We start from the raw sequence: 132,858 nt of genomic DNA on the forward strand, positions 1-132,858 counted from the left end.
CACCTTGAAGAGATACTCCGAAATAGGTCCCAGTGCATGGGCAAGTAGGGGCTGCCAACCTGTACCCTTCCAAACGCTTTAAAATCCCATCGTCTCCAATTATTGTGCATGCTGTAGGAGTTGTAGTCTAAAACATCTGGAAAGCTACAGGTTAGCTACCCTTGCTTTAAAGGTAAGCACCAACACTTTGAATTGTGCTTTGATGTGGACCAAGAGCTGGTAAGGGTCTTTAAGCCCCGGTGGGATGTGTTCCCAATGACTGGTTGGAGCTAGAAGCCTGGTGGCTGTACTTTCAAACTATCAGTTGTTAACATCTGACCTGAAATGTAAACTGGCATGCTCAGATGTACTTAATCTTGTTCCAGCAGACAGTCCCCTTGCTGAAATTAGCAACCTGATTGAAGTCTTTGGATCATGGTTCTCACATTTAAATCCAAAATGCTGACTGAAACATAATACAGATTTAGAATCTACTTCTCACAATTTCTCACTTCCTAAAAAGCATTTCCTTGAATGCTACAATTTGGAGCATTCCTGAGCTAAGAGAAAACTAAAAGGACAAAAGCACGCTATGTAAAAAGGAGAAGGAGAAGCAAAACCAGGTCAATAAATTACGTTATAACTTTTCCTTTATAAAAATGTATAAAACACTGACAAAAGCTGAGGTATCTGTGTTAATAAATAAATTTAAGTTAAAAATATATAGTATTGTGTAATACTGATTTCTTGTAACACCTTTGCAAAATATATTCCAGTTACAGAAGTTAGTTGTCCTGAGTGGAAAAAACAGTTTCATTTTTTCATCTTCATTGCCAGGTATTCTTCAATGTAGTTAATGAAAATGTCAAACTCTCCCATTGCTTTATAGATGCCTTTGCCTTGCAGCTGGGAAGGAAGAGGAGGGATAATTAATTGCAAACTGAAGGAATAATAGTTATTGCAATATAAATATGCATGCATTTTCCCATCATCTTTATTCTACTCTGAAGATTTGGCATGTGGCAGAATTTTGAACACTGTTGACCATGATTGAAGTGATACTTTGCAAGAAGGAGAGGCAAGCATGGGGAATAGGACAAGGAAGGCGATGGGCCTGGCAGAGCAAGACTGCCAGGCCCTCCCTGTGACAGCACAGCTCTGCACCATTGTGTGAAGTCTAGCCTTCATTTCCCTGCCTTTATTCCATTCCGTCTTGAAGAAGGGAACAAAGGAGAAGAATTGTTTTTAAAACAGGGTCCCCAGTGAAACAAAAGACTAAGTAAACATGCCACTTGAACAAATGGAGTAATAGATGAAAAATCACTGTTATTTAAAGGTTTCTGAGTGCATCATTTGGGAAAATTAACACAAATTGCTAGTGTAAGAAGAATCTATCTCAATCAAGCAACCTACACAATTCCTCTTTATAGACATTATTGGATCAGTGTAGGATATAGGTCACAGAAGGAATCTGCTTTGAAACTACAAATTGGACTTCAGGACACTTTTTAGCAGCATTCTTAACATAATAGGAAGCAAGTCCTCATTTGTAACAGTACACAGCATATTGGACATTACTCGGATGGTAAAGAAAATGAAAGAAAGTTGTTTGAAACTGAATGCTCATTCCAGACAGTAGAATCAGCTTCGCTGATTGAGTTGGAAAATAAAACATTAAGTACCACCTACAACTGGTTTATATGTGTGTTTATTGTAGCCAGTGGCAACCTGCCCAAGGGTATACATTGCATGCCCATTTAGGTAGAAGGACACCTAAAAGCCTTGGTGCAAATACAAAGTTGCATTCCCTGCACCACGAAGTGAGCTTGCTCCCTCTCCTTAACCTCCACTTGACAGGGCTTCTCAGATTTTAAATGTTTTTAAACTGGCAAGCCACTGAGCTATTTGGAAGGATCCAATCTACAGTGTATGTATGTATTAATCCAGAAGAGTGGCAAGAGGATGCATAACTCTCACACACTAATTGTTTGGGCTCTTTGATGTACTGTGCAAAGCCTCTAAACAAGGGTATTTGGCAATGTGCTATAGGAACCTACCTTCTCATAGGTTTGTTTGATGTTCGTTATTGTTTTGCTCTCCTTTTCACAGATGAAGAACCTATGCTGAAAAGAGGAAGCAGAGGAATCGTGAATTCAGTGGCTTTCTTCTGGTTATCCTTGAAAATTCTAAGAGCTCTACTGTGCATTGACCTGATTCAGCAAGGAAGAGCCATCAGTGCAAAGAAAACCCACCCATGCAATCAGCTGCTGACTATGCAAGGGATACAGATGTGTTCCACTGGTGATGCTCATCCAGGCAACACGGAACAAGCTGGATACTAGCAGGTCTTTGGCCTGGTGCGGATGTGCACCACAATCCAAAACCAAGCACCACGGAGCATAAAATCAGAGAGGGAGGAGGGTAACTTCTGCTTTGTTTCAGTGCAAATGTCTTTCCCTACAGCTCTATACTTGGCAAAGGTCCAGCCCAACTCTGATGAGTAAGTTCACAAATATCCCTTAGTCCTAGAGAAGAGCTTTGAGAGGAGAGTTTCCTCTTGCAACTCTGCTAAGCACAGAGGGTTTCCTTGTGGCCTTGCATGCTTGTTTTCTGAGTCATACTGTGACCAGATGACACAGTGAGGACACCACAGCAAAGTAATGTTAGGATGTGGCACTGAATAGCTCTGTCATCTGTAGTTGTGCCTTTGTAGAAGCAGCAGCTATTAGGTAAGAATTTTACGTAAGGTTTATGAAGGAAGACATCAGCATTTAACTTATATACTTATCCATAGGCTGATTGATAAAATAGTCAGTTTGTGCAGTCCCATACATAATAATCCGCTATCTCTGTGCTTTATTAATATGAAGCCACCATTATAGAGAAGGTAACCTTATTCCTGAAGGAACTACAACACTGTACTTCTTAATGAATACAGATATGTCAAAGACCACGTGCATCCTGCAGTTGTGTGCAGAAATTGTTACTGGGTGCAGAACTGAGTACAGAAAGAATCTTGAATTTAATTTTGTTTTAAAGCTAGCTTCTAGACCTGAAGGTTGTGAAGATCTGTTTGAAACGGTGCAAGTCATGCATAGTGAAACTTTAAATCTAGAGGACAGGCTGTGCTGGATTTCCAGTATCTGACGTGCCCTGAATGACTTTTTGCATTTACAAATAGAAGTAGAAACTATTCTCTTCTCTTTCAAAATAATATATTACACTTTAGAATGCAGTCCCATTTTGTAGAGCACTAACCAGGGCCGGCTCTAAGACAAGGCTGGGTGGCACAGGGCGCCAGGGTGCCGGGCTGCCAGGGGGGCGCCGTGCGGCTGCGCCCGCTGCAGCGTCACTGCGCCTGCCAGACAGCCGCGGTGAGAAATGGGGTGGGGGAGCGCCGGAACGATCTTCGCACCACGGCGCCAGGGGGCCCAATATGCTTAAGACGGCCCTAGCACTAACTTTGCATAATGAACATGCTGTTTGTTTCTAGGGTCTAAGCACCATTGGATACCATCTTTTACTCCTCTTGAACGGTTCCACAGAGGCAGGAAACGGCAGTTTTGCTTGGGAGCATGGCAGGTGGCCTAGGAAAGGAAACAGGGTCTGACTTACACAGCGCTTGATTGTCTGTCTCAGATCCAGCAGCCTATTTCCAAGAAAGTCTACAGTCCGCTGAATGGCGCTGCCTGTGGTTACGTTGGGCAAAACAACTTCCAGATAAAACTGTATCATTTCTGCCACTGACTGACAGCCCAAGTATCCCTAAAGGTAGAGGAGACAATAATAATGGTAAGAGCGCCTGAATAAGGCATTTCAGAAATAGGATGGCTCATTATGACTTTTGTTCCATGGATTACGATGTACACATATGACAATTCTGTCTCTGTAAACAATGTTTTCTTACTTCAGAGTTTCCTTGTGCTACTTGATAAGCCAAGATAAACCCTCCCCAAACACACACATTACATACTTGGAAACTGATGCAAAATAATAATAAAATAATAATACAAATAAAAATTGTGACTCCATAGATTGCCAACTTATTTATTTAAGTAAATTTTCTATAACATCTTTCCATTGCTCCATCGTAGCGCATGGCAATAAAAAAACCTTATTGATACATTAACTATAACATCATTAAAACTCCTATTATCCCTAAAAATATAACAACATAGAGAAAGCCTCACTTAGCTCCTGATTACTTGATTATTCCCAGTGACAAGAGCCCTGAATTCCCCTGCTCTTTAAGATCAAAAGAAGAAGTGCTGCTATAAGTGAGAGAATGACTCCCTTGAGTTATGCTGGACTTTGGCCAGTCCTAGTAGATATTTCTGGTTTCTACTGTCTGTTCATTGGAACATACTATGCATTAACTGAACAAAGCCCCATGTAACCTCAACACTTTTTTTTAAAGGGAATGACTTCTTGGGATATTTTGTTCAGAACTGGTTTTTCAGGCAAAGGTACACTGAATACTGCTTTTCTTAGTCAGGCTTCTAACAACCTAAATATTATACAGTAATGCTGACTGTTATAGGGTTGGCACTGTTGCAATTTCCCCTACAAGTTCCTCACAAGTAAGTATGTGGAAATGGAAAGTGGGAGTTAAGGAAGATGAGGTCCAGACAAGGATTTTAACAGTACAGACTTAGAACACAAATGCATATAATAACATGCATTTCAAAACAGCATCTTCTAGCTCTCAACACACATACATTGGCAGATTCACATTACTGTGAATTGTTGTTGTTGTTGTTGTTGTTGTTGTTGTTGTTGTTGTTATTTCTATACAACCCTTCATCCAAAGATCACAGGACGGTTTACGATATAAGAAAGACCCTCCTGCCAGACATGATATCTAAAACATTGGTCTCATTGTTTATTTCTGCCAAGAAACATCTTTCCATGACCCAATAGATCAGCATGGACTTATTTCCAAATAGCGTGAAGACAATTGAAATCTCACCTTGAAATCTTCCAGTAGATCCTCTTTTAACAACATGATCTCTAGCTCATCATCTCTGGCTTGCTGTAAGAGTATGCAATGAAGAAGACTCAGATAAGTTTGACCCCGTTTATCAGCAAAGAGTTTAGAGCATCTAGTATTGCCCAGTCTCTTTTACATGTGAGCATTCAGATTTGATGCAACTTCTCATCTGAGGGTCTTTCCTCTCTACTGCATCCACTGGTAGATAAAAGCTATGACAAATATTGTTACAGCAAGCTTTTAACTGCACAGGATATGTATACATTACAGTATATAGTATGTGCCTAAACTTTGTATATGCCTAAACTTTTGTGAAAGATTAAATTCAGATTTCAAATATATGGCTATCTAAAAGCTCAGACATACACCAGTGAAAACAACATACACTTAAATGTAACCACCAGCCTTTTCTCATGCATGTCTTAAAAAATGGGGCAATGGATATAGAGTTTCAGCTATTCATACATTTCATCTGTTATTGTTGTCCTTCACACATGCATATCAACTTTCTCCAAATATCTGAACATTCACATAGAATAACATAAACGTTACTCAAATCCCCTCAGAAACATTTTGGTTCCTAACAAGCTTTCTTTCTCCCCTTCCCGAAATCAGAAAATGAGTTAACCTTAAAAGTTATTCTTGTCAGTTTCAATCACAACTGTTCACATAATTTTCTTAGACAGCATTTGAAATGGAAGGCATAATCCACCAGAAAATTCACTGAAACCCATTCATTTTGTTGGGGCTTGAGAACTTCTTGGTGGTTTGTGTCCCATACAATGTATCTCTTGTACTTATCAGCAAAGTATTTATTTTATTAAATGTCTATCTCACCTTTCTTCCCAAAAGTGCCAAGGATGGCAAACAGCAAAATAATGAAACAATACAATATTTTTTTAAGCTGCTTAAAACATGTTAACTGAAAACACTTTTTAATATAAAAAAATCAAAACATGGAAAAACAAATAGCACAGTAAGCTAGGTTAAGTGTTTTTAATTGCTGTACAAAAAGAAGCAAAGCCTTTTTCCTCCTTCACTCTTCCTAAAACCTGGATGCAATAGAAGCTGCTAGAGGAGGAAAGGATCGTCATACTCACAAAATAATCTCTAATCTCATGAAACGTGACCCGCAACTCTCGGAGTTTGTGAGGCAGGATGTCTGCAAAACGCTTACAGCTGCTTTCAGAGAGGTGGCCCTGTGCATTCTCGAGGCTGAGCACCAGGGACAGAAGAGTAAAGGCTCTGAGAGAGTTCATGGCTTCACAGATTTCCTTTGTGGCTCAGCTCAATTTTGCAAGAGGCAAAAAGCCAGATCTGAATGCCCATCACCTTGATTGGCTCCTAATTTATACCATCCAAAAAGCAGCTTCCTTCCTCATTTCGCATATTAACCAAAAGGTCAACCTCTTCCCATCAAGGGAAAGATTGTTAATTACAGTATGATGGAAAGACAAAAACGTGCTTTTCTCATTTATCATGGTATTTTGTTCCTTTAGTTCCTAAATTTTAGGTAAATGTCCTTATTGTAAGGGAGAAAATGACCTTTCATTATTTAAATATCTGAAAACCCAATTAAATTGTTGTTTTTTTCCTGTTAAACTGCCACAACTGGTAGGCAAATCAATTTCAGATTTTTAAAACACATCTCTGAAAAGCGTAAAGGTTTTCCCCAACTATGTAAAATCCCCATATACATCTCAATGCAAATAAGGATTAACCAGACAAAAATAACACAAGAGATTAATTGTAAAACAATATATCCTGTTCATTTCATGTTTGCTAAAGAGATGCAGCTAAAATCCCCATGGATTTAATATATCACCTATTTCAACTGCAAATATTATTTTAAATTTTTAAAATATTTTTTTTAATTTTTTTGCACTTTTCTTAAAAAAAATCTGTTTTTCTGTATTGTTTGAGCACTGCATAGTTCTGCTATGGGCTGTTTTCACCATGACCAGATTATCCCTGTTCAACACTGAGGAACCTACGAGGTTCCACTGGTCTCTGGGGGTGGACCATCTGAATTGGTGCCCCACTGCTACAAGGTAAGACTGCCACCAAAAGTCCAAACTTCACCTGGAAGAGGTCTCACCACAACATGGTAAGGCACTCCACTCTATCCAGACCACCCCCCTCTCTACTGGGAGCAAAGACTAGATCAAGGGTACACCTGCTTTGTGCATTGGCCAGATAACCATATGGTATGAGACAGTCCCATGGCTGCCACGGAGGCCATGAAATCTTGGGCTGGCATTGAGGCATTCGCAGCACGCAAGCTGAAGTCACTCAGGACAAGAGACCTGGGTGGTTCTTCCAAAACCACACTGGAGGCAGTCTGGAGACCAGCTCAGTAAGGGAGGCTGTTGAGCAGAAAGGTAGGTGGTACACCAAGAGTATTCCCAGCCTGCCTCCATGATTGTCATGGACTGGCTGGATGCAGATGAGTAGTGGGAGGCACCAGCTGGGGAACCCCCAAGGGAAGAAGACTCAGACCAAGGGATTGGTGATGGGATGACAATGAGTGGTCAGAAGGAGAAGAGGGAGCAGACCAGAAGGAGGAGGTGCTGGAAGCTGAAGAGGTAACAGGGTTTAGTGAGCAGGAAGAGGCTGTGGCATAGAGCCATCCAGAGTCAGAAGAAGCCAGGGAGTGCCCCCCTCTTGCTGTGACCAGCTCCCCTCCTCCCTGGACAAAGAAAGACAAGTCGAAGGAGCCTTAGATTGCTTGGGAAGGACCTGAAGGCGGAGAAGTCTTAGAGAGCAGTGGGAAGGAGGGGACCTTCAGTCCTCGCAACTGCCTCATTGGGGCAAGACCTGCTGGGTACAGTTGCTGTGCTCACCAGTTAACTTCACAGACACTCTTTGAGTTATTGCTAACCTGCTCCCGACTCCTGCTTTGACAATGACCCCACACCGGATGCAGTGCAGCTCCTCCGCAGAGAGGTTTCCTAGTACTGTACTGTAAAGGGCAGTTAACTTCTATGAATCATGGCAAATGCCTCCCACTCCCCAACCCTCTGGTCAGAACTGAAGCTGTGCAGAGTGCCCAGGTGGGCAAAACTATGTCAGGTTAGGGACACCCCCCACCCATCTCAATTATACAGACTAGATCAGCCTGTTCATTATACAGACTAGATCAGCCTATTCACGATAAGATCATGGATAAGCATGGTCTTATTATGAACCAGCCTAGCATTCAGTAACAACAACAGCAGTCCATTGGGCATAGCCAGGGGCGTAGGAAGATAGGGGCGGTGGGGGCTGCACGCCCCAAGTGACGCAATCCCAGGGGCGCCATCGCCGCTGCCTACCCCGCCCCGCCCCGCACACCCCGCCACTGTGCATGGCGCCCCCGCCCCAAAATGCGCTGGTACGTCACTGCGCACGGTGCGCCCCGCCCCAAAACACGCGCCCCCCACTGGGGTCAGCGCACCTGATACCACAGGTGGGAAGGTGGTTAGTGCAAGCAACATAATGCATGTATCTGTAAGTCTCCGTCTGACCCACCCTCCTCCAGCCATGTCTTCTTCTCCCCCCACCCAAACCACTTGCATGCTTGATTATCTGTGAGTCCTCCTGACTCTATCTCCCTCCCAGCCACACCTTTCAAGCACCCTCACCTCGGAATGCACACCCTGTTCCAGGCCCTTGCAAACTCACAGTGCAGGCAGTACAATCCTACGTATGTTTGCTTAGAAGCTGGTCCAGTGTAGTTCAGTAGGACTTAGGAGCTGCAATCCTAAATGTACTGAGATTTATAATATTATAACACAGGACTTTGGGAACACAGCACTGTTCTGCTGTCAATATGTACTTTGGACGGCTAAGAGAAACTCCCACTGGCATCCTTTCAAATGTTATGTTTGGAACAAATGCCACAGGCAAGTACAAAGTGCTCCTGAAGTGAATGGGAGACTATAATTGTGCTTTGCAGACAGTTTTTGCATAAGTGTGTCAACATCTGTCAATAGATTTGAGGTGTGATAGCTAGATGGGACCTCTGTAATATCTAGAGCCAGATGCACCTAGCATAGTAGATGCTGGAGACAACCAAGAAGGGATGACCACCACCTTGCTGTCATGCTTGTGAGCTTCCAGAGGCCACTGGCTGGTCACTGCTGAGCTTTATTTAGTAAGGCAATTCTTACATTCTTCCATGAAATGTGTGTGTTCTAACCTTTTCTGCAGAGGGTGGGAGAAGAAATTTACATTTGTAGAATCTGATTTTTTTTTTTTGGTGGTTGATTCCAGTAATATTTCAGCATGGATTTGCTTTGATTTGCTTATAGCACATGTTCTCTTTTGCTTCTCTCTCTTTCCCAGATTCTTTTTTTTTTATGTCAGCACATACAGCATTATACTGGGGTAACTGGATTGCCTCTCAGAATGTGTCATTAAAACTGCTTCTCTATCATATTCCATCTTAAAGTGGTCTTTTTAAAGTCTCTGGAGGGAATTGTGCATTTTATATACTTGCAGTGGTGGACTATTGTGTAATGAAGAAATAAAAGGGGTGGGAAATTACATGGGTAGGGGAAAAGCGATTCAGTCTGCACACTCATATAAACCAGGAAAGCAGACCATAGTGGCAAGAGGGGCGCTGTTACTACTACTGCCATCACCTCACTTCACCAGTTCTAATATTTATGCTGGTTTCCCATTGCTTACAATTCAAGGTGCTAATTGATATAATCAATAAAACTCTGAAACAGCCATGGGCCATAATGTGAAATTTCTGCCACTTAAACCTATTGATTTCACTGGTCTTAAGCATGCCTAAACTCTGCTGCATGATGGACAAGCCCTTCAGTCTCGGAGTATGATATGTACGACTGGTCTAGAGGGAAGCTTTCTCGCATATTTTGCTTTATTAATGGCAGTTATAATGGCATTAGTAATTATTCAGACTGGATTTTAAGATTTGATATTTTAAGATTTAAAATATGTGCTGTTAAATCAGCAAATATGGAATCTTTATTGCTATAATGACTGGGTTTCTTTTTCATATACACCTGCACTAGCATTTTCTATTTTTTTGTCCCAACATTTTAAAATGAGATAGTTATAAACGATACCTAAATTCTATTCATATTCTTAAAAGTACAATTGGCCATGTTTCATTCCCAGGGCTTTGATAAACTATGGGCCAGAGTAGTGATGGCAAACCTTCTAGAGACCGAGTGCCCAAACTGCAACCCAAAACCCACTTATTTATCCCAAAGTGCCAACATGGCAATTTAACCTGTATATCTCAGTTTTTCTGTGTGTTTCGCGTTTCTTCTTTATGACTGCTGTTGTAATCCTTCATTAAATGATCTTTTCGTTGATATATAATTTTATGGTATAACTCAGTGTTTTTTGTCTAAAAAAAACTGTTTAGGGGTACTCTCATTTTGACTCAAGAAAATCACCCCCAGGGAAAAATAAATACAGTTCAAATTGGGAAATATAAATACAATGAATTCCGCCCCCCGCCCGCCCCCCTGTTAAATTCACAAAATGTTTAGGGGTATGCGTCCCCCTGAAAAAAAGCACTAGTATTACTCCAAAACAAAGTGGTGTTATGAGCCATCAAACCTCAGAAATACATTTTTTCCAGACGGTTCCACAATTCTGGCCACTAGTGTACACTAGAGGGCTGTACAAAGAGCCACCCTCTCCCAATTTTTAATATGAGATAATAATGATTGTCTGCGTGCGCACATACAAATATAAACAAACCAACCAACAAACCCAGTCAGATGGGTGGGGTATAAATAATATTCGCCATTTCTTCAGCTGCCCTTTGATTGCAGTCTCCACGGAATGAATTTCTCTGTTGGCTTCCGCAGGAAAGTCCAGCGAACATGTAAACCCAGCAGCCCCTTCTTAGGTTGCCATCTTTATATGCTTACTGACCTGGGAGTTAAGCCCTGCTGAACTCAAGGCAACTTACTCCCGAGTAGGAAAAACAGACTGGCAGGAGGCCCTGGTGCATCAAAAGTCAATGCCTGCTCAGCCCCTCAATGCACGCCAGGCCCTGGTGCCGCAGGCTTGGACGGCGCATGAGAGCCCCCTCTCCTCCTCCTCCCCCACCCCCTGCTGGGGCGATGGCACGCATGCCCACTGAGAGGACTCCGAGTGCCCTCTCTGGCACGCATGCCATAGGTTCGCCACCACTGGGCCAGAGGCTGCAGGGGAGAGTAAGTCAGTACTTCATAAATCAAAAAATGTGCACTAATCTTTCCATTATGGTGGACGGACCATAGGTAGAACATCTGTTTTGCATGCAGAAGATTCCAGGTTCTACACCAAGTTTAAAAGACCATGTAATATGTGATGGAAGACTTCTGCCACTCAGAGTGGACAACGCTGGGCTAGATGGGGGGGGAGGGGAGGAAGCAGTTTTCTATATTTAGAACAGAATAGAATAGAATAGAATAATAATTTACTGACCAAGTACCAACGTACTTAGAATTTTGCTTCGGCTACATTGCAGATTCATCCTCCTCCCGTATAAGCCCAATAAGTATATATTTGCTGGAGTCTTGCCCAATATGAAAACAAAAGTGAATTGAATTTTTTCACATTATCTCTGAATGGATATAAATAGTAATTTTGATAAACATTGTGCAATGTTTTTATCCTGGCTACTGTCCCACACTTCTTTCTCTCCATCGTTATTTTTGCTTTAACGGAATGTGTTGAATTATTATACCTATCCTCTTTTATGGGTTATGCATATCAAAGTAGGTGTGGCAGAGATGTGATACTGGACACAGTGAGAATGGCAGATCTCAAAGCGATTCACCAAGTCTTTCCCAACAGCTATTCTACACAGTTTGGAAACTCTTTGGAAATTCATATGCTGCAAAATCACTACCGGTAACAGCTGGCATCAAAATAAAGGACACTATGGTGCTCTCTGAATCTCAACTTGTATACAGTGGTACCTCGGGTTAAGAACTTAATTCATTCTGAAGGTCTGTTCTTAACCTGAAACTGTTCTTAACCTGAGGTACCACTTTAGCTAATGGGGCCTCCCGCTGCCGCTGCGCCACCACATCTTGAAGCAAGGTTCTTAACCCAAGGTACTATTTCTGGGTTAGCAGAGTCTGTAACCTGAAGTGTCTGTAACCTGAAGCACCTGTAACCTGAGGTACCACTGTAATTTTTTATCTGGCAATTTTATGTGTTCAATTGCATTTTTATGTTTGATGTACTCTGGAAATATATTGCAATAGCTGAGGGCTGATGCAAATAAATGTTTTCCTTTGTACATACTGTACTGCCTTGTGTGACAGTTTTCTGGTCTGTGACATAGCTGGCTTGCTGAAGTGCTTTGGAAGGCACCACTGTGGTCAATCAACAGTGCTGACATAAAATAAATACTGTTGAAAGACTGGTGATGATTAGAATACTCCAAAAGCTGCCTCTTATTTGAATGATTTTTTTAAAAAAATTTTTTCTTATTTGTAAATTTAACAAGTAAAGTAGAAGAAAAGGGGGAAATGAAATTAAAGAAAAAAAAAGATAGATAGATGATAGATGATAGATAGATAGATAGATAGATAGATAGAAGAAAGAAAGAAAGAAAGAAAGAAAGAAAGAAAGAAAGAAAGAAAGAAAGACAATATACAGTTAATACTACTGTAAACAATGATCAATTCACATTGCAGATACAATGACCATAAGTTCATGAATCTTAAATGAATCATATAAATTGATATAAGCCTGGCAGATACCAAAATAGGTATCCATGCAGAATTGACATATACCGGTATGTGAAATATGTTGGATGCAGCCAGGGCAGTGAGTTCATTAGACCATTGTGTAATAGTCAGTGGGTATTTCTCCTTGTAGAAATAAATAAATAAATAAATAAATAAATAAATAAATAAATATCTTTTAGCCACCGTAATAGCTCACAAAGTCCACTTTTGTTGTCCAGCCTTTAATCCCCTTTGGAATATGGTTTTAAAATACATGAACACCTGCAAATATCAAGGGTTTTAACCAATATAAAATTGATATGTCAACAATGTGAGACCAAAAAGAATATATTTACTGCACATGTCCTTGTCTCATATGTCTGAACAAGGCATTTCCAGCATTACATCTCCAGCACCTATCGGTAGCTATTTGAGACAGTGCCTTCCTATAAACATCTGTAGGCCATTGTATACATTTGTAGGTCATTGAAGTTTCTCAGAAGCAGAAAGGTTTATAATAACCTTAAGCATTCTGCTCAGGTCTGGATATATATGTCTGAACGCATGGGACCAAAAGGTGAGAACTGAACACTCAAAACAATTTCCTCCAACACAGCATGTTTGCATTTCCATTTTTCTAGTATAACACAATCTATGCATTTGTTTATCTCCTGCTTTGTGGTTGGATTAAAAAACATATTATTAGCGACAATTTCTAGCTCTGGTTTTCATGAAAGAGAAAGCATTAATCAAACTAGCCTCGTGTGAGATTGCCGCAGTTTCATGTTAGTTTCGTATTCGCAGAATGCTGATCTGACGTGCAACTTTTTCTCTTGCATCATGGTTTTTTAAAACTCCCAGTTCTTTTGTGTCATTCAGCATTTTTGGTCTGGTGGAAGAATTCTCTCATAATACTACATTTGTTTAGGAAGCAACCAGACAAGATATGGATCAAAATGCCCCACCAGATATGTAGACATGTGTTTATCAGATTGGGGCTGTGGGGCCAGGGGCATAGGAAGATAGGGGTGGTGGGGGCGGGCCGCCCCGAGCGGCACGATCCCAGGGGCGCCATCACGGCTGCCCACCCCACCCCCAAAGCACACGGCGTGCCCCAAAACTCATGCAAGGTGGCGTCACGCTTGTGGGTGGTGTGACGCCCCTCGCTGGCTCACCCCTTGACTCCGTCCAGGGAGAGCATGCACCACAGCAGGAAGGGAGAGCATGCACCGGCCGAGGGAGCAAGCCGGTCCCTGGCATCCGCCCAGTGAAAGCTAGGTGCTGCAGGGCTTGCTCAGCCAACACGCGCGCACTCCCTTCCTGCTGCGGCGTGCTCTCTCCCTGGACGGAGGTGAGAGGCATGCCAGCGAGGGGCGTCACGCGTAGTGATGTCACGATGCTGCAGAGCAGCACCCCGCCCCCGGGGGTGCCTCCTCTTTGACGCCCCGGGTGCCAAAGCAACTAGCAACTAGCAACATTTCTCCACGGTCCCCCCCCCCCTAGTCTAACTCTCCTGTATCCCCCCCTGGTTGATGGGCGTTGCCATTCCAATGGTGCGCATGAGCCATGTATTGTGATCAGTTATGTGGGACGGGGCACCCCTGCCTCTTTGTATCCTAAAGCATTTTTTAATACACCCACATCCCTCTGTATGCTCTTTAGGAATAATATGTGTTGGTATGATGCATAGGAAGCATGTTACTGTTTTCTGCAGATCATGACAGGGCAGTTTCAGTTTTAATTCCTAAGCTTTGCTTGTTGGCATACTTGGAATTCAAATTGACAACTGCTGTGTACTTGGTGAAACAGAAATCTGGGAGGAAAATGTTAGATAATATATCTTCTTTCTCTCTTTTATTTTTTTTTCAAAAACATTTTCCAGAATGAAAAAAATAATACCATCTGTATGTCATTATTTTCTACTGTGAGCACAGGAAATACCCAATGATATATTTATTTTATTTTAAACTTTATACACCACCTTTCATCATAAGATCTCAGGGTGATTCACAGAACAAAAGCATACAATAAGCATGATGCTGTATTCGGGAAAAGCTCATGCAATGGAAATATGTGCCTAGCATCACATTACATCTATACTTAGAACTCTGTTCTGGTTGATATCCATCTGTCTTGGGAGACAATGGAGCCTTTGAGGGTGAAGTCAAACTGTTGGGAGGTTACAGCACCTGCTGTGGCTATAGAGGTTGATACAGGAGAGACATGTTCTGTTGCAGCTGGGGCAGATGAACTATGTAATAATTGAATTAAAATCAAGGTGACTGGAGGCAATGCAACATTTTTTTAAATGGCTGGTTTTGGGTCATTCCTTTCCCATCATCTGCCAAAAAAGCCCTAATAATCTGTCAAGGTGTCCTGGTTCCTGCCCAACACATGCAAGCAGAGACTCTTATTTATAAGTAAGAGATATTTACTCAGGCAAGTAATGGTCATAGCTGCCAAGTTATCCCTTTTTACAGGGATTTTCCCTTATGCTGAATAGGCTTCCTCGCGAGAAAAGGGAAAACTTGGCAGCTATGGTAATGGTACAGGCTCAGGAGCAGACAGTGCTCAGGAAGCACAATTCAACAGGACAAGAAGTTCAGAACTGGGCAAAAGAGACAAAGCTGTCCCCCAAAATCTCCTCTCCCACCAGCTTTTAAAGACGAAGTGTGGTGTGATCACCCGTGAAACTCTCATGCATTGTGAGAATGTAAAGCTTTCAAGCGCACTCTGTCAGGGCAGGTGGGTCTGCTCCTATCTGTGAAGGAAGCGTCTGGTTCCAGGAGACAAGGCTGCACCCTCCTATTCAGACTCCATTTCAGTCTCTGCCACCTTCATGTTCCCCCATTGGCTGATCAACCCCCATACCCGCTCCTTCTCTGAGGCTGTCTGCTCCACAGGAAGGTCAGAGAGGAGAGCCAGCCTCCCCGCCCCCCCTTCCAAAGTGTCCCCCCTCTCCTCCAATCCAGGTTCTACCATTCTACCTCCTTCTGTTTCTTTCTTCTCCTGTGTCAATGCCTGCCAATCCAAGTTCAAGCCTGACAGTAACGTGAATCTCCTGACACAAGGAAGCCTAACTGCTCGCAAAGGACTCTGAGGGCATATACACAAATTATAACCAAAAGACTGAGTTTGTTAGTGACCTAAAAGAGTGTGGGTGGGTAGGTGCTAAATGGAAAGTGAAGAGTGGTGCGCAAATTATCTCATAGGAAAGCTTTCTCACCATTACCGAATGTTAAGGAACCCAGAGGCAGAAGCAGTTTATTGAGTGGAGAGGAGCCACTGCACAAACTTCCCGGCAGGTGTTGTCACTGTTGCTTACCAGAAAGAAGAGGGGAAGGATGAGATGGCGGGGAAGTCAGCATGGTGCAAACAACAACAGAGCCAATCTGAGGCACCTGCTCATGTGTTTGCGCCATGCTGTCCTCCTCATCCCCTGGCTCTTTCCCTTTTTTCTCCTGGTAAGCAACAACAACCCACCTGCCAGGAAGCTAACATAGCAGCTCTTCCCCACCCCGTGAGCCGCTTCTGCCCAGGAGTCACAGGAACTACAGATCAAACAAATCTGCAGTTGATTTGCTTCACCCAATATAGCCTGGTCTGCCAGGCAGTTGCTCTCCAATATCTCAGGCAAAGGTATTTCCCAATCCTGTTGCCTGATGAAGGTGAAGGGATGTTGTGGGGCTCTCAGCACAGTGGTAATTTGGTTCTTGAACTTAATCCATTCTAGGAGTCCATTTGACTCCGGAAACTGTTCGAAAACCAAGGCGCGGCTTCTGATTGGCTGCAGGAGCTTCCTGCAGTCAAGCAGAAGCTGCGTTGGACATTCGGCTTCCGAAAAACATTAGCAAACCAAAACACTTACTTCCAGGTTTGCGGCATTTGGGAGCCAATTTGTTTGACAACTAAGCCATTCGAGAACCAAGGTACCAAATATGGCTAAATATGGCTAAATATTGTCCAGCTAGATGGCTGAAAGCAGAGGCCACGGTACACTTTTTTTTTACTGCCCCTTGTAGTCAGATTTGAGGAACTGATATATTAATCCCTTTACTGCAGAAATCAGTAAAAATTCTTTTTCAAAATTTAACACTATTCCTGTTGACTGGCACTGATTATTACACCTCATATGGGACAGCAAAATTTGTCAAATTGGCTGTAGGGGAAGCAAAAGTTGTAGGGGACAGCGGGGAGGTGAGGTCAGTAGAGCATGAGGAGCGGGTAAGGGAGCATAGCTGCCAAGTTTTCCCTTTTCTTGCGAGGAAGCCTATTCAGCATAATGGAAAATCCCTTAAAAAAAGGGATAACTTGGCAGCTATGTAAGGGAGGCAGAACTAGGAAGCCCAGAGGTGACCCTCGAGCCCGAGTGGCCACAAGAACCACGAGCAGATTGACCAAATGGCCCCATCGCTGCCAGCAACCCAGGAACAAGAGCCAGAACAAGAGCTACCGAGGGACACCCCAGACCAAAACGCATATGTAGGCGATGGGCATACCTCGACTTACGAATGCTAACCGTCCGGCCGCAATGGGAACTTAGAGGGGCGGGGTGTTATGTGCTAAGCTTGGATCCTAGAACAACAGGCAGGTAGAATCCTAGAATGCAACAAGTGATTGGCCTGCAGGAGCAGCCCAATCAGGCTCCAGGAGGGAAGCAGAATCAGCCAATCAGATGGAACCTATTGTGTAAATAATGTATATAAAGCCTGAGGTTTGGGGGTGGGGAATTCACTCACTGTTTTACCATCTGCAATAAAGAGCATGAAATCACTACGTGACTCCCGAGTATATTTCAATACATTTGACACACGACACTGAATCACTGTAATGGACTACTTTACAATTAGATCTTATTATGGCATTGTAGCATGTATGTACTAATTTGGATATTGCATTATGGTTGCTTTATTGTGTGTGTAGGCTTATGGCCTGATTGGAGCAACAAAGCTGCATTCGATTCGATTCAGTTTGGTACACAGGACTGTGTTAACTGGCTGCCACAGCACAGAAATAGGCAAAGTGGACTTGCAGGATGAATATCTCCCAAGGTGATTGTATAGATAGTGTGTTATGTATTGGCACTTATGTTCTATGTTGCAAGCCCACCCTGCGATCTTTTGATGCAGGGCAGAATATAGATTTAATAAATAAATAAACGCAATAGGAGATGCCAGGGATCAAACACAGGACACTCCCTATGCAAAACACGAGCCTCATGTGCTATGAATGATTCAAACTGTCATTCTAATCTTAGCTTCATTTTTCACATCCCAAGAACCATTGCAACTATGACATACAAAATGACTTAGTTTAACCATCCTCTTGCAGTGCCCTGGAAGGTCGCACTCTGCTTTCATGTGAAGCTTCTAGTGGAAAGTTCTCAGGCGGCTCCACAAAGTGAACATAGTTTGGTCTTGCAACAAAGGGTGTGAATCTGTGCGTGTGAGAAGGTGGTGGGTGGGACTTCAGAGGGCCCGAACACCTCAGTCCTCCCACCCGTTTTTATGCAGATCAACATCCTTTCAATACAATATTTTCACATTACTTTAAGACAGGGTTCACCAACCCTTTGGGACACCTGGGCATATTAGCAAACCAGGGAAAGTGTTGAACACATGCACATAATGTAACTAAGCACACACCACAATGTATTAAACTTGCTCCAATAGAATGTTTCTTTTGAGCCTAATTTCAGCATGGGAAGCAACTCAGATACTCAGATCAAAGCATGGAGGGACCAAGAAACAAGTCCTTAAAAAAAGAAAGAAAGACGCACCAGGGCCATAGCTGTCAAGTGTTCCCTTTTCTCGCAAGGAAGCCTATTCAGCATAAGGGAATTTCCCTTTAAAAAAAAGGGAGAATTTGACAACTATGACCAGGACCCCTACTACATATATTAACAGAGACTATGTTGCTTTAGAAGCAGCTTTGATTGTGTGCACATTGTATTCCAATGTGGAACAATGGACTCCACCTTATATTTCGGAACAGCTAATAAAAACATTGGATAGAGTAAAAAGAAAAAAACGGAACTATGAGCAAACAAATTGCCAGGCTTCAGGGAATTGACTTCCTCCCCCCGTGGCAGAAGATAAGAAGATCAAACGAAAGGAACATCTTACCAGTTAGACTCTTTAATAATCACAATGAAAGAACAAAGAACACATCTCTTAGAAATGGCGGTGCTCCCAATTAAGGGTCACTCCCCCCCAGCCGTCCCTATTAATCTACGTCACTCTTACATCTTGTAATCTGAGTTTGTACCCTCTGCGCTTTCTGTTCTAACACTTTCTGAGCTCTCCATGTCTTTGGAGGAGGGGGGTGAATGCTGTCCAGAGACTGTGAATCTGTTAACTCTCTCTCTTCTAGTGTTTCTTTTCCTAGCTGTTCCCCATCCAGTATTTCCCAGCTTCTGCCTTCTGAACTCTGCCCCTCTGGAAACCACTGTTCCAAACTATGCTGCCCTCCTGCTCCTGGGAAGATTCAGCATCAGGATCAGGGGGAGGGTGTGGCGCCTACCATTCTTCCTCAGTGCAGCCTTCCTCAGCACGGTCCCTGACACAAACATATCACACAAAGATTACGAGTAAATATGAATACACTAATCATCAAAAGGTCTATTGCTGCTGGGAGAATTTTATATATTAACTTTATGCTCTTTTATAAGATTTTGTGGTGTGCATCACTTAAGAAACTTTTGATTATGTGGCATGTACACTTGTATAACAGCAACAACATATTTTGCTATTTTAGGATTTTTGTGTGTGAGTTTTTTTTTTGTTTTAAGACAATGGAAAATAAAAGTACACATACAAAACAACATGTACTTTTATTTATTTTCATTTTCTTGAAAATAGAAAAAATCTGATTGGTTTAAATGGGACGTACTTCCATGTACGTACATGCTTAGGAATGCAAAGTGAGGCAGCATTCCTGTATAGAATTAATCTGTTTGGGATTTCAGCAGACTAACCTTGCACAGGATTCACCCCATGGGTAAGATCTAACACCACTATAGGACTTCCCCTTCTTTCCCTCCTTCTTGTACCCACCTCTACTACAAAGGATCCCACAACCCTCCAGAGCAGATTTTGAAGGAAATGGGATAGGGAAAGAGAGGAAGGATATGCCCAGTTTTAAGACCTGGGACTCAGCTTGATTGGTAAAGAAAACACATTTTATATGTGCTGCATATGCATTATAACATTGTGACGCCAGATGGTGCTGTAGAGTTCTGTTTTTGCCAACCTGATTTCTCATACAAAGTTTACAACATGTTTAAATGAAACGCTTCTTTGATGTGTCTAGGTCCAGCCCTGGATGTCAGTTGTGCACTATGGGACTCTGATTGGGTATCACCCCATGGCTATAAAGGGTGTTTAAAAGTCAGACAACAATGTAAACATGAAACCAGAAGCTCTAAAGAATCTTGGCACATGTTTGATGCCTACAATCTCACTTTTGAAAAGTCAAAAGAAGGGGTGGGGGAAACTACCCTATTTAAAACCAGGGAATGATTGGTGCCTATATTCACCATTTCTTTGAAGTAAAGTTGGGAATTGGTGATTGTGCTAAAATTAAACTGGTGCTTCCTATATTTGCAGGGTGAACAGGTGACAGACTATTGTGTAAAGAGACTGGGAAATTTTACAATGCCTGTCATGCTCCTTGAAATAACTCGTCATCAGTGTACTTTGTTTTATATAACTGATTTAAGCAATCCCCTAGAATTCCACAGTAACATATCAATGTGCCTTTTCTCTCATGCCTTTTCATTCTTTGCTGTCAACTAAGGCATCTATATCTAGAAATTTGGAATATCAAATCCCATGTCTTGAAAGGTGACACAAGAATTTTCTATTATTTATCTTCTTTAAGTATTATGTCAAGCAATCTATTTAAAATGAGTTGGCCTCTCTAACGATGACTAATCATTTCCAATAGCAGTACCCTTTGTATTTAGACACCATCAGTGGGTTTTTCTCTCTCTTGGCAAACACAAAAATTGTTTTTCCTGGGAACTGGATTTTGTATATGTATGTCAAGCAAATAAATATGACTCATATTGATGTTTGTGTGTACATTCCAAGTGACTCTAGAAAGACAAGCTGTGATGTCTCCCTTTTCATAATCATGACCTATGAGCAATTTGGCCACTGTGCTCTTTCTTTCCTGTGTCCATCTGCAGTCTTGAAGATCAATGTTCAGTATGCAAAAGCTTTCCCAGGTTCAAACCATAAAAATATGTAGAAAGACGTTCTTGGTGAATGGTCTCTAATAACTCTGCAACTCAATGGCTCCACTCCTGCTTTAACTAGGTACACCCGCTAGTGGCCCTAAACGGACATGCCCACATCTAAATTCAGCTGGTTTAATGAGGTTCAGATGAGCAGAATGATGCAAATACATCTATGTCCGTATCATACCTGCCAAGTTGCTGTCAGAGAAATAAGGGACCGGGCCGGAAATAGCAGACCGGAAGTCGCACTGCAGCCATTTTGGAACTGGGTAGAGCAGCATCAAAAGTCGCTTCTGAGCATACTCTGCCCAGTTCCAAAATGGCTGCCGTGGCAGAATAAACCGGGGAAAAACAAAAAAATCCATTTTTTCAGCTAGGAACAGCTGGAAAAACGGGGATTTCCCGGGGAAAACGGGAGACTTGGCAGCTATGGTCCGTATCAACTGGATACATCGATCTCTCTTGCTCAATGGGGATGTTGATTTTCCTGTATCATCACGTTCACCAGATTCAGAGCAATAGGGCGATAGAAGGTCCTGTTTATTTGGGCAAAGTAAGGATTTATTGTAGCGTTAGCTGTAGTTACTCTGTGTGTATGTGTGTGTGTGTGAGAGAGAGAGAGAGAGAGAGAGAGCGTACGAGAGTACACACATAGTTCACACATCTGCCCAAGACCAATACTAGGCTACTTGCAGGATATTCTTACGCCGACTGGCTGCCACATTCAGTTTAATAAGCAGCAAAGGAATGTTTAGGGAAGTTTTTAATGTTTGATGTTCTATTGTGATTTTAATTCTGTTGGGAGCTGCCCAGAGTGGCTGGGGAAACCCATCCAGATGGGATGGGTGGGGTATAAATATTATTATTATTATTATTATTATTATTATTATTATTATTATTAGGATCTGAATAGTGGAGCCACTGCATACATGCACATTCCTTATCTGCATCAGAGCTATCTGAGATGCAGGGCAGTAGATTGGGCTGTCTGTTGGGTGTCTTAAAGCTGTGCCTCCACCTGTGCTCAGTCTGTATATCTCTGAATAAGCTCAAATATCCAGGTAATGTATTTGAAATAATGTCCCCATAATATTGTGTTATTCAGCTAAGAGAAACTGTAAGCTCGAAGAAACATAGTCAAAATTCATTGGTTTTGCATACAGTAATATTTATATTTATAGAAACAAGCTGGGAGACAGCTTGAACGCAAGTGGAGGAAAGATCCGAATGAAGGCAACTGAGCCCTGGTAAGGGCTCATTATCGAGCCTCCCTAGTGGCACTGAAGGCAGCAAAGAAGGCATACTTTGCTGCCTCCACTGCACCCTCATTATGTCATCCAGCAGAGCTTTGCTGGGTTGTACAGGGCCTTTTGCAGGCTGGCCCAAAGGAGGTGATAGAACCAACAGTAGCTCTCTGTGACTTGTTTGCAAAGCATTTTGAGGATAAAATCGCTCGCATCCACCAAAACCTTGACTCTGCTGTTATAGCAGATGAATCTCATAGGGTGTCCAGAGGACAGTCTAGTCCTGTTGTGTTGGATGAGTTTCAGTTGGTAAGGCTTGAGGATGTGGACAAGGATGTGGACAAGGCGACCACCTGTGCTCTAGACCCTTACCACTCTTGGTTGATAAAAACCAGCAGGGAGGGAGCAGCTGGCTGGGCCAGGGAGGTGATCGATGCCTCTTTACGAGAGGGGGTGGTCCCTGCCTGTTTGAAGGAAACAGTGGGTGTTTTTTTTTTAATAGGTGGTTATTGGGTTGGTTTTTTAAATTTGATTATATATTTTGTGGCTTTATATTTTGATTTTATTCTGTGAACCACCCTGAGCTCTCCAGGTATAGGGCAATATAATAATAATAATAATAATAATAATAATAATAATAATAATAATAATAATAATATATCAGCAATACTTTTCTAACAAGGGGCTTTCCTCATTCTTGATTTGTAAAAAGTTCATGGTAGCATTCAACAGTGTCACTGGGGTTCTCCCTCTCTTATTTCCTGGTGAAAAATTCCGCAAAGACAAAATGGCATTTTAAAGTGTTACTCAGACAGTAAAACAAAAGAAAAGGGATGGACTCATACTTATATTTTCAAATAGCACATTTGAATGAGTAGTTTTGATTTCCCAAAGACTGTTTAGTTAAAAAACGAACAAACCTGACCCACTGATTCCCAGAAAGAAGCATGCAAAGAAAGATCTGAGAAAAAATTATGCAGACAACTGTTTTGATGTTTTACATTGCTATCTTTTATGTTCACATTTAGAACTCATGTAACAATGACGGTTCAGGGTCTCAAATGTAAACCGGAAAGTCCCCTCTTGAAACGTTCCTTCTGGCACAAAATGTCACTAGGGTTTCAGTGCTAGACTTCCTGTACATACCTGGAGGCAAGCCCTAAGTAGATATGCCTAGGATTACACTGTCTATAGCCCTAGATGAGCCCTTCATTCTCAGCTCCACCCCCGGCCATGTTGAGATAATAGTACTGATCGACATTGTTGGGTTGATCTAAAGATTACAGAGGTGAAGTGCTTTGAATATTCTAAGGCCGCATGCTTTTGTGCACTTACTTGGGAGTAAGGTCCATTCAGCTTCATAAAACTTACTTCCAGGTATGCACAACAGGATTGCAAAACGCTATATAAATGTTAAATATTTTTATTTGTAAGGAGAAATTCAGCAGCCTGTACTGTAGGGAACCCAATTATAATTTGCATGTGGCTTTTCCAGCACACTTATTCTTCCAGAATTAATACTGTACTGATTTCCACGCTGATAGAGATGCTGGCTTCGTTTACATGACACAGTAAGCCAAACTATGGCTACGGATTTTGGTTAGAGAGAAGAAAGCTTAACCACGAGCCAAGGTTTCAATGTTATGCTAAGCCATCTACGTTTTACAGGCCCTGAAACTCAGGGCCACCTTTTTGGCTAACTTGCCCAGCCCTAGTCCTATGAAAATTCATGTTATACTCACAGTCGACACGCCTTGCTTTGTCTTTTACCTTACCAGTCGCACTCAACTGGATCTTATATTTAATGATATAGTTGTATTTGTTGTTGTATTCTATGTTGTTGTGCGACAGTTGCCTGTTTGATCTTTTATATGTGCTATGGCTATATGGCTAATGCAATAAACTTTTGATACGGGCTAAGCTCAGCTGTGGAAGAGCAAAGCAGCTATAAGCTGCTCTCTGGGAGCCCACACATTTTGCACGGTCCCAGTAAGCCCAAGTTTGGCCTACTGTGCCATGAAAACCAAGTCTCTGTGATGTTAACAGTTGTGTAACAAGCAACAGTTTGACAGGTGCAGGTGTGCATGAAGAGCACAGGAAGCTGCCTCATGTAAAATCAGGCCATTGGTCCACATTAGTATCTTCTACCCTAACTTTGGCTTTTTGAAATATGACAACCCTACCTCCCAGTGGCCAGAGTATCACAAAATAGAGCATGATTATGTCATTGCACTTCATTAAAAGCACAAAGTGTGAGGATCAGTGTAGACCAGGTGTGAAATTGGCATATCTGGTTGTATGAATCTTCTCTAGTATAAGAGCAAAAGAACCGAGAACCGAGAGATTTCAAGTGTAAGATTATGAACACTCTTCCATTTACTCTGCATTCAGTGCAATCCCATTGCTGTTCTGGGAAACAATGTACACATGACATTAGTCAAAATTCACAGCTGTCCCATGTTTGTCCTGTCATATCTTACAAAATACCACATTTTGACGCACTCCCCACCACCCACAACCAGCTTTTATTCAAATTGAGAAAAAGAACAACCTAGTGATGTTTTAACCCAGTAAATGTGTATACAGGCATGCGGGTGGCGCTGTGGTCTAAACCACTGAGCCTCTTTGGCTTGCCAATCAGAAGGTTGGCGGTTCGAATCCACACAATGGGGTGAGCTCCCATTGCTCTGTCCCAGCTCCTGCCAACGTAGCAGTTAGAAAGCATGCCAGTGCAAGTATATAGGTACCGCTGTGGGAGGAAGGTAAACGGCGTTTCCGTGCACACTGGTTTCTGTCACAGTGTTCTGTTGCGCCAGAAGCGGTTTAGTCATGCTGGCCACATGACCTGGAAAGCTGTCTGTGGACAAACGCCGGCTCCCTCGCCCATAGTTGCCTTTGACTGGACTTAACCATCCAGGGGTCCTTTACCTTACCTTTACCTTTTATATAGTCTAAACCCGTGGGCCAGATGCGGCCCAATCGCCTTCTCATTATGGCCCACAGACAGTCCGGGAATCAGTGTGTTTCTACGTGAGTAGAATGTGTCCTTTTATTTAAAATGCATCTCTGGGTTATTTGTGGGGCCTGCCTGGTGTTTTTACTTGAGTAGAATGTGTGCTTTTATTTAAAATTCATCTCCGGGTTATTTGTGGGGGATAGGAATTCATTCATCCCCCCCCCCAAACAAAAGTCCGGCCCACCACATGGTCTGAAAAAGGTTGCTGACCCCTGGTCTAAGCCAAAGGACACAACTTGCTTTGCCCACATTATGACAGGCACACTAAGGGTTTTTAATGCTGTTGCGACAATCTTCCTGCGATATCCACTGTGAAAACTATGATCCCAGTTGGCATAAAATACAGCACTATTTTACCAGTTAAAATCCAAAATGCTAATTCACACTGCCACTGCAAAGAGGGAGGGAACTGCACTGCTTGGAGATGCACTTTCCGAGGTTTTTATTTTAATTTCAGTGGGAAGGGGAAGAAATCTCTCTTAGAGCTCAGGAAGAGGCACTCATTGTCACCATTTCCATCTAGGTGGTTCTCCCTTTCCACCTCTCCATCTTGGTATGAACTTTCATCCGATCCCCCACTTCCTTCATCATACATCAGCAACTGTTCAGATGTTGCTGGACTCCCAGTATGCCATACACTTGAAGAGCATCACATCTCCCCCCCCCAAGGGAACTGTAGTACACCCCTCACAGAGCTACAATTTCTAGCATCCTAAAACTACAGCTCCCAGCCAGGATTGTGGGGCGGGCGGTTGATTTAAATTTATGTTGTGTCCACAGCTATCAGTCACAGTCCCATCAGTTGAAGTCAGTACACCTTACCCAGCCTTAGAATCTGAACAAGTACTAGGAAATCAATATGCTAGGAGAGGCTTGTGAGGGATGCAGAGGGTGGGGGAGAGGAAAGTGACTACAAGATGTGTGACTGTTCCTACAGCCAGATCCCATGCATTTTCTTGGTGGTGTGGCCATGTGTCCTACATTATGGAGGCAGTCCTCTGTTTGTAGGGATCCCCTCTTTAAGGGTTATCCAGTTCAAATCTGGTGCAAAGCTAAAGAACCATAAAAAGGGAGAAATTTTCTAGTCAGCAGATTGAGGAAGCACACAAGGCACCTGATGTCTTCTCCACTATGGTGAGATGTACTAGGTGGTATTGAACTAAGTTTTACTCACCTATTGAACTTATTATATTTTAATATTTTGTTGGAAGCCACCCAGAGTAGCTGGGGAAGCCCAGCCAGATGGGTGGGGTATAAAAAAATAATTATTATTACATTTATTTATTTATTTAAACAACCCATTCAAATAGCCATTAATCTCAATGGGTCTACTCTGAGTAAAACTTAGTTGAATGCCACTCACTGCCTTGTTCACATTCACAGTACTTTTGGATTTGGGTGGGGAGTATATGATTGAGTAATCCTTGTTTGCATAATGCTTTCATGAACAGAAGTTCATGCATTTGTTTCAAAAGGTTGACCAGAATCTATGGCTTAGAGAACATTAGGTCACAAGCAGCCGTTAGCATCAATTTGACCTCAAGAACATAACTGATGCACATGCTGTTATATGATCTTTGAGCTCCAGTGGGTTTCTTTTTTGGTAATTTTTAAAATTAGTTTTCAATTACAATCCAATAAGAGCCTCATTGTAGCAATACCAATATATAATACAATTACCAATCATTCAAATACCGAATTATATAATTCTAGAATTGATGGTTTGATGATTTTCTTTATTTCTGCATTCTAAAATCTTATTAATTTCAATTACATTCCGGTCATAATAATAACAACCCCTTATACAGCAACTGCAATATTAATAACTTCTATTTGTGTTGGCACATTAAATGATTTATAAAACTACAAGTGAGGGACTGAAACTTTATCCGGTGGGTTTATTTCTTAAACCCACAGATTTATACCCACAGTTGTCCACCCCCCTATGCCCTGCACAACTTTGTTGCAACAGAAAAATTAAGATCTGCTTTGCTTTGACTAGCTCCTGCCTCCATCCGTTCTTCTGTGACCAATAATGGACTTAGAGGACACTTATAGGGAGTTGGGCTGCAAAAGCCAACGCCAAATTTTTCACATAAGCAAGACATATGTTCCCATAATATATACAAGCAGTCCAGGACAGTCTAGGCAGTTTCTGTGCTTCCCCAATTGTGTCCCCCCCCCCATTTTTTTTTGTTTGCACTTCTACAGACTTTGCTGACCTCACAGATCTGCTGATACCCATTCTTTGAGTGTGTGCATGGTGTTGTTTTAGCTACATGAGCAACAGTGCTCCAAGAATGTATGAGAATGACTTCAAAAAGCGTTAGATTAATGAAGAATGGGGTGGTGTACACACTCCTGTTTAATCTGCATCCAGTGTGCTCCCACTGCTGGTTTGGGAAGCTGTGCACACATGACATTAGCCACAATCCATATCCACCCTGTTGTTTCCTATGAAATAGTGCACTTTGCTGTGCTTTCCCCCAAATCAGCTTTGATCCAAATTGGCAAAAAGAACCTAGCAGCATAGGATAGACAGTGTGGTGCGATGGTTAGAGCATCGGATGAGGACCTGGGAGACTAGGGTTGAAATCTCCAGTCAGTCGTGAAGGGTGACCGTGGGTAATTCATAGTCTCTCAGCTTAATTTATTTGACAGGGTTGTTTGTGGGATTAAACGGCAGGGAAGAACCATGCATACCACCTTGAGTTCCTCAGAGAGAAAAAGTTGGAAATAAATGCCATAAATAAATAAACAAAGCTGGTGATGTGTGCAGAGCCTTAGTCTATGGTAGCTAAATGGAACCTAGCGTTTCAGAGGAAGTATACCTTGAAATCCAGATCATGCTGGGAGAAACGGGACTGGGATATTGCCTTAATGCCCTGCTTGGAGATTTCCCCAAAACATCTGACTGGAACACAATGAATACGCCAGTCCCTCAGGCCTGGTTCCTATTGAGTTATCAGTTTCTGCACCGGTGGCTTAAGATGGCTGGCGGATGTTGTAATTCTGAGAGTGCTTGTAACAAAATGTGACCTTCCCATAATTTTAAATGCACTGTGTTGCTATTTCATGCAAATGTGATTTACAACGGGGCTCCCTCTTGTTTGACGTGAGGGGATTTTATGGGGTTGCCCAAAGTGCACTTACCTTTTGCATTTGCTTTCACACACATGGCATGTTATGTGAAGAGGTGTGTTATTTATGCCTGCCCAAGGCTCTGCCTAATGAACTGAGTCATAAGGCAGGCAAGCCAGAAGCGTGTTTGTTTTGGGCCAGCTCAAACCTAAGTACAAGGATTTGCAGGTGGTATGAGAGGCTGCAATGGTATAACATGAAAGGCTATGATTAATGGTATTCACTGGCAAGTATCTAACAGGATTCTTATCATTACTGTAGTTTTATGTAATACAACATTATAAATCAATGCCACACATTTGAAGAGTTTGCCAAAACAAAGTAGTTGTCTCCAGTGTGGTACATAACATTTTTATTATAACTATTGAGCATCTATGAGTACACTCCACGATTCCAGACGAAGCTTTTCTTAAGGCTGCTTAGATCACAGCATGAGTGCTAAACATTCATTTAAACCTCTCCCACCAAAACCAATAGGCATTTAAAATACTTGACCAACTGAAGGGAAGGAGAGTTCGTCTCTCTTTTCAGATGACATTGCTGACACATGGGGTGGGAGGTCATGGACTCACCAACATTAGTGAAGAAACGACGATTTGAATGTGCTATAAACATGCAACACTAGATTGCACCAGAGAGCAGGAAATTTTTATAAGCGCTTTTCCATAGGGATTTTGTGTGTGTGTGTGTGTGTGTGTGTGTGTGTGTGTGAGAGAGAGAGAGAGAGAGAGAGAGAGAGAGAGAGAGAGAGAGAGAGAGAGAGAGAGAATGATCTAATTTCTGACTTATTTATAGCATCCCCCTCCCCGTGTGTAGATCCACCAGATGTTTGCTGAGTGGCTAGCTTCAAAGTTAACAACAAAAGCATGTCCAAGAGAACATGCTTTGCGTCCAAAAGGTCACAGATTCAATCCTGGAATATCCAAGTAGGGCTGGGAAAGACTTCTGTCATGCCTAGTCCTGACCTATTGCCAGACACTAAATCCCCAGAAGATGAACCAGACACTCCACAGGTTGAAGACCTTATTGAGCACGCAGGGTCTCCTGGAACCAGTTCTGAGGATCCCCTCTAGTGACAGACCTCTGAAGAACCCCTGAAGAGCAATGAAATAGCATATGTTAACAGACCTGAAGGCATTGTGCGGCTCATGAGTAAGGAAGTCTACTTGTGCGCAAACAATCTCTGGAACTCCTTTGCTTCCAGTAGATGTAGTTAGGGCATTGTCCAGGAAGCCACAGCATTTCCATTTGTTGCAAACAACACAGGTCTCTGGCTTCTTAGACACCCACCTTGCTGTACATTGCCTGAACACGCTGTACAATTGATTTTTGACCACAGGTCTTCAACTGGTGGGTTGGGACCCACGAGTGGGTCATGACCTAATCCAAGGTTGGTTGCAAAAGAAGCACTACTACCATGCAAATATATGGCAGAAGATTAAGAAATGGGTCCCCAAATGCATGTTTGGGTAAAATGTGAGTCCTGGGTCTGCAAAGGTTGAGTGTTGCCTGATCTAGACTTGTTGAAACTATGCTGCTCTGGAACCCCACTCTCTGTGATAAGTGTGGCCCAAGGGCACCCCCTGAAACATAATACAGTAGTCTGAAGCTTTGGAGAGCTTTGGTGGTAGATGTGCCCCTATGGTGGTGGAAGTAGAGCTAGTGCTTGATACTTGACTCTGTGGTATAACAAAAACTTCAGAAGAACCCTGCAGGATCTGGCCAAAGCCCATCTAGTCCAGCATCCTGTTTTTACTGTGGACAGCCAGGTGCCTATAGTTTGCAAGGAGAACCTGAATATAATATCTCTTAAAAGGTAAAGGGACCCTGACCATTACGTTTACCTTCCCGCTGGATTGGTACCTATTTATCTACTTGCACTTTGAGGTGCTTTCGAACTGCTAGGTTGCCAGGAGCAGGGACCGAGCAACGGGAGCTCACCCCATCGTGGAGATTCGAACCGCCGACCTTCTGATCGGCAAGCCCTAGGCTCTGTGGTTTAACCCACAGGGCCACTCGTGTCCCTTATCTCTTACTCTACCACTAACCATTCTCTTAAACAAATCTGTCTTTCACCAAGTACTTGCAAATAAGCCTTCCTTTCAAAGCCATCTTGAGAAGTTTGAAAGCCTGGGATTTGAAGCATTGTAACTTAAAAAAAAAAAATCAATTCTGAGCTTTACAGGCACAAAATGTATCTTACTCCATTCTAGTTGCTTTAATACCTGCATCCATAGCTGCCAAGTTATCCCTTTTTTACAGGGATTTTCCCTTATGCTGAATAGGCTTCCTCGCGAGAAAAGTGAAAACTTGGCAGCTATGCCTGCATCTTTCCCTCCTGATTCAGTGGGTTTTGAGTTCCTTCCTCGAAGAAAGGAGGTGGAGGTACTCATGGCAATCAAACATGGACAATGCAATTCTACTTGGTACATCTATTCAGAAGTTGTTGTGTGGTATGGTGTGGTGGTTAAAGTGCTGGACAAGGAGCTGGGAGGTCAAGGTTCAAATCCCTACTCAGCCAGAAAACATTATCCTCCCTATGTGCTATGCTTCCTAGCTTAGTGTTGGCTTATGCCAGGTGCAGGTGTCAATAAAATTCTGAAGAAAACAATACCTCAATTTGAAAGATGAATTACAACTCACAAGCAATTACTGAAAGTATAAGTTTCAATTTTGGTGGCTGCCTGCCTTTATGAATGGCTAACAGACTGATTCATTTGTTTGATTAACAGACTGATTCAGATTACAAACGCTAAGGGGGGGGGAACCATGAACAGGTAGTTTCTGTCTGCTTAGTACAATGAGGGGTCAGCCTGGTGAGCAAGTTTTGAATCATTAATGTACTTTGAGGCTGACATGTGGGTAGAGATGCTGTGGTTTTGGACTTTGCTTTTTACTGGTAGGAAGGAGCCATAGAAATGAGTAATGAGGTCCTAAAAGTCTAAATGGTTATCTTGGTCTATTCATTCCTATAACTGTTTGGTTGTTCTTTTTTGCAATGACACACACACACACACACAGAGAGAGAGAGAGAGAGAGAGAGAGAGAGAGAGAGAGAGAGAGAGAGAGAGAGAGAGAGAGAGAGAATATCAGCAGCATTCTTAATTTACAAAAATGATGCTGCTCGGTATGCCAATTTTTCAAGTTCACAACAAGCAAAAACATTGTGCAAATTATTTGATCTACAATGAATCAATGGTAAATTATCATTCAGAAAATCAAGCTGATGTACCAGAAAAGTGGTTTTAATGGATTTAAGAGATTTAATTTGTTAGGTTAAAAAAAGAAAAAGAAAGAGCCGTCTGGCCCTTAAGGTAAAGGTAAAGGGACCCCTGACCATTAGGTCCAGTCGTGACCGACTCTGGGGTTGCGCGCTCATCTCGCATTATCGGCCGAGGGAGCCGGCGTATAGCTTCCAGGTCATGTGGCCAGCATGACAAAGCCGCTTCTGGCAAACCAGAGCAGCACATGGAAACGCCGTTTACCTTCCCGCTGTAGCGGTTCCTATTTATCTACTTGCATTTTGACATGCTTTCGAACTGCTAGGTTGGCAGGAGCTGGGACCAAGCAACGGGAGCTCACCCCATCACAGGGATTCAAACCGCCGACCTTCTGATCAGCAAGCCCTAGGCTCAGTGGTTTAACCACAGCGCCACCTGGGTCTGGCCCTTAAAGACTCACAAATTTATTGTCACAGACTCTGTAGACTAGAGCCCATATCATCAAATGCAACTAGGAAATGTCTTAGCTGCAAAATATTGTAGAGGAGAAAGAAGAGTAGAGCTCAAAGATGATTACAGAACTTGAAATGCCCATAAAGCTTCCATTTAGCAGGTTTGCACCTTCATTTCAATGGAAAGGGCAGCTCTGCAGTCTAGAGCCAGCACTCTAGTGAAATTGAAGTTGGGGAAACTCTGTGTATGTATTAGAGTCCTTGTATCTACAATAAGATTGAGGTCACTGCTACTATAAGCCAACTTCTTTGTTTGTCATGGATTGCCTTCCTTGCTCTTACTCTTCTTTCCTCTTGGTCAAGTTTCCAGGTAGTAGTTATATACAAGCACATAGATGGTATTTTGTGGAGAGGAACAAGCTGGTCACCAGCATTTCCCCACTCTCAAGCACTGTCTTGATTTCCTAGTTGTTCTTCCAACTAGCAACAAAGCTTTGTTAACTTCAGTCAGCTCTATCTCAACTGGTACTACTAAACACATGACATTAGATTTGTATTTAGCTATGACTAACCTAATTCCCACCAATTTCAAAGGATCTACTCATGACCAGGCTTGGATCCAATCTATGATGTACCGGTATTGCATTATGATGGTATGAAAACATTGCAGTTGACTTAATGGTATGGTGTTTGCAGCTGTAATGTGGAAGCACAGATTTCTGATGCATTTTACAAAAATACCAAAGTCTGATGGTATTTCAGAATTGTGTAAAAAATAATTTTGGGGGCACTAAGAACACTTCTTCAGTCAGTTTCTTTGTGATGAGCTTTTGAGTGCAAAAGAACAAGACTGAAAAGGAGTTACTATTATTTTTATTTTCGTTATCCAGCATTCACCCTAAGGTCACAGGGTGGGTTACTACAATTTAAAAATTTCTTTCCTGTAGCACCTTAGAGACCAACTAAGTTTGTTATTGGTATGAGCTTTCGTGTGCATGCACACTTCGTCAGATTGGAATTGATCCCATGCAACTTGACTAGACAGGACTCTAGCACTCTCCTACTAGGGTTGCCAGACTCAATAGAGGACAGGACGTCTGTGCCTTTAATTGCCCTGCTCACTTTTGAGTCTGGCAACCCTATCTCCTACCCTGGCCCTACTACCATGGTGGAGTCTTCCTCTTTCCGAAGCTGAGTGACTTTATCTGCAAAAAACTTTGCAAAATCATTGTAGGAGATATTGGGGTCTTCACCAGGCCCTGATGGTGGAGGTGGTTCCGTTAGATTGCAAACCACCTGAAAGAGTCTCCTGCTTCTGTTTTCTGCAGAAGCAATAGAGGAGGCAAAGAAGGTCCTCTTCACCGTTGCTGTCACCACTTGGTAGACTCGACGTTGAACTCTGACCCTTGTCTGGTCTGATTCAGAATGAGTTTTCTGCCACCAGCACTCTAGCCGTCTCAGTGATTGTTTCATCATCCTCAGCTCTATGGAAAACCATGGGGCTTTCCAGGCTCCATGCAATCGGAGAGGGCACTTCAGAGCCAGACAGTTGATAGCCCTGGTTAACTCCGCATTCCAGTGGGTCACCAGGGAATCAGCTGAAATGCAGTCACAAAAAATAGGATAGGTCCTGAAAATATGCATCTCCTTCAATTCATTTTAGCCGCCCTTTCTGCAATTCATCACTAGCCTATCAAACACATACTGCCAATTTTTGCTAGCAGACTTTCATTCTCATGATCACTCATAGGAGCCAAATTGTTAAGAACTCTAGTTGCTGTTTGAAAGCTTTTTGTCCGTAAGATTCATATTGCAAATCGAAAACTGTTTGCAAGTACAGCTATGCTTGGGCTTTCTCAGAGCATCTGAAAATAGCCTTGGAGGTGTGTAGAGAAATATGCACTGCTGCAATAATAAGCCAGTATTACTTTGTAGTCCCATTGCTCTAAGAAGGACTCATTGTGCGGGAAACCACTAGTGCAACTATTTAGTTAAATTCAGCCCACTAGGTCTGCCAAGTCCCCTTAAATATCAAAGGCTTGAATATTCTTTCTTGTGGTTTTGGTTTTGTTCCTGAAAACTCTTGATTTAGCCATCTTGAAGAAGCATCCTCATACTACAGGAAGCAGCTAATCAAGATGCTGGTAATATTAAGCAGCCCTTCCTCACATTCCTTGTGACTGTTTCCATGGAGACTGGTCCATTAGGGTGAATGGGGTGCTGCCCAACCAACCTCAAGCCTGCCCTCAGCCAGCTTCCCTTTCCCCTCTCTTCTTACTTAAAAGCAGTCCAGGGGGTGGCATTACCTGTCAGCTTCTTTCTCCTCAGTCTCAGTACTGTCATTGTAGAACTCTACAGAGAGGGAAATGGGGAAAAACTAGAAGTCATTGGCTGTGACCCTCATCGCCTCTGACTATCTACTGCTGACTTCTATGATTTCCACCCTATCAGTCTTCATGGGAACCCACCAACACTGGACTGCTTAAGAAAGACCCCTGTGCCCTGTTAGAAGGTGGAAGCAAGCAACCCCAAGCCAGGGAGTTTGTGCCATCTACACAAGTCAGCATGTTCTGTATTTTATACCATTTGCTTGCTTGAGACTTAAGAGTCTTGGTTTCCCTCACGCCCTCTATCACAAATGTCTTTTTATTCGGTTTTTTAAATGTCCAACTTGCAACCACTTTCATGGGACCTCTTTGTCCTTTTCTGTTGATCCTAGAAAAAGTGTTGCTTTACTGTTCCCAATTGCTCTGAGGATCAAAAATCACATTTGCTCACTTTTATTTGTTTTTGTACAGTGTTACTGCTGAAACATCAAATCACCATATCAAAAGGATTAAAAAAAAGCTATGAAAGCTGAAATATGTTGAGTTGTACTGAAACTATGGTGCTGTTCTGCAAATCAAAGGTGTTGCCTATTCACAGCTATTGCATATCTCACATACAATGTTGTATCATAAAAGTGAAACTAAATCCAAGGATGTTCTTCCATTTTTACAAGTGGAAGACCGAGATTAGCTGCAGAACTGCCTGCTATAACATAACATCTTCCATTACTGCTTACAGAAGCATTTGCAGAATATCACAGAGGTTATTTGAATCCAGCACTCTCAAATGTACCGTAGTTGCTGTGGGTGCAGTCATCATTGACAATATTGGTAATGGGTTTAGTCAACACTTTTGCACACAGCCAAAGGCCTCTCTCTTCTTTTTTATCACTTTCAATTACTGCCTCACTGTACTGCTTTTAAGCAGATGTTGCAAAAAGTGAGTTATATAAAAATTGTTGCAAAAATTTAAAATGCACCCCAAATGACAGTTGCAGCCTTTGGAAAACTCCCAGAACATTGTCTTGAGTTTCTTGTGAAATGTTTTAAAGAACAAGGGGGGAAATATCCACCTGATTTCTTAAACTAGCAGAAGTTCAGTGAACTCTTTAAAACTGGGTGGACAATGTAGGCCTTATTCCGCTTTTATGCATGACATTTGGGTAATTGAATCTAATCGTCTTCTTCCCATGCTTTCCTGAGTTAAGGCTATGATTTAAGTGAATTCTATGGCCTTGTTTCAAACCCTTAACACCATTCAGGCAAAGCTAGGGGGAAATGCAGTGTCTCCTACTACCAATTATGCAATGGCATCTGCTAACAGTCCACTGCTATGCTTTTGCCGTCTGATATAACAGAAAACTAATGTGTTTTTGGCTTGCTTTTCTGTTATGTCAGATGCGAAAGGCGAGATAAGACTGATGCTTCTCCGAAGTGCTCGGATTAGATTTGGCATGGTTTTAATTGCAGCAATACAGCTATCGGTTAAGGCCAATTTGTAGGGTCAGATTGCCTATGACTTGGACAGCAATCAAATGGCATATGGTCTAGAGTGAAATTCTGGATTGGTTTAATCAACAACAAGCTCCTTGCTGCCTTCAGTAGGACTAAATTTCAGCAGTACTATTGAATCTGGATTTGGCTTACAATGTTCCTAACTTTGAGGTGCACCTTGAAGAGCAGAGGGCAAAACAGCAACAACAAACCCCAAATGAATGTGTCTGGAGAAGAAATCATTTATTTTGTTGCATTGCTTCACACTTTCCCGTGCATTACATATATACAGGGGCAGCTATTTCTTGCAAGCAGAGAGTGCTGCAGGCTTATAGCATGTCTATATATTTAGCAAATATACATGTTGACCATGGAGGAGCGGCCAAGAACCCAGAGAGTCACTGCTTTTCTATAAAGCAGTCTCATTGCTTCCAAAAACATGGCCTATAAACACATGCCCCTACCTACCACAAAACTCAAGACTTATGTCTGCAGTTGCCAACCATAAGTGCTTTCCCCAACCCAACCAAAGCATTTGGGGAGTAATCAGCACTCATTTGCAAGTAATCAAGTAAAAAGGGTCTTCACTTACGAAAACATAATAAAATCTGCCATTACAATATAGTTTTAAGGTCAACAGTCTGTTGTTTGTATCTTCCAAGCCTGTGCAAAAAGCTAAACATCTCTTTTCTGATAGCAATGGGAACTCACACTAAAAGATCGCTCCTGACTTTCAAAGTTTGTGGTTGCGGTTAGAACGTGACTACAAAGATTGCATACTCAATATATACCACCTTCCAGCTTGTTTTGAGTCATAGCTGCATGATTTTCTGAGAAACAAATATAGTTTTTTCTACCACCAAAAAAAGGACCGGATGAACAAACTATGATTTTATTGCTTTGATCATCAATTTTTTGCAATTTAAGCATCTTATACAATTTCTTGAAGTTTGCCAACATATGACTATACCATGCAAAAGAAACAGAACTTTCTGAAATATAGCATTTAATAACTACTTGGATCTTTCATTCTTTACTAAGGCAAGATATAATGAAGGAAACAACACTAGCAAAAAAATCTAAATAGTTTTTCATGCTACAGAAGAAATTGCAAGTGAAGCAAAATACATTATGTTTCAAAGAATATGCTGTGTTGTAAGACCTATTAGGGTGGCCTAGTCATTCCAAATGTATACCTGCATTACTTCACAGCCACATTTGACTCATTTAAGATTAATGACTTATTAATAGGATTAATAAGTCATTATTATGTGCAAATAGAAGTATTGTTTAAGCCGCCTCACAGTTCCAGCTTGAATTTAGCTCAACTAGGAACGGAACTGCTGGAGAAATAAATCCTATTAATCAATCCACTAGATTTATATACACCTGTGCAAAAATGGATGGGCAAAAATGTCATGTTTGAGGATCTATAGCAAAGAAAAGAAAAATCATGCAATGCATATTATAACTAAATTATATTAACTCAAAGAGAACTGTGTTGTGCTCAACTCAAGTGGGAGGGTGAAACAGTTTGCTCCTAGAAAAGGTTCCCACTGCTTTGGCAATCTTGTGGAATTGCTATTAAATATGGGGGTAAATGTTTATTTTCTTTAAAGGAACACCTGTACCTTTAAAGGAACATCAGTATAGGAAGTCATTTGTTGTTATGTATGTCATATTTTGGCATGTGGAAAGGGGAAGGATTGAGTCCCACATATCTCAGTGTTTTTATATTTTGATATACACTATACTTGATTATGTGGAAGTGGACTGGAGAACCAGCTTTTATTTATCACTGCTGATTCACCTCCTAACCGCTGCCACCAAATATCTGTACTGTGCTGTTTACCAGCACATTTATATTCCAGCAGGTATTGGCTAGACGTGGTACAAAATCAGCCAAATGTCTTTTTATTAATGAAAGTGACAATATATATATTCTTTATAAATTACAAAGATATGATTTGGTGAATACTATATTGCTTCTTTAAGACTTACTTATATTTTCTGAAATAAGGTTACTATATCATTAAATGATAGCTAAGGGAGCTTCCTGATAAAACTTACTTCCTAACCGTATTTAACTTAATTGCTAATTACCTTTATTCCCTCTTCCACAGTCAGTCGCCCCACTAGGTACTGCACACGTCAGCTGGTTTCCTTTTAGCCACCTGGGTTCCACTTCAGTCTACTTCATGAACGGGAGCTTCATTACTGATGGTGTGTCTTCTAGAAAAGAAGTGTAGACTGCCAAGGTCCCAAGCAGAACTGGAAATACTACCGAGCAGGTAAAGCCATGACGTAGGGGTATACTACCCTCTACCCTGCCGCCCAGCCCTCCTAAGCAACAAAAGAGTTACGGTTGCTGAATAGTAGAAAGACAGGCAGCAGTGGCTTCAGTAGTAGTAGGAATTATCAGATAGTTTCTTTACATTGTCTACCCCCAAACCCAGTTCATGCAGCAACCCTCCAGCCCGGTTTCTTTCTTTCTTTCTTCCTTCCTTCCTTCCTTCCTTCCTTCCTTCCTTCCTTCCTTCCTTCCTTCCTTCCTTCCTTCCTTCCTTCCTTCCTTCCTTCCTTCCTTTCTTCTTCTTCTTCTTCTTCTTCTTCTTCTTCTTCTTCTTCTTCTTCTTCTTCTTCTTCTTCTTCTTCTTCTTCTTCTTCTTCTTCTTCTTCTTCTTCTTCTTCTTCTTCTTCCATGCACACTGCTCATGTATCTATTGCTAACCAAAAAGTAACAAAGAAAAACAGGAAAGAGCAGAAGGTAAATGGGGACAAATACAAGAAAAGGAGAAGAGGTAGGGAAAAGAAGAATAGGGAAGGAGAACAAGAAAGAAGGAAGGAAGGAAGGAAGGAAGGAAGGAAGGAAGGAAGGAAGGAAGGAAGGAAGGAAAGAAAGAAAGAAAGAAAGAAAGAAAGAAAGAAAGAAAGAAAGAAAGAAGAAAAGTAGAGGTGCCTTGCATGGAATGGGGAGTAAGGAAAGGTTCTAGTGCAGTGATGGTGAACCCATGACATGCGTGTCAGACGTGACACACAGAGCCCTCACTGCTGGCATGCGCCCCATCGGCCCATTCGCGCTGTTGTTGTTGGTCCCCCCCATTTGTTCTCCCGCTGCTCCTCACGCTACAGCTTGTCTCCGCTGTTAAAACCCGGATCCTTTTTTGTTGTTGTTGTTGCTGGTAGCCAGAGATTGGTTTTTAACCCTTTCTGTGCTGTTTTTTCTGGCGCTTTGGCAGACTATGCCGGTGCTGTGTGTTAGTTCCAGTGAAGGTATTATTCGTCATTTATTTCTGTTCTCTTTCCACCCCAAAAAGTGCAGCAGCATTGGGGCATCCCCCCCAAAAAGCAAAGCAACTTTTGCACCCCCCAAAAAAACCCTCCAAAACTTTGGTCAGCAGCTCCCCCCAAAAAGCTCAACAACTCTGGGCACTTTGTGATAAATAAGGGTTTTTTGGTTTGGTTTGGTTAAATAATTAGTTTTTGGTTTATTAAATACAGTTATATATTACAATTATACATTTTTGTTATTTAAACTATAAATATCACAAAATTATGGTTTTTTTCTCGAAGTGACACACCACCTGAGTTATGCTCGGTTTTTTGGCGAATTTTGACACACCAAGCTCAAAAGGTTGCCCATCACTATGAGGGCCAAATCAGATGTGTTCAGAATCAGGCCAAAGACCCCTTTGGTCCACTGTCCTGTTCTTACTGTGGCCAACCAGATGCCTATGGTAAGCCCCAAAATGGGACCTGAGTGCAACAGCTGTCTCCCCACTTGTGATTCCCAGTAACTGGTCTTCAGGGCTATACTGCCTCTGAGAGTAGAGGCAGAACATAGTAGCTGTGGGCAACCTTATCCTCCAACAATATCAGTGTATGGTGCACACTAGCCCTCTTCATGTGCTACTCATGCAAATAGCCCCACCCTCAAAATTATGCCACTCCTCCTTCCCCATATTTGCTGTATATGAAGGCTTCCCACGTGATTCAGAATGCTGCAGCCTTGAGCCTCCATTCAACATATGTACATGCAAGTAACACATGAAGAGTGCTTTGGCAGTTTTATTTTCAGTACCTTTCCTAATGATTCCTAACATGGAATTCACCCTTTTCAGCTATAAAAGAGGGGGTAGGAGTTAATTCTAAGAGGAGCGTATAGGGAAGCTCACTCCCATGACCCTATACGTTACTTTCCCTTGCTCCACTGCTTTAACACAATTTCCACCATTTCCGGTACCGGAGCCCATCTGGAGAAAAAAAGTCTTAAAGCAGCATAGTATTGGATGGCAAGAGTGAGAAAAGTGGCAGCTTTAGTTTTGTTCTTGACTTCTGCATTATATATGAACTGGCAACTGCTTATGGGTATCTGATTTGGCCCTTTAGGATACGAAGATGGAAAGGAAACAGTTCTCATCCTTGCGTTCAATTTCCCTTTATCTTCTCCCCAACCCCGATGCTCTTTCATTTTTAGAGAAAGCAAACTCCTTATTACACTCCACTTATTACACTTCTTACACTCCCAGCGGCACCAAAACTTTGTTCCTATGGCATAAAACTCCCCCCTCTTTCCCCACTTTTCTAAGTATGTCCAGCTGCTTGTTAAGACAGACCCTGGCACCCAGGTCAAATAGAGTAATGCCAAGCAAATTTTAGCAAGTGTGGAGACTGCAGGCTGTGAAGCAGATTGCTTGCTTGATCACTGCCACTTCAGATGGCTTTGGGGGAGGCTCCTCCATGCAGCACACATTCTAGAGCAGTGGCTTGTTATGTTAAGAAATTTTCCCATTGCCATTGTAATCCACAAACCTAGAGAAAAACCCAAAACAAACCACTGTGGGGTGTCATTGTTTTTCTTTTTGTTTAAAAGAAATCCCCACTGCATGGAAATAGCTTGTCACATAGAAAATACGGTCAAGGGTGTGTCTTGTCACCCGCCTAAGTTCCACACAGGTATTCGTAACACAACCACATTCTTAACAGAGTTGTGTACAGTTCACCAACAGGATTCTTGGTCACCAACAAGGCCACAGCGGTGTTCCTCCTAAGACCACGGGTGGGGGACCTGTGGCTCTCCAGGTGATGTTAGACTGCACCCCAAATCCTCCCTGATCATCGGCCATGGTGGCTGGAACTGAAGGCAGTTGTGGAGCAACCTGATAAAGCAATAAGTGCCAGGATTGGACTAACTAATTGAAAGAAATCACAATCAAGAAATTAAGCAGGGAAAAATACTTCATATCGCTCTTTCTCCCTGCTTAAAAGAAAATCTCTTCTGTTTAATTTCTTTCTGTTGATCTGCTGTTTGAGGCACAGGAGCAAGGCCAGAAAAAATGGTAGCAATCCCGGTGGCCATTGCATGAAATGTGAAGACAAATACATGCTAGTCAGTAGCACTATTTACATAGTCAAGGAATACCTGTGGAAAGAGGGCATGTTCTGCTAGCTTGCCCTCCCCCCGTCCAAGTCAACATCCGTATCCCTGCCAGCTCTGCCTTGATCTTCCTTCATTGAGCAACAAGATATGATGGGGAATTATTGACACATTTGGCTTAGAATCTTCCTCATGAGCAGGATTCCTGATTGATTGGGTCCTTGATCATGAGGAGGATTCTAAGGGCATCCAGCCGACCATGCAAAGAATTCCCCTATAGTAGTGGCTGGTAAAGGGACGCAGGTGGCGCTGTGGTCTAAACCACTGAGCCTCTTGGGCTTGCCGATCAGAAGGTCAGCGGTTCAAATCTCCACGACGGGGTGAGCTCCCGTTGCTCAGTCCCTGCTCCTGCCAACCTACCGGTAGCAGTTTGAAAGCTCGTCAAAGTGCAAGTAGATAAATAGGTACTGCTCTGACAGAAAGGTAACCGGCGTTTCTGTACGATGCTCTGGTTCGCCAGAAGCGGCTTAGTCATGCTGGCCACATGACCCAGAAGCTGTATGCCGGCTCCCTCGGCCAGTAAAGCGAGATGAACGGCGCAACCCCAGAGTCGTCCGCGACTGAACCTAACAGTCAGAGGTCCCTTTACCTTTAAGGTGGGGCAATGTTGCATACCTGGCTGCACGCCTGATGGAGGAAACAGAGAGATTAAAAGGCAAGGTGGTTGATGCAATGCAGGTGCAGCAGTGGAAATAGCAGATTGGGTATGTGCTGTGCCATTCGTGATCTACAGACTTTTGACCTCAGTGCATGAAGACTGGGGGGAGAGATGGGGAGGGGACATGGGAACTACAGAGTGATGTGTGCAGCCCCATACCCTGCGCTACACTTTAGGAAGCTGCCTTATGCAAGTAAGACCACTGGTCTGTCCAGCTCAGTACTGTCAGCTCCACTGATTGGCAGTGGATCTCCACGGTTTTAGAAGAACATAAGAAGTGGCTGTTGGATCAGGCCAATGCCCCATCTAGTCCAGCTTCTTGTTCTCAAAGTGGCCAAATGGATGCCTGTGGGAAACCAGCAAGCAGAATTAAATTGGGTGCCCCTAGAAGGGACCCAACACATTGACTCTACTTGGGCATTCAAAGAACGTACAACTAAGCTACAGTCTTTGAATGCCCAAACAGAGTCAGTGGGTCCCTACTGGGGGCACCAAATCTAATTCTGCACTGACAAAGACAGATACAGCTATTGTAAGAAGGTACAGCTATTGTAAGACCAATGACCATTAGCTGCTCTGGACAACTGGTATGAGACTGCAGAGAGCAGGCTAGCAATAGACCTGAGCACATCTTTTCTACATTCCTGCCTATGATACTTCCAGTAAGGACTTAACAGGTCCATAACTTAGGAGATCAGTTCAGCAGCAGGAGTACAAACTTCTTCAGTTTTATATGTTATGTCATTTCTAGTACAAACTCTTGCGCCAAATAAATAACAGAGTTTGCTTCCCTCTAGTGTTACAAAATGGAGTTGGTAGTAGTACAGAGGGAAAACTTTCTCACTCCCTGGCCATTCTCTCTCTCTCTCTCTCTCTCTCTCTCTCTCTCTCTCTCTCTCTCTCTCTCTCACACACACACACACACACACACACACACACACCTGTAAGTTTTGTCCCAGGCTATATTCAGGGGGCCTTCTCTATGATAATGTGTGTTTGTTGTTTGCTCTACTATTACAGCATAAAGGCCCTCAAGACAGCCAATACCAATAATACAAAAGAAGAAGAAGAAAGCAGTTGCTACAATCTTCAACAGCACTCAAATATCAACCAATGAGGTCAGACTTGGCCAGGTCTCTAAAAAACAACAATGATGGCACCTGAAGAATATGTCTAAGATTGAATGTTAGGAATAAGATATAAGATATCTTTATTGTCATTGTCCCCTTGCGGGAACAACGAAATTACTCATATGTGTTGAATGATCAGTGTGTGGGTTTGCCAGTAAAGCAGGGCTGCATTATTAACCGTGGGAGAAATTCTGGAAGTGGTTGCCACAGGAAGATTTTCCCTCTGTCATGAGTACAGTAATAAAAATATAGGGAACCACACAGAACCTATTTTGATAAAATAAAAAACTAATGTAGATTCTGCAGAAAAGATCCATGACCAGAAGCCAGCATGAATCAGGTATCTTGTTCATGATCTTTTCTTCTGCAGCCTGTAGAGCCTAAAGATGGTGGGGTACCTATGGAACCAGAGAAACACTGCTGAAATAAAAATATATATAATCAGGAAGATTTGAATGAAAGCATGGGGTTGTTGTTTTTTTGCAGAGAAAGGAAGTCAACGTGGAAGAGTTTAATTTCTGCAAGTGTTTCTTTTTTATAGTATTCATACCACTGTATACTGTTTTGATAATATAGTACAAACTTATTACTAAAATGATTATTTGTTTTTTATAGGCACATGTGCTACATGGCAGTGATTTTGAGAATCTGTACACTGAATCTAAACAGGAATCTACTCTGAGTCTGAGCCGTCAGAGGTGATTTTTTTGAACCAATAAAAATATGTTTGTGTTAGCTAATTACATGGCAAAGAATGAAGAAATCCTAAAGAATATACATTATATTCTTTGTCAGGTGGGTGGGAAGATGCAACACATGAATGTGGGGGATCTTTCCTTGAGTACCGCTTTGCAGTGCAGAATTTGTACAGTAGTAAGCAATATCTCCAAATTTCTGTCACTTATCATTCACACATTTCTTTCTGTGAAAAGCACCCGGGACAGAACAAATCTCTATAAATCTGCTTATTTTTGACACGGAGTGCTTCTTCCTCAAGCTTCAGTAGGCAACTACATTTACATAGCCATACAGAGCTTTCTGTCTGTAAACCCAAACGAGTTATCCTAAAAAGCAAAGGGATCTTTTCTGTAGAAGTGGAGGAAATTTGCAGACAATGGTTTTAGTAAATGGATAACTGACCTCACTGTTGAAAATCTACCTGCCCCTCCATTACAACAGACATATATATTACAACTTCCTGTTGCTTGATTATTATTTTTTGCTGGACTCTACTTCTGTTCACTTGTAGGTTATAACAATAAGTGATTATAATGTCCAGTTGTCATCATTTTCTTCTTCTTCTTCTTCTTGAAAAACTGTTGGGGAATTTTGGGGAGATGGACAAATTTGGTGGGAAATGTACTGCTTCCTTTGGTGTTTCCCCAACATGCACCAGCTGGAAACTCAGGGAAATTTGCGTTGCATTTACAATTATTTAATGCCAAACATTGCTGAAGGCCTTTAGATAACTTTTCAGCAATGTATTGAGAACGAACCACACCCTGGCACTGTTAAAATGTAGCTTCCTTGTTACAGTTGCTTTATAACTGTCCCACTAATCTAAGCAGTGCAAATTTCTGCACTATGCAAATTATTTATTAATTTTCCGTTTTCCACATGCCCTCCTTACCCGAAGAAGTCCTGCCCTTGCCATCAAAAGTGTGGCAGAGGCTACCCAGATGTCTAGCACTTTCACTTGGGAGGGGCGTGTTCATTGGGCTTTAGACCAGAGTTTTTCAAACTGTAGGCTGATACCCACCAGGAGGCCTAGGGCCACATTTGTGTGAGCCTTAATGCCACAGCTCACTCAATATTTCCTTACTTGCCTGCCCCAACTACCTATGCCATAGCCTTTTGGTTGGATCAATGCTAGCCCCAGCACCCACAACTCTTTGCATGCTGAGGAAAGGTGGTCAGGAGACAGAGAAGTTCAGAGCTGAGGAGGAAAGGTAGGTCTTCCTCCTCTGAAGTGTAAGTGCTAAAGGACCCTATGCCCATGAGACAGACTGCAGAAGCCTATGGGGCAGCACCTCCATGGGTTTTGTGCCCATCCCTGCCACTGCTGGATTTGTGTGGTGGCAGAAGCTTCTGGAGGAATCTTGCAGAACTCTTGCAAGATAAAGCATTGCTTACTGGAAGCTACCACCATAGCTGCACAACCCTGGTAAGCGGGGTGGGAGTGGGGCAGAGTGGTGAAACAGAACAGTCCATCCCAGGGATCTGTTGAAGGATATGAGAAAAGTGAGATTAAATGTTAATAATTTCATACGATGGTGATGACTAACTGGATAAGAGAGAGCGGGAGGTATGGTACAAGCTGAGAGTGAAGGGAGAGCAGGAGACGAAATTACCAGAGACAAGTAAAAATAATTTGGGGTGCATGTAAGGGGGAAGTACAAAGGGGGGAAAAAACCTTCTCCGTGTACAGCTTGTAAATGAGCAAATTCTGCTTCATTTGTCAGGAAATGAATTATAAGACACATATACAATAGAGGATTCAACCTCCAAACATATATGTGGTTGAGTAACAGTGGACCAAACCGAATTAAGTGGTGCCATCTTTATTGTACAGCCTGACCATCCATAAAGGGCCTAGTTGTGAGGTAAAATACTCCTCAGACCACTGGTGTATAAAGCAGTCCCTACAAAAACAGAAGATAGTCATCCATGGATGGATGGATTGATTGATGGACCAAAGGATATCTCCCCACCCAACCCCACAAGTTTCAAATTCTATGGAACACATTTCAGATCTCAAAGCTCCAGAATTATCCTTAATTTTAACTATTAACTTTTGGCCACCCTGGGATTCAACATGAGGCAAAAGACTTTTCAAGAAGGTCTTTAATGTTAGAATTCTAAATGAAGATTGGAACACCATACAGCAGAGACATTATGGAAGAAAGGGCAAGAGGCCGATTTATATCCTCAAACTCTCCTTCCTGTGTTCCTTTATAAAATGCAAACATTCTCACTGTGTTTTAGTTCTTCAGGTGGCAAACATATTAGTTTGCCATGCAGTGGTCTGATTCTGTTGAAAGGAAGGGAACAGTTTGGTGTCCTACTGAGTACCAGATAGTCTGATGTTCTCACTCATGGTGCTTCAAAAACCCATTTTGCACTGGCTCCCGATGGAGTACCGGGTCAGGTTTAAGGTGCTGGTTTTGACCTTTAATGTGGCCTAGGACCCCCGTACTTATGGGACCACCTCTCCTGGTATGCCGCGAGAGGACCCTCAGGTCCACAAATAGTAACAGCTTAAGGGTCCCAAGCCCGAAAGTAGCCAGACTATCCTCCACAAGGGCCAGAGCCTTTTCAGTGATGGCACCGACCTGGTGGAATGCTCTGTCCCGTGAGATTAGGGCCCTGCGGAACTTGATCTCCTTCCACAGGGCCTGTAAGACAGAGTTATTCCGCCTGGCCTTCAGTTTAGCCTGATCTGTCATCCCTTTCCCCTTTCCTTTTTTAATGAAGAAACCCTTCTGGGTCCCCACATCAAAATTTTCCCTGGTCTCCTTGCTGGCCTTAGCAGGACTAACTTGGCCAGTTGCCCTGCTGATGCTATATTGATGTGTATTTTACGTTGTTTTAAAATTGTTTTTGGTTGATGTTTTATATTCGTTGTTAGCTGCCCTGAGCCCGGTTTCTAAACTTAGAAGGGAGGGGTATAAATATTTTTTAAAAAAAATATTATTATTTATTAAAAATAAAATATTTTTATTACAGATTTCTTTGTTTACAAAAATACGTGCATTGTCTCTTTTTTCAAGTTGCGTTTTCTGCAGCATTTGGAAACAGCCTTCTTTGACACACAGTTGCCTCATGTTAATTTTCCATCTTCCTTGCAGGCAGAGCAGCAGCTGAAGTGATGAAAGAAGGAAATTCCCAGGTGGACCAATCAATATTTTAAGAGAAGACCATTTCCAGAAGGTAGGCTGCCTAAGGAACAAAACGGGTGGCACAATCCTCTTGTAAGAACCCCCTTTTCTCATGCACATCGCTTCCTGGAGGTACCCACCCTCTCCTCCAATTTAGCTCCACAATGCTAAATAGACCACGATGGGAAGTGCCAGCAGAACACAGCCTACTATGTTTGATACCATATGCATGAAATGCTGCTTTGTACTAGACCAAGCAAAGTAATCTAGAAGGACTGCAAATCCCTAGTGCTGTCTGCCCCATACCCTATATGTCTATGTTTTACTGTGGGTGTCTACAAAGTAAAAAGGTTGTGCAATGAAAGTTGATTTGGCGCTCTTGAGCAATTAAGGAAGAGATCTTTATTCAGGCATGTAACGGTACAGGCTCAGACACAGAGGAGTCATGGTTCAGCAATTCAGGAGTGGAAAAAGAAGTTCAGAGCTGGGCACAGGCAATGAAGATGTCCCAGCAAGTTTCCACACCCCTCCTGCCCAGTTTTTAACAATGAGACATGGTGTGCTCACTCATGAGACTTTTTCGCCTTGTGGAAACGTTGAGCAGGGAGGTCTGCTCCCATCTGTGAAGGCAGCTGCAGTCTCCTGTTCAGATTCTTGCTCAGTTGCTGCCACAGACTGCTTAGCTTCATCTATCAGCTGATCAAAGTCCTTATAAGCCCCTGCTGAGGAGGGTTGGATGGGAGAGCTGGCATCTCTGCTCCCCCTTCCAAAGGGGGGGGCTCCTCCTTCTACCCATGTCCCCCAATTTCACCCCCTCTGCTTCTTCCTCATCTTCCTTTTCCATCTGAGCCTACCAATCCAAGCCTAACCACAACAACAATGGGGAGCTCATGTACAGGGACAATCCCCTCCCCCCTTTAAAGAGTATTAGGTTCTTATTCGAGCTGTTCCAAAAAGGCCACTTCAATTTTGCGAGCCCATTCTCAGGTTGCAAAACTGCAGTGGTGCTTTCAGCAAAGTTCTTTGAGACCAGAAGCTTTAAAAAAACAAAGACTTTCACCTCTGAGAATTTTAACAAGTGGCAAAGTATCTTGTGTGTGTGCGTTCATGTTCTAGCTTTCTTGCTTGCTTCATTGGGTCATCATTCTGAAATGTTGCAATTAAAAAAAAAAAGACACACACTCTTAGAAATGATACCAGTCCCTACTGACCAGTGGGGAGGCACCTTCTTCTTTTAGGGAAGGCTGCCATTTTTTTTACTTGTGATAGCTCTGCAACAACACTACATCCCAGCAAAGTGTGATTTCCAAGGCTTTGGAAGGGGACACAGTGGTCTTCATGGGCACCAACTTTGTCTCTGGAAGTGGCAGTGCATCACAATGCATCACAAGCCTCTTCACAACTTTTTAAGATATGCACCCTTCAGGGATCAATTTTTTAAAAAAATTACCTTGGTATCCAAAAAAAGGGTTGGGTGGGAGAGGCATTTTATAATTTATCAAAATACAACTACTGGCATATCATTTAATATTTTTTTTGCAAAAATGTTCCCGGCTGTATGTTCCCTGAATATTTCCCACTATTTATTATTTTTTGGGTGGCTGCTGCCATTTCTACCATGGAAACACCCAGAACGGCACTAAGTCCAAGGCATTATGGAGAATACAAAATGATGTCTAGGCCACCAGGACACACTTGCTGCCTTTGCCTCTTATAGCAGCATAAAAAAACCCTTAGGAAAATGCAAAGAGCAGTGACATTGGCACTGGTAATGGTGAGCCCCATGCCCAAGTAACTGTTGGAGAATTTCTCCTCCACCCAGATAACTTTCAGTGAAATAATATCCCCATGTCTGCCGTCTGCAAACAACATGGAGAATGTTGCTGAAGTCAAAAAGGCCTGGGAGCTCTGGGCCAGGAGTGCCAACTAGAATAAAATATTGTGGGGCAGGTCAGCCCAGACCCACGTAATCAATTGCAAGACACGGCACACACACCATTTGAAAGGTAATGCACATCAACAGGGGCAGGGTGTGTGAAGAGGACCTCGGCCCCTAGGAGTTGGCACCTATGCTCGGCTGTATACAAAGCTACAGCACTGCTTTTGCAATAGGCATGCAACAGAACCTCTTTTCCACTCCTGTTTCCTCCAGCTCCCTGTATGCCCTCAAAATCAGCTCTGGGGGCAGAGGAGGACCCTCTTTTATTGCTATTAGTATTTCCTTTGTTAAATCTATATATTGCTCTTCATCAAGAAACCACAGGGCTCAGTTGGTAGAGCATGAGATTCTTAATCTCAGGGTTATGGGTTTGAGTCCTGTGTTGGGCAAAAGATTCCTGCGTTGCAGGGGGTTGGACTACATGGCCCTCGCCAGTGTAGTGTAGTGGTTAAGAGCGGTAGACTCGTAATCTGGGGAACCAGGTTCGCGTCTACGCTCCTCCACATGCAGCTGCTGGGTGACCTTGGGCTAGTCACACTTCTTTGAAGTCTCTCAGCCCCACCCACCTCACAGGGTGTCTGTTGGGGGGGAGGAGGGGAAAGGAGATTGTTAGCCGCTTTGAGACTCCTTCGGGTAGTGATAAAGCGGGATATCAAATCCAAACTCTTCTTCTTCTTCTTCTTCTTCTTCTTCTTCTTCTTCTTCTTCTTCTTCTTCTTCTTTTCTTCTTCTTCTTGTGGTCCCTTCCAACTTTACAATTCTATGTTCTATGATCTCACACATAATAAAAAAGACAATAACCCCCCCCCACACACACACTGTTTTAAGGCCACAGCTGAAAGCCTGGTTTAAGAAGGATATTCTTGCCTGACGCCTAAAGATATTTAACGAAGGCACCTGGGGAGAGCGTTCCACAAATGGGCTCTCTGGGCTGCCCATGGAGTGCCTCAGATGATGATTGCAGGATCTAAATCTAGGTTTGTTCATATGGGGAGAGGTGGTTCTTGAGGTATTGGGGTCCTCAGCTGCAGAAGGTTTTATAGATCAAATTGACCTTAGAAACTAATTGGCAGCCAGTGCAGTTGGGCCAGGACTGGTGTTATATTGGGTGGGTAGAATTCTGTTTTGCCAGTGTTGGTTACAACCCTCTGCTCCTGAGACAACAGCAATGGCAGGTGTAGGATTTTGGAATTCACTGCCAATGTATACCTGCTAGTTGATAGCAAAGGCAAAAGGGACAGCTATGTGAAGCTCAACCTTTCATCTTGGATGGAATCAATACAAGGAAACTCCAAAATTCCCACTCCCCAATACAGGAAAACTACATGGAAATGGAGTACTGAGAAAAGGACGCGTGGAAAAAACCTCAAAGACTGATTTCCGCTCTTTACCTCTATAAAACCATCAGACATTTTCAGATTCATCATCAAATCAAGAGGCAAGCATCTACACATCAAAGCCTAAGGTAAGACACTATCCAAGATGTATATCTATGCATTTGGCTTACTTTTCGGTAATTACAACATGCCTCCCTGCTTATATGCATACCATACAGGTGTTTGTATCTAGTTGATCTTGTTTGAAAGTTATTTTGTACCAGCAGTAATATGCTTCAGCCGAGTGATGAGTATGCATGCAAAGATCCAAGTAGCTGCTGTAAACTTACAGTGTTATTTGAATAAAGGACTGATCTTCCAGAATTAGGATTGGAACTACGGTAACTACATGAGAGACCAATCTCTGGCTATGAGATTATGCTACAGTGGAATTGGTTTCTGTATCTATTTTCACAATTTATAAACCAGTTAAATGTTATCAGAATGTGCACATCAAACTATAAAAATAGTGATCTCTATGCTCTGATATCTAAAATTTTAGTTTTCACTAAATAGGATTATGCTATACCTGGGTATTAATAGATCTAACTCCACAAATTCATCCAAATCTTTAAAAATGATCTAATGCTAATAAAAAAAAACAGCAACAACCCAATTTTCTGTTCCTTTTAATTTTGTACCATAAGGTCAATAATTACTTCTTTTGGAGTTAAATGAAATTATATGTTTATTAATTTCATTCTTACAGTGTAGCAACAAAATATTTTCCTCTTAACCTTTTAATCCATCTTTTTTATTAATTAATTTATTAATGAATTACGTTTATCAGTCACATTTTAGTCAAGCTTGGCTTTCAATAAGATTTTCAATTATTTAAATCCAATATAACATAAGATGTTTGAGATACATAGATGGGTGTATGGCAGTTTCTGCAATACAAGGATGAGGAGTCAGTGGCCCTTCATAAATTGTTGGACTCCAACTGCCATCATCCCCAGCCAGCATGATCAATAGTAAGGGATGATAGGATTTGGAGTCCAGCAACATCTGGAAGGGTTCAGGGTCTCCAATCCCTGTTCAAGTCCCTAGAAGTTGGTGACATGGTCCTGGACGCAGGTTCTCCCTTCAAAGGAAGGGTGAGGAGGGAGCTGCAGGTGGCAAGATACTGGTTTTATCAAGTGACAGAAGTGGTTCTCTTTTGCTTTGCCGAGTATCCAGTTAACTGGAAGGTGCACGGGGGGGGGGGAGCCCATTCTTCCTCTGTTTTTTCAATGGAAGATCACCTGTCTTCTTGATCATTTCCCATACCTTAAAGTGGACCAATCAGAATTGTAGTGGGTAATTATCAATTAATATAAAGGTGCTACAGTATTCTCTCTCTAATCCTTCACTAATACTTCCTAACTCTGAGTCCTGAAGCTGTGTTCAATACACACTCACCTGAAAGTAAGCCCCAGGGACCTTTCTACTACTATGAACTCATGAACTCGGTTTTCTTATCGTGTAAGGTTAAAGCCAAGTTTGCAACCTATTCCTGTATATATACCGTATATGTATGGTAAGGCCAGTGATTCATAAAATCACAGAATCATAGACTTGGAAGGGATCCCAAGGGTTATCTAGTCCAATCTCCTGGCAATGCAGAAATCTCAACAAGGCATCCGCAACAGCAAATATTTGTAAATATAAACTAACTAACTAACTAACCAACCAACCCTAACAGGCTTCACTTTGCACTTATTTATTTATTTATTTATTTAATAAAATGTATATACTGCTTGATTGGAGAGAAAAGAAACTCAAAGCGGTTATCAGGAGCAGCAGCATATTCATTGGTTTTCAACCTGCCCAGCCAAGTTTTTTCTGCTACTGGATATCTTATTTCTGCTCCAGAGTTCTGTCCAGAAAGCACTACTACCACACTGTAAAATATAAAGGAAGAATTTAAAGGGAGAAGTTACAGATAGCCTATGGTGAAAATAATAAAACAATACAAGAAGTTGCATGTCTGGATCAAATGAACATCTGACCATAGCTGTCAAGTTTTCCCTTTTCTCGCGAGGAAGCCTATTCAGCATAAGGGAATTTCCCTTAAAAAAGGGAGAACTTGACAGCTATGCATCTGACCCACTTGTGACCAGTCATGTTAAAACATTATTATTATTATTATTATTATTATTATTATTATTATTATTATTAGCACTTCACAGATGATGCATGAAGCATAATGCAGAGGCAAAATAATTCAAAAACATTTCCCCTCTTAACAGGAACACACTTTAGCCACCCAGGGGTTCTTCATTCTCCAGACTATGCAAGTCTTTTTCAGCCTCTTTTTCTATCTCCTGCTGGCACCTGTTTTGGGGAACAGGTTATTCCAGTTTGGACCTTGCAGCATTTCAATGAATATTAATGAAATCCGGGATGGCTTTGGTACAATTAAAAAGGTCATTGTAAGTATTGTTCTTTTCTCCTTCTATCAGAAGAGCTAATCTCTTGAAAACTCAGTGCAGAGGACATATGAAAGCCAACACGATAATAGTTTGCCTGCATTACTCCTTGAGTAGAGCATTTACAATTCACAAAGGTCCAAAAGTCTTGATAGCTGTGAGAGTGGGGTTGACTTTTAAGAGAAAGAAATTGGAGGAAAGATTGACAGCTCTGAGTGTATTCAGTAGATCTGTGTCAAATATTCTCTTTGTCAGTATTTATGTCAAATGTAGCGCTCATGGAACAGCTGAATGGGTTGTGGCAAAATAAATCCTTACTTTGCCAAATACTAGAATTATTTCATTGCTTCCTTGGCATCATTTTATTCCCTTGGCAGATACTTACAGTTCTTAGCAATATTTTCTTTCTTCCTCGTTTCCTTCACAGCTTTCCTTGACCCACCTTACTGTTAAATCCAATTGATTTTGTTTCCAAATGTCCACAATAGCATTGCATTAGACATCACCATCAAATTCACATGGGCCACCACAACCAATAGGATTAAATGACAATGTATGCAAACGAGAGTGAGGACTGTGAGGGAAAAGAAAAAATTGTGGACATTAAGTATAGCATTAATAGGGCTGTCATACCAGGATTACCAGGACATTACCAGGATTTCAAAGGGGGATTTTTGAAAGGCTGTGCTCAACTTTCGGGGTGTCCTGTTTTTACTTTTTGAAATATGGCAAGCCTAGCATTAAGAGAACATGGGTGTGTTTGCAAAAAATGCCAAAGCATGAGGAAAATGCTTTTCAACCCTTGTGAAAAAGAAAACAAAGCATGGTTGTTTTGGTATTGTTGTTGTTTAGTCGTTTAGTCGTGTCTGACTCTTCGTGACCCCATGGACCAGAGCACGCCAGGCACTCCTGTCTTCCACTGCCTCCCATAGTTTGGTCAAAGTCATGTTGGTAGCTTCAATAACGCTGTCCAGCCATCTCATCCTCTGTCGTCCCCTTCTCCTAGTGCCCTCAATCTTTCCCAGCATCAGGGTCTTTTCCAGGGAGTCTTCTCTTCTCATGAGGTGGTTAAAGTATTGGAGCCTCAGCTTCAGGATCTGTCCTTCCAGTGAGCACTCAGGGCTGATTTTCCTTCAGAATGGATAGGTTTGATCTTCTTGCAGTCCATGGGATTCTCAAGAGTCTCCTCCAGCACCATAATTCAAAAGCATCAATTCTTCGGCAATCAGCCTTCTTTATGGTCCAGCTCTCACTTCCATACATCACTACTGGGAAAACCATAGCTTTAACTATACGGACCTTTGTCGGCAAGGTGATGTCTCTGCTTTTTAAGATGCCGTCTAGGTTTGTCATTGCTTTCCTCCCAAGAGGCAGGCGTCTTTTAATTTCGTGACTGCTGTCACCATCTGCAGTGATCAAGGAACCCAAGAAAGTAAAATCTATAGCCACAATTAATTCAGCATAGAGAAAACTTCTAAGTTGTGTGTAGGCTAATAATATCCATATATTTAAAAGACAATCACCAGAAAGATAACAAGTGATTGTTCTATTTTGCCACTGAAGACAGGACAAGAAGCAACACCAGGAAACACAATTACTGCAAATGTTTAATTGCTAAACTGATCCATGAGTTGATTTGGAAAACTGAATTGTGGGTACAGGTTGAATGGGTTTAAACTAAATTAGATTGATAAAAAAAAACTAGCTGGCTGTCCTAAATTTACCTAGAAGAAACTAATATGAGTAAATGTGCTTAAAGCTATGTTGTAAGAAACAGTTCCCCCTGCAGAATTTCTGCAAATTGCTTGAAGAAAGTGGAGTCTCTCAACATTTAAAAAGAAAGTCAATGTAAGAAGTTTCAATAGAATTACTCTCACTCTTGTGCAGTGTGGGGAAAGAAAAGGGTTTTGGATTTAGATGAATTTAAAGAATTGATTTGAAGTTTTTCATCTTTAAGCATTCTAGTTTGAAATTTACAGCAAACCCAGATGACTGTTACCTCCATACATTCTTGCTTGGGTGCTTGTTTGCTAGATCAGAAATGTTTCGTTTCAATCAATTCAGAAACTCAACTTTAACCATCACATTTTATCAGTTCCCATAAATCTTTCCACTCCAAAAGCTGTTTCATTAACATTTTTAGCAATACTATCCAATGTAGTCTTAGCACCAAGAAACGTATGAAGTGAAGCACACGTAGTCAGGGAGTTGTCGCAGGTGAGCTGTGTGAAAGCAAGCTGATTTGCCAGCTCAGCAGAAGCTCCTTTTATTAGCAGAAAAAGCAGAATCAGTCAGATACATTTTGGGCTGAACCCTTTCACATCCTCCAATCACGAGGTTGTGGGGTGGTATAAAGTTATTTCGGTACCTGTTTCCACAGCATCACTTTCCCCTTGAACAAACAAAGTTTAATCAAAAGCAGACAAAGGCCACAGACAGGGCACGGCAGACTGCTCAGGAAGCGAAAGGTGAGACCAACGGCATGGTGTTCAGACAGCTGCGGCTTGTACATGGGCGATGTTGTGCCTCGCGCCCATGGCCGATTCCTACAAACATACTACAGACTCAGTAGTCTGAAGGAGCGTCTCCACCTTCATCATTCTGCCCGGACACTGAGGTCCAGCACCGAGGGCCTTCTGGCGGTTCCCTCATTCCACGCCTGCCCTGTGGAACGCCCTCCCAACAGATGTCAAAGAGCAGGGGTCAGCAAACTTTTTCAGCAGGGGGCCGGTCCACTGCCCCTCAGAACTTGTGGGGGGCCGGACTATATTTTGAAAAAAAATATGAATGAATTCCTATGTCCCACAAATAACCCAGATATGCATTTTAAATAAAAGGACACATTCTATTCATGTAAAAACACCAGGCAGGCCCCACAAATAACCCAGAGATGTATTTTAAATAAAATAACACATTCTACTCATGTAAAAACATGCTGATTTCTGGACCGTCTGCGGGCCGGATTTAGAAGGCGATTGGGCCGCATCTGGCCCCCGGGCCTTAGTTTGGGGACCCCTGTCAAAGAGGAAAACAACTACCAGACTTTTAAAAGACATCTAAAGGCAGCCCTGTTCAGGGAGGCTTTTAATGTTTAATAGATTATTGTGTTTTATTTTTCTGTTGGAAGCCGCCCAGAGTGGCTGGGGAAACCCAGCCAGATGGGTGGGGTATAAATAATAAATTATTATTATTATTATTATTATATTATTATTATTATTATTATTATTATTATTTTATTATCAGTGACAATATAAATATGGCTGATCTGAAAGTACAGTTGTTTTATCCTCCAGATATCATTTGATTTGTTACCTTTCTTCAAGCTGAAGTCTACAGTTATATTAAACTATATTTATGTGCTGTTTGGCTGTAGTTGTTTAATTATTGGTGTGGCAAAAAGCACATAATCAGAGTGGATCATCTCTCTTCCCTATTTAGCAAGCCAGAGATCCTATCAGAACAGCAAGCATTTTGCACCCACATTCTCTGCATAACTTTCAAGTAAGTGCTACTAGTTAGAATATCTCTTTGCAATTTCTGTAGCAAATGATATCACTATTAATATATTGGAACCAACTTGTGGAAAGCAAACAGGTTTTGCTTTAAATGAACATTAACGATCACACGGTTCATCCTGCTTTGAACAGTTCATTCTACTTTTGTCTGAAACTCCTTTGCCACCTCTTTTGCCCCTGGCTGGTTGATTTTAGATATCTGTTGTAAGTCAGCATGAGCACTTTATTTAAAATGGAAAGGCAGGATACAAGGGATTTTAGAAAGAGTGGGCTGAGGAGACTACAAATGTTGTACATTTCCTGAATGGTATGGCTTTAGATGGGTTGAAATGCCTTGCTGAATGTTAAGTTGCTATTCTGTGCAGAGTGTTGCTGTATATGTCTTCTAAACAAATAATGCAGTTCTATCAATCTACACTGAGAAGTAAGCCCTATTGTCTTTAGTTGGCTTTACTTCCGGGTAAATGTATTTGGAATGCTTGTAGCCCCAGGTCCATTTAACGGTATAAGACCTACTGCTGATGTGTAAACCATGTTTAAGGCTATTTTAGGATTGGTCAGCTTTTGGAGGGGGCGGGGGCAAAAAACCTTGTAAATTATGTAGGTGGGTTTTGTATTGCTGATTATCTTAGCATTCCCAACCAAGAAATGCATCAATTGGAAAATGATGTGTTGCTGGAGGCACTGTTTTTGGAAAGTGGCCTTAGATGTAGATCTGAGCTGCTTCCCAAAACAGCATGTTTTTTTAACCTTTAATTAATTAGTTCAACCTGCATTAATCTGGCAGTTCCAGTAGTACAGGACTCTCCACTGGCTGATGGGAAACACTGAATTAATGCAACATCAAATGCTTTAAAATAATGTTTGCATCCACTCAGAGTACACCCATTGAAAGCAATGGGCTTGACTAAGTTAAGTCTATTGGGTTTAGTGGGTCTACTCTGCAAATGACTAAGCTGAATACAACCCATTGTGATATGATACAAGATCGCCTGCTGGGGGGCTGGGGTGATGGGAACAGGATATAAGCTTTTATCAGTTTCCCTTGCTGGTGTGTGGGAAGCCTTTTGCGTGTGGAGACCTTTTAACCATCCCCAAGAAATAAATTCAGACAGACTCAAATTTTTGGTTTGGTTTTTGGCAGAATTTAGGCCACAACTTTATTGATTACAATCAAGTGAGTGGTTGCATAGGCTCTGGTTGGACTAGCTACCTGCAGCCCTGCAGGTAGTGCTGGCTCTGGGCACCAACCATAAGCCAGCCTTGGGTGAACACCTGGGATGGTGCCAAACAGGGGGTCTGCTCAGCCTCCACCCAGATGAGCCCTGGACTCAGGCTCAGGGCACAACCCAGCACGGGGAAGACCAACCATGAGTCCGTGGATTCCATCTTAAAGGAATACTCAATGCATAGGGATGACTAGACATCCTGCCACCTCTATCAACAAGAACCAGAGCCTATCCGTAACCTTACAAATTGTGACGGTTTGCTACGCAGCAGGCGAAATCCAAGTGGCACCAGCCAATCAGCCAAATGGGGAAAATTCCTGCCGTGCCCCTGTCCCAACGACAGGCGACACACGACTGCATAGCAAGGTCAAGCGCAAGCCCTAAATATAGGGAGAGGTGGGCGGGTCTTCCGATGCACTGAGTCCAAAAGAGAATCTCAGGGACACGTGCAGCGGGTTAAATAGTGGTCCCTCAATAGCTTTGATTGGCGTCCCTCTAGCCCAATTGCTCCCAAGATCAAGGGACCACCAATAGGGTGCTGTGGCCGCTCCAATGTTCCCACCCACAATACAGGGTCTGATTGCCAGGTTCCACCGCAACAGGTGCCCTTTTGTTAGGGAGGACCCGATTTCTCAATGCAAATTTGCCTAAAGGTTCTGAAAAATCTACAACTGTCATTGTCTGGAAGCTTTGTCTTACAGTGTTTAATAAACCCAAACTCTCTCCCTGGAGATTTTAGACAGCTGTTGCCTTGCTCGTAGCATCTTAAGATTTTACCTGGACAAAGTCTTCAGGCACTGTGAGACAGGAAGTCTTTACATCAATCGGAAAATCAGTGGCATAGCCAACTCCTTCCTCAGCATAGAGAAGAAATTCAGAGTGTGTGTAAGTCACACGTTGGTTTTGTGGAAATTATCAAATTTTCATTGCCCTGAATGTTTATTAGGAAGGGATGTAAATTAATCTGACTAATCTTCAGATTTGTTCATTACGATACTGTTGCCTTCTTTAAGTTACAGAATGTGAACCACTTGAAAGGGTCAGTTTTCTTTGGAGGAGATACTGCCAGTATCTTGTGATATATTTTAAAGATATTATGCAATAGATAATGCCTAATGTAGAGAATTAGCAGGAATGTGCAGAGAAGTACACACGTAGGCAGTTCTGGCCCCAATGTTGAACAACTACCACAGAGCATTACTGAAATAAAGATAACAATTGAGGCCCACCAAAGAATATTTTAGCGTAACCTCCATACTCACAAGAGCTGTTCATTCAGGGTTGCAGCTGGCCATTACACACATAGCAGGACAAACTCCTTACCCTCTACCTCAGTTTTCCATTAAAAGGTGAATCTAACTTACATTAACAATATATGAACTGAAACACAGCCAACCTTTGAATTTTGCACTTCTCCAAAGTTTGCATTATAGTTCTCCTGCCAAGTAATATGTATAAAAATGCACACACAGTGGTAAAGTTTCCATTAAAATTCATGTATTATTAATAATAATTATAATAAATTTTATTTATATCCCGCCCGCCCTGGCCAGGACTGGGCTCAAAATGGTGAAAATATGGTACAAAATGCATTATTTTAGGGGAAAATGTTCTGCAAAAATGTGTACAGGCAATTTCTGCAAAAATATCAACGGGCCAATTTCCCCCAATGCTTTAAGGTGCAAAGCCCTCTTGTGCCTTAAAGAACTGCATAGGGCACTGGGCTTGAACATATATATCAGGAGATATTTGCACTATGTAATGAATTTTCATGAAGACTTCTTTTTCAAAAAAAATATATACAAGCTGATATAGAAATCTGAAGTTAAGAATAGAACAATTTTTTTCCAAAGCCCCACTTTGGTTCTACAGTATTTCCATTAGCACTCACCACCCAAGCTCACTATTATTGGTAGTGATGGATTCACTGTAGTACAGTCTGATAATACGCAGCTGATGAAACTAGTATGTCCCAAACCTCCACTGAATTTTATTATACTAATGGCTATTCTTACTATAATTTCCCAGCAGGATGAAAATATGTGCAGCTGTGGGGAAGAGGCAACAAACAAATATCAGCAGATCATCACCAACTATGAGCAGGTAAACTGATCGGACTGCAACCTGAACTTTAAAGTGCAATAGAAATTCTTATTGATTATGATATTAATCTTAACAACAAAAATAAAGGCAGCAGGTGACTAAAGGGGAATGTTTACATCCCACCCCTAAATGCTAATGTTACCCCCCCCAAAAAATGCTTTTGTTATTGACCAAGTTTTCATGTCAATTAACTTCCAGATGGATGTTACACTTGCTGCTACGAAAGCCCTTGGAGAACTGGATATCCTGCTTAATTGGCTGGAGGCATATTAGAATCAGAATCAGTATTCTGTGTTACATAGTCAATTCTAGAGAATTAAGGAGATAAAAGTGGGCACTTCACTAGTGAGCACTAGATGGGAGGCTTTAAAAAACACCTGGGTGCCCATTAGACTGCCACGTGGTTGAGCAGGCACACGTCAACAGGCCAATTTCCCCCAATGCTTTAAGGTGCAAAGCCCTCTTGTGCCTTAAAGAACTGCATAGGGCACTGGGCTTGAAGGATGCACACACGCAGCCCCTGTACTTGAACAGGAAGGATTTGACTTTAGCAGCAGGACTATGCAGCAGGTTCAGCTCTATGGAGTTAGCTTTGGGCACAGCACCTCTGCTCCAGTCAGGTAACACCTCCTACATTCTCTTTGCTCATCTGCGAGTCAATTGCACCACCTCCCGAATCATGCAAGACTTTCTACAATTAAATGAGCAGCAAAAACCAAATCAAACCGCATCTTGTTGTAAAGCATATGTGCTCTTGTCTTGGACAGCTCCCATTTCTTTCCGCAAGACCTAGGCAGGAGTCGTACTGAGTAGATTGCCAGTGCACCCATCCATTGTTAAATGAGGAGGAGTCAGGCAAAACATATTGTTAAAAACAAAGCATTTCAAGCTACATTATGGATAGTTCTTCTCTTCCAGTGAGCTTACATCGAAAACAGCAGCAAGAACCCAACCCTGAATAGGTGATTGCTGTCTACATATTTCCTCCGCATGTTGATCTCTATCACAATTATTTAAAAACACTCTCATGGATATCAACAAGTATTATGCTGGAAGCACATTCATTTCTGTTAAACTTTAACTATTCCAAAAGCAGGTTTCAAAATATCTATGGTCTGATGACAAAAGTTATGCATATGAAGACAAGGTTCCAGAACAGAACACTCCCAACACAAAAGCAACCAGCTCATGTAGGGACCCCTGGCACCCATTGTAATGGCTTATGCGTGGAAGAGGCTTTGATTCAGAGAGCTGAAAATGCAGTAACATCTCTTCCTTGAGATTTTGTGAAATTCTTCCCCACACCCTTCCTTCTACTGGAGAAGAATGCTACCCAGGAATCACATTTCTGCCGATTTGCAAAGGATAGTGGGGGGGGGGGGGAATCAAGGCAATTGTTTGGATTTCAGGGCTGTTGCAAAAGTTCCGTTGTTCAAAACATGTCTGCTCTTGAACACCTTTCACTCATTTCAAGACGTTTGTATATATGTTCTTGGAAGGCTGCATGTGTTCATGGTTAGACATGTCCAGGCCACAACTCCCTATCATTTTGTTTTTATTAATTTGTGCATTATTGTCCCTTGCCATCCTGGAACTAGTATTTTCACATGTTTGTTGTACATATACATATCTTTCACTGGGCATTAGGACGTGGGATTCTAAAACCCAAAAACAAATACAGCCATGAACCCCAATTAAAAAGGTAAAGGTAAAGGGACCCCTGACCATTAGGTCCAGTCGTGACCGACTCTGGGGTTGCGCGCTCATCTCGCATTATTGGCCGAGGGAGCCGGCGTATAGCTTCCAGGTCATGTGGCCAGCATGACAAAGCCGCTTCTGGCAAACCAGAGCAGCACATGGAAATGCCATTTACCTTCCTGCTATAGCGGTTCCTATTTATCTACTTGCATTTTGAGGTGCTTTCGAAATGCTAGGTTGGCAGGAGCTGGGACCAAGCAATGGGAGCCCACCCCGTCACAGGGATTCGAACCGCCGACCTTCTGATCAGCAAGCCCTAGGCTCAGTGGTTTAACCACAGCGCCACCTGGGTCCCTTTCATTGAACCCCAATTACTTTGATATAATATGCAGGAAAGGAAAGGAAATACATATTTGTTGGATGGTGACATAGCTCAGTTTATGTTAAGTCAGAAACAGAAGATTGGAGAAGTGTCTATAGTGAATGTGTGGATATGTGCAAAATCAGCTCAATTTTGTAAATGAGAACAACTCTGGCAAATAAAGGAGAAGAGGGACAATTATGCTAGATGAGGGGGAATTGAAAGATACTTTTGTCCAATATGAAATAACTTGGGAAGGCTGCAACCAGTTCAATAACGTACCAACTTTTATATAAAGAAATTTGGAAATGCTAATTGGGGCATGTCACATATTGCAGATGACATAAACTATCCATTGTATCTCCACATGCAACACACTAAAAGAAATCATGTCCATAGAAAATGGAGCAAATAGGTAAACTGATTGTAGGAACCAAATATAAGCTATTACTGGTAAATCTTGAAACATTAATATTTAGATTAGACTAGTTCATCATGGAACAGGCTTTGATCCAGCAGATGCTCCCAGCAGAAGAAAAGAGGTGGTGATGTTCCCTCTTCCTGCTCACCACCATTTCCCACACTGTTTTGGAGAGTGCCCTAGTCCTCCAGAGCAGCTTTTCAGATGGCACAGGGGCTGCACTAGGAAGCAGGAAGCAGTGAAAATTGCCTGTATAACTCTTCCTTCCTGCAGGAGTGTCCTATGTGCAGAGTTCTGCTCATGGGAATTCTGGATCCCAAGCTTATAAATTTAAGGCTGCTATCACTAAGCGGTGCATACCTCATAGTAAATATGCCAAGGTTTGAATGTGAGGGATGTAGCCCTATCACCAAGAGCCTAGAGTAAGTTCCGCTGAAGTAAGGCAGAGTTGCTTTTGAGTAAACATGCATAGGAATGTGCTGTAAATATATTAAAGACTGTGAGTTTTCATATACTACAAAGCTGAGACAAGGAAGTCTTTTAATAAGATCAACTTCAGTTGGGACAAAAACTAAACATCTGATGGACCAATACCACCTGTTAATTATACAGTACTTATACAGCACAATTTTCTGCATATAATTTATATACTGTATATTGTTTCACTACTGCCTTTCATGAAAGCAAGGTGATGTACAAGGTCTACTTTGAAGTGCAGCTGGGCTCAGTAGGGCTTTCTCCCTAGTAAATGTGTTTAGGATTACAGCCATAATTACACAATGCATTTGATTTAAATGCAATTAAATGCTATACACTACTGTACTTGTCTTGAAATAATACCTTCTGTATTTCTCTTTGTATTGCTAAATGGATGGTTGTGTGTGAGAAACACATTTTTTGTGTAATCTACTCAAACAATATATTTCCAAAATGTTTCACATTCAGAAAACATTTAGTATTGACCTGAGCTCCCCTGAATTCTCTTGTTGTGGCAGGAGATACAGCAATAAATTTGCATCTAGCACTAATGCTTTGATGAGATTTACTTTTTTTTGTTTTGCAACTTAATACTATACATTTTACACAAATTACTCTGTTGCATCTTACGGGGGTCTATGTGATATTTGTATAATGAAGTATACAAAGAGGGGGAATCTTTTGCACTGCAACACAGTTCTCCAAAGGTTTCCTTCATCAGGTTATGTCAGTTTGGGGCTCTGAGACAACACAGCTTTCTTAGAACTGGGAAAGACAACTTCTCAGGATAACAAGCACTGGCAAAGACAGCTTTTGTCAGTGATTGAAAGGAGCAGCTTTTACAACCAACCCTACGCTTCAAAGAATATGATCATACTAAACACCACATAGCCACACACAAAATGTATTCAATCACTTCAGAACTCCTCACAACATGTTACACCTCTGTCCTACAGATGAGGTTAAATATGTGTATAAGAAATAAAATGAGGGAATGAAGCTTTCACCCTAGCAGCCCCCTGCCTCACAGCCTTACAGAATCAGAGACAAAATGTATAAAGATGAAACCAGCCTCTCCCTCAGTTTTCCGCATCAAAACCTATCGCAAAACAACAACACAATGCTTTTTTTTAACTTAGAAGTAAACCCTACTTTGTTCAATGGGGCTTACTCCTGGGTAAGTGGGTATCAGTATGAGTTTCAAGTCCTTTAAAAGATTGGACACCATAATATCCCCCACAAGAAGCCCACCCAAAACTCCTTATAATGCAAGTTGCTTTTATACTGAGGTGAAGCTACCTTGCTGATCCTTTTGGCTGGAAAGGCAGGAGGATATAAACATGCTCAATAAACAAATATTTATTAATAAATAATGTCAACACCAACACTACAACATATCATGAAATACTACAAACTGCAAGTGCAATAGCCATGAACATTGGCTGACAATTATTTAGTACTGTACTGGATCATTTATGGGGTTAGCAGTGGAATGTTCTGCTTGTAGAAATGCCAATTTTTATCCATTCCTTCTCCCCCTTGCTGTCCCAAACATAAACCCTGGAGAGTTGAGGGACTCTCTGGGACATTTTTTAGTTAGTGATTTAGCTGCGCTAGATCAAATGAACTTTGTACATATTTGGGTCCAACACATAAATAATGTTAAGAACACATAAATAATGTTAAGAAGAATAAACATCTGTTTGTACCCAATGGAGCACCAAGTAGCCTCCCCATCAGTGCGAGGATTTATGATTGCACAATGGGACTCCCCCCTCTTTCCCTTACAAGTGCCCCAAGGCCTCCCCAAATTTGCTCTGAAGGGTTGAAGGAAAACCCAGAACAGATTTAGGGATGCATGAGAGGAGGAGATGAGGGAAGTTGCATTGCACATGAGATGTTTACATAGCAATACAAGTTATTGCCAGGTGTCAAATACAGATATCCAATATCAGATATTGGAGCATTTGGCAGATATCAATGCTAGTGGATGAAGCTTTTGAGGGTTCACAAAATTAAATTCATTTCATCTCCTCTGTGTGGCCCATTCTTGTGTCCAGCCTTTTCCCTAGTCTGTCTTATCGATCCAATCCAGTAGGATGTCCAGCTCCCCAAGGGCTTTAACTGCTGCAGAGTGTGAGTCCATCTGAAAAGGAACAGGAAAAGATAAACCTTTCAAACAACCAGTGTGAATACTGGATAACAAATGACATATCTTTGGTGTCTCCTGCATTACTTCTGTAGCTGCTTGTACAGCAAGGTGTAACAGAAAAAGTATGGGTAGGTACCTTAACAGGGTAAACAGCAGCTTCTGCAGGCTTATGGGAAATTTATATCAGTGCAAGGGGGAAATTTTACATTCTCAATCCAAAGTGCCCTCCTTCCCTGCCCACTTGCTTTTATTTTCTTTAAGAGACAGGAGATCCAGTTATGGATCTCTTCATCTGGTTCTGCCATGGTTCAGCTTAGCATGAGCCAACAGTGTGATGCACCTGCAAAAAAACCCAACTAATGCTATTCTAGGCTGCATCAACAGAAGTATAGTGTCCACAGGGTCGGTGCTAGGGTTTTTTGTGCCCTAGGCGAGATCACCTTCTGCCCCCCCCCCAATTAATAAAAAATAAAATAGAAAAAATAGAAAATAGAAAAAATAGAAGAAAAATAGAAAATAGAAAAAATAAAAATAAAAAATAGGAAAAAATAAAAAAGTAGAAAAAACAAAAACAAAAATAAAATAAAAAACTGTTGATCCGGCTAAAATCAATATACGAACGATCACAATATTTCAGTGGTGTTTTTAAGTGAGCTTAAAAACTGCCCAAGCGAGGAAGCCATGGAGAGGCGAAGGCGGGATGCTCCCTCGCAGCCACCGCCGCTCAGCACCACCACCGCCTCATCCTCCTCCCCGAGCTTGGCTGTAGCGGCGGCAGAACTTTTTGATGGTAAGAGCTGTTTGACAGTGGACTCTTGTGGTGGAGTCTTCTTCCTTGGAGTTTTTTAAGCAGAAGTTGGATGGCCATCTGTGATGGATGCTTTAGTTGAGATTCCTGCATTGCAGGGAGTTGAACTTAGATGACCCTTGAGATCCCTTCCAACTCTACAATTCTACAGTTCTATGAAAGATCAAACCTATCCATTCTGAAGGCAAATCAGCCCTGAGTGCTCACTGGAAGGACAGATCCTGAAGCTGAGGCTCCAATACTTTGGCCACCTCATGAGAAGAGAAGACTCCCTGGAAAAGACCCTGATGTTGGGAAAGATTGAGGGCACTAGGAGAAGGGGACGACAGAGGATGAGATGGTTGGACAGTGTTCTCAAAGCTACGAACATGAGTTTGACCAAACTGCGGGAGGCAGTGGAAGACAGGAGTGCCTGGCGTGCTATGGTCCATAGGGTCACAAAGAGTCGGACACAACTAAACGACTAAACAACAACAATGAAAGATCCTAGGTTGCCAGCTGGGCTTGGGAAATGCTGTGCTTGTTGTTGTTTTTCTGAACAAGCCATGAAGACAGTTTCTGGAGTGACAGGAAAGGGTTCCAGCCAGGCTGGTCTCATGCCAACTGTCAGTTCAAAACCAGACTTCTGCAACCCGCTCAAGAGAGCTCCTGCATTCCATTAGCTAAATTGCAAAGTGAAAACACATTTACCTTCTGAAACTGATTCAGGATTTGTTCATATATTTGATTGGCTTCCTTCCCACAGGAGCATGTTGTGACAGTATCCTGAAGGAAAATAATGTATTAAATAAATTATGTTTTGACATATTTCTTCATGTATATTGTGTTCAAACATATATCTTAAAGTGGAACAAGTACTGCTGAACTGAATGCAAAAACAAATGCTGAATTACTAAATTATCATGTTTGGTATGATAATTCTCTACTTGTGAAAAATATGTGGGGAGATCCATTTAATAAAATATGGAAAAGAGGGTCTGCAGAAGCAGCTAACTAGTTTATAATCAGTTTCTTCCTAGTCAGCTGTAACTACTCATGCATGTAAGTGCTGTACAAAGCTAATTGGTCATCAAATGCCACGTCAGGCAAAGGAGGAAGAAAATGTAGCAATGAGAACATCAAAGAGCTATATTATTTGACACTACTACAAAGGCTAATGAAAAAATGGAAGCTTTTGGCACTTTACTGAAGACCAATTTTAAATTACAAATCTGAATTTAGGTTTACTGAATGCATGTTATTAAGACACAAAGCCCATTTTAATATATATCCTGGAATCATTCTTGCAGATGGAGTTGATATTTACCAGATGATATCCATGTACTTATGGGCAACATAACTGAAGTTGACAAGGGACTGGCATCTGACACATTATCTGAAAGCCATTTTATCAACTGTGCTACATCTGTGTATGTAATTATTTTGTTTTTGCTTGATACATCCACTGCTTACGACAATTCTATGAGGGTGGCAAGTTTTTTTTTGCATGGAGCTTGCACTTATTTCAACATTTCTCTAACACTTTGAAAGCAGGGTTTCCTTCTAAACATACTTTTTTCCCTGCCCCAGAACCAAGCTCAACCCATTTGTTCAGACTTGCAGAGATATTCATGTGCGGCCATTTGTGGCCTCATGTCAAGACCTGTATATTGGGATGAAGGAATATTAGAGGGCTTTATAATGTAGGAACACCCCCCCTTCCTCCCCCCCCCCCTAGGCATGTATAGGGTTGACATACGTCCAGAACTTCCCAGACATATCCAGAATACTGTAGGCAGCAGCAGTGTCTGGGCAGAAAGCGTTAAAATGTCTGGGAAAATTTGGATGTATGGCAACCCAGTGAGTTTTTTGTTTTTGCTTATTTTCCAGATAAATAGCTCGAAAACTTCATTATTATTATTTTGCAATTTTCCAGAAAAAGCGCAACAACTTTTCCACCTGGATTTCCCCTGTTTGAAATATGGCAACCCTATGCATGTATTTTATTCCGCAGCAGCAATTTTGCCCATTCATCTCTTTTCATCTCTTTTGTTAGCTTACTCTGGAATAAGTTCCACTGAGTTCAGTATTCAGTGAATACTGCTCACTTCTGGAGGGTCTGTCATTTACCCTCTTCTACCAAGGGCCCTCCCTACAGTTTGAAAACCAAAGTCTTAACCCAAGTGATTGCTCTGGGTGGAGAGACAGAAATTCTGGTTATCTAGTAACCCACTAGGTCTGATGTACTTGTGGAAAGCTCTCTGATCACTGCTGTTCTTACAGATCTGCCGAGTTTTTCTTCATTCCTTTTAAAAACCATGCATCATTGAGAGAGAGAGAGAGAGAGAGAGAGAGAGAGAGAGAGAGAGAGAGAGAGAGAGAGAGATTTCACGAACATTTTCCTCACTCCAAAAACACATGCTGCCTTATTGACAATTTTTGCAGCCCTTTGTGGGAAAAAGTGTGGAACTGTTCATAAGGGGAAACTATGAGGATTTGTGCCCATTGGTGAGAGAAAAGTTGTGCCCATTGATTAATTTTCACTCTCATCCAGTTGTGCATGACTGGAGCAGAATGTGGACTGGGGCACACATCCAGTTTTGAGCCTGAAAGCCAATTCAACTGAAATAAAAGCATTGTGTTTTGCCTCTGGATGCATTATTTTCAACAGGATGCAAATTCAAACTTGCTTCTGACTGTTCATATCATTCCATCTGAAGGATGTGGAACTTAAACTGGATAATGATGAAACCTGTCATGTCGCTTAGACGGTAAGGACACGTTCCCTTTTCCCTCCCCATCCCCATGTAGATTTAGCATAGTCGAAAACGCTTCCTGCCTTTCACGATGCTCATTTCTCTTTCTCCCTTCAATGATATATTCATATCTTATGGGATACATATCATTGTGACTACACGATCCTGAATTGGCTAGGAATAAATAAGAATTGGGGGTTCCTCCCCCCCCCCCTTTGCAAACAATTGTTTTACAAACAAGCGTAAAAAAATAACTGGAAGTCTAGAATGTGGGGTTTCCCCCTCCTGTAAATTTCACATATCAAACCTTATTAAAATTTGGCACAGTCCTGCAACCTACTTCTTTATGAACTTTTGAAAAAATGCACTGCTTTGCAATTTTTTTAAAAGAGCTTCTCAGCTAAATCCTACAGTCATTTACAGTAAGCCTCATTGAACTCAATAGGATTTTATATCTGAGTAGGTATGCATAGGATTGTCTACTAATTTACAAGATATGTATTTAAAAGCAGGCACCAATGTTCTGGGCACTTTCCTTGTCTTGGCTGACCCCAGAGGGGGAGAACTGAAACCCATTATGGCCAATTTGAAATACCTGGCCCATAGACTTATTCCAAGGTTGTATGAGATGTTTGTTATCTGGTTAGCTGTTTTCAGTGCATGCGTGATTTTACTGGTATTATGCACTAAAGCTACTATAGGTGTGCCCATTGCTGCTATATGATTGCTCATAGCTGCAACTTACACAGAGTGTCAGTTCCTTCTTAATACTGAGGAAGTTGTTGGCAGTCCTGCTGACTCTCCTTTGATGAAAGTTGCTTCCTTCCGTGCATTGATTGAAGACATTCACCAGGTAGAATTTCAACAAGTAATGAAAAAAGCAACACCTGTCTTCAGACTAAAGCAAATCAGGATAACTTATTAGAATAGGCAACATTTCATTGAATAATGCATTACAGTTCAAATCAGAGGCTTATTGTCAATTCACAGTCATTTTGATTTTCTCAGTTATCATATATGAAACATCTTCAACAGTTATCTCCTTAAATTTCATGTCACCTCTCAAATACTGCATAAATATCAAGTAACAAATACTACTAATACTAAATTCCACTGAATGTCAGCTATGACCTGTCAAAAATCTAATCCTGAAATCTAATTAAATATTAAATGTGATTATATAATAAAATACCAATATAAAATAAAGCAAATATTGCAATACATATTCAGAGAAAATGCAACTAATAATCAGTGTTAAAATTCACTGGGCAGAATCTTAGAAAGAAAACCCTTTTTGGAGTCTGATCAAGCGGCAATCATTGAGTCCCTGATTACATATATGACTTTGTTAGCTTTGATTACAGAACTATTGCCAACTTTGGCACTATTGTGTAAACGATATATTAGAATCCATATACAGTATGTGAACATATGAGATGCATATACGTCATCACCAACAAAAGACATAGATATTAGGGCACACAAAGGGGGACACAAAGGAGACACATTCTGAATAAGGAAAGATTTTCAGCCCAATTGTATCCATCTACTGAGTTCAACAGAACTTATTCTCACCTCCATTTTTTAAGATTAATATTTTGTTGGAATATGAGCCCCTCTCCAAATAAGAGAACAGAATGTGCAAGGGACAGAAAGCTTATACCAACAAGTTTCCAAGGACAAAGATTTACAAGAAAATCAATCACTGAATGGCTTAGGGAAGATACCTTTGTATTTTGAAGAGAATGGGATCCATGTAAGAGTCTGATGCTTGTGTGCTGATCTTGAGACTGCTGAAGAAGAAGAAGAAGAAGAAGAAGAAGCCCAGAGGGTTCAGTAATACAAACTGATGCATCAAGATTTGTCTCTGTGACTAAGCTTCCCGTACGAAATTCACTGCAATTCCAAACATGTATGCAGCCTCCTTCCACCAATGTTGTTGTTGTTTAGTCGTTTAGTCGTGTCCGACTCTTCGTGACCCCATGGACCAGAGCACGCCAGGCACTCCTGTCTTCCACTGCCTCCCGCAGTTTGGTCAAACTCATACTCACAGTTATTTGCTTGATGTCTCCAAATCCCTTCCGCATTTCATACATATCCACAGATACCATGCAGTGCCCAAAGTGGAGCTGTTTGAGGCTGCTAGTAGGGATCAAACACAGCAGCAAGGCTGTGTGCAGAAGAAAGAGGATGCAACCACCCTCCATTTCAGCACTGTGTAAAAAACATTCACTATTCAGCCAGGAGAGCTATTAATGGGAAATAAAAGACCTGTAAGGCAGCCCTACTTTGTACAGGTACATGTTGGTCTTTTAACAGATCTGCACGATGCTTGTTGAATTTGGGGCTCATCTACACAATTCTGTTCAGTACTATTTCTATATGATGAGCCGGAATGTATGGTAAATAGCTTGCAACGCCTGTATATTTCCCCATCTCTTGTTCCAGTACATGCATCTCTCTCACTTGAAAACCATTCAGACCCAAGCCCTGCTCAGCCACATAGCTTACTGCTGGACGACGAATCACCATCTCTCAGTCTAGCAGCCTGTCTCTCTGGGTTGTTGTGAGGATAAGAAGTGAGGATAAGTGAATCAGAAGAGTCTGGAAGGAGCCTCTGGGTAAGGAATGATTCAGCAATAGAGAAGCTATATGGCTTCCCTTTTACAGAGATTCCTCATTCTGTAAACAGTTAATAAAGTATATCTTATGTTTAAGGACCTCCTGGATTCTGCAAGTTATTATAGCACAACCTCCTCTGAGCTGCTTGTGATAAGGGTTTTGTGAAAAGGAAAGATAACATAAAAACAGCAATGTGAATCTTTGATTCAAAAAGGGTCCCACTGAAGTGAATCAGTTGGTAGTTCTCAAGAAACATTAATGTTTAGCGTCTTCATGCACATCAGTGTCCATTTTCCTGTCAAATTTGGATGAAGCCCTCAACACACACCACAACGCCACACTTTTCATGGTGATTGCGTTTGCCGCAGGTGACCTGGTACTGTACCAGTGTTTCCTATGGCAAGTTTGTCCAGTGTGAAAGACAAGTGAACATACTTATACAAGTTAAGATACATGTCAGGGAGCTGCAGCCTAAATAGGGGTCCCAAGTCACGTGTACTAATGTACATAATAGTGTTCATTGCATGGAACTTCTCTTCACCTTTTTAGCATCTGATATTTTTTGAAAGTATACAAAAGACAAAAATGGACATAGATCAGAAATGAATTTCTTTTTTTCTATTTTTGGCAGGGAAGAATGCTCTTAAATTTTGAAGAATTAAAATCACTTTATAAAATGACCCTTTACTGTGAATAATCTAATGAACCTACAACAAGATGCATATATTTCAGATATTGATCTATCTATATCTATCTATATCTATATCTATATCTATATCTATATCTATATCTATATCATCTATATCTATATCTATATCTATATCTATATCTATATCTATATCTATATCTATCCATCTATCCATCTATCCATCTATGATCTATCTATCATCAATCTAAATGCTGTATTGGATACTGCCTTTCTAGCTGATATATCTATTATCTTGTAAAGTGGAGCAGTTCACACTTATTGTGAAGTGCATGAAAACAGATCATAGAAATATCTTACCGTGTTTGAGATGCCTTGCCGTTTTTTGAGATGCTTTATTGATAATCAATGTGTACCTGTCCTTGAGACTGTCTTCCACTTATATACTGATAAGTGAAGATAATGAAATGCTTAGTAATCCCCTTTGGATTTCTTGCCTGATTATGTGCAAGCTTACTCAGCCAAAACAGATTTCCTAGAACACTTCCCCCAATTTTCACTGAGATGACTGGCATATAGTAAAGATGCCACCCACACACGGGTGTAGAAAATACATCAAGTACTCTTGAAACATGCCTTTCTGCAGAATATTTGTTTACACTGCCAACTTTATTTCCAGATTACCTCGGCACAGGACTACTAGCCTTATATATCCATGACAAATGTGTGCCAAAATGGCAATTTCAGTGGGCCCATCTGCAAAGGCTACATATTTTATAGAGTAACCTCTCATCTATATCTCATGGGTTTTTGGGAAGATATATGACGTTAGATAATGCACATAATATGAAGTCAGCCCTGTGGGAAAACAACCTGCTTTCAGTTCTGTGGAAATGGTCCAGGAGTTCAGAACATCTAACTCAGTTGAGCTCCAACTCCCATCAGCCCCAGTCAGCATGGCCAATGGTCAGGGGTGATAGGAATATTGTAATGTTTGGAGGGCCAAAGGTTCCCCATCCCTGATCTAAGTGATAGATTTAGATATTCACTCACAACGTAGTCCTATTAGCAAAGATGTCAAAAACCTTGAGGTTTTTTTTAAAAAAAAATCTGAAAAGACTATGGTGGTTAGGAATCATGGTAGAGTGTTCTTCAGAGGATCTGAATGCCTTTCGTCCATATTTAGTCCTGTTTGGATAGCACACTTGTGTTGACTGAGCGCAGATCCACACCATATATTTAATGTGCACATCCACTGCACATTAAAAGCGCATTTACTTTCCCCAAAGAATCTGGAAAACTAAAGTTTCCTAAGGGTGATGGGAATTATAGCTCGGGGGCGGGGCTATTGTTCCTAAGTTTCTTCAAGAGAAATTGTGTGCTTCAATAATGCACTGGATGTGCTTTAAATGTATCGTGTATATCTGCCCTGAGTGTGCATGGGGTATCTCATGCTGTATAGTCATCATAGCTTCTAAACAGGACCTCTGCCTATGCATATTCCCTTTGAATATCATGGAGGAAGGGCCCACCAAGTGCATTCCAGATTCCCTTATTTCTTTCCATCTCCTTCAGTCAAAACAAATACGTTGTCTGAACAGGACTGAACATCTATGTGTGTTTGATATGTCCCCTTTAAAAGGTTCGATCCATTAATAACTGTCCCAGGTAGGCCCAGTAGCATAGGAAGATAGGAGCGGTGGGGGAGCGGCGCCCCGGGCAGCGCAATCCCAGGGGCGGCATCATGGCTGCCCGCCCCGCCCACAAAATGTGTGCCCCGCCCTTGTGCGTGGTGCACCATGCCCCAAAACGCGCACCCCACCCCCAAAACACACATCCCGCCCCCCAAAACGCCCACCCCTGCCCCGCCCCCAGAACACGCGTCACGTCCCTGGGGGCAGCACGCCTGCTCTCCGCCCTGGTGGCGGAGCATGAAGCTCTGCCACTGAGTAGGCCTAATCAAAATGTGAAGGTTTCTTACATGACAATGTACGTACTTGTTGTTGTTGTTGTTTAGTCGTTTAGTCGTGTCCGACTCTTCGTGACCCCATGGACCAGAGCACGCCAGGCACTGCCTCCCGCAATTTGGTCAAACTCATGTTGGTGGCTTTGAGAACACTGTAAGGCCTTTGCAGTGGCCGGTGAGGCGGCAGCTATAAGCTATGATGAGAGCTTTTGACATCAGGCCGCCAGGATCCCTTCTGGTCAATGGGATCACTACTTATGTCTCTCCAAATTTTGAGAGTAAGTCCATTGAGCAGCCGAAATCCAAGCAAGATGTTAAGAAGCCAGGGAGGTGCCTTTTCTGCTGGGAATATAATAAAGAGTCCTGCCAGCGTCAGGGATGTAGGCATTCCCATGTTTGTGACAAGTGTTTTGGGGTCGCCCTGCCACATCATGTGGGGCTAAGCGGCCCTTTCGAGGGGCAAGGAGAGGCTCCCAGCAGGAGCAGAAAGGAGCCTCTCCTCAAGCAGACTGTGATGTTAAGTGATGTGAAGTCCATCAGAATTCAGTCTTCTGCCATTTCATTGTCTGTAAATCCCTTTATTCTAGAGACCCTTGTGAAAAGTATGTAGTGTGCAAGGCTCTTGAGGGTTTGGCCAGGTTACAGTGACATTTTATTCTTGGTGAGCAGCAAGTTAAGACTTGTCTGCTGGTCCAATTATGAGGCGAGACTCTTTTTGGCAGCCTTTTCAGTAGCATTTCTTGGTGCACTGCATGTGAGCGAAGTTGTGCTGGAGTCAGCACAGGGAAGGGCTCCACGGGGCTTGTTTTTGCAGGATGTTCAGCTTTCTGGTGCTGAGCTGGTGCTCACTATTCAAAATTCCAAAACGGACCAGTTGGGCAGAGGCGCCTTGATGAGGCTGCCTGCCACTGGTAAGCCCAGCCCTTATACAGTGAAAGATGCCAAGAGATATTTGTCACTTTGCCCGCCCTGGGATGGTCCCTTCCTGGTCCATGAGGATGGGTCCTTGTTAAAAAGGCATCAATTTGCTGCAGTAATGCGTAAGGCGCTCGCAGTGTGTGGCCTGCTGGTCAGTGACTTTGCACCTCATTCTTTCCTTATTGGGGCAGCTACTACCACTGTGCTTTAGAGCCTGTCTCTTGACAGGATTAAGGATCTGGGCCGCTGGAAATCTGACACATACAAGGGTTATGTTCGGTTATGGGTCAGCGCTGCCTGCAAGGGTGCAGGGAGCTAGTCGAACCAGAGACTATGCAACCACTCACCTTCTGTAATCAATAAAGTTGTGACTGAAATTCTGCCAAAAACCAAAACTAAAATTTGAGTCAAGTGTGTATTTATTTAGGGGGGAGGTCTCTGAGTCTGAACAAGCAAATAATAAGTCATTGATAAGCCCTTCACTCCCTGCTTAGTGGTATTGAGTACTTTGAAAATGAATCAATATAACAGCGAACTCAGTGCCCCAATCCTGATAGAAACAGAACCAATATGATGCTACTGAGAAACAAGAGCGAGTTATCAGGCTGCTTGGGAAAATTCCAGGGTTTGCAGAAGAAGAAATATTATTTTAAAGCCACCAAAAGAGGTCACCACCCACACAAAAAAACCCACTGTAACCTTGACAACTCTTATTCTCTCATCACTGAATATGCAGATGCATCTTTACATATAGTCATTAATAACCCATAACTTTAATAGTGTGTCGTATAAATCTAGTGCTAAATACCAAAAACTGGTGATAGCAAGGAGGAAGGAAGATAGTTATGCTGACTCGCAGGAAAATTACATTTTCCAGGAGTTATTATTATTATTTATTCAACATATACACCGCCCTATACCTGGAGGTCTCAGGGCAGTTCACAACAAGACCACAACATATAATATAAAATCAAACCAAAAGCAGAAACCCAATAACCTCCCCCCCCCAAAAAAAAGCCACATTCTAAAAGGGTGTTGGATGTCAATAAGATCAACCAAAGGACTGGGTTAAAAGGAACATTTTTGCCTGGTGCCTAAAGGTGTATGATGGAATTAATTATTCCTGCTTGCCATCACAATAACAGCATACAAGTGATTGGCCATCTAGGTGGCAAGGAGCGGGGTTGGAGGATTGTTGGTGGGTAGAATCTGGCCATTGCTATGCTCATTTTGTATTGGAGGTGTGCATTACAAGCTCCCAGGGCTCAGAGTTCCAAATGTGGAAAAACAAGTCCTAGCAACATTTCTGGCTTTATGATGTAGGAACTGGCAGCTGACTCCATGGGGAGGTAGAAACGGGAATACCATTTCTCTTTCCTTTTATTTCTGGCCCTGCTTCTCACAGCAACTGGGGGTGCAGACACTTCAGATGCCACTCTCCCAACTGTGATCTCAATGCCAGGAACAGCTTCATGTGCTAAATGTCTTTGGAAGGCACCAATTGAAGGCAACACAGCCAAGTCAGAAAAGTTGGCAACCGTTAGCAGAAAATTCTATTTATTGGTGAAGCAGATTTCAGGCTTGAAGGGGGGGGGGGCAGCCGTCATGGTGAAATCATAATCCCATTAAGTTTTTTGTTCTGACAGTTTACATAAGGGAACATCCAGAATGAAGAGTAGCAGAGTGAAACTTCAAATTGCTCAAAATGTGATGATTGATGCTTTGCAATATACTTTAATTGTGCTGGCTCTGAGAGCTAGGGACAACTGCACCCCATGTAATATGTAGCAGATGAAATAAGTATTGTTTTGTGCCAATTATTTGTATTGCCATGAGAGTAAGTGTAGGAGTTTATAGCTGCAAGGTTTAAGCAGTACTGGGAAATGAACGTGCCTTACGATCATGTAGTTTATTTATTGCTGCCTTGCAGAATTCCTGTGAAACTCTGCCTTCCACATTCTCACATACACATAACCTTGGGTTTGAACATATTGATGGTATCAGATGTCACACAATTCACTCTAGCTATACAACCCAGGCCTTCAGGGACGAGGGGATTTTTGGGGTGTGGTTGGGTGTTGTCATGAGTGCTTATAAGCCTTTCATGGTAAAAACTTCCAGAGGGGACAACTGTCATAGGAAATTGTCCAAGGGTCTCATAGCACCTTCAAGACTAAAGCTGCAGTCTTGAATAATCCCATATAATCTACTTATGAGAACACACGGTTAGAATTGCATCCTATCACATTTGTTGTGGCATACTGCTTTCATGAACTAGAGTCCACTTCCTTATATAATGCTTGCTTCATGCATCAGAAGAAAGGGATTCCAGTCCAGTCCACAAAAGCTTGTGCCATAATTTATGACATAATAAGTGTGTTAGCATTGAATGTGCTGCAGGACTCTTTGTTGTCTTTTGCTCACATCAACATCCAAAGAGCTACTTTGATATATACAAGGGGGAAAGTGAAAAATGGGGTGCCCGTCCTGGGCCCATTGTTGTTCAATATCTTTATAAATGACTTGGACAAAGGAACTGAAGGGGTGCTCATCAAATTAGCAGATGACACCAAACTTAGAGGGGGAGCTAAAGCCACAGAAGATAGAATTGGGATTCAAAATGACCTTAGCAGATTGGAGAACTGAGCCCAAACAAACAAAATGAATTTTAATAGGGACCAACATAAGGTACTGCACTTAGGCAGGAATAACCAGCTGTACAAATATAGGATGAGGAACACCTGGCTTGTCAGTAGTACATGTGAAAAGGATCTTAGTAGACTACAAGTTTAACCTAATTCAACTGTGTGACACAGCAGCAAAAACAAGGCTAATGCTGTTTTAGACTGCATAAGCAGAAGAATAGTGTCCACTTCAAGGGAAGTCATAGTCCTGCTATATTCTGCCTTGGTCAGACCACACCAGGAATATTGTGTCCAGTTCTGGGTGTCACAATGTAAGAGGGATATGTAAAGCTAGAACATGTTCAGAGGAGGGCTACCATGATGGTCAAGGGTCTGGAAACCAAACCTTATGAGGAATGATTCAGGGAGTTGGGTTTGCTTAACCTGGAAAAGAGACATGATAGTCATCTTCAAAAATCTAAAGTGCTGCCACCAAAGATGGAACAAGCTTGTTTTCTCCTGCTCTGGAGGGTAGGACTTGAACAAAGTTACAAGAAAGGAGATTCCGACTAACTTTCTGACAGTAAGACTGTTTGATAGTGGAACGGTCTCCCTCGGGAGGTTGCAGACTCTCCTTCCATGAAGGTTTGAAAGCAGAGGTTGGAGGCCACTTGTGATGGATGCTTTAGTTGAGATTCATACATTGCAGAAGGTTGGACTAGATGACAGGTGAGCCTCCCTGGGGAGAGCATTCCACAAGTAGGGAGCCACCACATGCAGTGCAGTCCCCAATTCAACAAGGGTTTTAGACCCCTCAGCTAGCCCCACCTGGTTTGGCCAGCCAGCTAAAGCCATTCCTGGGGTGTGGCTGCTGTTGCTTGTTGACAGCTTCTTGGAGCGACAGGTGAGAGCTGAGTGGAGGGTGGGGTCCAAAGGTGGAGAAACCACCCTAGAAGAAGCACAATGTGTCCCCCACCAGAAGTCCTACTCCTCCCCTAACACCCTGTAACGGACTGGGCTGGCTTGCGACAGAAACCCCAGAGTGGAAAGTGTTAAACCCAACCTCCTTGTTGAGCGACGTATTCCATTCCTGAGGGGCGGGACTGCCACGAGTTTAAAGGGAATGGGGAGCAATTATTTCGGTTGATAGAGTTGAGAGGGGTTTTGGGAGCAGGAGCGTGTGGGTAGTAGTAGGAGATATTAGAGTGTTTTTGGAGAAGTTTATTAGAACTATATTACAGCCAGTGTTATATGTAACTAAGAATATGAACTAAGATCTTATACGCATGAAACCATTACGCATTTTACATGTTCTCTAGTTTAATAAAGCTTTCTTAAATGTTATATTAACAACGGATGTGCCTAGTTATTCCAGTGAAGTATCCTAACTCAAAAGGGTGGTGACTGTAGAGAGGAGGTTAGACTAAACCTGAGGAGCAGGAAAATAGTTTTAAAACCTCAAGGTCAAGCCCAGGGAAGACAAGTGCCAGGAAGAAGGTGCCACAAAGTAGCACCAGGCAGCTGAGGTGAACCTTAGGTAAAAGGGAATCCTGACTGTGAGCACAAGGTGGTTCCTGATACACTTGCCGGGAGTTAAAAGGGATACTGAGCCACGTTATTGGGAGAACTGGAACTGAACTTCGATTACTAGCAGACCCCAAACCTAAACAGGCAGTTTATTTGGGGCGCAAGAAGTGGGTTCTTTGAGAAATAACCAATTTCCTTCAACACTCTGCTAGTGGTATAAAAAGGGAGGCACATCGCATTGGTGGGATCCGCACATATTAGGTGGGATCATCGCAAGTTTAGGGACAACGCTGGGACTGTCGCACCTTAATTGGTGGCAGCGGTGGGACGATCGTCCCAGGGATGTAGCAGAAAGTGATAATTGACCCACCTGCCAAATACAAATCATCTGTGATTGGGAATCATCTGCACAAACCAATGCCTCAGGCAGGTGTCTTCTGGGGTGATTCTAGTGAGCCTTTGCTAATCATCTGAATAAAACTCTATAGGCATGTCTAGCACAGAGTTGCAACATACCTGCTGGAAGAGAGCTCCTGTTCACAGCCATTTCTTCACATCACCCCACAATTGTAACTAATTTCCTGTCTGTGTTTTCTTGGGAGCAGGCATGATTGAGCTGAGAAGACTGGAGCATTAGAGAACCTCTGCAGTGGATGAAAGGGAGTGTTTTTTTCTGGTAAGCCCTTAGAAAAACAAAGGTAGGAGAGCCAATCATCTTTCTTTGCAGTAAACAGGAGAAAGTCCACAGCCCCACCAGAGAATTTTCAGTTACCACTGGACCAGTGGGCACGTTTTGAATATTGAGAAAGTGCTGTGGGCACCAATCACAAAAGGACTGCCATTGGGGGGGGGGGTGGCACAACACAAAATTAAAATACAGTCATTGTTACTTTCCCCCACCCCCCTGGACTACCTCAGGCTTATGACAGGAAGTCAGCTGTGTCCTGATGGTCCTGATCATGGAGATCTCACAATATTATATATATATATATATATATATATATATATATATATATATATATATATATATATATATATGTTAATACTGAAACTGAATAAATAGAGACATATGTGAAGAAGAAAACAATTTAAAAGAATAAACACACACACAACTAGCAGTGAAAGGTGCCTTGGTGTCGGTTTCTTTCAGGAAATTATCATTTTGCATCAATCTATATTCTTAGAAATGATAAGTAGAATCTGCAGTACTCCTAGGGCAGGCACCCCCAAACTTCAACCCTCCAGATGTTTTGGACTACAATTCCCATCATCCCTGACCACTGGTCCTGTTAGCTAGGGATAATGGGAGTTGTAGGCCAAAACATCTGGAGAGCCGCAGTTTGGGGATGCCTGTCCTAGAGTAATTGATAAAGACTAGGGCAGGCATCCCCAAACTGCGGCCCTCCAGATGTTTTAGCCTACAACTCCCATGATCCCTAACTAACAGGACCAGTGGTCAGGGAAGATGGGAATTGTAGTCCAAAACATCTGGAGGGCTGAAGTTTGGGGGTGCCTGGACTAGGGTCATAGATTTGCATATTATATGTGCTGCCCAATGTGGAAAGGATTGGTTGTAAAACATATAATGGCAACTTGGAAATATCCGGGGGGGGGGGGGACAAGTACACTGTATGTAATGAGCTTTGTCAGAGGGCAAACGGGCAAATTTAGCAGGGGATCAAACACTTTCCCCCCTCACTGTATGTCACAGCCCGCTTCCCCCGTTAAGTCTTGGAAACACTTTGCATGTCAAAATTGGTAATGCAAATATATTAGAAGTTGGTAAAGGCAGCACAAATCAGATTTTTTTAAAAAAGCAGTTGGCAAACACAGAAAATGCTAGTGTGGAACAGGCTAGCAACATAAACTTCCCAGTGCTCTATACCAAGTGAGTGATAAATACTTTGGGGGAAAGAGTTAGTGTGGAAGCAAACCATTCACTCCTTCGCTACTATTTGGTTTATCTATGACTGCATTCACACCATGCATTTAAAAATCACCGCCCTTGAAAACCTGGGAACTGTAGTTTGTTCACATTGTTGTAGCTCTGTGGTAGGGTAAACTACAGTTCCCAGCTATCTCAGGCTGGCTATGGCTGTTAAATTATAATTGATACAACACTGACTATATAGTAAGAAGTACTGGTCTCTTTAACAACAAACCACAACCTCCTTATGATCCTTCTTTCACCTGATGGACAACACACATGCATGATGCACAATAGAAACTGAACTAGGTGTTTTGCTTTCTTTCTTTCTTTTTCAGAGTTAGCAGGGCCTCTGAAAACATTCTTAACACATTATGACATATTCAGTAGAACTAAGAAATTAGCTTCAGACTTCCATTCATGTAAAGTTTACATAATTAGCAGCATATTCCTTGGTTCACATAATGGTTTGGTAGATACTGGATCATTTAACGAGTGGTTTTTAATAGCAAAAACCATTTTAATAAACTGGCTGTTTTTCTAATAGAATATATTGTTGTATTTGCTATATCAGAGCTTTGGTGAAAGAAAGAAAGCCTAATTTGCACTGGTTTCAAATTTAACTGTGTTTTCAGTTTTTTTCAGAGCCAGTTGGACTCTTATGGTGAGAATATTGGGAGAGGGAGTATCACAGGCTGCAGACAACATGTTGCAAGAGCACTTGTCTTTGATGTTTCTGGTAACTGTCCAGTTTTAATGTTCATGGGATTAAAAAATCTTCACATTTTTCTTATTCAGGATGGAACTGTTCCGGAGAGCTTCAATGTGAATGCAAAAGCAAACACAGCTAATGGTGACTCCAAACTAGGAAGGTTTTTGTTTGGTTGTTTTCTAGCTTGTTACTGACGGGAATAGGGTGCACAAACACAGACTCTGCCACTGTTTAGCTCACAGGGATAAGGAACTCATGGCACCTAAAAAAATACTGAGAGAGAAGGGAGTCCAAAATGGATGGGGGTTTCTTAAAGGTGAAATATTGAAGGTACAAAGGCAGAGAACACCAACAAGAAAGAAAAGTAGAAGGCATCAAAAGAAACCAATGTGGCTGCATAAGGAGCTTACAGATGAGTTAAGTAGGGCATGTGTAAGAAATGGAATAAAGGGGAAATCACATAGGAAGAATCAGTTGCAGGAAGAAGGTGAGGCAGGCCAAAGATCAGAATGAGCTCAGGCTTGCCAGAGAGGTTTTAAAAAAGGTTTCTTCGGCTATGTTCAAAGCGAGAGGAAGAAGAACAAGCAAGTAGTAGGTCCTCTGCCTGGAGAAGATGGAGAAATGTTATTGGGTGACAAAGTAGAGAAGGCAGAACTGCTTAACACCTACTTTGCCTTTCTCTTCACCCAAAACAAAAGCCCAACCTGGAGATAACAGAATAAATGGAGGGAGCTGCAATCCAAGATATGGCAAGAGATGGTAAGAAAAGACCTAGCTATTTTAAATGAATTCAAATCTGATGAGCTGCACCCAAGGGTACTAAAAGAGCTGAGTATGTAACCTTACAACTTCTGCCTATACTCTTCAAGAATTCTTGGACAACAAGTGAGGTCTCTGCAGGCTGGAGGTGGGCAAATGTTCTCCCCATGTTCAAAAAGGGAGGGGGGAAGAAAACCCAAGTATGGTAACTACCAGCCAGTCAGCTTGACAATGATAACAGGAGAGGTCCTATAACAGATATTAAACAGTCAGCTCCTCAGTTCCTGCTTGCTTTCCCCAATAATTGTTTCAAAAGCTGCTGTGTCACCTTCTTGGAAGTACCAACAGTCTGGCTCCATTCTGGTTGAAGTGGAGCCCCTCCCATTTCTAAAGGCCCAGCTTGTCCAAAACACTCCACAGCATGGTTTGAAATCAGATGCATAGCAGACCAAACAGCTTTGCACACATAGCAAAGACCAAATGGCTTACAATGTGAATGTACCGGTATGTAAAAACTCATGCTGAAAGAGAGTGCCAGCATTGTGCTTGCTGTTAACAAATAGTCAAACAAGTTTCAGAGAAAGGGACAAAAAATGCATAAAGGAAATTGCACTTCAATGAGAAGCCATCATTCCCAAGATGCTTGTTGACTTCGCCATTTATTAAGAAAGGAATTAAGAATTTTTGTTTTCCTTCAACAACATCCACTTATTCCTCTTTATACGACAGGTGGGCAACTCGCAACTCCAGATTTTCGCTTCAGGCTTCCTGAATAATAAGGTGTTTGCCAGTTGCCTTGAAAAGTGGTTTTCAGAGTCTCCTCCCTGCAGGAAGAATAGGTGGGAAAAGATCTTTTTGATAACAGTCTATTGCTCCAAGATTGTGTAAGTCAAGGCCATGGTAGAAAACATATCGATCAAGGAAGTGTCAAATGTTTCCAAACGGAGAATTGCTCAATGCCCAAGATTTCATCACTGTGAGTATGCCTTAAAGGGATGCAGACTGCCTGCATCTCACCAACTCTGAAATTATATCTGGAAGCACCTGAGAGAGAAAGCTGCTTTGGGGGAAAATCTTGTAGGGAGAAATGATCAGTGGGGAAGAGCTATCCATTTTACCCCTTCTGCTCAAAATTGCAGCCTCCTGGGGCCCCTATTTATAAAAACACTGCTAGGGCTTTATTACAGCTCCCTCCATTTATTCTGTTATCTCCAGGTTGGGCTTTTGTTTTGGGTGAAGAGAGAGGCAAAGTAGGTGTTAAGATTGTTTTCTGCTGCTCCAGAGAAGCGGACACGGAGCAATGGATTCAAACTTCAAGAAAGAAGATTCCACCTAAACATTAGGAAGAACTTCCTGACAGTAAGAGGTGTTCGGCAGTGGAATTTGCTACCAAGGAGTGTGGTGGAGTCTCCTTCTTTGGAGGTCTTTAAGCAGAGGCTTGACAGGCATATGTCAAGAATGTCAAGGATGCTTTGATGGTGTTTCCTGCTTGGCAGGGGGTTGGACTGGATGGCCCTTGTGGTCTCTTCCAACTCTATGATTCTACATGCATTGGTGTGCAACATCTAATTTCCCCTATGGAATGATGGTCTGGGTCATTTCATATATTTTTGATAAAGTTTGTTAATATGAATAAAGTTCATTGTAAAACTTTCATGGCTCCCAACTGACATACCTTTAGGATGTCATGTAGCAAATGTTGTGATTCCTTTGAAATCCCAACTCTTGGAGTTCTGTGAAAGGAGGAAAATCCGTATGCTCATTAGGATACTGTCCACTCCACACACACCCCAGTGCTGTGTCTGCTTTAATTTGTTTCCCTTTTTCGCTGCCACTGCCAAAAATTGTGAGGGGAGAGTCTTGGGAGGGCTAGAAAACATTATGGGATAAGGGTGTAGATTAGTCACTGCTGGGAATTAGCTACTACTGCTATGGTGTTATTACAGGACTAAGTGGCTGAGTCAAAGGCTTCACAGAAATGACAGGAGAGATTAATATGTACAAGCATGTTGTCATCATTTGGCAAAACAATGTTTAAGAGGTTGCCATTTATGGGGGGGGGCACGGGGACCCGCAAGACAGAAAATTCAGGAGAAGAAGGGAGGATTCCTCCAGATGTAGGAAAGGATCTTGTTTGTTTGTTTGTTTGTTTATGAATGAGACTTGTAAACTGCTTTGATTAAAAATCTTTCAGTGGTGCACTAAAAAGTAAATAAATAAATAAATACAATGCATAATAAACCAGTTCAAAAACAGCACCAGAAACAACTCTATAGCTTCGTAGTGACCAGCAACATATATGATCATTAGGCCTATATCACTGCTCTGAATATCTTGGATAACAAAAGGCATTTTGCATACACCAAAGCCTTAAAATCATTGGTGTGTGCCTTATTTCCAAATGGGGAAAATTCCATGAGGCAAGTTCTGCCATATTAAAGGCCCTACTCCAAGAGGGATTTCAGAAGAATGCAGCACCCGTAGGAGGCGCTCTTCAAGTGATGTCAGCGACAGGGCATGTTTGTAAGGAAGAAAATGCTCTCTTTAGTATCTTTGTCCCAGGTTTAGGGCTTTATATACTCGGTGCTTTTTTCTGGGAGTATGCAGGGATATGCATCCCCCTAAACATTTTGTGAATCTAAGTTTGTCTGTATTTCAATACAGTCATACCTCGGGGTGAGTACGCTGTGGGTTGCGTACTTTCGGCTTAAGAACGCGGCGGACCCAGAAGTGTATACTTCTGGGTTCTGCTGCGCGCTCATGCACAGAAGCATTCTGTGCGCTTCGTGTGTGCGCAGAAGCACTCTATCAGCACTTCGCGCATGCGTACTTTTCAGGGTGCGAACAGCACCCCGAAACGGATTGAGTACACAACCCGAGGTACCACTGTATGAGTAGGAAAATGAGAGTACCCCTAAACATTTTTTTAGGGGGAAAAACCCGCTGTATATGATAATAACCAGGCCCTTTTTTCCAGCCAGAAATTGCCAGAACTCAATTCTGGCACCTCTCAGGTGGGCTCCATTGCCATTATAAGAGAACAAGGGCGAGTTTCGGCACCTCTTTTTCTAGAAAAAATAGCACTACTAATAACAAAATTTTTAACCTGGCTCAGTGGTATATCAGTAGCCAATGCATGTCCTTTAACAGGGATTTTACATGGTGGCAATAGGTTGCTTTGCTCAAAAACTTACATTCTGCACCAGCTGCAGCTTACAGACCAGCTTTAAAGGATGTCCCACACAGAACATTGCAGTAATCAATTTCAAGGGCTCAAGTGGCTAGCAACTGTGGCCAAGTTAACCCTGTCCTGGGACAGTTGAAGCTGGCATACCTGTTGAAGCTGGTAAAATGCACCCCAGCAGCTAATACCAGATGGACCTCCAAGGACAAAAATGGATCCAGTAGTACAGTACTCCTGGACTATGACCCTATTTGTTCAGAGGGAGTACAATTCCATCTAGAACAAGGAACTGATCTAGATCCTAGGTTCAGGAACCAGTCACACAGGACTCAATCCCCATTTTTTTGGCTCTCATCCATCCCACCACTTTATCCAGACACTGGCCTACACACACAATATTTTATAATATATATAATACATAGGATACTTATTGAGACCAGCACATTTTGAATGTAAACTCTTCTTCAGAAGCACTCTTAAATACAACCAACTTGGCCATTGAAGCCATTGGTCTTTAATTCTGTTTACAGAAAATTTACAGAAAGCCTGACATGTTGGAGTTTCAGAGAAGAGAAGGCGCTTTAAAAAGGAATGTAAAAAACTTGTTGTAGTAGTTGTTATGAACTGCAAAGCACTTTGAGAAGAAAAATATTCTGGTGCTGATCTTGTCAGAATAAAATATTAACTACAACCAATTTTACAGGTAAGTAATGTTTTTTATGTTAAGCACATTAAACAGATAAGACAGAAAATCACATACAATAACAATTTTTAAAATTATAGCTTTTTTGTCTGAATATGTTTGGACCAGCTGTATTAAAAAGCAGTCTTGAGAATAAATATATCCATTTAAAAATTATAATAAAGGACCACATTCATAAATTGCCAATTGCCATTCATAATTGCAAGACAGGCAGGGTGCAACACCTATTGGGGCATGCTACCACCTAGTGGCCTTTGCCACTGCTACAAGCATTACTCTCAAAGCCTTGTTTGTTGTTGTTGGCATCTGTCTCGAGAGATGATGGACTGCGCCCAGGGGTGAAGTCAGCTACTTCTTTAGCATAGGGTTGCCAGACTCATAGAGGACAGGACTGTGCCTTTAATTGCACTGCTCTCTTTTGAGTCTGGAAACCTTAAAGAGAAACCAGCAGACCCTTTGTTTAATTTCCAAGCAAAGGGTCTGCTGGTTTCTCCTTAAGGTTTCCAATTAAAGGCACAGAAGTCCTGTCCTCTATTGAGTCTGGCAACCCTACATTAGCAGCACCAAAGCGACCTCCCCAGGGTACAAGTCTGGGCAGTGGGAGGTATTAGGCTGCCCAGTCAAGAAGAACCCCCTCTTGGCCTCGCCAATGTGGCCCAAAGGAAAGCAGAGCAATATGTTTGGCACCAGCTTGGCTGCAGGAGTTGCTGGAAGGAGGCCTACAAGGCACCATCCACTCATGATTTGTGTAGGGGTTACTCCTTAAAGGCCCTTTATTTTCCTGAAGATATCCCACAAAGCAGTGGAGGTTTAGGATCAGTTTTCCTTCTCCTGGATGGGCTCCCTTCCCAGGTTGATGAGCCCCATCTGCCCCTCACTTACCTATGCAGAAACTGCCTTATTGACCTTTGAACCCACTATTGACCACATCCACTCAATCCACTGAAGCCTGTCTTCTCATGCAGGGGAAGTCCCTGACACATCGAGGGTTTGAGACCAACCCACACCTGGTTTAGCAGGCCAGCCAAAACCACTTCCATGAGGCCGCTGCTGCATGCTGACAGCTTTTAGGAGCCACAGGTGAGAGCTGAGTGCGGGGTGGGGATCAAAAGAGTGCCCCACCAGAGGTGCAATCCTCCCCTGACACCCCATACACCCCCAAAAGTGGTATGTAAATAAATAAAATCTGATGTCAGCACTGTTGATGGGACAGGAAGCACCACCACATTGAGGCTGCTGGTGACCATCCAACTTTTCTGAATGGTAGCTCTGGGCCGGAAACCTGAAAAGAGAACAGATTGTGGAAGTGACTGTTCTCTCTGCCAGCAGCCCTTTTTTTTGCATGTTTAGACCTTTAAACCTCCCCCCTTAAATAAATTCAAACAAGACTCAAATTTTGGTTTGGTTTTTGGCAGAATTTAGGCCACAACTTTATTGATTACAGCAAGTGAGTGGTTGCATAGTCTCTGGTTCTACTAGCTCCCTGCACCCTTGCAGGTAGTGTTGACCCAGGGCACCAGCATAGGTCAGCCTAGGGTGAGCACCTGGAATGGCGGAAAGCCAGGGACATGCTATGTCCACCACCCAGATATCCCCCTGGACTCAGGCATGGGCACAACCCCCTCTCAGGGGTTGACCAAACCATTGAGTCCCTGGGTTCCTTTAACGGAATACCCTTCACATAGGGATGGCGAGAGCATTCCCCCATCACTATTCACTATCACCTGAACCAGAGCCTATCCGCAAACTTACAAGTTGTGACGATTTGCTACCTGGCAGGCGAAACCCAAGTGGCACCAGCCAATCAGCCAAGTGGGGGAAACTCCTGCCGTGCCCCTGTCCCAACGACCGGCGACACATGACGGCATAGCAAGGTCAAGCACAGAAGCCCTAAAAGTAGGAAGAGGTGAGCAGGTGTTCCGATGCACTGACCAAAAGAGGAAGCTCTGAGTCACGTGCATGGGCATATATAGGTCCTTTGATCAGTTTGGCTAGCGTCCCATTGGCCTGATTCAACCCAGCATCATGGGACCTACCCATAGGGTGTTGTAGCTATCCAATCGTACCCACCCAAAACACAGGGTTTGGTTGCCAGGTCCAAAGAAGAGAGCTAAGAAGAGAGAATGCCTCTATATACAACATGACTGTGTAATTTATAGTCCAGTGGACTTTACTTTGTGGGTTTACCAGTAGCCACTGCTGTTCTGATCAAATAAAAGCTGTCAAACATCGCAACTGGAGTAGATGATAGATAGATGATAGATAGATAGATGACAGGCAGACAGGCAGACAGGCAGACAGGCAGACAGACAGACAGACAGACAGACAGACAGACAGACAGACAGGATAGACTTTATATACTACCCTTCATCCAGGGTGATTTTTGTGACAGATAGGGCTGGTGCAGGAGGTGGGAGGGGAGCAGGGAATTCTTCTCTGGCTTGGATTTCTGGCCAGATGTGAAGTCATGGACTTAAGTTCTCCAAGACAGAAGCTTGGAAAATTTGTTGCCACCACTGGGAAAAAAGTGCCATCAGAATACTACTAGGACAAGAAAAGGTTGACATTGTACATGTATGGTGCCAAAGTTTTAGTATTTAGATATTTTGGATTCAAAAATGATTTCTAAAATAACCGCTATCAATTTGTTTAATAATAGTGGCAGGGCTTTTCGGAGACAGTACTCACTGGCATGGAGTACCAACAACTCCTCTGCTGCTGCCCAGGACAGCCATTTAGTGCCACAACACTTTAATCAATATATGAGTGGTACCAGCACAATCTTTTTACCAAAAGAAAAGACCCCAAATAGTGGTGTTAGGTTACATCAGTCTTCACCAACCTGGTGCCCCCTAGATATTTTGGACTACAACTCACATCAGCCCAAACCAGTGTGGCACAGGTTTTCTGGGCGGAGGAGAGTTGTTGTCCAAATCGTCTGGAGGATACTAGTATGGCAAAGGTTGTGAGCATACCTGGATCCAAATATGGAAAGGAGATATATACTAATCTATTACCTGCAGTTAGGATATTGATTGCACAATTGTGGAAAACATGGGAAATTCTGGCTGTGAATAGCAATGGAAAAACATGATCAGGGGAAATTAGTAATCTGAAATTAACACATATGGTTCACTGTAGAAGAGGGGAAATGAGGTCCTGCACGTAACTGAAAAGGTTTTGCAATAATTAAATCGTGAAGGGCAGAGCAGAATCATGACTGATGGTGATATTTGTGTATTTGCATTCTATGGTATTGGATGAAATTTCAATGTGTTACAAAAGGTCTCAGCTTTGAAGATGCAACTGTTTGCAAAGGCATTCCCTCAATCAGGGCTGATATCCAATTAAATAATGGAACGATGGCAATAAAAAACTGCTAGCATATTTGCTAAGCAGGGACCGATATGGTATCAAACAGAACTTCCCCCTCCCCGGTGGTGATACCAGAAAAATGGATACACAGATGGGGCAAAGTATATTTTTAGGTGGGTGAGTTTTGTCCCACTAGACTAGAGAATGACCAGGGAGCTCGAGAGGAACTGTCACGAGGGCCACTACCACTGTCTCTTTTCCAGCATCTGCAGCCTGAGGCAGCTGGCTCACTCTGCCCAAGAGTAGGGAAAGCCCTGCAATGGGACCATGGCCACCAGGCACAGCAGAAAATAGTTAACATCATTTGGATACATGAGGAGGTTGCCTGAATCCCCTCTTGAGTCACACAGCTAACTATTCCTGCATTGATTAATGTTGAAATACGGCCCTCAATGGATGTGATGTGGAAGATCCATGACTATGTTCTCCCAACTTCTTTCCTTAGCTGAAAGAAAGCCACAGGAGCAGGGCTGGCCCAATAGATTTTGGTACCTGAGGCAAACCACAAAATGGTGCCTCCTCACCGCCATGGAAGAATGGGTGAGTGAAGATGTACACCAGGAACAAGAAGGGAACAAACACCTACATTGGGGGGAAATGGGAATATAAAGATCTACATTGGGAACAAGCAGTGCCTCCTATTCACCAAGGGGTTGTTGTAGAGGCAGCATTGGGGTGGGGCTGCCGAGGAGGTGGCAGATCCAGCCTCCAAGAAGTGTGCCACAGCTGCCACTGCTACTACAGCAGTGGCAGCAAGCAGTGTATTGCTTGGAGGCTGGATCTGCTGCCCCCATAGATTCTGCCACTTGAGGTGATTGCCTCATCTTGCCTCATAGGTGGGCTGGCGCCACACAGGAGAAGGGGCTGTTTTGACCATGTTTGTGATACTGGGAGAAATGTCAGGAGATCCAGAAATATGTGGGCAGATCTGATCTCCCACATCACATCTAGTTTAGCCCTAAGATCAGAATCACTATTTCCAGCTCTGTTCAGGATAACTTACGGTATATTTTTATCTTCCCATATTCATTTCCTTGAAGGAAAATGCATCTCTAACAAATTATCAAATCACTAACATGACTAAATTAATTTACCTCCAGACAAACAACTCAAAACAGAAGGATTTCTAGGGGTTAAATGTTTAATAGATAATTTCATTATTAAATGTTAATAAATAGTTTTGCAATTGGCTCTGCTTTTATTTTTATGTTGTAGTGTGCATTGTTTATTTTACATCATTTTTACGAGAGCCACTTTATACGTCTATAGTATTCTGTCTTGACATATGAAGGGGAAAGTGCACTGAAAATTCCTACGGAACCACACTACTGAGTAATTGTGAATATGCTGAGTAATTGTACTTGCTGAGTGTGCTGATTCCTCAGCACTTTGCTTCCATGCAGAAAAGGTAAAGGAACATGAAGCAAGATTTGCAACTTCATGGGTAATTCTGCACTGAGGCAGATAGCACTCTTTGAGTCAAGGTGCTTGCGGTTCAGTGATGCAATATAATGTGAAAGTTAATGACTTGCCAAAGCACTGTGGGGTGGAGGCAATTTATTACCCCCAGCCTGCCCCAGCCCTGGAGGCTCAGAGCTTTACAACATTCAAAAAACTACTTCCCCAACAGTGTTCCATGTCTAAAATTAGAGGTACAATACTTCCTGGCCTCTGACGGTGAAGGCTCCTCCCTTTATTCATTACATTCTAGGGATGGTTGTAGTTGCACAAGGACAAGGGAAGCATGATCTTACTAAACACTCCTTCGAACATTGCAGAGATTAAAATAGGCATGCTTGGGACTCCCCTATTCTCATGCAAAACTGCTGGCAGCTGCTACACCTGAGAGAGGAAATCTCATCCATGCCTTACTGTTGTGTATTGAGTCAAATGATTTTATATCTGTATTATTATTGTCTGTATTTGCATTAGGATAAAGTAACTGCCTTTTGGTTCCAGAGGGTACAGCTACTATTGGTTCATTTAAGCTGCTGTATTTGGATCCTCTGTCTTATTGGTTTCCTCCAAAAGGCAGCACTGTGATTGCTTGATATTGTTCCCTCCAAAATGTATCCCTTCCTAGCTAGTCCCCTGTCCCTATAAATGTAGCTTTCCTCTCCCCAGTCTTCAGTCTTGTTCACTTTAATAAAGAGCTGTTACTAGAGAACTGTCTCCAGCATGTTATGTCAAGAGAGCTGAAATCACAAACCCCACGTCACAACAACTGGCGACGAAGGTGGGATCCGGAATGCTGAGGAGCGGTTAAACACAGCCCTGCCTCAGAGTCCGGATTGCAGCTTAGAACAAGACTCACTGGCCAGCTGAGAAGACGACCCTGCCCGCTAGGACAATGGAGAGTCCAAGGGTATTGGAGCCCTTCCAGCCATCAGAGCCCCACACCTGGGAAGACTACGTCGAACGCTTCGAGTTCTTCGCAGTGGCTCAAGGGATCACCAATGCCAGCAAAAGAAGGGCCACATTCCTGAGCTACTGTGGGCCCGAGACCTTCAAGCTGGCCAAGGCATTACTTGCTCCAGCGAAGCTGAGTGAGACATCTCTCAAAGATATTCTTGCCTGCCTAACAAGCCACTTGGCGCCTACTGAGACCAAGATGGCCCGGCGGATGGAGTTCCATAAGAGGCAGCAGCGTGCTGGGGAGTCTGTATCCACATTTCTGGCTGAGCTCCGGAAGCTCGCTCAGCATTGCGGCTTCCAAAATCTGGAAGAGACTCTCCTGGATCGGTTTATTGGTGGTCTGAGCAGCAAGAAAGCCAGAAGACGCATCGTGGCTAAAGAAGAGGTTACCCTTGCTTCAGCCTTGAAGGAGGCCACCGCCACGGAGAATTATGAAAGAGAGGAGCTTGATGCCAGTCGCAAGGCCACTAAGCCACAGATAGAAGTTGCGCATGCCATGGACGAGCTAGAGGCTACTCCGAGCCAGAGCCCAGTCCGTGGGGTCGAGTTGGTGCGTCAGGCCTGCACAGTGCACAAAGATCGCCGAGGCAGTTGCCCAGGTTGTGGCAGAAACCATGAGCGGAAGAGTTGTCGTTTCAGGGATGCTATGTGCCGGACGTGCGGAAAGACGGGTCACATCGCCAGGGTCTGTAGATCGGCGGCGTCGGGAGCAACAGGAGCACCTAGACTGGAGCATCGCAGACCGCCCACAGCAACTCGTTTTCTAAAGGACTGCCACTATGTAACGGAGATCAACGGGAGGGCCGTGCAGTTTCCAGCGCAAGGCAAGGCACACGTCAAGGTGAAGATTGAGGGTCAGCAGTGCGACATGGAGGTGGACTCCGGATCTGCATTCACCATCGTGTCGGACCAGACCGCGAAGACATTCTTCCTCAGGGGTAAGTTGCCCCCTCTGGAGCCCTTCCCGGCAACCTTGCAGTCGTACTCAGCAGGCCGCATCCATGTTATGGGAATGTGTGCCGTGAGAGTACAGTTCCGGGACAAACAGGCTGTACTCAAACTGGTGATTGCGAAGGGCAGTCGCCCCAGTCTCCTGGGCACTGACTGGTTCCCCGCCCTGGGACTGAGTATCTCAGGGCTTAATTCAATCCAAACCTGCCCTGAGATGAGCGAGGCATTATGCAAGGAATTTGCTGGTCTCTTTAATGGAAAACTGGGTTGTTACAAAGGGCCCCCAGTTGACTTCGAGTTGGACCCCGGGGTGGCCCCAATCCGACTCAAACCAAGGCGAGTGCCATTTGCACTGCAACCCAAGATCGAGGCAGAGCTGGATAAATTGGTCAAGCAGGGAGTTCTCTCACCCGTGGACTCTGCTAAGTGGGAGACTCCAATCGTCACGCCCCTTAAAGCAAATGGGGAAGTCAGGATATGTGCAGATTACAAATGTACTATCAATAAGGCACTCAGGGGAAACTCATACCCCATTCCAGTCGTATCACATCTGTTGGCTAAACTGGCTGGGGGCAAGGTGTTCGCCAAAATTGACCTGGCACAAGCTTACCAACAGCTGCCAGTAACCCCACAATCAGCGGAAGCACAGACTATTGTCACACATAAAGGGGCGTTCAGAGTTAACAGATTACAGTTCGGAGTTTGTGTGGCCCCAGGGATTTTTCAAGGGCTCATGGAACGCCTGTTAAGAGGTCTGCCGGGGGTCTTGCCATTTTTTGATGACGTTTTGATTGCTGGAAAAGACCCACAGGAACTGGTTGTGCGTGTCCGTGCAGTGTTGCTCAAGTTCAAGGAGGTGGGGTTGCAACTGAAAAAAGAAAAATGCAGTTTTGGGGTGCCAACTGTGGATTTCTTGGGGTTTAAAATTGATGCATCAGGCATCCACCCCACAGATGCTAAGATTAAGGCCATCATCGAGGCACCACGACCACAGAACAAGACGGAGTTGCAGTCATTCCTGGGACTTATTAACTTTTATCATTCGTTCTTACCCCAGAAAGCTTCGGTAGCTGAACCATTACATAGACTATTGTAGAAAAAGAATGTGTGGCGATGGGGGCGGGAGCAGCAGAAGGCTTTTGACTCCTTGCGAGGAATGCTGAGTAGCAGGAGCGTCCTTGCTCATTATGATGAGTCAAAGCCGCTGGTCCTGGCATGTGATGCCTCTCAATACGGTCTGGGGGCTGTGCTGAGTCATAGGGAACCGGATGGGTCGGAAAAGCCCATCTCTTTCTATTCCCGTACGTTGTCGCCCACAGAGCGCAACTATGCTCAAATTGATAAAGAGGCACTGGCTATTGTGTCCGGAATCAAAAGGTTCTATGATTATTTGTACGGTCGCCATTTCTCCATTGAAACGGACCACAAACCACTGTTAGGGTTGTTCAACCCAAACAAACAAACACCACAAATTCTCTCCCCCAGAATGTTGCGTTGGTCAATATTCCTGAATGGGTTCCAGTACACCTTGACCCATGTGCCGGGGAAACAGTTGTGCCATGCTGATGCGCTGAGTCGATTGCCCCTTCCTGGCGGGAGCAATGAGGATCCTGCTCCGGCGGAGCACATTATGATGCTAGAAACACTTCCGGGGGCTCCTGTAACAGCTACGGATATAGCTGAGAAAACTAGGAAAGATGCTGTTCTCTCCCGTGTGCTCACTTGGGTGGGGAGGGGGTGGCCAGGTGGTCCGCATGAAGAAAAATTCAGGCCTTATGCAACAAGGCAGCACGAATTGTCCATGCATAAGGGTTGTCTCCTATGGGGAGATAGGGTGATCATCCCAGCACCACTGAGAAACAGGGTTCTTGAGACGCTTCACATGGGACACCCGGGAATGGTCAGAATGAAGTCGCTAGCCCGATGTTATGTGTGGTGGCCTGGAATGGACCAGAACATAGAACAATGGGTACGAACATGCAAGGCATGCCAAGAGGTGCGGCCAGAAGTGGCCAGAGCACCAGTCCACTGGTGGGAGCAGTCCAGGACTCCCTGGAGCCGGCTGCACATAGATTTTGCTGGGCCATTCCAAGGGAAGGTCTTTTTGGTTATCGTTGATGCATATTCCAAATGGTTAGAAGTGGCGATGGTCCCTAGCATGGCATCAGCTGCCGTAATCAAGGTGTTGAGGCAGCTGTTTGCTACCCACGGGTTACCTGAGACCATTGTATCAGATAATGGGGCAGCTTTTGTATCCCAAGAATTCAGGGCATTCTTGGCTGATAACTTTATAAGAGGGGTCACATCCGCGCCCTTTCACCCATCCTCCAATGGGCAGGCTGAGCGCATGGTAAGAACAGCCAAAGAATCCATTGCGCGCTTAATGGAGGGTAACTGGTCGGCTCGCATTGCGCGAATGTTATTTTTGCAGCATGCGACACCGTGTACTGCGACGGGCAAGTCGCCAGCCGAGCTGCTCTTAGGTAGAAGACTGGTAACGGTGCTGGATTATGTCCACCCAGATAAAATGCCAAACCGTAATTCAAGAGCAACCCCCCAGGCTGAGACTGACACAACAAGGTATCTCGCCCCTGAAGATCTGGTCTGGGTGAGGAACTATTCACGAGGTCCGCGGTGGGTGGCCGGTGTGATCACCCGGGCTAGTGGACCTGTGTCCTATTATGTGACCTTGGAAAATGGGCAAGTTTGGAAGAGACATATAGATCAGCTGAGGCGCCGGGCGCTCAGCAGGGAGGAGTCAGATAATTCATCCCTGGCTAATGACGCACAGCTGCGAGACCAGAGTGAAGATGGCCCAGAGGTGCAGTCACCAGGGGCTTCAGCAAATGAACCAGGGTCTGCTAGTCCTCAGGATGACGAGGTACAGGTCGGGGACCCTGAGATGTCTGGGACTCCATCTGTTCCTGATGAAACCCCTATAGCAGCCCCTCCACCACAGGTAACACCCAATCCAGAACCTGCAACACCTGTTGTCAGGAGATCAGGTAGAAGTTGTAGGACCCCACAGTACCTGAGGGATTACGTCTGCTGTGCTCACTAGGGGGGGAGGGGTGTTGTGTATTGAGTCAAATGATTTTATATCTGTATTATTATTGTCTGTATTTGCATTAGGATAAAGTAACTGCCTTTTGGTTCCAGAGGGTACAGCTACTATTGGTTCATTTAAGCTGCTGTATTTGGATCCTCTGTCTTATTGGTTTCCTCCAAAAGGCAGCACTGTGATTGCTTGATATTGTTCCCTCCAAAATGTATCCCTTCCTAGCTAGTCCCCTGTCCCTATAAATGTAGCTTTCCTCTCCTCAGTCTTCAGTCTTGTTCACTTTAATAAAGAGCTGTTACTAGAGAACTGTCTCCAGCATGTTATGTCAAGAGAGCTGAAATCACAAACCCCACGTCACAACACTTACCTTAAAGCACCATCTATTCATATGGCTCTTGCCTGGATAGTTGCCCCAGCCAGTGGCGAAGGAAGGGGGGCCACCCCATCATGGGTGCCAGCCTAGGGGGGTGACATCACCACGGGCAGGCACCTCCCCCTTGGGATGCTCATGTGGGTGAGTGCTGCCCCATTGGGACAACGCTTGCGCAGGCAGGCACCTCCCCCTTGGGACACTCACACGTGCAACGTGCCACGCCCCCACGTGTGATGTGCCACGCCCCCACATGCAGCATGCCACGCCTCTGCCACCCCGGGTACTGAAGCCCCTTCCTCCGCAACTGGCCCCAGCCAAACCCAAGCTTCTCCTGTGACACTGAAGTGTGGAAATTCAGGGCAGGCTGCAATATCATCAAATCAATGATATATTTGTAAAAGACAAAAAAAAACGGTTTTGAGGAGAGAAGGTCCAAATTCCAAATAGAGTTGCTAGGGGGCAGAATAAAACTGTTGTCCAAAATGTACAATTTGCTGTTAGAATGGTATACTAAAGATGAATTGACGAAAGAGGTAATGATAAAATGGGCTAAGGATTTTGGGCATAATATTGAATACGATGCGTGGTTGAAACTATGGAACCAAACAATAAAATTCACAGCATGTACTGCTTTGAAAGAGAATGTTTGGAAGATGATGTATAGATGGCATTTAACCCCGGTGAAATTAGCAAAAATGTATAGAATGAGTAATAGAATGTGCTGGAAATGCAATGAAAAGGAAGGGGACTTTTATCATATGTGGTGGAAATGTGAAAAGGTTAAAGGCTATTGGGAAATGATATATAATGAACTGAAAAAGATTTTTAAGTATACCTTTCCCAAGAGACCGGAAGCCTTTTTGTTAGGAATGATAGGTCAAGAGATAACCAAGGAGGATAATACCTTATTTTTGTATGCGACAACCGCGGCAAGGACATTATTGGCCCAAAAATGGAAGACCCAGGACTTACCGACAATCGGAGACTGGCAGACAAAGATGATTGAATATGCAGAATTAGCGAGACTGACTAGCAGGATTCGAAACCAGAGGGAGACAAGGTTTCTAAGGGATTGGAGTAAATTTGTGGATTATATGGAAAAGAATTGTAGAGGTTTAAAGACACTTGCAGGCTTGAAATAAATCCTACGAATTGACTTTAAAGACTAGATATAAAGGAACTGCGAGATAAGAGCGGATTAGAAAACCTATTGAGGGGAGGGAGGGAAGTCAAACTCGGCGGAGTATTTTGTAATGAGTAATGAGAATTGTTAAAAGAGTGATGTATGTATTTTGAATGTTTGTTTGTTTGTTTGTTTTGTATATTGTTTTAAATGTGTTTAATTGGAAAATTTAATAAATATTTATAAAAAAGAAAAAAGAAATTCAGGGCAGACAAGAGGAAAGACTTCATACAATACACAGTTAAACTATGGAATTTGCTACCCCTAAGATGCAATGAGGTGTGCCTTTAAGAGGGAATTAGATGAAAGTCGTGGAGAATAAGACAGCCAATGGCTCCTTATACTACCGGATCAGAGGCAGTATGCTCATTAAGACTGTTTGCTGGGGGACATAAGCAAGAAAAGAAAAGAAACTTTGAACCCAGGACAATTGCTCCTGTGGCGCCCCCCCCCCCCATTTAAAACATACAAAAAGTTAAAACCACATTAGAACAGACTGAAACAAATAAAAACTCATACATTGAATTAAAGCACTAAGCGCTAGGTATCCAGCAATGTGTCTGGACATTTCTTCCTATCATAGCTGCCAAGTTTTCACTTTTCTCGCGAGGAAGCCTATTCAGCATAAGGGAAAATCCCTTAAAATAAGGGATAACTTGGCAGCTATGCTTCCTATAAGAGGGCTGTGCATGTCTCCCATATAGCTGTTTTGTGCTATTCCTTTAATACTGTGCATTCAAGTTACTCATGCTTGGATTTATAATCCAAAATTTCACATTACTGTATTGTACCTTCTGGAATAAATTCCTATCAGCTTTAATTTGATAAGGGAACCCTTTCAAAACAATGGCGGTACCAACTTTGTTGGGACATTTTGGTTTGTTTGTACTGGTTTCAAAGGAAGTTCATTGTGACTCCTTTAGGACCCTGGTTGTATTTCACTAAGTGCTGGGGATGAAAGGGCTTCTCTCTCTCTCTCTCTCTCTCTCTCTCTCTCTCTCTCTCTCTCTCTCTCTCTCTCTCTGTGTGTGTGTGTGTGTGTGTAGGATTCTGTAGTCTGAAATTGTTCTTACTTGACTCATCACTTTTCACTCCTCTACAAAACACTATATGGCCCCCATGCTTGGCTAGCAGTAAGAGTGAATGCCAAGTATGTAGGACAAGTCTGCTCCTGCACACAGTTGCTGGAAGTGAGCAGGTTGTCAGTTGGTGGTGCAATGGGAAAAGGTGTGTTCATGGAAAGAGTCCTAAAGGGACAGGAAGGTCAGGAGTGTAGCATTTTCAGAAAAAGAAAGAAAAGGGAAAGTCTGTCTCATCACAGACATTCTTTGAAGCATCACTTCCTAATGCCACTTTAGCATTCTTGGGTGTGTGTTTTTTGCAATAAAACACATTTCACTGCCTGAAAAACGAAATTTAAGGGGCCTCAGATTTATCGCATAAAAGACTTGAACCTTAAAAGTGCATCTTACATACCATGCACCCCAACATCACTATATTCTGGTCCAAATTCACCCCACGTTTACTATGGCGTGGTGCCCTCAAACCATCCAGACTTAATTACACATTGGAAAAAATCAATAGGGCATTATGAGTGGCAACGTTGCGTCTCGGGGGTCGAGTTGTAAAACATCCCGGCATAAAAACTTCAGGCCCAACGGAGTGCACCTCATAGCCATTGGTAATGAGCAATGGTTGAGCGACATAAGGCATGGCCTTAGGGAATGGCTGGTGGGTGGTGAAGGGCCTTTTCAGGTGTAGGTAGTCTTGGTGGCGAGACCGCGATTTGGCAGCATGGTTTGGTTGGCGGTTTCAGGCCTTAGGCGGAATCCTTTAGTCTATCTTCCCTAAATGGGGGGGCGTGAAGCAGTGACCCATGCCTCCCCTGCGGCGGCGATCCCAGGGCTCCCCGTTAAAGGGGTTGTTTTGAGGGGAGGCATTGGCCATACGCCAATAGGTTATCATTGCTCTCCCCTGCGACTGCGGCGAAATGGAGGGTGGGCTCTCTGCTTGAACAGACATTCTCCAGAGCCAGCCCAGTCCCTACACATTCTGGATAACCCTGATGTTCCCCAGATCCCCGGCCAGGGACTGGGAGGGATAAATGCCCAATGCCTAAACCAAGGTCTCCCTACATCTGAAGCTTTAATAAAGTTGTGGCTAAATTTTAATCCCATAACACGTTGTCTTGAGGCATTATTCCACTCGGGTGCCGCCCGGGATTGGGGGGTCTCCACCTGTTCACGCAAAAAGAAAGAAAAGGGAAAGTCTGTCTCATCACAGACGTTCTTTGAAGCATCATTTCCTAATGCCACATTAATAATAATAATAATTTTTATTTATACCCCGCCCTTCCCAGTCAAGACCGGGCTCAGGGCGGCTAACAACAAATAATATCAACACAAATATAAAATAAACAATTCAGTTAAAACAACAGAATAATACAATGTTAAAATTCAATTTTAAAATTAAAAATCTACGAATAAGATAAAACCATTATAAATAAAACCTTAGGGGAGGGTAACCGTGGGGTCAGACTGCGTCAGTCCGAAGGCCAAACGAAACAGCTCTGTCTTGCAGGCCCTACGAAAAGATGACAAATCCCGCAGGGCCCTAGTCTCCTGAGACAGAGCGTTCCACCAGGTCGGGGCCAGTACTGAGAAGGCCCTGGTCCTGGTCGAGGCCAGCCTAGCCACCTTGTGACTCGGGATCTCCAATATGTTATTATTTGTGGACCGTAATGTCCTCTGTGGGTCATACCGGGAGAGGCGGTCCCGTAGGTACGAGGGTCCTAAGCCGCATAAGGCTTTAAAGGTCAAAACCAGCACCTTGAACCTGATCCTGTACTCCACCGGGAGCCAGTGCAGTTGGTAAAGCACTGGATGAATATGATCCCGCAGCCGGGACCCCGTAAGGAGCCTCGCCGCGGCATTCTGCACCCGCTGGAGTTTCTGGGTCAGTTTCAAGGGCAGCCCCGCGTAGAGCGAGTTACAATAATCAAGCCTAGAGGTGACCATCGCATGGATCACTGTGGCTAGATCAGGTTGAGAGAGATAGGGGACCAACTGCTTAATGCGGCGGAGATGGAAAAATGCCACCTTGGCTGTGGTTGCAACCTGTGCCTCCATGGAAAGGGAGGCATCCAAGGTTACCCCCAAGCTCTTGACAGAAGGGGCTGACACTAATTGGTCCCCAGCGAAAGATGGAAGTTGGCCCCCCCGCCCCATGTCATCCCGACCCAGCCAGAGGACCTCTGTCTTTGAAGGATTTAGCTTCAGCCGACTCCCACGTAGCCATCCAGCAACAGCTTCCAGGCACTTGGTCAATGTGTCCGGGGCCGAGGCAGGACGGCCATCCATCAACAGATAAATCTGGGTGTCATCAGCATATTGATGACAACCCAGCCCAAAACTCCGGACAATCTGGGCAAGGGGGCGCATGAAGATATTAAAAAGCATTGGGGAAAGGATTGCACCTTGCGGGACTCCACACACCAAGGAATGCCGCGGTGACAACCCCCTCCCTAGCGCCACCATCTGTCCCCGACCTGAGATAAAGGAACGCAGCCATTGTTGGACTGTACCCTGAATCCCCACGTCGGCAAGGCGGTGGTCCAAAAGCTCATAATCGACCATGTCGAAGGCGGCTGACAGATCTAGAACAATCAGCAGCCCCGACCCGCCTTGATCCAGCTGTTTACGGAGGTCATCTGTTAGGGCGACCAGTGCTGTCTCGGTCCCGTGGCCGGGACGAAAGCCGGACTGGAATGGATCTAAAGCCGATGTTTCATCCAGAAACCTACCGAGCTGTTCGGCAACCGCTCTTTCAATTATCTTACCCAAGTATGGAAGATTTGAAACAGGGCGATAATTGGATAGATCTAGCGGATCTGACGATGCTTTCTTTAAGAGCGGACGCACCACTGCTTCCTTCAACTCCTCTGGGAAAGTCCCTGAACTGAGAGACAAGTTGATAATCTCAACCAGGGGGCCCCGTACCTCGTCTGGACACGCTCTAATCAGCCAAGACGGGCAGGGGTCTAGGGAGCAAGTGGTGGGCCTCCCAGCCTGGAGGAATCTGTCTACATCAGCGGGGAGTATGTGGTCGAAATGGTCCAATACTAAACTCGAAGACAGTCGAGGGGCCTCTAGTTCCGCTATTGTATCAAAATTGGCAGAAAGGTCACGGCGAAGTGTCAAGACTTTCTCCGCAAAAAAGCTCGCAAATGCCTCACAGCTATGGGTCGAATTTGTGCTTAAATTTGACTGATCCTCAAGGGTTGTTAGAGACCTGATTATTCGAAAACGTTGTGCCGGGCGAGAGCTAGCGGATGCGATGGAAGCTGAGAAGTAAGACTTCTTTGTGGCTTTCACCGCCATCTCGTAGGTTTTCATAAGCGACCTATAAGATGTTCTTGAGGCTCCGTCGCGAGTATGCCGCCATACTCGCTCAAGCCGTCTGAGGTCCCGCTTCATTTTCCGAAGTTCCTTGGTGAACCAAGGGGCCCGGTTTCGGCGGGGTTGCAGAGGGCGCTTAGGTGCGATCTCATCAATGGCCGCCAAGAGCCGGTTATTCCAGTTCTCGACCAGCTCATTTAACGAGCCACCAGGGGGAGCAGGGTCCCGTAAAGCCTGACGGAACCTATCAGGATCCATCAGCCTTCGCGGACGAGCCCAAATCGGCTCACCACCCAAGCGGGGCAGAGGCGGTAAATCAATCCTGGCTTTCAGAGCGTAGTGATCAGACCATGGCACTTCCATAATTGGGGACATGATCACATCTATACCTGCACCAAAAATCAAATCCAGCGTGTGGCCTGCTTGGTGTGTGGGACCCAAAACAAACTGGGAGAGCCCTAATGTCGCCATGGAAGACACCAGGTCCGGAACCCGTGAGGAGGGGGTGGCATCGGCATGGATGTTGAAGTCCCCCAAAACCAATAAGTTAGGGAACTCCAAGGCCCAGCCGGCCACCACCTCCAACAGGTCCGACAGGGTGGCTGCTGGTGCGCTGGGTGGTCGGTACACCAGCCAGACAGCCAAGCCCTCCTTGGTGCCCCACACTAGGCCAACACATTCAATGCCGGTGATTGATGGTGATGGCAGAGCCCTGAAAGAGCAATCCTCCCGGATTAACAACGCCACCCCTCCCCCCCGACCCACAGTCCGTGACTGGTGGAGGACGGAGAACCCAGGGGGTGTTATTTCATGTAATGCAACTACTTCATTAACATTCTTGGGTGTGTGTTTTGCAATAAAATACATTTCAGTGCCTGAAAAACTAAATTTAAGGGGTCTCAGATTTATCGCATAAAAGACTGGAACCTTAAAAGTGCATCTTATTCCACTTGCAGTGTGGTCCTCTATTGAAATTAATCTGGGCCTAGTATTGAAAGCCAATGCACAGAAATACACCTGAAGCTGGCCATTTTTTACTGCCATTCATTTTTTTTAAAGCGACTTCATTTCTAGATCAGTTGCATATTGGTATGACATTCTGAAATTCTCTACTCCATTTATGTAATAATGCAACTACTATGAGCAACTGCTGACCCTGCAAGTAAACTGGCGGCCAACTGTTACAGGCAATATTGAAATCCTGTTCTTACATAACGTAACGACATAAGAATATAATATGAGCCCTACTGGATCAGACAAAATACTTTTCTAGTCCACCATCCTGTTTACACTGTGGCCAATTGGGTGCCTCTGAAAAGTTGAGTGTAGCATACATAGTTCTCCACCCTGCCTTTTATCCTGACAACCACTCAGTGAAGGAGGTGAGACTGAGAAATAGCGATTGGCCAGAAGTCCTCCATTGGACTTTTTTGCTGATTGGGGTCTCCATGGCCTTAGCCCAACACCCTTCAGTACTCTACCACATTGGCTGTCATCATGGCTTGTAATGTTCCAGCCTTGCCTAAGGGCAGGGGGAAATTAAATTTATTGGGAATTAGAATGACTTATTTCAACATGTCTTGCATCGTTCTTTCCTTTTGTCCGGATGTACTTTATGCTTCCCTCTACGTCAAAGTCATGATGTAAATGAAGCTGGAGATTCCACAGGTATTTTAAAAAATAAGCATCCTTCCTCAAATAAGGAATCTTCTGTAACTATCCTTGGATGACACAGTATGAGATGTGATGTAATGTGCAAAGGGGGAAAATAATGCAAGTGAAATATGAAAGGAATCTTACTTCAGAGAGGAAATTACACATCATCTATTTTATTTGGTGGACTAAGTACCATTGGAAATTCAGTGCAGGTGTCAAGCAAAGGTGCAAACTGAGTTTCTCAAAATCTGACCTTGCTTCCTCCTTCCCTCAAAATGGAGATACTAGGATATGATATCAATATTATCCAAACATAGACATTTATTTGTATCATCATACTATGTTTTGAAATTAATCAGCATTTAGACTGTTATTGTAATGATGTATTGATTTGTGTTTTTTGTTATCATGTTATCATGTTATGGGCACATTTCTGTGGAAAAACGCCATACAGACTGAAATAATTAATAAAGGAAGGAAGGAAGCCAGGATTTAGACATTGCAATAGCCTGTCATGCTGATTCAGCTCAAAGGTGGCATATGCTCAACACCAGGCTTCTATGCCAATTAACTTCTGAATCAAGGTATATGTCTCCTTAGACAGATGCTACACACTGTTTCAGTTGCTGCATTCATTCATACAGCATATTATTTTATCTATTTTCAGCAGTGCTTTTTTCCTAAAAAATATTTAGGGGTACTCTCATTTTGACTCAAGAAAATCACCATTTTATAGTTCAAATCGGGGGAAATAAATACAGCAAATGGACAAAAGTACTAAGAACATGCATTACCCCATATTACACAGCTGACAGCTCACAGTAACTTCCACATTGGCATGAGGCTGTGTGCACTAACATCTTCCTGATTCCTCTGTTTGCTGTTGGTGTCCGTCGCCAAATGTTGTCCTTTCTAAAACCATGAATTTACAAACACTGAAGGCTTACTTACTAGCTTACTAACATTAAATGCTTGCCTCCACCTGAGACCCAGGAAACACCATGACAGGAAATGAGGCCGCCATCGGGGGTAGCAATGGAACTGACGATTCACCGTGTTAGAGAAGAAACTATTTAAAAAATTGATATTTTTTTTAATAACAAAATGTACTCCTGCATCCCCCTATTGGATGTGTTATTGGATCCATCACGTCAGAAATCAGGTAGAGTCACATTTTGGTCCACCATCTTGATTCAAAATGGTGCCCAGCATCTAAACGTCCACAAAGACTCCCACCTCGGGAACCATCATGCCAAATTTGGCAACAATATCTCAAAGAGGCAGCCAAACCTATGGCCCAAGATGGGCAAAGTCACATGACAGGGACCCTTGTGCTGAGTTCTGTGACACTATCTCAAAAGTGCTTAAAAGAAACATAAAATGCTGGTAAAACCAGAAAGGACAATTTACTTCAAATGTCTGCAGAAATAGAAAGGTCTGCATCAAGTACTTGAACTTCTACAGGGAGGGCAGCTGCTGTACTCCATAGCTGCCAAGTTATCCCTTTTTTTAAGGGATTTTCCCTTATGCTGAATAGGCTTCCTCACGAGAAAAGGGAAAACTTGGCAGCTATGACTGCAACCTTCTCCGCCACCTTGCCCAAGAAGGGGGAATTTGTGGTTGGGCTGTCATAAATGACAGTGTTCAGGCTGGGCTTCTACAGGAATGGACACACTATCTCCTATTTCATATCCTCCAATATTACTCTGACAAAAAATGGGACACACATCTTTTGGTGCCACACTCTTGCGGGAGCCAGCTGACTTATGAACGAGTGCAGCACCATTGCAAATGCCAACACTGGCTGCAAGTGCCTGCTCATTCTTCTTCTTGAGTGTGGTGGCGGCAGCGCTAAAGGGGGGGGGACAGATCATTCTAGGATCATATCAGAGGCGGAGGTAGCTTCTGTAATTCCGGGATGTCCCGGGAAAATCGGGACAATTGAAGAGTATGCTATTTAAGGGCAGCAGGAGCCTAATACAAATGCATTCACCAGACCCGAACCCATCCGATCAACCCTCCCCAACAGGTTTTAACCAGCCTGAAGAACAAGAGGGCAAGAAGCTGGTCACATCATTGCAATGGTTCTTTCCATATCACCAGGCTACACAAACATAAACTGATCCAATAAAATATATTGGACACCTTAGTGGATTTCCAAGGTGCGATGGGGAGCTGATCAATGTTATAAAATCATAGAATTGTAGAGTTGGAAGGAACACTGAGGGTCATCTAGTCCAACCCCCTGCAATGCAGGAATTTCAACTAGCTGATACATGATGTAAGGCAATCTGGAGTTGTCACCACCCAACTCAGCTGAGGCCTAATCTCCCCAGAGCAGTCTGATTCACTTCAGGATTTAGCTCAATCTACTTAGAGGTTTAGCTTCTCCATTGGCCTCCTTTTATTTTCCAAGCACAATTCTAGGTACCAGTTTTAATGTATAAAAGCCTAAACCAGGGGCAGGGAACCTTATGCTGGGGGCCAAATGTTGAGCCTACAGGCCTCTTTGTTTAGCCCTCAGGACTTTTCATCTACAGACAACCCCTCTCACCAGGCCTGTTCCATCCCCTCCTTGAGTCTTTTGTCTGGCAAGAACGGGCCACATGATCTCCTGCAATGATTTTGCAAAGTTTTTTGCAGATGAAGTCGCTCAGATTCGGGAAAAGTAGACTCCACCATGGGAGCAGGGCCAGGGCGGGGGAGTGCTAGAGTCCTGTCTAGTCAAGTTGTGTGGGATCAATTCCAGTCTGCTACCTCCGAGGATGTGGACAGGCTGTTTGGACGAGCAAAACCAACCACCTGTCTCCTTGATCCTTGCCTGTCACAGTGGCCGGAGTGGGCTACTTCAGAGTAACGACGCTACGCAGCTCTGCATTTTATTCTTTTATTGGTGCTGCGTATTTACAGTGCTGAAGTCATTGCTATTTACACGGAGTGATGTGGTCAGTCGGTTCCAGAACCTCCGAATGGCTTTTGGCGCGTCTTTCTCCAACACAAAAGCTTTGGCAGACCCATCCTCTTTCCCCTCCTCTTCCTGCGTAATTCCGGAGTTGGGGGGATGGGTCTCCCCCCCTTATTCGCCCCTTCCTGTCCCACCTGGGACCCTGGCTCCTCTACCTTGCCTGAGCCTCGGACACGACTTCCTGCTTCCCCATTGGAATCGGAACTCTCTCTGCTTTCCCCTGTGCTCGGGGATGGGCTTGAACTCAGGAGGGGAGGGACTTCGCGATATCCCCTGTCCCTCACATCCACCCCCCTCCCAAGCTCTCCTTCACCCCTCCCCAGGTCCCCCCCCCAGGTGTCGGTGACGACTGGAAGCCTAAGAACTCAGTGCTTTCCGAGCCCGTTGGTGTGAACACCTCCCCCCAGTCCTGCGAGCCCCCCCCTTCCGCCTGGGAGGACGGGAATCCCAAAAAGTCCGTGGCGTCAGAGCTGGTAGGGGTAAAAATGTTCTGCCAATCTGCTCCTTCCTCTGACTGGGTGGATCTCGGTGACACCCATACCTCATCCTCTGGTTCCTCAAACTCCGCTTCCCAGCGCCATGGTGAACTGCTCTCCCGTGCTTCCTCCCCCTCCCCCTCCCTTTCCATGTGCCAGGGCTTGGGTCTATGGGGAAAGAGGGCGTGAAATTCTTCTACCAGGAATTCCTCCTGTATCTGAGTGGCTGGGACCCATTCATTCTGGGACGGCGGAGCATCCTCCCATGCCATGAGGTACTCCAGGCCCCCCACCCCCCTCCTTGAGTCCAGGATGGCCGTGGCTTCATTGAGTTGCTCCCTGCCTTCTCTCTCCCCCCCTCCCTCAGGGGTTTGTTCGCTGCCTCGGAGCCTGCTGCTTTCCCTGTACGGCGACAGCAGCGATCTATGAAACACTGGGTGCACCCTCATGTCCTCTGGCAGTGCCAGCCTGTATGCCACCGGGTTGACCTGTTGCGTGACCGTGAAGGGGCCCAACCTTCTGGGCGCCAGCTTTTTGCACCTCCCTCTGATGGGAAGGCCCTCCGAGGACAACCAAACTTTGTCCCCCACCCTAATGACCTCCCCCGGTCGCCTGTGGCGATCTGCCCCCTTCTTGTACGCTTCCTTGGCTCTCTCCAAGTGTTCTCTAAGCTGCTGGTGCACCGTCTCCAGTTCCTCTGCCCAATCCTCAGCCTGTGGGCCCTCCTCCTCCTCCTCCCCCTCCCTCTCTGGGAAAGATCTGAGGTCGCGCCCGTAATTGGCCTTAAAGGGCGACACCCCTGTGGAGACGTGCACCGCATTGTTGTAGGCAAATTCTGCCAGTGGCAGGCGATCCACCCAGTCCGTTTGCCGCTGGCTGACGTAGCATCTCAGGTACTGCTGCAGAATGGCGTTGACCCTCTCCGCCTGTCCATTGGTCTGCGGGTGTCTAGCCGTCGACAAGCTGACCTGCACCTGCAGGAGGTTCATGAGCCGCCGCCAGAACCTGGAAACAAATTGGCGGCCACGATCCGAAATAACCCTTAAAGGTAATCCATGCAGTCTGAATACGTGATCCACAAACAGTTTGGCTGTCTCCTCTGCAGAGACCGCCCTGGCACACGGTATAAAGTGGCACATTTTGGACATGAGGTCCACCACCACCAACACTGCGGTCTTGCCCCTGGAAGAAGGCAGATCTGTGATGAAGTCCATGGACACCACTTCCCACGGCCTGTGTGGCGTGGCTAAGGGCTCCAGCAATCCCGGTGGCGCTGCTCTGACCACCTTTGCCCGCTGGCAGGTGTCACAGCCCCGTACATAGTCTCTAACATCTTCCCGCACCCCTGGCCACCAGAAGTGTCTCATGACTAGGTGAGCGGTTTTGTCCCTCCCAAAATGACCCGCCGTTGGGTTGTCGTGCATCTGCTTGAGGACCGTACGTCTAAGCTGGGTGGTGGGCAGGTACAGTGCACCCTTGTAGAAAAGCAGCCCCCTGCGTTCTGCAAAGTCTTTTGCCTGCTCCCCCCCCCTCTCAGTTCTCTGAAGATGCGGTTGGCAAATTCATCCGCTGCCGTCAGTGCTGTGAGTTCCGCCTCGCTCACCACTGCTGCTCCGCAGGACCATGCTGACGGGGGGAAAATGTGTCTGGGTGCCGGTGGCGCCTCCTCCTCCATGTACTCTGGCTTGCGGGAGAGGGCATCCGCCCTGACATTCTGCTCTCCCGGGATGTAGTGTATGGAGAAGTTGAAGTTCGAGAAGAACTCTGCCCACCGTATCTGCCGCTGGTTGAGCACCCTGGCAGTTCTCCAGAACTCCAGGTTCTTGTGGTCTGTGCACACCTGGATGGGGTGCTTGGCGCCCACCAGGAAGTGTCTCCAGTGCTGGAACGCAGCGTGGATCGCAAGAAGTTCCCGATCAAACACCGTGTAGTTTCGCTCTGGCTGGGTCAACTTCCTGGAGAAGAAGGCACAGGGTCTCCACTCTCTGTTGGCGTCCAGTTGCAACAAAATGGCGCCCACAGCTTTATCAGAAGCATCTGTCTCCACGCGTAGGGGCGCGTCCTGAACCACGTGGAACAGGTTCTGGTCTGAGGCGAACACCCTCTTGAGGCTTTCGAACGCTGCTTGCGCCTCTGGTGTCCACCTGAACTTCTGCTTGCCTCTCAGGCAGTCAGTGATGGGAGCCGTAACGCGAGAGAAGTTCTTGATGAACTTCCTGTAGAAGTTGGCGAAGCCTAGTAGGCGTTGGGCATCTTTGCGCGTCCTGGGGCTGTGCCAGTCCAGGATGGCCTGCACCTTGTCCTTGTCCATCGCCAGCCCCTTGTCTGACAGCTTGTAGCCCAGGAAGTCCACCTCCTTGGTGTGAAACTTGCACTTCTCCAGCTTCACATACAGGTGGTTCTCCTTCAGGTGCTGCAACACCTCCCTGACATCTTTCACATGCTGCACTGGGTCATCGGAATAGATAAGGATGTCATCCAGGAAGACCAAGCATTTCCTGAAGAGGAGGGACCCCAGGACGTGGTGCATGAAGGCCTGGAAGCATGCTGAGCCCCCTTGCAACCCGAAGGGCATCACCAGATATTCAAAAGAGCCCAGAGGCGTGAACATCGTGGTTTTCCATTCATCGCCTTCCCGGATCCTGATTAAGTTGTACGCCCCCCGCAGGTCTAGCTTGGTGAAAATCTTGCCCCTGCGCGCTGCTGTCAACAGATCGTCCACTCTGGGCATGGGGAAAGCCACTGGCTCTGTCACTGAATTCAGCCGTCTAAAATCCACCACAAGACGGCGCTGTTGCGTGTCTTTCTTGTCCACCCAGAAGACTGGGCTGCCCCCTGCTGCCTTGCTTTCTCTGATGAACCCCCGCTTGAGGTTCTTGTCGATGAAAGCGCGCAGATCCTCCAGTTCCTGGTCTGACATGGCATACAGCTTGGCTGGGGGTATAGTTGCCCCTGGCACCAGGTTGATCTGGCAGTCAAAAGGCCTGTGTGGGGGTAGGTGGTCGGACTCCGCTTCGCTGAAGACCTCCTGCAGGTCCCAGTACGGCTTGGGTATCGCCTCACCCCCTTTGACGTGCATGGTGGCCACCGTGGCTATCGGAGGCCCCTCCCCTGGTTGGTGCTGCATGCAATGTTCCAGGCAAAAGTCCGATCCAAAAGTGATGCATCTCTGGTGCCAACTGATGGAGGGGTCGTGGCGCGCCAGCCAGCTCATGCCCAAGACGATGGGGGGGTCTGAGATGGTGGTGACGTTGAATGCCAGTGTCTCTGAGTGCCTTCCCACCGTCATTTTCATGGGGGGGGTTTGATGAGTGATGGCCCCTCCCAGCAGCTCTCTGCCGTCAATGGTCGCCACGTGCAGAGGAAAATCCAGCTGCAGAAGCTGGATCTGGTGCTCTTCTGCAAAGTTTCTCGAGAAGAAGTTCGCTGACGCCCCACTGTCAATTAGGGCGAGGACCGTCAGGGGATAGCCATTTGGGAGCGTGAGCGTCACTTCTAGAACCACTCCTGCTCTGGGAGGGGTGGGCTGGCTCTGCTCCTCTCTGTGCGGGTGGGTGGGCTGGGGCTGTTGTCTGCTGACTGTGCCTGGCTGCTGCCCCTTGTCTCCTGCAGCCAGGCTTTCCCGTTTCCCTGCTGTGGTGCTGCGTCAGTGGGGGAGGGCACAACCGTTCCCGCCTTTCCTTGCCACTCCCTGCGATGTGGGCAGTCTCTGACGAGATGCTGGGGGGAGTTGCAGAGAAAGCAATTCCCACCCCTTCCCTCCTTGCGTCTTGGCGCCGCTGGGGTTTGAAAAGCCCGCGCGCGCGCGCTATCAATCTGCATGGGTTCCTGGTCCTGGCTGGCCCCAGGCATGGCTTGAAAGGGTTGTTGGGGGAGTGGCTTCTCCTGCGACCGTGGGAACCAAGCCCGCTTTGCGCGCGTTGCTTGCTTGTCGCTCCACCGGGATTCCTGTCTCACCCCCACCGCCAGAGCCGCTTTGCTCAGCTGATCCATATTACTGGGCTTAGGACCTCTCGAGAGCTCATCCTTCACCTCCTCATGCAACCCCAAGTAGAACGCCGCTTGCATTGGGGGTGACTCCAGTTCCCACCCCAATCTGTGCACCAGCATGGTGAATTTCGCCCAATACGCGCGAACTGTCATATTTCCTTGGCGTAAATTATGAAGTTCCTCCTTAGTCTGGTCCATATGACTATCGGACGAATACATCGTTTTCAAACCTTCTAGAAATAGTTTGACATTCTTCATGCAAGGATTCTTTGTTGCGATTAACGGTCTTAGCCACTCCCTGGCTGCCCCGGTAAGGTGCTCCACAATAAACGCTACCCTGTGCTCATCATCAGGGAACTCATCGTGGTGCAGCTCAAGAGCATACACAATCTCAGTCTCAAAGCCCTGATATTCCCTCGGGTCTCCATTGAACTTGCTTACTAGGGTTCCGGCTCTCCTTCCTGGCAGTACTTGGACTTGGGGTGCCCCTCCCGCCTTGTTTTTCTCTGCATCCAGCTTGTTTTGGAGGTCTACCGCCACCGCCCTTAATTCCTGCTCTCTTTCCTGTAGCGCTCTCACCTGTTCCGCAAGTTGTAGCCGGTCGTCCTGGACCTTCTTAGTCTCTTCTTTAGCTGCCTTCAATTCCCCCTGCGCCTGCAGCGACAGCTGCTGCAGTTCTTGCTGGGCTTGCTCCGCGATCTGCCGCCATCTCTCCGCCTCTGACACGCTCATCCCGGCAACTCCAAAGTAGCCCAAAAAAGGATTCGGAGGTTGCTGTCACAGTGGCCGGAGTGGGCTACTTCAGAGTAACGACGCTACGCAGCTCTGCATTTTATTCTTTTATTGGTGCTGCGTATTTACAGTGCTGAAGTCATTGCTATTTACACGGAGTGATGTGGTCAGTCGGTTCCAGAACCTCCGAATGGCTTTTGGCGCGTCTTTCTCCAACACAAAAGCTTTGGCAGACCCATCCTCTTTCCCCTCCTCTTCCTGCGTAATTCCGGAGTTGGGGGGATGGGTCTCCCCCCCTTATTCGCCCCTTCCTGTCCCACCTGGGACCCTGGCTCCTCTACCTTGCCTGAGCCTCGGACACGACTTCCTGCTTCCCCATTGGAATCGGAACTCTCTCTGCTTTCCCCTGTGCTCGGGGATGGGCTTGAACTCAGGAGGGGAGGGACTTCGCGATATCCCCTGTCCCTCACATTGCCCATCCTGGCTTATAAAAGCTAGCCGGGAAGGGCTGGGCGATGGGCTTCGCGGGTTGGTGAATGCTTCTCTCTGTGAGGGAGCCAGGTGCGCAGCCTGGGAGTGATTTTGGACTCACAGCTGTCCATGGAGGCACAAGTCAATTCTGTGTCCAGGGCAGCTGTTTATCAGCTCCATCTGGTACGCAGGCTGAGACCCTACCTGCCCGCGGACTGTCTCGCCAGAGTGGTGCATGCTCTAGTTATCTCTCGCTTGGACTACTGCAATGTGCTCTACGTGGGGCTACCTTTGAAGGTGACCCGGAAACTACAATTAATCCAGAATGCGGCAGCTAGACTGGTGACTGGGAGCGGCCGCCAAGACCACATAACACCGGTCCTGAAAGACCTACATTGGCTCCCAGTACGTTTCCGAGCACAATTCAAAGTGTTGGTGCTGACCTTTAAAGCCCTAAACGGCCTCGGTCCAGTATACCTGAAGGAGCGTCTCCACCCCATCATTCTGCCCGGACACTGAGATCCAGCGCCGAGGGCCTTCTGGCGGTTCCCTCGCTACGAGAAGCCAAGTTACAGGGAACCAGGCAGAGGGCCTTCTCGGTAGTGGCACCCACCCTGTGGAATACCCTCCCACCAGAGGTCAAAGAGAACAACAATTACCAGACCTTTAGAAGGCATCTTAAGGCAGCCCTGTTTAGGGAAGCTTTTAATGTTTGATGGATTTCTGTATTTTAATATTTTGTTGGAAGCCGCCCAGAGTGGCTGGGGGAACCTGGCCAGATGGGCGGGGTATAAATAATAAATTGTTGTTGTTGTTGTTGTTGTCTTTGAGGTGGAGGATGGAGACATTGGTGAATGTGTAGACAGTTCTGGCTATTGCATGGCTGGGATCCAGCCTTCTGTACCAAAGGTAGGAGTCACATTCATTGCCTCTGGCCCTGCTCAGCGCTGGCATGCAGACCCCGGAAATTGGCTTGTGTAGTAATGTGGCCCTGGGTTAAAAAAGATTCCCCATCCATGGTCTAAATAGTTTGGGGTCAAGATGCCCAAGCAACAACTCCTGCCCTAGTGCTCTTTCACTGGCATTGCTGATTGATTATATATGGACAAAGGTAAACAACTCCATAGGATGGAACAGGGCTAGCCTACTATGACCAGGTCTTTTTGGACCAAGCAAATATGGAATCCAAAACTCTCCCATTCTATTTGCAGGTGGTGGATTTCTTGGCGGGAAGGGGGCATGTTGCCAAATATAGTCGTACTTTAGAAGTCGAATAAAATCTGTTCCGGAAGTCCATTCAACTTCCAAAACATTTGGAAACCAAAGCGCGGCTTCTGATTGGCTGCAGGAAGCTCCTGCAGCCAATTGGACACCATGAAATCCCTGTCGAACGTTCGGCTTCCAAAAATAGTTCACAAACCAGAACACTCACTTCTGCATTTGCAGTGTTCAGGAGCCAAAACATTTGAGAACTAAGCTGTTCAAAAAACAAGGTACGACTGTAGCCTCAATTGGGGGATCCCCCCAAAAAGATAACAGTATCTAACTAAACAGTTCTACAAGTACAAACACTTTTGACTGTGCAGTGAAACTTCCTCTCATTCTCTTTTCCTAATGAATATATTCTGGGGTTTCTTCCAATGCTTCAGAGCAGATTTAGTGGGTGCAGGGAGAGGAGAGCAAGTGGAGGTTCTGTTATGGCAGGAGAAAGTGATTGTGCTAGCAGAACTCTTTAGCTGGATACCACTCAGAATTCGCTGGAAACTTTTCAGAAAAGTCTTTCCTGAGACATGCTGTCCCAGTAAATACTAAATGAAAACTAAATTATTTGTTCATACTGTACTAGAGGATGAAATAAGCAATGGGCTAAGGGAGCAGAGCTGAAACAGAAAGAGCCAAGGGTATTACCTCATTCCAAAGATCCATGGTTGTGGGCGGAGCGGGAGTTCAACTTACTGCTCAATTTGTGGCTGACATTCTCCAAAATTTCCAGGGGAGCCCCCCAAAAGAAAATTATTCTAAAGTGTATCAGAAAATTTCTGAAAATTTTCAATCCAGCTCTAGGGTTGTTTTTTTTAAATGTTTTAAACTGTTTTGTTAAATTCAAAGGTGCCATATATCAGTGGTTTTTTGTTTATCTCAAAGTCCTCCCTTCCTCCAGTTTTTACCGTGTCTTTAGATAAAGCAAGCTATGAATGACTATACAAAACAAGACTGAAAACAAAAAAATCAGACACAGGATTGGGGGGGTGTTCTTTGTATTACTTCTATTATTGAACTGTCATCCTTACTTGCTGGAATACCTCCACTAAATTTTCACCTGCCTCCTACCACCTACACATCCCACTCACCCAGACCACTGAAATGGAAAAACATGTATTCATTTGCTTCACTGAAACTGTTTCATCACAACTCTTTCCTCACTTTTAATGGGTCAAAGAAATGTATCTCTTTATCTCTCTCATCAAGGCACAATGAGCTAACAGAGGAAGCAGAACATTTTCCGGCTCCTACTACTCAAAAGTTGTAAGGCACTCAGGCTCCCAACAGGTGCACAGGAGCTAAGAGTTTTGCTTAGATTTTTAACATACCTGTACCATCTTTTCTACATAAAATCAGCCCTCAACTCAGATTTCAAATATGACCTAGTGAGTGCAAAGTGTAATGTTGGAGGTGCTGAAGTGAATCAAAGCCAAAATTGCTGACTTGTTATGGTCCAGTTTGTAAGATCACTGCATAGGGTTAACCAAGGTCATCTATTTCTTTCTGTTTCCTGAGATCCTGTATAACTGTATACTTCTGTTTGATTATATTGTTCAGGAGTTGTTTTATTGTTTTTAGGTATATCCAGCCTTGAAACTTCGGGATTGAGATGGGTAAAAAAATATAATTCTCTTGGTCATCTACCTATCTCATTTGTATCCTGCTTTTTAAAATAATTTCTTCCCAAAGCAGCTCACATCAGAAAGAATAATGAATATTTGAAATGATCTGTATCAAAAAGAAAACAAACAAACAAGCACATCAGCAGAAAAATCCTGGAAACCAGCCTAAAAATTCAATGAAATTTTTAAAGCCATTTATAACAGAACAGTCTTCAGAGTCCATCCAAAAATGAGAAAAGAAGGTATTTGGTAGATCTGCACACATTTCATTCACCCACCACATAAAAAAAGAAATAGCTTGTATCCCGAAAATTCTGAGAATATAGAACGAATGAAATGTGCTGTTTGGGCACACCCCTTTCGTAATTACATTCTTCTAACCCTGAACCTCTAGCTCAGGGGTCAGCAAACCTTTTCAGCAGGGGGCCCGTCCACTGTCCCTCAGACCTTGTGGAGGGCCGGACTAACACACACACACACACACCCTCGAATTCCTAAGCACACTGTGAGGGGGGCAAGTAGTCCTCCTCCCCACCCCCAGCCCCAGCCGCCTTCTCGGTTTGCTGCCTACCTCATTCGCTGAAGGGCTTGTGGTGGTGGCACGAAACAGGCTTCTTCCCCGCCTAGAGAAAGAAGGCGCTGCACTTACCTTCCCAGGGGCTGCCGCCGCCGCCGCCACTGCCACCACCGCCACCACCGCCACCACTTCTCGTGAAATGGGTAGGCAGAGTGAGTTTATCCGCTCCACTCTCTGGCCCACAGGAGCACCAGAGTGGTGGTGGCGGGAGGAAGAAGCTCTGCCAATCAAACGCCACTGAGGTAAACCAGGTGCGGCGTTTGATTGGCAGAGCCGTCGCCACTTGGCCTCTCCCTCCCATCACCATCACCGGGAGTTGATGGCTTCGCGGTGCAGGCCGGATATAGGACCCAGGTGGGCCTGATCCGGCCCAGGGGCCGTAGTTTGCTGACCCCTACTCTAGCGACTAGCATCTTTCCATGTATTGTTCAGAGGCATGGTGAGAGAATAGGGCTTTCAGCAACACCCTCAAAAAACCCAGATGAAGTTAGTTGAATTGAGGTTCAACTTAAATCAATGGGACAAGTTATGGTTAACTTGCCTCATTGATGATGATGATGATGATGTTGATGTTGCGACAATATGTGGCAAAAAAACCTATTATACATCAAACATCCTTGTTTCTCATGTAACAAGCAAACAAGCAAACAAACAAATAAGTGAAATAAGAAGAGGGGGGTTAAAAAATCAAGGGAATGACATATGAAGAGGGGAGAGGGGCAACATAACAAAAACACTATAATACAATGAGTAAATTAAAAAGGAAAAATATCATCATTTTCTTGCCCCATCAATTTCAGTGGAACCCAAAGTCAACACTCCTAACCATTTCTACTAAGAAATAAGTCCTGTTTAATTCAATAGGGCTTACTCTCAGGTATTCTGTATCTCTTCTGTAAATGTATCTCTTTTGTAAATGGGCATGCCATAATGAGGAAATGATGGAGCCAAGTATCCTGGAGACAAAAGCACATCCTGCAGCTGAGTTAAATGATGTCAGAATGTCACAACATACTCTCAGGGAGGGAAGCTGCATTCTACTAATTGTGTCTGATAGATGCAACAAGTTGGAAATTGCCTGGCATCTGAAACACAGGAAATTATGAAGGCTCGGGGGCATTTCTTGAAACCTAGCTTGCTCTAAAGTGGGAATGGGGGGCAGGAGCCCAACGGGCACACAAATCAAATGTATTGATCTCATTGGTATAAATCCCAGCATAGTTCAAACAAATGACTGTTCAACAAGTGACTATCTTAAACATGCATAAAGAGCTTTAAAAGCTACACTTAAGTTTTCTTCTTCAAATGAACACACAGAGTACAACTGCTTCATTCAAATAAGCACACAATTATAAACAATAGTGAATACCTGTGATATTCGCTGGACTGATTTCTGTTCCAGATAGGGGACAAATAAGTGAACACTGGCAATTTATGCTCCTGTTTTCATCAAAATTCTCCAACATCCTTACTCAGGAACATGTACATCTCTGGTTATTGTGAAATATAAAAAGTAATTGCTTTTGGGAAAATTGCAATCACTTGAGAAACTTTTCAAAATGCTATTTTTGTTCCAATATGTGTTTGCACTTTCACAGTTATGTTTTTAGGTGGACAGCTAAAAGAATGCTATGCATATGAGACAACATTGGGTGCCTCCAGCCTGCCAGTATTTTTGTGGGAGAGATTCAGGAATATAGCCAAACTGTCAACCGCCCTGAGATCTGCAGGTAAATGGTGGTATACAATTAATAATAATAACTACTACTACTACTACTACTATTTTAGGTTTGTACATTTGAAGTGGATTAAAGCTCTCTTCCACCCCAGCACAATGAACTTTTTCTGTTTGGAAAGTAGTGGGGAAATGCATTGAAATATGTTTGATGAACAAATCATTAATGTGAAGACATGTAAACACCATGCAAGCAAATCAAGATGGTGGCTTATTGTCATAAAACTGCCCCATAAATAAGAATGAATAATCAATAGACCAGACATAGTCTAAAAACATAGTCTAACCACTGTGCAAGGTTTGGTTGCACACTGAAAAAGAAGATGTGACAGATATAGCCTTTATCCTAGGTTCTTCTCATCCTCTCATCCTGTACCCAAGGATGAAACTGAAACTGTTGCATATTTTCCCTCTATTTAATCCTGCCTCTGCTTCCCCTGCTGTTTCTCCTGTGATCAAATACAATATGGTCACCTCTCAGTGGGGCTAGGTTCCAGGGATGGTGTATATATGCAAAAATGCATATTCTCAGAATCCTCCTCCCCAGAACTAGCCTCCTTGCCTTCTGGAACTGGCATGCCAGGTGGACCTTAGCCACCCCAGCAAGTTCTGCTCAGTGCACAAGCTCTGGGATAATGCTGTGACAGCTCGTAGGGCTGTCCAAGGGTCCACAAGATCTCACAAGAGAATCTCAGTGCCTGAGGACTGAGTGGGACTTGTCCGGTAAGCAAAGCAGAGGGCTTAAGAGTTCTTTCCACTCCAGGAAAACCTGGTACAAAACAGCTTTTAAGCTCCCTGTCTTGCATGCATTTAATTAGCACGACTTCAGCCAGATGGCTTTCAAACACGGAAGGGTGAGACTGAACAAGTTAATTGTGCATAAGATTCTATTGCACTGTACAAACCAAAAGTTATTCTTTAGCTGCTGTGGCAGTTCATCAATTAGGCTGCCAGTAATGTCAGAAAAGCCACACACACTATCATTTCGAATGATATCATCCAGAACACTCTCTTTTATTTGCCTGGGCATACATATCAGGAAGCTCCTTGAGATCTTCCTTTTCCAATATGTGTACCAACATGAATTTTTCACTGCAGTACACATCTTGGATAATTCATTCATTGTAAAGCACACTGTTTTCCAGAGAAGAAATGTAAAGCTCTATTGGTTGGCATCTTTTTTAACCCAGCTAAGTATCAGTGTATGATATTAATTACTATGAAATGTCAGAGAAATATATCGGGAAAGTTCTGTTTTATTTGTTTGTAAATTTGACAGGTATACTCTGAGAACTCCAGGGCACAGAGAGCTATTTTAAGACATCTTCATGACATAACTTGCTACTTACTCATGACTCTTCATTTTTCTTTTGGAAACTTTAAAAAAAATGCAAATGAAGCACCAGAGAGCAATTGAGAGTAAAGACTAGTCCCCTCCCACAAGTATGTCAAAGGAAATTTCCTGTAAAGTCTTTCATGTATATAAAGGACCAGAACCAGGTAGTTACAATTATCCATCACTGAAAATCACAGCATCTAGGTAACTAAGGTAAGCACTGTGTACTTATGTGTCAGATGTGTCTTATAATATTAGCTTGAAATCTGAAGGCAGATATTTTACAGATTAAAAACAATATATTTCACTGATTACAGGATGAACAGGTCTTACTCTTTTTCTTTTTCTATTAACATGAGTTTTATTAATCTATACCGAGTTCTAAGTTAATTTTCAGGTGTGTTTTTCTACTGTTATCAAAAATTACATATAGGTTTAGATTTCACCAGAAGATAATTCTATTCGTGTCAACACAACAACCTTGCAAGTTAATGTTTTAGGAGTGTAATAGTAAGTCGTATGAATTGAAATACACCAGCCTCTCTGGGACTTGGATGTTTTGTTTTTGTTTTTAAAAAAGAATCATTTTATTCAAAATATGTGATTGTAGTAGTAACTCTGATGTCTAAACCAACTTTTTCTAATATACTGATACTGAAGGCTTTATATGGAATTAATATGGGAGATTACATCCACATAATATACTCTGTTCAGAAAAGGTCATGCACAACTAGGTCCCATTGAAATCAATGGGATAAAGCACTTCATTAATTGAGCTTACCTGTGAACCAATTTACATTTTATGCCATGTTGATGCAAATTCCTCCCACCGCAACAAAAACCCACTTCTGTTTCAGTGTATCTGATGAAGTGTGCATGCAGACGAAAGCTCATACCAAAATTAAAACTTAGTTGGTCTTTAAGGTGCTACTGAAGGAATTTTTTTATTTTGTTTTGACTCAGACCAACACGGCTACCTACCTGTAACTACCACTAGGAAGGATACACCTTTTTAAAAAAACTCTTAAGATGTAAAGGTGCCTGGTAAAAGGTAAAAGGTTAAGTCCAGTCAAAGGTGACTATGGGGTTGCTGCACACATCTCGCTTTCAGTCCAAGGGAACCAGCATTTGTCCACACAGCTTTTTGGGTCATGTGGCCAGCATGACTAAACCGCTTCTGGCACAATGGAACACCGTGACGGAAACCAGAGCACATGGAAATGCCGTTTACCTTCCTGCCACAGCGGTTACCTATTTATCTATTTGCACTGGTGTGCTTTCGAACTGCTAGGTTGGCAGGAGCTGGGACAGAGCAACGGGAGCTCACCCCATCACAGGAATTCGAACTGCCAACCTTCTAATTGGCAAACCCAAGAGGCTCAGTGGTTTAGACCACAATGCCTAAAACCACAACAGCCCTGCACTTATCTCTTTGAAATTTAACAGGCTCCATCCCCTCGATGAGCATTAATTATGCCTGCAAATGCCATCCAATTCTTCCCCAAAATTAAAATGTTATAGGTATTTGTTTTTTCATCCACTGTAATCAATGGAGAATGCATCTGAAGTAGCAGAAAGTGAGGCATAATGATATTCTGCCTTAGATCTAAGGTGACATGTAGGGAAGGTTCAATGAAAAAATAAAATAATATAATCTGTACAACCCTAGCAGTTTCAGTTAAATGCATTGTGGGCATCAGTGATGAAAATTTCCTCTTTAAAACATGATTTTGAGAAATGTTTAGCAGTTTGACTACACTTCTTCATCAGCAGACCACTAAACCATCTGTGCCTTTTTACAGGAGTGGATTATCAAACAAAGATGGATATACGTTTTTTCTCTTGCCTTGTTCTTTCGTTTCTCTTTGGCAAAACTGTGACCACAGAAGCCCAACGATTCAACTTTGGCCAATGTGAATTGAGTGGTGTATCTCTGCGGGAACTAAAGGACTATTTTGGTGCCATCAGAGAAACTGTGGTAAGTATCACAGGGCAACCAACATTTGATTTTTGGTCATTGATCTGAAATGTGGCATGTAGCAGATTCTTGGTAGATTCATTGTCCTGATCAATGAAACCAAGATGAAATTAGCATTGATGTCTGAATCGCATCATGTTTTGACATTGATTACTCAGAATTCCTAGTATAATACTTAACCAGATCATTTAAAAGAAAATGCCAATGGAAATACATATATTATTTAAATGGTCCCTGGTTAATTCCCTGGGTTAATTCCCCAGCACCTCCACTTAACATGACACCAATGCATTTCAGGAAACTGAAGATGTATGCCAGGCAACTGTCTCACATCCATTTTTTCTTCAACTACATAGCACTTTCTACCAGCCTGATGAGGCAACAAAATGACATGTGTCCAGTTGAGTGGAGGTTGGTGAGGAACATCACCATCCTGATCTCCTTTCTTCCACTATTTGCAATAATAAGAGAACTGAAAGAGTCAGTTTAAAACAAGGGTCAGCAAACTTTTTCAGCAGGGGGCCAGTCCACCATTCCCTCAGACCTGGGGGGGGGCGAACTATATTTTGAAAAAAATATATGAATGAATTCCTATGCCACACAAATAACCCAGAGATGCATTTTAAATAAAAGGACACATTCTACTCATGTAAAAACACCAGGCAGGCCCCACAAATAACCCAGAGATGCGTTTTATATAAAAGGACACATTCTACTCATGTAAAAACATGCTGATTCCTGGACTGTCCGTGGGCCGGATTGAGAAGGTGATTGGGCCGCATCCGGCCCCCGGGCCTTAGTTTGGGAACCCCTGGTTTAAAAGCTAATGTCTTCACTGGAGGGTCAAAAGTCAACATAAAACCCTTCAGGCATGATTGGCCAAGAATCCCAAAACAAAACTCGTTCTCTTTTGGGGGGGAGGGGAGGAGAAAAGAGAGGGTTTCCCTCTTTCTGTTGGAAAGGAGGCCAGAACTCTTTCATAGTGGAAAGATGTTGCACTTCAAATTTCAGGTTCAGATGTTTTTACATGATAATTTTACTTTTGTAAATTAGTGCCAGTTCAGAAAAATGATGTCCGTTCAGAGTCAGAGAAGGGAAAGTAACATTATAATATGCTTATCTTTTGGTTTCTTTTCTGAATTGCAACAACATGTTGATAATTTTCTGTCTCTGCTTCTCAATAAAATGGTTTTTTAAAGTAATATAAATAGATGTAGCTCACCAAGATCAATAATCTCCTCAGACGCATACCATATACCTACAGTAGATAGTCAAGTAACATTAGTGGTGGTCAGAAGAGAAGGTACTAGGTAAAGTTGAGACCACACAAAGACCTCTCTCTTGACTATAAATTCCTGAACAATTTAGCCCAAGGGCAATCCCTACCTTGAATAATCTAGAGGGATTTGGTGATATTGAATGAACTTTATTCTAAAGCACAGAGGAAGAGATTTTAGTCAGAATTTGGATATGAAGAAACTGTGTAAAGGAGTAGTACCTTTAGGTAAAAGAGTTCATGTTCCTTTAGGTCAGGCTTCCTCAATCTCAGCCTTCCAGATGTTTTGAGGCTACAATTCCCAGCATCCCTGACACTGGTCCTGCTAGCTAGGGATCATGGGAGTTGTAGGCCAAAACGATCTGGAGGGCCGAGGTTGAGGAAGCCTGTTTTAAGTGAACATGACAGCTACCCATTTGTGGCATCTGTAATACCTGTCTTTCACACTACAGTACCTCCCCCCACCTTCCAGTTTTTCTTCTACTCACATGATTTCTCTTCTTTTTGTAATTGCAGCAAACACAAGATAACAGGACTGATGTGCTACTGCTGAAGGAAAGTGTCTTACAAGATGTTCCGGTAAATATAGCTTTTTTAGCATACAAGAGTACTCTGAGTGGCTAATTTGTGAAGGTCAAGAATGCATATTTGCGGTAGTTCATGAATAGTTAGTCCTATTAAGACAAATTACATTCAGAAATCTAAAATCATTCCAGGTTGTTCTAGATCTGTATTTCCCCTCCTGAAATTTGTAATGTCATGTCTTGAGAGCTCACACATTTGTCTTAGGGGATTCAGTGCCCAGGAATCAAATATTTACACATATATATGTGTGAACTAGGGACCCAGGTGGCGCTGTGGGCTAAACCACTGAGCCTAGGGCTTGCTGATCAGAAGGTCGGCGGTTCGAATCCCTGTGACGGGGTGAGCTCCCGTTGCTTGGTCCCAGCTCCTGCCAACCTAGCAGTTTGAAAGCACATTAAAATGCAAGTAGATCAATAGGAACCGCTATAACGGGAAGGTAAACGGCATTTCCATGTGCTGCTCTGGTTTGCCAGAAGCGGCTTTGTCATGCTGGCCACATGACCTGGAAGCTATACGCTGGTTCCCTCGGCCAATAATGCGAGATGAGCGCGCAACCCCAGAGTTGGTCACGACTGGACCTAACGATCAGGGGTCCCTTTACCTTTACCTTTTATGTGTGAACTAGACCCTTGAGAGCCTTATTATCGATTTGAGCCCCCAACTGAAGGAAATCTGAATTTGACCATGCAAACCACATATTTTCCCCTTGCTTTAGACATCTGAAAGCTGTTGTTTACTCCGCCACCTGCTGAGGTTTTATGTTGAAAGTGTTTTCAGACACTATGAACCAACAAGCAACTTGCTTAGAAGGAAAACCAGCACTCTGGCCAATGCCTTCCTCAGCATCAAGACAAGTCTGAGACAGTGTGTAAGTATGATGCATGACCCTGACTTTTTTCATTGAAAAGTGGGAACCTGGGCTCATTATGCACACCAATTCCAGAAATCCTAAATGGTCACAGGAATAGAAATGCATTTTTACAAAGTAAGCAATACGGCTATACTGGTAGTTAAGAGAGGTGGGCATCTGCACCCGGGTTCTTTCTAAATCCAAATGCCAGTGCAAAGTTCAAAGATGAAAGTAGGATAAATAGTTTTCAGCCTTGTTATACTATACATGTAATTATCCTAATCATTTTTTCCTCTTGTGCTTTTTTGGGAAATCAGCATGATCAAAACAAATGTTCCTGTGGAGAAGAGACCCATAGAAGATTTAAACTTATACTGGATGAATACAAAAAGGTAACTTGTCTTGCTTGTTTTCCCCTCTCTGCTATTTAGGACTGATCTGTCAGGAAGCTTTAGGACTTTGGCAGGGTCTCAGATATATTGTCTATCTTATACTACTTTGGGCTAGACCAAAAAAGTCAATTCTGCATCTCTCATTTATCTACATATCGGAGAAGCATGCAAGTAGGGCCACCATGGAATGGGGTTGTCATGCCACAATCACAAGGTACAATGCAGGTTTTTCACATAGCGTATTGAGACGACTTTCAGATCACTTACTGTGATCTGAACCACAAAGATATGTATTTTTTTCATGAGGCAGGAGGAAAGGGGAGGGGGGAGAAATAATTCATGTTTAATATTCCATTATTAGGAAGGCAATCGCCCCATTATACTACTCGGGGCTTCAGACAGAATTAACACCACACTGAACTATAACTGTAGGGTCTATGAATATGAACTGAATAGTAAAGTGAATAGCATGTTCAGCCATTTGCCCTACATCCACCGATCTCATCTCACATTTCCTGCTTCTACATATTACCATGACCTGCAACAACAAAAAATCTGGGACGAATTTCATTACATGAAGACCACAACTTAATAATGTCTCATGATGAGAAAAATAGTCAACATTCAATATTAAAATGCATGTAGTTAATAATAGTGTGAAAACAGTATTGAGAGTGATCCAGTGAATACTTTATACTGAATGTACCGCATTATCAATTATTTTTACCATAAAATGTAAAACGTGTTGTTAACATTGTACTTAAATATTTAACGGTTGTCAATGTCTTTGTTCAGTTGTGCAACCTTTCTAATGAATGATCTTATCAAGGGTATCTCTATTACCTTTTAATATAGATTACGAATTAAATATTTGGAAATAACACTCTATAAACAACATTAAAGGGAAATCAAGTTGAAAGCCAACAAATACATTTACAACCATTACCCTCCTGTTTGCTTATATATTCTTCAGTAATGAACGTATGAAATTGTTTTTCTCTTCTGCAGCTTGATAATAATATAGCAGCAATCAAAGCTCTGGGAGAGATGGACCTTCTTTTTGCCTGGATGGAAGGATTCAAGAGCTAACCATGCCTAACACAAGCTTTAGAACATCAAGAAATGCAATAGTTGTTTTTCATTTCAATAACGTAAAAATATTCATATTTATGTATATTTATTTGGTACTTCTCAAAATGAAAGGTGGTATATAACAATAATATTTATTTATTTATTTATTTAGGCATATTTTTTTAAAAAAAACATTTTGTAATTTTTAAATTACTTTGTTATTTAAAATGTATTTATACAAAAGCATATTTAATTATTTCATTTTTAAAACACGCAAAAGTTATAATGTATTTATTAATTATTAACAAAGTCCGATACCAACCTTTTTTTATCCGAAATGTCTAAATTGTTTGGAACTCTGAATTTATTTTTAGATACAGTGTAAATGTTTTTATCTTGCCTAAATAAAGACGTGATATTATTTTTACAATGATCTAGATGTATTGCTTTTTTAGTCTCTGAATAGACACCTGTTTATTCATTTATTAAAATTACACCACACTTTTCCTCCGAGGAGCTCTGAGCGTTGTACATGGTTTACTGTGTCCCCATTTTATCATCACAACAAGCCTGGGAAACTTGAAAAATGCCCACCCTACAATGAAGCTGGATCAACCATCAGCCATTGCAAACAGAACTGAAGATAAGCAGCTTTTGCCAAATTACAAATGATGTAAATTGCACATTTACAAATACTCTCCCTTATTTTAATGGTAGCCACTAAAAAAATTTCATACTTCACAATTACCAGATTATCTCAGTCCACAAAGGGAAAAATCACTTAGAAATCAAATGACTGCCCTTTGTAAGAAAATAATAATGGAGCAATTGGCTCTTTATGCAAATTTCTGCGAAAAGAGCAACATAGGAAAAAATGAGCCAGTGTTTCAATATTGCCATCTCCATATTAACATTAACATGTCAGGGACTGGACTGAAGGGGAAGGCTGGGAATCTCCCCCTCCTCCTCCTTTGCTTACTTTGGAGGAGGAGGGGGACTGGGGCCCCCTTCTCCAGTAGTGTCAAGAGAAGAGGAAGACAGGATTGGATTGCAGCAGAACTCAGAGTTGCCAAGTTATGAGGTGTTAGGAGAAGGAGGGGGAGAATTTCCAGCAGTGACATCCTTGGAAAGTATAGAAGCACCACTATCCCTACATACGTGTTGCTCACTTAGATTTCAAGAGCAAAGGGCTCAAAGAAGTTCGACTCCTGAGGCCACCCGTAGGGACACAGGCTGTTGCTGGGGAAAGAAAGGGAGGAGCTCCAAGTGACCAATGTCCCTATGGAGTTAAGGACTGGATTCTTTGTCTTGCACCACGAGAACTGAATAAAACCATAAATACGAACTATCTTGCTTCTGCCTTGATCCTTGACGCTGCTGGCAGAGAATCCTCCAAGCCTGACCATCCATGATTTTAGGATGTAATTCTCTTAAAATAGCACTCAAGTAGGGTAGTGAGAAGGCATCACTTTCCATCCTGTCCTCTATTTGTCACATGTGGCACTGTGTTCGTTTTTCTGCAGTTCGTCCAAAAATGTTATTGTTTTTTCTTCCTGTCCACTGTGGTATGCAAAATTGCAGAATTTCAGTAGGAAGCTATTGGGTATCTATCAACTGGAAACAAAGCAATATGTCCACCCCAAAACCTTTGCAGTTGCAAAGAATACTACAAGCAGCTTTGTCCTGGTCAAATAATACCCCTTGGAATAATACCACTACAATTCAATCTAAGATCTCCCCCAGCACTATTTTTCTAGAAAAAGAGGTTCCAGAATTCACAATGAATGCCCCCCTGGTTCTCTTTTCTTTTTTGAAATAATTTTAAATTGATTTTACAAGTGCAAACTTATAACAATACAAAATACATGTCCTTATTTAGAGATTTTTGTGAATCTCCAGACTTCCCACCATGCCCTCCATGGATCCCATTGTCAACCTTTTTGACTACATATTATTTCATAATCCATATTTTATGTCTCTCCATATTCCTTCCTTGTTCTCTTATAATGACAATGGTGCCCACCTGAGAGGTGCCAGAACTGAGTTTCAAGCTGAAAAAAGCCCTGATCTTCCCTTTACATTTGGCCTTTAGGCAATTCAACACTAATGCCACACTGCAGCAGACTAGAGCCGGGTGAATAGACAGCAATTTGGAAGGCTTATCCTGATCGGCCTGATCCTATCAGCTACTCTTAACAATTCATAATGATTGACGTTAACACTCTCACTTTCCATACGAGGACACTTGCCATCAGTCCCAGGCCCAGTGAATTGCTATCACGGCAGATGTTTGACCACTGCTTTGCCACTTTGTACTGCCACTAACACACACACAATAACTGCATTGCATAAAACTGTGTAAGCAAAGAGACGTCCTCTGTATTCTATGTTTGCAGTGTTTCTGTCTGTGGAATGTGACAGAATTTTCTCTTACATACAGATACAGTATGAATGGAAGTGAGGAGGGTAGATAGGTGTTGTCTGGCAATTAATGCAAAGCTGATTTGGCTGAAGTGGTATGTTATTGTGTGAGAGAGATGAAGCCAGTAGGTGGCATCAGGCTCCCAACACTACATTTAGGGATAATTCTTGCAATCTCTGCAATCAGAGTTTTGCTTGTCAACATTGTGCCCCATGTACAATGGCCCAATGGACATAACAATAACATATATTGGTAATAATAGATTTTGGTACAGGCGTTCGTTGGAGATATTGCAGGTTTGGTTTCAGACCACTGCATTAAAGCAAATATCACAATAAAGTGAGTCACACAATTTTTATTGTTGCCCAGTACATGTGTAAGTTAAGGTAAAGGGCAAAGGGACCCCTGACCGTTAGGTTCAGTCACGGACGACTCTTGGGTTGCGGTGCTCATCTCACTTTATTGGCTGAGGGAGCTGGCGTACAGCTTCCGGGTCATGTGGCCTGCATGACTAAGCTGCTTCTGGCGAACCAGAGCAGCACACGGAAATGCCGTTTACCTTCCCGCCAGAGCGGTACCTATTTATCTACTTGCTCTTTGACGTGCTTTCGAAATGCTAGGTTGGCAGGAGCAGGGACCAAATAACGGGAGCTCACCCCGTCACGGGGATTTGAACCGCCAACCTTCTGATCGGCAAGCCATAGACTCTGTGGTTTAGACCACAGTTAAGCTAGCCAGGTCCCCTTGGCTGCAGGGGCAGCCAGCTTCACTCCTACGGACAGAAGAGGGGCAGTGGGAGTGGGCTTCCTTCTCCTAGAAGTGGCCAGGCTTTCTGCAGTTTCACCCACATCCTGATAAGGAGCAATATCTGTGAAGCACAATAAATCAAAGTGCAATAAAAACAAAGTATGCCTTTGTCAGGAGCAAGCCAGCAGTCAACTTTAAATTGCTGTAAAACAGCCTCACTGAAGATGCATAGACTACGATATATTAAACAGGAGCACCTGTTTTTGTCCCTTTGGCAACACAACTGTCAGGTGACCCTGATGATGTCAATACGACATAACTGTGATGATGCAAACTTGGACAAATCTACTAACAGTATGAAGAAGTCTGAAGGAAGAAAAAATAAACCAGTAACCTCTCTTTCCTGCCGGGAAGTCTGCTTGCTATATATTACATAAAAGATGCCAGGAGGCAAAACCAGCATTTCTTGGGTTTGCATCACTCTCTAGCTAAAGACATGTCTCTACTAGGAGGATTTATAATTCCAGCAATCACTAGCCTGTGATAATCTGATCAGCTGGTAGCATTTTGAAGTAATATCAGGAAAAAATGAATTGCTGACTCAGGTGCACTAAGCATAGTGCATGTATTTTCCAAGGAGACAGCTTTTCCGGTCTTCCTCTTGACATCACTATCAGCATAGCTGCCAAGTTCTCCCTTTTTTAAAGGGAAATTCCATTATGCTGAATAGGCTTCCTCGCGAGAAAAGGGAAAACTTGGCAGCTATGCTATCAGGAGGGGCCAGAGGAGGTTGAATACAGGCATAACAGCATGAAAGGAAATCAAGGTATATGATGTGACTTGCCAATATCACTTTGTAAAGTGGGGGCTATTATGCATATTAGAAAACCATTTCCTGTAAGCCCGTGTTGGAAATGCCTACAGAGTCTGTGTTCTTTCCAAAATATTTTTTTCCATGTTTTATCATTGTATTGGTCTTCTCTGATTTTATAGTGGTATATTTTATTGTGAAGGGTGGATAAGAAATCTTATAAATAAATAAATAAAGTCATGCAGTTACCAGTTAGGTTGACCACCTTTGATTCTGAGCTGCTTCCATGCTTCTGCAACAGGGAACCAGACAGAGGGCCTTCTTGGTGGTGGCACCTGCCCTTTGGAACGCCCTCCCAGCAGATGTCAAGGCAATAAGCAACTATTTTACTTTTAGAAGACAACTGAAGGCAGCCCTGTTTAGGGAAGTTTTTAATGTTTGATGCTGTACTGTTTTTAATATTTGGTTGGAAGCCGCCCAGAGTAGCTGGGGAAACCCAGCCAGATGGGCAGGGTATAAATAAATTATTATTATTATTATTATTATTATTATTATTACACAAAGTGCCCCCACCTCCACATTGGCTTACTTGACAGCAATGGGCAGGTTCAGTATTCCAATCCGTGAACATTTAGTTGCTGTTTAAATTTCCCACAATGTCCCAGTGATGGCATTGTTCCAGGGCACTGTGGAAATTGAGATGTCCCCCTGTGGCAGTGCTGTCAACTTCCCCTTTTTTGCAGGAAATTCCCTTATTCAGTGCCCTTACAGTACTTTCATATCCGGGAGTTGACAGCACAATAGGATTTCCTTATCTTCAAATCCGGAGGTTGACAGCTATGCCCCATGGAGGACTGGAAGCTGCCTTCTAAATTTCCTTCAGAGCCCCAGAATACTGCTATTGGCTAGCACTGTTCAGAGGCCCCATTAGCATTGGGTTCTGCTGAGACAATTGGCCACACACCAAGGATGCTGCATATTGACACGGGATCTTGTTCAGTTGCAGTATAGATTTTGGGCAAGTATGGATGGTTGCATCACCTGTTTTGCATGCAGAAATCCCTTGTTCAGTTTCTGGCATTTCCAGGTAGGTCTGGAAAAAAGAGTAATCAGGTTCCAGAAATATATTCTACCACTGCACCACAAACAATTGTAGGTGTGCCCAGGCCTGCCATCACAGATCAGCACCATCAGACAGTTGTCGGTGACCTGAGCCTTCAGGAGGACTCACCTCCAACCCTGCCCCCGAGTCAAAATGTTGATTGCAACAACCCAGGCCCTACCAGCAGGCAAAGTGAGGTAATCACCTTAGGTGGCAGGTGCTGCAGGTCTGAGAGCGATAGCTGTAGGAAGACCAAGCTGTGTGTGCTACCTGCCCTAAGCCAGCCTCCTGCCCCCAGGTGCCCCATCAGATGCTGTCTCATTTACAGTGTTAAAGTAAGATTCAGCTGCCATTCCAGTCAGCTTTTGTACACAGATTGGGAAGAGGCACAATCTTATCCTTTGCCTCAGGCAGCAGAAGTTATTGGGCTGGGCCATTCACAGCTGGAAATGGCTGCGGCTACTAAGTGATGTTATGTTGAAATCCCAGAGGCACTGTGTGGGGATTTGCCAGTTAGACCAGCATTTTTTAAATAATAATAATAAACAACTAAATTATTATTGTTAAATATTATTATTATTATTATTATTATTATTATTATTATTATTATTATTATTATTTTGCTTGTTGCAGTGATGGCTTACCGTGAGGCTGGGTGCTGCTTCCACTGGGCCCATTTGAAGGAGGGTGCACTGCCACTAAAGAGAGTATGATTGACCAACTAAGTTTGTCATTGTTGTTGTTGTTTAGTCGTTTAGTTGTGTCCGACTCTTCGTGACCCCATGGACCATAGCACGCAAGGCACTCCTGTCTTCCACTGCCTCCCGTAGTTTGGTCAAACTCATGTTCGTAGCTTCGAGAACACTGTCCAACCATCTTGTCCTCTGACATCCCCTTCTCCTAGTGCCCTCAATCTTTCCCAACATCAGGGTCTTTTCCAAGGATTCTTCTCTTCTCATGAGGTGGCCAAAGTATTGGAGCCTCAGCTTCACGATCTGTCCTTCCAGGGAGCACTCAGGGCTGATTTCCTTAAGAATGGATAGGTTTGTCATAGTTTGTCATAGGTATGAGCTTTTTTTAGTTGGTAGAGCAGTCCACCTTTAGCCTAATGGATCAGCCACCATTGCTTAGCAGACCAGGACTTTGGAAACACAAGCTGATAATTGATTGAAAAACATTTCAATTATTTTAAGATCACTATAGAAATCATGCCCTAAGGGCAAAATCGACATTTTAAATAGGCCAGTCTGGTCAACATAAGTTAACGAATATTGTGCACAGTATTAAAAATAAGGCAATGTGGAGGTAGCTCATTGTTATGTTGATCACATCTATAACCCCTTGTGTTTGTAGACTTATACACCTATACCCATATCAAGGGAAACTGTTCACGATGACTTTAGACTTCCTCTAAAATCAGAAGCAGTAAATTTCCAAATGTCAGATGCTGGGGAACCGCAGTAGGAAAGTGAACCTGGCTGGCCACAGTGGCTAATGGGATACCAGGCTAGGCAAGCCTTTGGTGTGAACAAGCAGAGCACTTCCAACATTCTTGTGTTCTTAGTTTCATGTAAGTCTGGAAATCCCTTGTACTAGAAGAGTTAAATTGATTGCACAACCATAAACTTTTGTTCCTATGGGAGGGTCCCAAGCAAGTTGAATTCTGTCATAATTGGCTCTTGCCCTGAGGCTGCCACATTTTGTGCCTAGCAATCTCTTCTTATACTTTAAAAAAAACATGCATGAGTGATATTTACCCCAGAAGAATTGAAGGGAGTTGGAAGCTTTTCCTTTTGTTACGGTATAAACAGGAACTTTTCTGGGTGCCATATGATGAGGGTTTGGTGCCTCAAAGCTATTGCTTAAACGAAAAAGCATGCGGCATTTATAATAGGTAAATGTCAGTATACTATGGCTTTTTTGTGGGGGGGGGACAACTTTATTTTGTATTTGTCCTTTTGCTTCTCTTTCCCCTTTCACTTATTTGATGTCAAATTCAGGTTATTCTAACCCCCTCAGAGTTCACTTCTGATGCAAAACTACTTAAATCAGTAAAAATTAGGGCTGCACTGAATGGGCATGATCCAACATTGTGCCAACAGATGCAACAGGGCTTCCCCTTCTCTCCTCCTGTTACAACCCCCATGTCCTCCCAATGTGCTCCAAGGGTGCCCCAAACCTTTGGAGCATATAAGGAACAAGAGAGTGACGTTGTTTGCATTGAGGAATTTACTTCATTCCCTGTCCCTCAACTCAGATTTTGATGCATCCTTTGGAAGGAATTGTCCAAGTAACCCAACACAATCACACAGTGTAGTTTAGCATGCCTTTTGCAAACATAATCCTATTCAAATTTTATTCAGATGTCCTATTGTAAGTTTGGAAAACAGCAGTGGCCAGAGGATTGGCCCAATCCCAAAGAAGGGCAGTGTGAAAGAATGCTCCAACTACCACACAATTGCGCTCATTTCACACGCTAGCAAGGTTATGCTTAAAATTCTACAAGGCAGGCTTAAGCATTATGTGGACCAAGAACTCCCAGAAGTGCAAGCTGGATTTTGAAGGGGCAGAGAAACCAGAGACCAAATTGCAAACATGCACTGGATTATGGAGAAAGCTACAGAGTTCCAGAAAAAATCTGCTTCTGCTTCATTGACTACGCAAAAGCCTTTGACTGTGTCAACCACAGCAAACTATGGCAAGTTCTTAAAGTAATGGGAGTGCCTGATCACCTTATCTGTCTCCTGGGAAATCTCTATGTGGGACAAGAAGCTACAGTTAGAACTAGATATGGAGCAACTGATTGGTTCAAAATTGGGAAAGGAGTACGACAAGGCTGTATATTGTCTCCCTGCTTATTTAACTTATATGCAGAATTCATCATGCGAAAGGCTGGACTGGATGAATCCCAAGCCGGAATTAAGATTGCTGGAAGAAACATCAACAACCTCAGATATGCAGATGACACAACTTTGATGGCAGAAAGTGAGGCGGAATTAAAGAACCTCTTAATGAGGGTGAAAGAGGAGAGCGCAAAATATTGTCTGAAGCTCAACATCAAAAAAACTAAAATCATGGCCACGGGAGGCAGAGGAAGACAGGAGTGCCTGGTGTGTTCTGGTCCATGGGGTCACAAAGAGTTGGACACGACTAAACAACTAAACAACAACAACAATCCAAGATAAGTGTGGTTCCTGTTGGCAAACAACTGATGTGAAATAGGTTTTTAGGCTCTGAGCTTCATCTTCTCAGATGCAACTGTTGAAACACCACTATGATCAAAGCTGGTTGTGGTATTCTCTGTATTGCAATGACACACCTTGTAACCAC

General features: G+C 43.4%; 2 protein-coding genes and 2 long non-coding RNA genes across 5 annotated transcripts; 3 read left to right on the forward strand and 1 right to left on the reverse strand.

Annotated features, from left to right (window-relative positions):
* Positions 1-611: 611 nt before the first annotated feature.
* IL10 (interleukin 10) lies at positions 612-6,359 on the reverse strand. Its single transcript, XM_035122396.3, has 5 exons — positions 6,070-6,359; positions 4,949-5,011; positions 3,595-3,744; positions 2,037-2,102; positions 612-885 (listed from the first exon to the last, which is right to left on the reverse strand). The coding sequence occupies exons 1-5, from the start codon at positions 6,226-6,228 to the stop codon at positions 793-795; spliced, it is 531 nt and encodes a 176-aa protein (XP_034978287.1). The 5' UTR covers positions 6,229-6,359; the 3' UTR covers positions 612-792.
* A 2,604-nt stretch (positions 6,360-8,963) lies between these two features.
* Positions 8,964-60,858, forward strand: LOC118088580 (uncharacterized). Of its 2 annotated transcripts, XR_004693028.3 has the most exons (11): positions 8,964-9,104; positions 37,924-38,091; positions 42,916-43,013; positions 43,641-43,723; positions 46,874-46,955; positions 50,159-50,307; positions 52,450-52,632; positions 56,068-56,130; positions 58,106-58,258; positions 59,402-59,476; positions 59,675-60,858. It is a non-coding gene; the product is annotated as an uncharacterized LOC118088580 (long non-coding RNA). The 2 variants fall into 2 exon arrangements; XR_004693030.3 differs by lacking the exon at positions 52,450-52,632.
* Positions 60,859-66,681: 5,823 nt separating this feature from the next.
* On the forward strand, positions 66,682-70,707 carry LOC148685089 (uncharacterized). Its single transcript, XR_015951108.1, has 3 exons — positions 66,682-66,802; positions 68,044-68,143; positions 70,577-70,707. It is a non-coding gene; the product is annotated as an uncharacterized LOC148685089 (long non-coding RNA).
* A 49,409-nt stretch (positions 70,708-120,116) lies between these two features.
* Positions 120,117-124,464, forward strand: LOC148685090 (interleukin-20-like). Its single transcript, XM_088674356.1, has 5 exons — positions 120,117-120,272; positions 122,065-122,127; positions 122,849-123,001; positions 123,301-123,375; positions 124,384-124,464. Exons 1-5 carry the CDS (start codon positions 120,117-120,119, stop codon positions 124,462-124,464), a joined length of 528 nt encoding a protein of 175 aa, XP_088530482.1.
* Positions 124,465-132,858: the final 8,394 nt, after the last annotated feature.

This window comes from Zootoca vivipara, chromosome 7, assembly GCF_965207765.1.
Source record: "Zootoca vivipara chromosome 7, rZooViv2.hap1.1, whole genome shotgun sequence".
NCBI lineage: Eukaryota > Metazoa > Chordata > Lepidosauria > Squamata > Lacertidae > Zootoca > Zootoca vivipara.

Coding starts and splice junctions, on each gene's coding strand:
- IL10 (XM_035122396.3), bottom strand. CDS start 6,228: ATGAACTCTCTCAGAGCCTTTACTCTTCTGTCCCTGGTGCTCAGCCTC. Junction 3,745..4,948: donor ATCTACTGGAAGATTTCAAG/GTGAGATTTCAA, acceptor CTCTACCTTTAG/GGATACTTGGGCTGTCAGTC. Junction 2,103..3,594: donor GACAGACAATCAAGCGCTGT/GTAAGTCAGACC, acceptor TCCTCTTTTCAG/CATAGGTTCTTCATCTGTGA.
- LOC148685090 (XM_088674356.1), top strand. CDS start 120,117: ATGGATATACGTTTTTTCTCTTGCCTTGTTCTTTCGTTTCTCTTTGGC. Junction 122,128..122,848: donor GTGTCTTACAAGATGTTCCG/GTAAATATAGCT, acceptor CCCTTGCTTTAG/ACATCTGAAAGCTGTTGTTT. Junction 123,002..123,300: donor AGACAAGTCTGAGACAGTGT/GTAAGTATGATG, acceptor TTGGGAAATCAG/CATGATCAAAACAAATGTTC.